We start from the raw sequence: 125,161 nt of genomic DNA on the forward strand, positions 1-125,161 counted from the left end.
AGACGGATACTTACGCTTCATCAGAAAGTTTCATGAAGTCGGTTGATTTTCGGTGGTTTCGCCGATGGTAGCAAGGCATTCCAATTTCTTCTTGCTCCGCCAAAATCGGTAACAAAACGGAATCCATTGAACGAGAAAATTTTCTCACAAATTTCTCTTAGGATCAAAAATTAACTGAAATTCAACTCGCACTCGCCGCTATTTAATACGGTGTTTCTTTTTGTTTATCGGTTTTTGACAGATCGATGCATATTCGAAATTTTCTAACACTTTCGTTCGAAACGAGCAAAACGATTGGAATAGGGAATGGTAAATTCGAAAACGATCGAAATATCACTTTCGAACGAAATAGAAATCCGTCGGAATACAGAATAGGCACCATAATTTGATGCTGACTTTAATGTGGATAAGCATGACCGTGTGAATTGAATCGCTAGTTTCGCACAGCGGGTTAAACTAAAGAAAAAAGGGTAATAACAAGTCGGTTGAATCGAAGTATATAGTGTATGATATAATAACTATCTTCATTTATAAGACTGGCCATTTGAACATTATGGTTGTGTCCAGACGCGAAACACTCGAAAATGTAAAATTCCAGTGTTTCATAACTATAGAACAAGATGGAAAAACTCTCACTCCTTTACAAAATTAGAGCCAATTTTACATGAATTACTATAAGTTTCCAATTCGTGAGTCAATCTTTAGCTCTCAACCAGTTCAAAGAACCAATTCGGGGTGGCTTTGACCAAGCAACGCCATATTTTTCTTTCAATTCAATTATTTGTAAGGCTCAATCGCATAAGCTTTGCTGAGCCGCTAATTCAAGATTTGTTTATACAAAATTTCAACTTAATTCTATGTTTAGTAGGATTCGACCGATTACTCGCGGTTTACTGGTCAGCTTAGGGATATGGATATAAAGTATCGTTGTCTCAACCGAGGGTTGCCGCACGCACTGTAGCATCGTGCATAATGACCAGAGATAGCGTCCGGTGTTCGGCTGACTGTTGACTGTTGATAAGACCAGGTGATGATCTTGCTGCTTTGTGTCATTGTGAACAAACAATGCTTAAATTTATATTCTAGTGTGTAGGTATTGGTGACTACCATACACTGTATGTTCTTCATATGTGTGTGTACAAGCGCTGAGCGTAAACGAATGTTTTCAACTGTCAAGTTTCTATAAGACCAGTTATATTTTCCGTTGTTTTAGTTGTTTCGATCAATTAAATCTGGAAAATGCCGAAGGGAAAAGTCCTCACGGAGAGAGAAGAGAGACAAATCGATGCATTTCACCAAGAAAATGTTGATATCATAAAAATTTCTCGTCGGATTGGACGATTCCATCAAGTAGTGCTCAATTATTTGGCGAATCCTCCAGGATACGGTAAGAAGGAGAGATCTACACGTAAATCGGAGCTCTCTGACCGGGATAAGCAGGAAGTAGCTAGAATAGGTTCCAATACCTTAAAATCGCATGTGCAAATAAAGCAATGTTTCAACTACTCAACTGCTTGGGTGAAAATTCATCAAATTTTGGTAAAAAATCCTCACGTAAAGAGGGCTTAAAAGGTTGAAACTCCTCATCTTATACCATCTAACATCGGAAGACGTCTGAGTTTTGCCAAAGCTTACATGAACCGACAGTGGGACATGGTATGTTGTGACAAAAAATGTTTCCAAAAGAATACATTTTGCTATATACCATAACGAAAAGTTCTTCAATGTATGGGTTATCTTCACTGACGAAACAAGTTCAATTTGGATGGTCCTGATGATTTCAACGGGTACTGGTGTGATTTACGGAAGAAGGAACAGTATTTTTCAACCAGGAATTTTGATGGAGGCTCGTGCATAGTTTTGGCGGAATTCTGTGCAACCGGAAAGCTCAAGATAGCTTTCACATCATTCAAGGATACTTTACACACATGTTCTGGAACCCTCTCTCCTACCATTTTAGCGTAGATATCGTCACATAAAAATCACATTCCAGCAAAACAATGCCACTATTCATACCAGCAAGTAAACTAAGCAATGGATTAAGGACCAAAAACTATTTTTTTTTTTTGACTGGTCGTCTTGCTCTTGTACGCAGAATCTACACTGAGGGGAAACGGTACACCACGATTGAAGAACTCAAGGTCACAATTTCGGAAAAATGGGAAAATATTGAGAAATCCGTTCAGCAGAATTTGGTAAATAGTTTTCCAACACGAATTTTCAAGATTATTAGTTGAAATGGGAAGGTTACCAATTATTGACATGCAAATCAGCCTATCGTTTTGAATTTTTTATTGATAATACTTATGAATTTTGAAGTGGTCGTATAGAGACTGGACAGCTGAAATTATCATATTTAAGCACAATAAATAAACAAGCAACTCTTTTGAACGGAATTGACGTTAAACATCTACAATGTGTGAATGTGTGAATGTATCTTGTTGAAATTCTAACTGTTTGTGTTGCAGCGGAATAGAATCAGGGTGATCTTATAGAAGTTGGACAGAGTGTATATCTTCCGCAGCGCACAACCACCATATCTTCAGTTTTTCTCTTAGGACATTCTCGTTGTGTAGTCGCAGAGTCGCTTTGAAACTCCTGTTGCATCCGAAATTTTTACTATAGCTCACATATCCCATTTTTCTTTTCAAGATCTCAGATAGTTTGTTTTCTTCTTGGATGAAAATAATAATAGGTTGACTAAAACGGATGCTGTGTCTGCATTTTTAACAGGCAGTGATCATGATTCGGATGAAGATGAGAATTATCCCACCAGTCTCTCGTCATCTTTGCCATGATATTCCTGCCCATCACTGATGGACCATTCATATCAAGGCAATAGTATCACTGAAGATCCAATTGAATTGACCAATAGTGAAGGTCAGCCAATTAGTCTTGTCCACAAAACTAAAAGGGTCAAGATTTTTTCTCCCCTTTATGTGTGATATAATTTGTATACCATTTCCCATAGACAACATATCTTCCAATCAGTCTATATAAATGTTGCGCTCAATTTTTGACAATTTTTGAGCTATTGAAACAAGTTTTTGGATCAATAAGTAACACACATATAACGCGTAGATATTCTATCTTTCGAATGAAGCGGTTATCATACCATTTCTTCCAATCGGCGAAGCGGTTTTATTGCTCAAAATCCTGTTTCTCCAATGTAACACTCTTGTTCTCGAAGTTTTGAACTTATACCCCAGTATAGAAATGAAAGATGTAGTCCGACGTCAAAATTGTTTTTACATAAAATGTCTTGCCAAAAAATGTCATGTTGAAATTTTCTACATATTTCAATACTTCCCCTTGGTTCACCGTGACTGGTTCGCGTTTACATAAGGGTGATCACAACAAACGTGAGCTGGCTCCTCTCTCTCTCAGGTGCTTACTAACAAAACCATAACTGAGAATGCGGTCGTCTACCACAGTCGGCCCTAAACGAACTATAATTTTCTTGCAGAAGGATTTTGGATAGAATTTTTGTTTTGTGTTTTGCCTACTTTGATCTATTTTAGTGATAAGTTTCCGTTCAGAAGGCGTCTTACACAAATTACGTAACGCGAGAAGAGATGGGGGAGGGGGTTCGAGGTTGCGTTACATACTGTGTATTAGAGATAGGAAATCGCGTTACGTAGGGGGGGAGGGGGTCCAAAATTAGGATTTTTAGCGTTACGTAATTTGTGCACGACGCCGAAGAACGTTGGAAAACGTTGTACACAACAGATTCAGCTAATTCTGTAATTTCTGTATTTGACGAAGCGGATTTGAGACGTGGGTGTCTAATTTTTGAATTGTCTATTCGTTGTCCTGAGTCAAATGGCGAAATGGGGGCAGTTATTATCGATGCAGTCTGAACATACAAAGAAAGGTTTGATCGAAACTCTGGTCGAACATGCCTCCACCTATACGAAAAATAAACAGTTCGAGATGGAACAAACCATCTGACATTCGAAAAATCAGTAAACTCATAGTTATTGTGCCAGTAAACTCTAGCCACCCGTATCTGTGCACTTTCTAGATACGGTGATAGTCGGCCACGTCTCGCGAGGACTCTTTCTTTGTCCTGTGAAGCTTGTATGACTCACAACACACGATAAACGTAAACCTGAATAAGCGAAATTGATGCTTTCGTGTGTAGTAAACACAAAGGAAGCGCTAGTCGTCGTGGGTGGCGGTTGTTCGAAAGTAAGTGGCAAAAAAAAAGAATAAACATTACAACATTCACAACAGCAAAATTGGTGCACGCATACCGGTTTACCGGGAGGAAAAAATCTTCACTCGCTACGTTAATGTCGTATTTTGAGGGACCGGAAGCAGCGGGGACCGCCGTGGGAAATCAGGTGTAAAAGGGGGTTTGAAATGCGAGGTTTGATTATGGATTCAATACGACAAATCAGCCATGACCGTCAAGCACTTCGTATCGCACTTGCTGGCAAAACAAACAACGATAAATAGAGTCCTCTACGAGAGAGGGGGGGAGGTGGTGGTTCGGTGATACGGCATGTGCTGCTCAGCAAATTAAAGTCAGGTGGCAATTTTTCAGCGGTAACCGCTTAACTTTTGACAGGATCGCTCTGTTGTCCAATGCCTAGTGTGTATTCTGTATTGATTTCATCTGCATGGGGAGCGCCACCAGATTACCATTGCTAATGCGAGTCGGTTGTATAAACAAAGATGCAAAAGAGGCAAACGAGAAGCAAGATGAGTTGGTTTGTGCTGAGTCTTTGTGATTGCTGAGTTCCCTAGACGATTTTTTTCCTCGCCTCTCTTTGTGGAGATGATAATTCGCAAAAAAAACGATCTCAGCTTATCTAGCGCGATAGTCAAAACATAAATACAAATATCGCATATCTGTTCATGGATCATGGTTGTACGAATGAACTTTGTCTGAATTATAGAATTTTTGTGAGAGAGATCTGCACCTCATCAGGACTTCTCATAAGTATGATCGAAATGCAATTTTGTAACCGCTGGCTATGTGGAAAGGTAGGAACTGGTTAAAATTTATTAACTTTAATTTGATAAATGAGTCAATAGCATGCTCGTTAACGCAGGCATTCCAGGAGGATTGACTTGTTGAAAGTGTGTTGCAGTCGATTGGGACGATGATGATGGTGCTCGGAGTCATTTTTGCAGGACCAGAAGTAGCGCCGCATATATTAAACCAACCATTGTCATCAACGTCGTCGGCTCGCCTTTACGTATTTTATTACACTTTTTCAGGCGAATTGCAACACTTCTTTCATGCATCTTTTTTTGACGCCGCCCGTTGCAGAAAGTGTTGCCATTGATACGGTTCGGAAACATTAATACCCTCAAGTTTGATTGACTCCAGCAGCGATCTCGATCAACGATCTGTATTGCTTATCATTTGAACAAAAAAAAAATCTGGTTGATTGAGAACTTATTAACCGCAAACACTGGACACCTTTTGCGATACCAAGTCAATCGAGCAGCGGAGGAAACAGAGGGAGCAACCCACAGACCAAAAATGAAAAATTTGCATCAATTCGTTCGCTCGAGTCAGCGCAAAGATTTCGAGCTTGTGTTGTGGAAAAATATCACATTTCTTTTGCACTTTTTCATCGGCGGCAACTTCTCGACTCGTTCACTTTGATGCCGCTTGTTGCACTGTTTTGTCTACCTGTGCAAATTTCCTTATTTACATCACGCGCATTCATTTTTTTTTTTTCATTCGTTGCTCCGTTCTACCAGGCTTCTTATGCGCTCGCAGCATCATTTGCCCGTAGGATTGGCGCCATTTCAACCCGAAAAAAAAGAAAAAGATGTTCGACTTTCGCTAACTTCAATCTTTTATAATAGTATTTATACAAATCCTAATATTCAACATGGATGCCAATTTGAATATCCCTAGAACCAAAAACGAATTCCACTTTTCTGGTTAACTTACCTCAACCTTCGAACCGTTCATGTTCGGAAGCCCCTTGGAGACACATGGGAACAAGCCACTTAACCTACTAACAAAAGGGCAATAAATAATAAACAATCGCAAGAAAAAAAAATTATATCAGGAACGCAACCTCGTGTCGGTAATATAATGGACCGCACCGCACCGTCATCAGCTTCAGCATCATTATCATCATCAGCAGCCGCAGCAGCAGCAGCAGCAGTATTTGCAAACGATGCAGAAATAATATCGTGTCAAGTAGGTAGATCATGTGGAGCAGCAGGTACACCTCCTAAAAGTCTCGAATAAAACGGCGGGGTCACTGGCAGTAAGATTTATAGCGCTGCCTCTATTCCAATTTTTCACCCGAAAGAGTTGCAACAACCATCGAAGCAGCACCTTCTAATCAACGGGCGCCATCTGGAGGGATGCGATTAGACCAGTTCTCCCCCCCCCCCCTCCCATCATGAACCCTCTGTTGCGCTCCCCTTTTCGGTGGCGCTTTTCCAGCGTTTGACGAGTTGTGTGTGTGTGTGTTGTTGTTGTTGTTGTCTGCCTGCTGCACACACACACACACACGATGCGTTTGCTCTGAAGTCCTTGACCCCTGGTAGATTAGCACCTAGAGGGTCGTTCACGCCACATCAGCAACCAGCGAAAATCCCACGGTATGATTAACCGCGGTACACACGGGGGGGATGCGTCGGTGCATTCATCCGCTGAATGCGACTCCACGGCGGGCTGAAGAAGATTGGTTTGCTAAAATATCGCTTATAATGGCTTTGTTTTCGGGAGTTTTGCCCCGGTCTTTGCCATTTGTGAGATGCATCAGTTATATTAAGTAGGGCAGGAGAACAGCGTGTCGTTAGGCATAAATTGGGCTCCCAAGAATACTTTTTCCTAATTTTTGTTTGCTCGGTATGGCAAGAAGAATATCCTGAAAAACAATTCGTATTCATAAGAATGGAAAACGAATATCTATTTAATTCAAATTCATGATCCTTATATTGCTGTCCATATCCCGTAGGATGAATTATTACCGTTTTGTGTCAAATTCCGAACACTTAATTTTTAATTGTAAATTTACTGGACTTTTATGTTGTAAATAATTGAATAATGAAAACCCTGAATTTATTTGTGATATAGGTTTCATTTGAACTTCATTTACAGGTATCGATACTGCTTATAACTTATAATATTAAGCATTTGCAGAAATAGCGACTGTCAAAACCAGCGATAAAATGTTTGCGTTGGAAAATTCGGAATTTAAATCAAGTTTCGAAGCACAGAATCCACATTTTTGGGAGTAGGGAAGAAGTACCTATCATCGCAATAGTACCTATTATGGTAATACGAGTGTGTTTTTTTATTAATTTCGAAAACATACCTTGTTTTTAAAGGCTCTAATATGATTTCTAAACATCAGAAATCTCTTCTTTGTCGATTTTGGTACTTGATTTCATGCGAAACATTGTTCTTTTGTTGAAAAATTTAGTTTGAAAATAGTGTGTCCCAGTGTGGCTTGCTTCTTAGCATTCTGCTAAGGAATATGCGGTCAAAATAATGAGAATGTTATGCTGTGAAGTGGCTGTTTTGATGCAAACACAGTGTAGACGCATACATTACAACCTTCTTGATGTTGTGACTCGACCAATTTTTACGATTTTATCGAAATAAACATGTAATTAACATGTATTACCATAATTGGTACAATTTTGAATCTACGTGCCAATTATCGCAATATCAATAGCTGCCTTGTTCCTATTATGTTTTACGTTGTTATGCTATGGTTGTTATGCTATTATGCTTGTACCCAATGAGATACATATAGAGGTGGAGCAGTAGGCGAAGTATATCAGTATTGGCAAGCAAAATATCGTGTCGTTATTATTTGCATTCAATATGGACTTTATATGAAAGAAACAAAACAATGTTGAAGGTGCTCACGGTTGCATGATAATTTGAGCCAAAATTCTCATAAAATTATTCATCTGTTTGTTTTTCAACAAATGACAATTGTATCGTGGCTTATTTCGATTATTTATATGGTAAAAAGGTTCAGAGAGCAGTCGTATGATTAGTTCTCGATAGCAGTAACATTTTCTGTGAAATTTTGATTAATTGGCGATCATTCTCTCACATCATACACACCGACACTGAAAGCCTTCAAAACATCAACTCCGTAACGTTAAAATAAAGAAGCTTCGTTCGTTTCTATGATCGTCGGGAAGTGAAAATGGCACATTGAAATATCACTTTTATCCGTCTTTTTCGACGTGATGTCACAAATATTCACTGCACGCTATCGCATTATTTATTCGGAGAGAACTCTAAAAAAATGTTCGTTTTTAATTGATAAATTACTTCCTGAAAATAGCATTTTCATATGGATGCGGTGGGCAATCAAAGATAAACACAACGACTGACGTCACTATTTGAGAAATAGTTATGGCAGCGTATGCTATGTCGCTCGAAACTCTACCATCTTCATTACCTTGTTCCAGTACATTGGGTTGTACCTCACGTTTTCACGCTGTGCAACTGCATATCGTAGGCTGCTTTTAAACGCTCAGTAGTGTTGTGGAATAGCACTATGCGTGTACGACCGAAGCATATTTGTTTGATCCACTCTGTTGAAAATAAAATCTTAGGTTAATGGGTTAATATCCTTTGTTCAGTTTCTGAAGGAAAGCGAAAACTGCATCACAACCCTCACGACCTTGTGATTCTCCTGTCAGCTAGCAGAGAGGAGTAACAACGAGGAGCAGGCAGTTATTTTACAACCGGGAAGAAAAGAAACGGATATTCAGTATCCTGCCTATCCGGTCAATATTTAGTATCCGGCCAGATATTAGAAATTAGAAAAAACCAGTAATTTCTCATTAACAATAGATAAATCATAACCGGAACTTGTAATGCTTGTGGTTTTTTTTTTGGATTTGGCCAAAACCATAGCACTTTTTGCATGTTCAATGGATGTGACTGATACTTACTATTGTATAAATTTAGTGTAGTGTCAAGCATTATACCTAACTGTTGACAAAAAATGGCAAAAATCAAAACAAATATTTGTGTTTCACAAACCCATGGTCCGGAATAAAAAGCACATTCAGAGAATGATTTTGAATCCGGACAGCGAATTAAAGTAACGATGGAATTTCTTATTGAAGAAGCTGCATAAGAGTGTTCGGAATTAAAAGCAAAAATGTCAGGAGTTCAAATCATGAATGAAAAAGTGTCCGGATTTTAAATCACGACACAAAGAAGAAACTTACAAATTTTGAACAAATGCAACATGATTTTGTGGGATTCTGTGATTCATAAATAACATGAAAGCCTTCTTATGCATCACCATATCACTACAAATTGAATGCAGTGTAAAGCATAAAAGAATTGGCAATTTCTAAACACCGGTCTTGCTCCTGCCAGCGAGCGAACAATATAACTTTGGAAGCACGACAGTGTGTCATGTTGTAAATGAAATCGTGGTGCGATTTTGTTCGGAACTTCAAATCCAACTCTTCAACTTCAACAACTTCAAGCTCGATGAAATGATATATAGCGTCAATTTTCATGCCGTCTGGTAGTGAGCGCTTGTGTATTCTTGAATCACGCGCACACATTGTTAGTTTTTATACCTTGTCAAATGCAGATTGAAATGGTTACCATTAGACGGTTTTAATGTTTTGTTTATTAGAAATGTGCACTTAGGTTCTCGAAATAACGTTTTAACGAACAAACGATGTGCTTCGACTGCTTCTTTCTTCAAACGACAAAACAAAAGTGGTGAATGCCGCAAATGCTCTTTATTCGGATCGAATCTCGATATTTTTAATGCGCTGAACAACCAAGTTACTTGGGTTTTTCAAGATCTATACAAAAATTTCAATGCATCCTAAAATAATATTCGAAGTGATAAACAAGTGGATTGCATAATATAATTGCGTAGTTCTACGTCGAAAATATGCGGTCGTGTCCTAGACACAACCGCTTACAATTTTTTTTCCTTGTTGGGTGTGAACCACTGCGTCCATTATTTTGAAATATTAACATATTTTTGAAGTTTAATGTCAAATGAAAAAAGGCATATGTGTACAACCCTGTTAACTACAAAGCGGTCGATATCGATCCCTTGGGGTTGGTACAGGTTTCATGGGGGTCGACATAAACGAAAACTGATTTTGGAAGTCGACGAGGTCTAGAAATCGAGCCCCTTTTTGACGTAGAACTACGTCTTTCAGGGGGTATTTTTTTCCCTCTGAGCTGTGTTTCCCTAACACGGACTTCAAAATTAATGTGCCTGGGGGAATCCGCTTTACAAATTCATGCAAGTCGGGAGTATTTTTTGGTGTTGAGTACTTTTTAAGTCGCTTGTCGTTGTGCAGACCGGAATATGTTTCCCTAAAACGTGCTGGGAAGCCTGAGAAAATCGTCATTTCAGATACTAGAGGTGAATGAACTTACGCGGTTCGAGAACTACGTAAACATGAGATGTGCAATAAATTCAAAGGGAAATGTAAAATACAATGATCGTTTGACAATTTTTCCGTTCATATATTTTGGTAGTCCTAGGCATCATATCAAATGTAAAAGGACGTTCATCAAATTTATTCGTAACGATGAACATAATCTATACAAAAATTTCGATGCATCCTAAAATAATATTGATAAACAAGTGGATTGCATAATATAATTGCGTAGTTCTACGTCGAAAATATGCGGTCGTGTCCTAGACACAACCCCTTACAATTTTTTTTCCTTGTTGGGTGTGAACCACTGCGTCCATTATTTTGAAATATTGAGGTACGCCCCATTTTTTCTACCATGCTGCTACGACCCCTATAATTAACACAAGGTCTTATTTGGAACATTCAAGATCCTGTATAAGTTGTGTTACGTGAACCAACTTGCTATAAGAATCACTATTATATTAATAGAGAGTATTATTGTTGTAATTTTTGATTGTGTCACGTTTACCCGAACGACAGCTATCCGAAAGACATTCACTCGAATTACAAACACCCGAATGCAACAAATATCCAAATGCGACAAGTACCCGAATGGAATATCTACCCAAATGAACATTAACCCGAGAGTAATTTACTCATATGTAGTATTCTCAGTTACATTTGATTAGAAGATATATTCATATACTTTTCATCTTTATATTTAAGCGTTATTGAATTAATCACATTACTGGTATCAAAACAAACTCGTATTCTGTGTGAGTAGAGCAGAAACGAGAGAGAGCGGCGTTGCGTACTATATTTTTCAAAATCATCAAAAAGATATATAGTTTCACTTTTATATAAACAAATTTTTATATATTTTTATATATTTATTCACTTTTATATAAATAATTTTTTTATGAATGATGGAATTTTAAATTCGATTATAAATACTATCCAGTCACTTGGATCACGTAGCCCATACACGAGTAGGCCATATTACGAGAGGCCGCCGCTTCCGACGGTGGGTCTGCGGTCGACTCGGATTGCGTTACCTCGGCGGCTTGGGGCCGCTTCGCTTCCTTATCCTCGTTAGATGGGGACTTCGTTCATTAAATATTATGTCTATCAATTGACGAGAAAGTTATGTCAAGTTTACTCACTTAACCCATTAACGACCAAGCCGTGAAAATTATTTTTTTGACGAAATCCATTGGTGTAATTTTGATTATTGACGCTAAAGAAACCCCAATGTTCATGATTATTTTTTTTCCCACGTTCCATTTTCCGGGAAATGAATGTTCGAAAAATCGAACGTTGGCCAAAATCAGCACTTTTTTTAAAAGTACAAACATACTGCGAACTAAATGTCAATTCAATCAGCAAATATAGGGCATTCATAAATGCATTAATTTTACATTCCGGAACGAACTAGCACAGGTGGATGAAAGTCTCTAAGTATAAACTTGGATTAATTAACCTATGGTGAGATGTGACCTTTTCTTATTTCATATAGTTTTAACTTATTACCGGCAGGCTTTTTCTTTCAACCTAATGCTGTTATTTTTATTGTTGGCGGTGGAGAAATGTCAATGCTTGAGAAATATTTCTTTATGATTATCCCGAAAAATCGAAAAATTTCCAAAACCTTCAAAGCACGAATACGCTGATGATTTCCTCCAGCTCCTCCACACAACAAATTCTACGGACCGCCATCACCTAAGGATATTACGGACTAAAATGTAATATTACAAACATGCTCAATTGAGAATGCAAAAATAAATGAACAAACTTTCCGCATTTCAAACTTTCCGCAATGTGCTGCAGAGATTAGATGTGTTGGTATTGATTCAAGAGGAAAAAAAGTTCGTTATGATCAACGTTCGATTTTTCGATTTCTGTTGTTTTCCTACAGGAGGTTCAATCGTATGATTTTCGCCCTACATTAAAATGTGTATTATTCTATCAAAGTAATACTGTAGAAAAATTTACACATTTTTGTATTTTACTAGCTGACCCGGCAAACGTTGTTCTGCCATATAATGTATTTCTAGAGAATATTTTAGTTGGTAAAAATAACGAATATACTTCAAGAGAGTTTGTATGTTATCGTTCAGATCTGTCAAATTGATATGATGATTTTCACAGCGAAACATACATATGCGTGCCTCTTCTTTTCGAATTTTCCCTTTTTATTCTGAATATCCTTCCTATATATAAAGATATGCATAGTCAATTATTTCGAATTTTTCAAATCATCTCAAATATTTTCCAAAGTACTCTATCATTCTAATTTGGGTGAAGACAAACTCACAAAATATATGGACGACGAAGATCTGATCAGTCGTTCTCCCGTGATGATGAGTTATAAAGGGTGTGTCACATCAAATTGCATCACGGAAAAAACGCTGTAGAAATTCGCCCAGTAGACCGATCCTTTTGAAAATTTTAGACAGTAAAATAAAAACTATTAAACAACTTTTGGCATTTTCCATTTTTCATACTTCGAGCCCAAGCCCGTATGCCCGTACCTTCCTCTTTACCCCGTCCATAAGGTTCTGTACAACGTCAGGTTGTAGTTTTTTTTTTAACAGAAATCCATTTTCTCTTGAAGTCCGTCTCCGATTTGACGACTTTTGGGTTCTTCCGGAAGGCCTGCTTCATAATCGCCCAATATTTCTCTATTGGGCAAAGCTCCGGCGCGTTGGGCGGGTTCATTTCCTTTGGCACGAAGGTGACCCCGTTGGCTTCGTACCACTCCAACACGTCCTTTGAATAGTGGCACGAAGCGAGATCCCGCCAGAAGATGGTCGGGCCCTCGTGCTGATTCAATAGTGGTAGTAAGCGCTTCTGTAGGTACTCCTTAAGGTAAACCTGCCCGTTTACCGTGCCGGTCATCATGAAGGGGGCGCTCCGCTTTCCGCAAGAGCAGATCGCTTGCCACACCATGTACTTTTTGGCAAACTTGGATAGTTTCTGTATGCAAATCTCCTCCGGAACGCTGAATTTGTCCTCTGCGGAGAAGAACAACAGGCCCGGCAGCTGACGAAAGTCCGCTTTGACGTAGGTTTCGTCGTCCATTACCAGGCAATGCGGCTTCGTCAGCATTTCGGTGTACAGCTTCCGGGCTCGCGTCTTCCCCACCATGTTTTGCCTTTCGTCACGGTTAGGAGCCTTCTGAACCTTGTATGTACGCAGGCCCTCCCGCTGCTTGGTCCGCTGGACGAATGAACTTGACAAATTCAGCTTATTGGCGACATCCCGGACCGAACTTCTCGGATCACGTCTAAATTACTTAACTACGCGCTTGTGATCTTTTTCACTGACGGAGCATCCATTTTTGCCGTTCTTCACCTTCCGGTCGATGGTTAGGTTCTCGAAGTATCGTTTTAGTACTCTGCTGACCGTGGATTGGACGATTCCTAGCATCTTACCGATGTCCCGATGTGACAACTCCGGATTCTCGAAATGAGTGCACAGGATTAATTCACGACTCTCTTTTTCGTTCGACGACATTTTTCCAAATTTACGAAAAATCGACAGTGAAGCATGGCCAACGTGATCTCTACACTCTTATCTGATTTTAAAGCGAAAGCTGAAGATATAATTCCTAAAAATTAAATTTCTACATCGTTTTTTCCGTGATGCAATTTGATGTGACACACCCTTTACGTACGTGGGAAAAACTTTCTTTTATATATAAAGATTGGGTTTTTAATTGGAATTGAAAACACCTTCCAGACATACTAGTTTTGAATCAAATTTATTGCTCATAAAGTTATACAAAATTGAATAAAATTGATGGTATGTGGTAGCTAACAAATTGGTGCAAAAACATTACCATATAATAGCTTTTCAAAAATATGAAAAATTCTCAAAGTAGATGTTCGATTTTTAGAACGCTTGGCACAAAATAGGGTAACCAACCGAAAAGTTTTTGAATTTGTAAGTATTTTGTATGAATACGATAAAACTAAATTTTTTAAAGAAATTTGACTATAGGGGTCGATCGGATCACTCCATTCTGGAAAAGGGGTCTCTCACTCAAAGTATTTTGAGAATCCCTGATCTAAACCATCAAGCGGGCAATTTCAACTCGCACACCTGGTATACTGCATTTTACATTTACCTTGTCTTAACCCCGCCAAGAATTCCGGCATTCTTGATCAACTTTCTGCCACTATCTGAACAGCATATTAAAATATCCCAAAACTGCATCAATCTCTCCTCGCCTAATCCCAATTTTCATCCTAATCTTCTAATCCACCGCTCAGCCACATCGGACTTCTTCAAGTTATTGTGAACTCAAAGGTATCGAAAGACCGTAATAATTATATATAATTAAGTTTGATCAGCGCACACAATTTGGCCCCCATCGGGATGGTTGCAGGCGAGATTTGTTTCTGCATTTTTTTTTTCTTTCCAACTCCAAACTGCATGCGGGCAAAGAAGGAAACTTACGCGGGAACCTTGAAGTATTTTTCGCTCGGTGCGATAGGCCAATAATGACGCGTGAAACAAACAGAAAAAAAACAGAGTATCACGATACAACAAAAGCGAGAACATAAACTTGAAAATATAAACGATCAACATTAAATCTGAGAAGGAGTTTGATGCAAACGAATGGAATAAAGTCCACCAAAAAGAGGAACCAGGGACAGCAAAAAAAAAATCTTCGCGAACGATACCAATCGGCTGCATACTAAAATATTCACTCTCCTGGCGCAACAGAGGAGCAGGGATGCAAAAATAAGGTGAATAGTTTCATTTCAGAACGATCGGTTTCCCTCCTGCTCCCCTCTTCCTCTGACCAACATTGGGTATTGGAAAATACCGCAAATAAGTCATTATGAATTCTAAAATGCAGTTTCGAGCTCGCGTTTTTTTTTGTTTTAGCTCGATTTCGTTCATTTTTGTTTGTGCACCTCGTTTTTGCCGCCTTTTATTTCTAACACTAAATTGGACTCAACTTATACATGAATTCTCTGCTCGTTCCGAGTGAGAATATTTTAAAAACCATGGAAACCGTGGAATCTCCAGAGGGCATTAAAACGATTAATTTAGCTTTCGCGCGGACCCCGAAGCCGTCGTCCCGTTTGATGGCAATGACTTATTGCTGATATTTCGTCACCTGATGGAAGTCGAACCATTACCATCGCCACCCGATCCGGCAGCTTGCGTCGGTTGACATTGACATGTTGCAAAACATGCGAAATAAGATGCCGACGAGGTCCGAGATGCCGCACAGGAATGTATACGCGCACACGCAGCGCACACTGTGAGTGAGTGCGCGAAAGGACGTCGAACTGGAATTTTCTTTCTGCTTTCGTCCTTCGTCGACTACCGCTGCCGCAAAGAGGGAGGCGTATTCGTGTCATCGAAGCATGCCTTGCGGATTGCAATCTCACGTATCAAACCACAAGAAACAGCGTCACGCGGCTTGCCGCAGCGATATGTTTAAGAGACGTGTGGCGTAAGGCTTAGATCTGTCAGATCCGATGACGCGCGAGTTGTATCTTTTCTTTTCTTTTTTTTTCGGTTGCGACTATCGGGAGATGCACTTTTGCCGGTTCTCTTTCCACACGAATCGCGCCTCGAGTGCGAGTGATCAAGTTCAAGGTTGAATTTAATTAGCCACATCTCAACAAACGTCGGCGCATAACGAAATGAATTCGGAATTTGGGGTCCGATCCGTGTTTTTTTTTTTCTAGGACCAAAGCGTCAACAGAACTTAAGTTTTCCATTGTTCGCAGTTCGCCTGTTAAACATCGAAAACATTGCAAGTGGAAACCATCAAGATTTTGACACCCAATGAAGAAGCGGCGTGTAGCTATCCTCTCATCATGATCATCACAAGCCGGTGTGCGTTAATGAAGACGAGCGGGTCGTAATGCAGACGAGCACGTTAAGGATATCCACTTTAAGGAACGGTCCCGAGTTCGCGAGATTGCATTTATTACCGTCATTATTGCTGCGGCTGCTACCACCACCTTGGGTACACTGTAATGTTATTTTAATGAAGTGATAAATTTGAGAAGATGACCAGGTAATTGGGACGCGCATGAACTGTGGCATTCTCGCGACATTGCAGCACATTCCGTGCACTGCTTTGATTGGATTCGCTAAAGCAAAATAAACTAACAAACGCTTCAGTTTTTGAAAAAGTGACTCATCAAATCGCGATGACGGCGGAACGGTGTCGACATCTGGATACGACATTAGTTTGTATGAGGCAAACTGTTCTCTATCAGATTAGTCGGCCCGAAAGCAGTTTTAAATTGCTAAAATTTGTATGAATTTTTTTCTTGGCGTTATTCAAATACTTGAAAAATGTTGTCCTGACCCTAATTTAAACTATTTTTTTTTAATTTTCAGATATTCTCACCAAAATTTACCATTATAGTCAGGGTTGCCAACTATAATTTCCGAAAATCAGGAAGAAATCAGGATAGCTTGTATTGGGTTGTCCGAAAAGTTCATGCCGATGTTTGGAAAACAGAAGCATCCTGTTCATATGAAGACTTAAAAACATTCAATTTTATTCTATATTCTTATCATTTTTTTATTATTATCCTTCCAAAATATGTTTTCACGTAATGCTCGTGCTGGCCAGAGTTGAAGTTATTGCCATTGAAAAATTTTTGCAGGGATTTTTCTATCTTTAATATTGTTTTCCAAAAATCTGCACTACAGTGAATTGCAAAAACATCAGTACATATTCAGAATTTCTTTGAATTCATCGTTCATACTTTTGAATGAATTTTCATTCACCAACAGGGCTGCCGTAATAAATTCTGTGTTTTTTATCTCAAAATATCTTTTTATCTGAGTTTTTTTTCCAGAAAATCTGTACCGAAATCTGTATTCACCGTTTGCGAACGTTTGTCATCTGTGACGAAAACCAGTGGGCATCCAGCTTAAGCCACAAGTGGAGGCGATCTGGCGTAGTGGTAACATCCATGCCTCTCACGCTAAAGGTCACGAGTTCAATTCTCACTCCCGACATTCTTCCAAAAATGGAAGTAGAAGTGACGAACCAGCCAAATGAGTTGAAAGTCACTATAATACAGATAAAAAAAAAAAAAAAAAAAAAGCTTAAGCCACGGACGGGCTAACACTACGCAGACAGTCAATCGATCAACCTGACAGATCAACTGATCAGATGAAGAAAAAGAAAAAGATAAAAACAAAGCTATAGTAAAGTGGTACAATTGAATATTGAATTCTATGAGAAATTATTTGCAAATTAGTTCAGATTAGATACAAAAAAAACAAATTGAAAAATCTAAAACGTGATCTCCATAATCCAGAACGAATCGTGGAAGTAAGACTATTGGAAACAAGTATGATTAGATTCTTATAACAAATTTATTTTCATTAGTTTGAAATTATCCTGCGAAAATTGGAATCAGCCTGCCAAACCATAGTAGCACGAGGACCTGGAAAGAAGCTATTAAATGTAAGATAGACTTGGAATCACATTAATTTAGAATTTAAAATTGACGAATAAAATAATTTATAGTTTGAGCTGCTACTAAAAACTGCTCCAAATTGTGGTGCATTTTCCAAGGTAAATCCGAACAGTCATCTGTGCTCGAGGAAAGGATTAATGGAAAACAACATGTATTGCGGAACTGTGTAGATGTAAAGAGCATTGATTTTTACCGTTCTGAATCATATTTCGGACAACATCATATTTCGGACACTTTGTTGTAATATCTTGAAATTCTTAATCCACTGATGATATAACTATAACATTAATATCACAATTGCTTCTTCAGAATAATCCCTTGGTTTCACTTTCATTTTATATGAGAACTACATTTGAATTATAACATAATCGGCAAAAATTTGACAACACTACTCATTATCGTTTGTGTTTAACGTTTGCTTCGCGTGAGCACGTAGAATTTACCCGTTTATAAACATTTAAATTTCTCGCGTGTTTCATCAGTTCTCATCATTGTTAACAGTTTACTGTGATTGCTTGGTAAGTGTTTCGCAGTTGATTATAAAATATGATCAAGTGTAATGTAAAGTGTAATGAAATTTGAATTCAATCTGTCCGAAATTTGATTTAGTGTCCGAAGTTTGATTCTTATTCGCTTCATTTGAAAAGTATTTTATTCGATGTTTTTTTATGTGTTCAATCAAAAAGGTACCAAAGTACAAAGCTTAAAAGCATATTGAACTAATTGATCGAAAATATCAACCAAATAATACCTGTGCATAAAGCTTAGATTTGTTTTCTGCATCATATGCCTTAAGCGTCCGAAATATGATTCAGAACGGTATATTCAAACAGAAAGATAAAAGGCGAAAGAAGTCTTTTTTGTGATACATGAAAAGATATCACATGCAGAAGAATTATAGCAAATATTTTTCAAACAAAAACATAAAAACAAAAAATAAAGGATTCTTGTTCATCTATCATAATCTCACAAAATTATACATCACAGCTTTTTCAAGTAAAAAAAAATTATACATATGTCGAAATTTAATACGACCTCAAAGGGTTAAATTTATAAGTTCAACTCGCTGACCCAGTGAACTATGTCCCTCTCAAATTTGATTTTTTGATATGAATACTTTCAAACTTTCACGTTCTTCCAAAAACCGATCGTTCGTGGCTTCAATTCCAGAACAGTTAATTGATCAATATTTTAATTGGCATTTGTCACTGCTAGAGTCGAATGAATTTTGAAGTCTAAACATTCTATAATAGAAAATAAAAATCGATCTATAATTTCGGCCAATCTATGTCCAACCGATATAGTGGTTCCCAAATTTTCGTACCTTAGCTAGTTTTTTTTTAAATACCACACTAGCGAAAATTGGATTGGATTCTAGTTGCATAGATCCAGTATAGTCGCATAGAAATATTGAACGAAGACTAAAAACATGTTAACTATAAAAAATGAAAAGCAAAACATCTATGATTTTTGGATATGTTGCGTAAAAAAACCTCAGCTTTCAAGAAAAAAATATTAAAAAATATAGCGCCCTTACAATCAACAATAACGTAAACAAAAAAGACTAGGTGATTGGCTTTAATTTGATATATCGATCAATAAATTGGTTCAGTAGTTCAAAAGTTATGAATTTTAGGAAAAAATTGAAAATAAATAGATTTTTCGGACCACCCTAAAACGGAAATGGTCACCCTAACGAAAAAATAGAAAAATACGGGTCTAATTGCTCGCGATAAAAGACAAATCTACCACTTTTCACGAAAATCTGAGAACCTCTATATCGGTTTGGCATGGAATGGCTGAGCTACAAGAAATTGTTTTGTTTTGTTTTTTTTTTTTTAATTTTCTGCTTGAAAATTGTTTTGTTTTAAGTTATATATCAAAACTGATTGACACATGGTACACTCTGTCTGCACATAATATATATTAATATCTGGTCGGCTTGAAGACAGCAATTAATAATCGTAAATACACTCCCGGTGTGTTGCATTGCAGGAAACTTACCAGAATTCGATGATGACCAAATGGAGTTCCTGGAAAATAAGTTTCTTATATTAACTTATATCCTTTTAACGGGTAGGATGAGGTAGAATCCGAAACCGCACTCTAACATAGACGCAAGGAACTCGACACTATTTGTTTTTTTTATATCGATATTAAAAAAATGTTAACAAAATACATTGAAGCCGTTATCACAATTTTCTTCTATTTATTCAATTATGCAGATGAGAAAAAGGAGTCATCATTAATCTTAATCTTCATAGATATAACCATAAGTTTATAGAATAAAAAAAATAGATAACTCATTTAAGGCCAAGCGTTCCAAAAATCGAACAGCAACTTTGATAATTTTTCATGGCTTTGGAAAGCAACCATATGGTATGGTTTAGGCATCAAATGGTAGCTTAGTTTATTAACTACCACTAACTATCATTTTTATTCCATTTTGTATAACTTCATTGAGCAATGAATTCAGTTTAAATCAACTATGTGCGAAATGTGCGAACTGTAGGCAAAATGATTGCTCGTTGCGCTGTGGAGGAAAACGAGTGGCTAGTAAAATCAAATTAACATACCCATTTTTTTATCTTCCAATAGTTTACTTTTTTTACTACATTCACCGTTCATGTTTAAGCGAAAAATTGCTGGATAAATTTCCTGTATAATGGTATACTACATAACATATATCGCGATAACAAATCCGGGTAATATGCGTTTGAAATCCCTTAAATCCTTTAAATTTCGTAGAGTGATCTCCCTATAAGGAAATGAAAGACGTAGTCCTACGTCAGAAGTAACTCATCAATTCGCGATGACGGCGAAACGGTGTCGACATCTGGTTACGACATTACTTTGTATGAGGCAAACTATTCTCTATCAGATTAGTCGGCTCGAAGCACGTAGGTGACGTCCAAATTGAACCCCTACTGACAGAAGCCAATATGTCGAGTTCCCCACTGACATTTTCCCTTTGTTTTCATCCTGAATTAGGTTCTCCACTGACAGTTCTGCTTGAGCCCTTTTGTCATGCTCACTAATACGAAGCTCAATTCCGTCAACGCTAATTCGGAAGAGTTTTGATTTCACCAAAGCGAATAAACAACAAACCCACGATGATAAACATGTTACTCTTTTTATAGCAACTACAATTGACCAGTACAAATAATTTGCGATGGTTAATCTATCCTAGATCGACAATATCACCTCGCGGTGATTAATCTATGTCGATGCACATAACGTTAAAAATACGGTTTTGGACCTTCTTCTCCTATCGAGTAATGCAAGACAAACCCCCAACAAGTACGTTATTTGTGCACGGAACCCCATTAATGCTGCATCTATTGACCTCATTTAAACAAGGGCTATTAATAATATCAGCATGATAACTTAATAAAGTTTGCATAATAACTGCCCTGTTGCATTTTTGTACTTTTCCTTGCATATTAAAGACTGCGAATGACCGGTTATTCGAGAGCACCACGCTACCAACATACGGTGTATCGATAAACTTAACTTATATTAGGAATAAATTTACCTCTGCTGTTTTCCTATGGATGGATTTAGCGACGAGTGGCTGTTCGCATCCCACGTGAATAAAAAAGCACTATTTTCGGTCTTAAAAAACTCAAATTTTGTAGTTTGCGACACTGTAATCGTAGTCCGATTGGGCTGATATTTTGCATAGAGTAGTTTTTCATGAATCAGCATTTTTGAAAAAGATCCATTTGACAATTCGAGATGACCATCTTCATTGGCACCCTACCGGTCATACTAGGTATTTTTTGGCGAACTTTAATATTTTCATGATCTTGAAGAAATCTGTGATCAGATTTTAATCGTTCCACCGTTTATATGAAATCATGTTTGCTTTATCCGGTAGGGTAACACGGGGTGAGTTGGACATATGGGGTGATATGGACCACCCCTTTATCTCAAAATGTACGGCTCAACTTGGATTTTTTATAATGTCATTCTATTGTTGAACCGCATGTACCTAACGTAAAAAAACATTGGTAAAATTCGACAGCTACAATTAGCGAAACGGTAGCATGAACACAACAAACACTTTGATTGTTAAAAAATGTTAGTTTTCCGATCGTGGTTTTGAGGTTTTTCCGCTGATTAAACAAACTTTTCGAGTATTGTGCAGTGAAATGTTTTTTTTCACCTACAGAAGCAGCGAAACTGTAAGTTTGATAACAATAAATGAAATTAATTGCATTTGAATTTTTGCATGTTGTGTGGGGTGATATGGACACGTTTCTGTGGGGTGAATTGGTCCTACAGGTGTGAGGCTTTTCTTTGGTCTAATCGATTCCAGATGCCGCTGAATTACAAAAAAGGATGGGCAGACAACGTTCGAAGAAGGAGAAGCTTAAAAAAGTAACGCGGGCCATCAAGAACGGATTTTCTTTGACCAAGCATCTAAAGTGTTTGAAAATGCTCGAGCAACAATGAAAAGATCTATGTAGATTTCCAGATGGTCTCAATCCAATTTTTCTGGTCTGGAATCTGGCCAAGACACCTGGTATCGATTCCAAAATACTGGTACTGATTGTAACATTATCCCAAAATACTTTACATAACCATAAGTATGTTTTTTTCCGATGAAACACACACTGGACCAAATCACCCCGCATCAAATTTTAATGTCCAAAAATCATCTCTTTTATTTTATGATATATTTGGTAGATCGAAGCTTTATATCATGATTAAACACTATTGATTAAAAGAAAACAAGTGTAGCTCAATGTTCAGTGTTACATGTTTTATTTAGAGCGTATTGGTTTGGAAATATTAGGCAATTCGCTTAGAGGGTCCAAATTCCCCCCTTTTACCCTACTCGCCATTGTTTTCAGTCAAAGTTCAGTACACGGTTTCATTTTCTACTTGATCCTGCTTGTGCTAAACAAACCAAATGTTAACAATAAATTCGCTAACGATTCGACGATTGTTAAAATATATATTTTTCAAAAAGTAGCAAAAGCGTGCTTATGGTTCTATATATTGATTTGTCATACAGTTCCCCACAAACATTTACTGTAACTCTATTTGATAACCGTCAAATATGTTATAAGAATAAATCTCCATTAGCTAAATAAGAATTGTTTAATCATCATCCTTCAGAGAGAGCATTACTTTGAGCAACGCCGACAATCCAGATCCTTGTTGATCCAGACCTTCTGGCTGGGCGGAAGAAATCAACAAATCTTCATCGATGGACTCGGCATATGTGATCTTGTCTGATAATTGTCCATCGATATTTCCTACGTTAATTCCACCCATCACTCGAAGAATGAAATCCCAAGCAATCTAAAATAAAAAAAAGGTGTTTTCCGAATTAAAAATGGAATGTGTCCAATGGAAATATATGCGTTGTTAGAACCTTGAAGGCGAACATAAAATCGAATGTGGCTCCCGTCACAGGTAAATTACATAGAACCCAAACACTCATGGTGTACAATAACGATCGTAACGCTAACATGCTCACTGCATCCCGTGGTCGTCTACTGCGAGAGCCCAGCAATGCAAGGGCTTCTTATATAACCACAAATTTTCGATCGTAAAGTCTACTTGCCAATCAATCGTTAGAAATAGTATGCGAGAGAATTAACTCGGAGGCTAATTCCGTTGGAGATGTTGAGCAGCGTTGCTGCAATGTTTTTAACGTCACATTTATGCGCATCAGCAAATAGTGATCGCAACGCACCAGTTCGGAAAATGAAATAGTTCGTGGTTTTCCATTTGCCGGTATGAATAGAAAAGAAAAGAATTTTTGTTTTATACTTCTATTTTTATGACAGCTCCCGTGTCACAGTCCGACCCTGATCGTCGTGATGCCAATATGCGAATAATAAAATAATAGACAGTCTCAACTCGAGAACGTATGGCTTTTCATCGATATGGCGCGTTCACATTGATATTGCATTATACTGCAGAATAATACAAAGTTTCACATACAATATTATACAGTGGAACCTCGATCCGCGAGCAGATGATCCGCAGTTCAGTTTATTCGGAAAGCGAGTTCCATACTAATGCTATGGATTTTTCCGGAATTTATCAGTGAGTGGTAAAATTTTGCTTTTTTGTTTTGGTCATGCCCAGCAAACATTAAATCGTATAACTTTGCACATGATAAGTTACATATAAATTCGTATCAAATCACAATCGCATAAAATATCAATCAAAATATCGATCATGTATATCTAAACTCGCATAAAATGCAAAAACACGATTTTCCATGTCATCGATGGATTGAGTGGTAATATTGTCGGATCAAATCGCATATCAGTCCAGAAAACATCGCATATCGTTATATACGGCTTTATATGCGTACAAAATATGGCATATACGTATATCGCCTCCACTTTTGCGTGTATATGCTAGTTATATGCATTATATATCATACAAATGTGTCTTGGTTGTATGTATATCGCCTCCAATTATAGCTATTCATACGACTTAATGTTTGCTGGTTGGCTTTCACATTATTTGACTTCTGGTGTACACGACCTTATAGATGGATAGTTTAATGATTCCTGTATTGATAAAACATAGTTATCATGCTGAAATATCTTTTTTTTGTGCTTGCATCTCTTTTTTAGTCATCTATTGTGTTATCCGCGATTTTCGTGATCCGCGGTGTCCTAGCCAGACTAGTACGCGGATAATCGGGGTTCTACTGTATTTACATGTGATTCTTACGCTAGTTTGAGCAGTTCAGGCTATCAAGATGTACAATTAGCATAACTGTTCTAGAAGTATGCAGAGCAATACAGCAGAATCCCGATTATCCGCGGAATAATCTGACGACGTCACCTCGGATAACGAAAATTCGCGGATAACGCAATAAAGAAATCATTCATCTATCCATCTTCTAGGTCGTGTATACCAGAGGACAGATAACGAGAAAGACATTACCATAACAAAAGATCAAGAGCACTCTGAAAAAGCTCACTGAAAAATTTCGGAAAGTTCTATAACGGCTGTTAAATAAAAAATGAGAATTTTTTCAATCACAAAAAAATAAAAATAATTTTTTTTCATCGATTTCAGTATTTTTTACATTATGTTACGATCTTTCGGCACGAACGGTATCTTTTTCTCCTCAAGATACGCCAGCGTCTTCTTGGCGTAATGGGAAGACGCCTTGTCCGGCCAGAAGACGTACTTCCCATCCGCGTGATGCTCGTTCAGGAACGGCAGCAGGATTTTATCGAGGCACTCTTCTCGATAGATTTGTTGGTTGATTGCCAGACCGCTCGGTTTAAACCAAGGCTTTGAAATGCCACGGTCGGAAATGGCGATGTACAACATAACCTTTTTTTCAAACTTGTGCTTGAACTTGTATTTCACTTCAGGCGGTGTGGATGACTTGTCGCTGGAGAAGTAATTATCATTTCCCGGAATATGCGTTTTGGACAGCGGAAAATAGCTTTCGTCGTCCAGAACGAAAGACGTCCCGCGGTATTTTTTGGTCATCCACCGACACTGTAATTTAACCGTCTCAATCTGCTCCTCCGTGTACTCCGGCGACCTCGTCTTCTTCCTGCAGACGATTCCTTTCATCTTGAGGGTCCGATGGATCAATACGTGGGAGCAGCCATATTTTCGACCGGCGTCACGCAGGCTGGTTGCGTCCTTGTTGTCAAACAGCTTCTTTAACGATGTCTTCCTTTGCTTCGTCATTATCGTCACCGGACGACCACTTCCGACCTTCCGCTCTACGTTCAGGGAACCCAGGATACGATATACCGTACTGACAGGTACATTTTCTTCCATAAAATGTGCCACAGTGAACTTTTTTCCTTGCTGGAAATGCGTTTCGTAGAACCGTACAATGCGTTCGCGGAGCACGTGCTGTTTCGACGCCATCTTTGCTTTGACTAAATTCAAACTAGCAAAACCAAACACGCCTACTGTTTCTAGGGAGCCCAAAGAGCAATTTTCTTGGAGAAAGAAAATTTTACGCTCTTTATTTGAGTTACTGAAAGGTATTGAAAATTTTTTATTTAACACCCGTTAGAGGCATTAAGCTTTCTCAGTTCATTTGCTTCTAGCCTTGAGAAAGACCAATTTGAGAAATCAAACTAAACAACTCGACTTTGAGAAATACCATTTGGAAAACCGTATTACCGACGCGATTTAATTTCGATAAAAGTGCGTGCGTGCCGGAGACAATCCATGGAAGTGTTCATGATGTATGAAACGCCAGAGTTCTAGCAAAACGGGGGATCTAAGGCACAATTCATTGCACAGTCCCGTATCCGCATTGAATGAGCAGCTGAGAGAGCACAGATTACATGTGCCAATTGACCAATCAGAACGCGGGATTTTCGTGTAGATTATGCTTGACATTTTAGTTTCATAAAATATATCATTTTCTATTAAAGTATTAAATTATTGAGGAATGCCTAAATCGATTGATACAAATATCACGAAAATCCATCAGCAAATGACTGAGCAATACACGCTTGAAATTAGAAAATTTTCACGATGCGGCAGATTTTTCGTTTTTCAATTTGTACCCCGATGTGTTTTCGATATACGTAATCCTACGTCAAAAAGTTCTTTGGGCTTGACAATGTCGACACAAAAAGATGAAAATGATTTTTTACTTCTTCCTTTCTCCTCAGCCAGAAACATTTTCGATTGTTTTTGCTCTAATCCATTATCATTTGAATGAGCTATATGTCAGTTTCAGTTTCACATGTGAAAGGACAAAATGCTTTCAATTGAAAGTTTTATTCGATTTCATTTTGCCAAACTAGACTTTCCCGGAACAACATTCAAGAAAAGTGGAATTGTTTCATTACTTCCATTGAATATGGCTCGAACTCAAACGAAATTTTCAATCGGATCTAAGATACTTTCATTTTAATTTGACGATTTGATAACTTCGCTTCAGTGTTAACAATGAAAGAAATGAACTTGAAACGAAACGAGACTGTTCAGAGATGAAGTGATATTCTTTATATTGAGCGTGAAGAGAGAGTAGCATTATTTTTAGCCTGCATGAGATGTGTCAATTGAAGCGAAATTGTAAGACCCTGATTATGATTCGTCAACAAATTCAATCTATTTCTATATATAAAAATGGATTTCTGTCTGTCTTTCTGTCTTTCTGTCTGTATGATTCTTCGGGGATAGTTCTCTTGATGGTTCAAGATCCCTCCTCTCTCTCTAAGGAGGGGCCTGTCATACAAATGAAACACAAATTTCTGCATAACTCGATAGCTAATCAAGCAAATGGAACCAAATTTGGTTTTAGGGGGCAGTAAATGATTCTATGGTGGTTCGACACTTTTAAAGGGGTGGGGAAGTGATTAGGTTTTCCATACAAATGAAACGCAAATTTCTGCATAGCTTGAGAACTAATCAAGCAAATGGAGCCAAATTTGGCATGTGAGGGTTTCAGGGGGGGGAAATGTTTTATGGTGATTCGGCACTCCTCCCATTTGTGGTGAGGGTACGTTTTCATAATATCCCGGATTGTTTGATGAGTCGGTACATCTTTTTTCGGAATTCGGATAGTTGCTCATAGAAGCGGAACAACTGAAACATTCGTCTTCCTCGCTTATCTCTATCATGATTTGTTGGAATATCCACTTATTTATTTATTTATTTTTTGCATCAATGGTCTGGAGAGAGATTTCTCATTTCAGATGTTACAAATTTCCCGAAAACATCAAACCGACCCTCACCTTCATTCAACGTTTGTGTAGCTTTTTGTAAAATGAAATTGTCGGCATCCGGTTGGGATATTTGCTGGCATGGTAAGACCGAAATTCTTCTCGTCTACAGATTCGCCGAACTGTACTTTACACTGCAGTAAACATTTTCGCCAAATCGCGTCCGAAATTCTCAGGATTATGTCGGACTGACCTGATGATCTTCGCTCATAGTTTCTAGTCATATTTTCCACTTCTACGATTGGTTTACTTTGCGCCATCCAACGTCAATGTTTCTCGGCAACGTTTCAGCACGGTATTGGAGAAGTGCGCATTGGCCTTTTTTATGAAAACGAGCATAAAAATTCGACAACAGTGTATTCGTTTGACACATTATTACACCAGCAGCTCACACATATAAACTAGATACATTTCATGAAAGTGGCAACAAGTTCTGCGTTGTTTTGATCTTTTTTTTTCGATTTTGGGGATGATGATTTAGTTACCTAAAATAACTGGAAAGTTCGAAACTACATCGCCAAGGAAACCTTCATTCTAAAGTAGATAATAATGCGTATTCGTTCTTGTGAAAAAATTCAAGAGCTTTTTTTAAAAATTCGATTAGTTGAAAATTTGCTTGTGGGGCAAAAGTGCGCACCAGCGTTTTGCTCTCAACAAAATTTATAAAATGTTTTCAACTCAATTTTTAACGGGACTCACAAGAAGAAAACTAATTTAATAAAAAAAAAGAAATGCACTCCAGAAATGCTAGAAAAGGACCGACAGAGGCTTCAGGAAAGAGTCTTGAAGCGTCGGATTGCGACAGACCGGTATTTCTGAATCAGCTTTGAGGAAGAGACTCATATCAATAAGAGATTTATGATTTGGATCTTCTTCTATTGACATTTCTACTTCTGCTGGGATGTGCCAGCGAGCACCTAGTTGGCAAGTTGGGCTTCTAGCTTCATCAGTAAACATCGCCTATATCTTCGAACTACACAATAGCGCAACGAAGCAACAGCGCTCCAAGGCAAAGCGTCGGAATCCTCAGAACCGAATTCCAAAATGAGGAAGAAAAGTAAACAATTGCTTAAAAATAATTCAAAATGAATTTAAATGAAAAATGTTTCTATTGTCACCATGCATTCAATTCAATAACGGTTATGTTTCGTTTATATTTATGTTTTCGCAATGAACTTTAAATAAATATTGTTTTTACTCAACAATCAGTTTCAAATAAATCAAGTGAAGGTAACTATGTGTTAAAAAACTTGATTTGTTAATAAAAAGATTTTTTTTTCAAATGTTGGACATTTTCAGATATCTTATATTGTCAATATCCTCCCTGCCACCCATCTCCACCCATAAAACATCATACAATACCCCCTCCTCCACAATTGATGATGCCTACACACTCCAGTAATGATGCCTCTCCCGCTGATAATGATAAAGCATTTATTTTTGTTACAAGTTACCTCAGAAATACAATTCAATAAGTGCGCACTTTTGCCCCCACTATGGGGAAAAAGTTTGCATTTGTCATTTTGTACATTAAAATAAGTTTTTGTCCAACAACAAACAAAACTCGAGAAATTCTTGTTTCGTTTCGTATGTTATATATATATATATATATATATATATATATATATATATATATATATATACTAGCTAACCCGGCAAACTTCGTCCCGCCCATTTACTTTGGCAGCCACCCCTAAGAGAGGGGGGAGGGGTATCTAACCACCATAGAAACATTCATTGCACCCTAAAGTTTCCATATGCCTAATTTGGTTTAATTTGCTTGATTAATTCTCGGGTAATGCAATAATTTGTGTTTCATTTGTACGGTTGCCCCGTCTAAGAGAGGGGGAAGGAGTATCTTAACACCATAGAAACATTTATTGCATCCTAAAACCTCCACATGCCAAATTTGGTTTCATTTGCTTGATTAATTCTCGAGTAATGCAGAAATTTGTGTTTCATTTGTATGGCAGCCCCCCCTTTGAGTGGGGGAAGGACTGTCTAACCATCATAGAAACATTTATTGCACCCTAAAACTTTCACATGCCAACTTTGGTTTCGTTTGATTGATTAATTTCCGAGTAATGCAAAAAAATTTCATTTGTATGGCAGCCCCCTCTAAGAGAGGGGGAAGGAGTATCTTATCACCATAGAAACATTTATTGCATCCTAAAACCTTCACATGCCAAATTTGGTTTCATTTGCTTGATTAATTCTCGAGTAATGCAGAAATTTGTGTTTCATTTGTATGGCAGCCCCCCCTTTGAGTGGGGGAAGGACTGTCTAACCATCATAGAAACATTTATTACACCCTAAAACTTTCACATGCCAACTTTGGTTTCGTTTGCTTGGTTAATTTCCGAGTAATGCAGAAATTTGTGTTTCATTTGTATGGCAGCCCCCCCTTAGAGAGGGGGGAGGGGTCTCAAAATATCACGAAAACCTTCCCCGGCCCCAAAAACCCCTACATACCAATTTTTATGTCGATCGGTTCAGTAGTTTCCGAGTCTATAAGAATCAGACAGACAGACAGACATCACTCCATTTTTATATATATAGATATATAGATATATATATATATATATATATATATATATATATATATATATATATATATATATATACAGGGTGGGCTATTTAAAGTGGAAGCATCTGGCAACCACATAACTTTTGACAGAGATGTCAGATTAACAAATGTCATACCGCGTTGGAAGCGTCATTTCAGTACAATTTTAACCATGGAACAATACACACCTGAACTACGCGCTGAAATTGTTCAGCTGTACATTCAAAATAACTTCTCAATTGTGTTAACTAAACGTGCGTGGAAAAATAAAAATAAAGTTAAAACATCGCCTGGAGACAACACTATACGTCGATTATATGCCAAATTTATATCGTCTGGTAGTGTTGGTAATGCCAGTCATCTGTCCAGACAACGACCAAGACGTTTCGACGAGAATATTGATGCCGTTCGAGCCAGTGTTGCAGAGACTCCATCGACATCAGGTCGCCATCGTTCGCAAGAGTTAGGCATCTTATTATTGCCATTTGTTCGTGAAAATGAATTGGACAATTACTGGTTCCAACAGGACGGCGCTACATGCCATACAGCGGCTGCCACGACCAAATTATTGCGCGAAATGTTCCCCGGAAGATTAATATCGAAAAACGGCGATTATGACTGGCCACCGAGATCACCTAATTTGACGCCTCCTGACTCTTTTTTATGGGGATATTTAAAATCCAAGGTATACACTGGTAAACCAAGGACCCTGGCTGCGCTGAAAGACAATATCCGACAAGAAATTGCTGCCATATCGGCCGAAACATTGGGCAAAGTGATGGAAAATGCCGAAAAAAGGGCACATTTTGCGGTCAAGGCCAGAGGCGGTCATTTACGAGATATCATAATCAAAAAGTAGTTAGAACAAATCTCCTTGGACCAAAATAAATGAATTTCAAAAAAAAAATTAAAATTCCACTTCTTTACTTTGCTATTGCAAAAACAAATCCTTCCACTTTAAATGGCCCACCCTGTATATATATATATATATTATATATATAGTCAACAGTTAGGTGCGCACCTTTGCCCCGCACTACTCTACAGTCGATTTTGGAAATTTGGGAGTTTTGGCGATCATTCCTCCTGACCTCTTTGGGTTTTCAGCGTGGGTGTGAAGAATTTTTTCACGTCTCTAGCGTTCCATCTTCGATAACTTTCAACGCGTGTATCCTGCTGAAATTTTAACCACTAAGCAAACAATTCTTCCGGATCAAAACGCTGTCATTAGTTCCTTGGCACGACAGCTGTAGGCCCTGCAGTAACGAGATAGAAGCGGCCAAATACTAACTGGGACAGACTCTAATGAGTAAGCCTTACTCCGGGCTTCAGAAAGTGTGAAATTATACCGTGCTGGATACCACATGAAGTCGTGAGGCATCTGAGAGCGTAAACATAGATTAGGTTGAAGTATCGTTGAGGGAATTCCATTACGATGTCATTGGCTGTACAATTAGCCATCAAAATATGATAAAATTTCAAAGTTCCGCCTGGGGGAAGTGCCTTGCCTAATGAAATTTCTGATTGATTCGAAACCATCCAAAACACCCACCAAACGAGGAAGAAAGCTCACCGCGTTAATGAGTTAATTAGTTTCAGTTGCTTCCTCAGCTTTAGAATTATGTTTATTGATAAACAAAGAAAGTGTAAATAATCCAAGATTGTTCGGAATTGAATATCTGTTAAGTTCAATTGATACGTAAAAGTAGTCTCTAGCTAGTACAAAAAATCTGCCTTTTAATCGCTGTTAAAACAAACAAAAAAAATACCTGATTAGGCGATACAAAGTCATGTTATCCAAAAATGTCTCACACAAATCTACGATTATCATATGCATAAATAGGTAAAATTTATCCACTGCCATGCCAGTCATATGGAAAATTCTAAAAACAACGTAAAAAATAGCCATGCACGGTGGTAGCCCTGGAATTCGGATTTATAACAATACTTCTTATACGATGAGTCGGTTGAGTTAACCGCGATAAAGCACTCCTGGTCTACGCGGAATTTCGAATATTCTGGTTCCGCTCGGTTGTTTGTTTTCCATCGGCGCAATGATAGTATCATCTTGTCCCTCATCTTCTCCACCTTTTGTAGTAACCTCTACTTTTGGGACCTTTTCAGCTTCATCACCTCCCATTTCCGGTTTATCCAATCCGTCACCTTCCTTCTTATTTCCATTTTTATTGCTGTTTCCTCCATCCTCCTTTCCTCCATTACTATTTCCCTCGTTCCCATTTCCTTTATTCCCATTTTCTTTTTTCCCATTTCCCTTTATTCTGTTCCCGTTTCCGTTCCCTTTGTTTCCATTCCCTCCATTTCCATTCTCAGCGTTCCCATTACTCCCTTCATTGCCATTTCCGCCATTCGTCGGCATCATCATCATGTTCGTGTTTATCTTCATGCAGTTGATACACATCACGTCCAGAGTACAGCCCATCTTACAGATCACCATTACGGTCGTGTTTGGTTTCGCACTGATCACCATTTCTCCACTAGACTCATCACTGGATTGGTCGCTGGATTCATCGCTGTCGAACAACTCATTAAACAGATCTCCGAGGAGTCCCTTGAAAAAAAAAACAAATAAACGATTACAAACGGGATGAGCTAATTCCTCTCCAAACAAACAAAACTTACAAATCCAAACGCTCTCGCCGGCTGCGCGCTGTTCAGCACCGCGACCACAACCACACTCCAACCGAAAACGACCTTCGTCAACATTGCTCAAAGAACTTCAACGCCAGGGAGCGAACCCAATTTCCCACTGTAGCTTATGTTAGATTTTCCGGCCGCTTTTATACAACAATGACCGTTTCCCGTAGCATCGTCTCCAACGTCGGACACAGAGGACAAATTTTACGGCTCATTAATGCGTCGAACCATTTCCCAAATAATCCTTGGAAATACCATGCTCGCTGGCGAGGTGCAGTCACCACTGTGGCGGGTAAACGGTGAACCGTGGTGCGCTCAGTGCTCAGCGCTTGGCGCCCACGATGATGTCAACTGCGTGGTTCGCGCATATGGTGTAAATAGATAAAACAAAAATGCACTACAAATAGCTATGATATAAGCGCTGATCGGTTCGAGTTCGCTGCTTAAAGTGCGATACATATTCAACGTAACCGTCACCGTTCCGTCAACTATTCTATTGGACTCATTTTGCCGACGTCGAAATTGCCGTTGATGGTGGATGTGAATGCGACCATAGGATTTCCACGGGAAAATATTCGACGTTTCATTCCTTTACGTTGACTTTACGGTGACGAGACGTTCTATGTGTAGCGCACTTAAGGTATCATTGATAGCAGTGCACATATGAGAGTTGATACATCCAGTAGGGAAGTATTTTGTTCTTATGGATCAAAATGAGTACCTGAATAAAAAAAAGCGCATTGAGTTTCTATACATGCTCTGAGTTGGAAGAATATACTGTTTAATTATTTGTAGGTTTTTAAGGGGCATAAGTTGCGGATAAATTATTAAAAGAAGTTCGAAATTTGTTTGTTGACAACTTTTACATGATATATTAGGTGTACCGGTAGGTTTATTCGGTTTTACGACAGATGGCGTAACTTGAATATTATTTCAGTGAATCAAGTTTCCAGACATTCGTTGGAAAGCTACTGTCAATGCGCGTCTTTTTCAGTATTTGTCAAAAAGTTGAAGCGTAAACAACATAGTTTTCTGCCACTTCGAATATGGTATATGGGATATGGAATACGAATATGGAATATGGAACGTGGTTTGCACGGTTGAAAAGTGATAATTTCAACTTGGAAGACGAAGAACGGACCGTCAAAAAAGTTTGAAGATGAAGAATTGGAGGCTTTACTCGATCAGATCCGTCACAAACGCAACAAGAACTTGCAGATACACTTGGAGTAGCTCAGCAAACCATATCCGATCGTTTAAAAGCAATGGGAATGATCCGAAAGATAGGACATTGGGTGCCGTATGAATTGAAGCCACGAGACGTCGAACGCCGTTTTTTCACGTGCGGACAACTGCTTCAACGGCTTTAAAGAGAGGTTTTATTGCATCGATTCGTTACTGACGATGAAAAGTGGATCCATTACGACAATCCTAAACGCCGGGCACCGTATAAATACTCCGGCCATGCATCAACATCGACGGCCGCGCGGAATATTCATGGCCAGAAGGGTATGCTGTCTATTTGGTGGGACCAGCTGGGTGTGGTGTACCATGAGCTGCTAAAACCGAATGAAACCATTACGGGGGACCTCTACCGACGACAATTGATGCGTTTGAGCCGTGCACTGAAGGAAAAACGGCCAAAGTACGAGCAAAGACACGATAAGTTATTTTGCAGCACAACAATGCTCGGCCGCATGCCGCGAAACCGGTGAAAACATTCTTGTAAACGCTGAAATGGGAGGTTCTATCTCACCAGCCGTATTCTCTAGACATTGCTCTGTCCGATTACTACCTTTTTCGATCGATGCAACATGACCTGATTGACCAGCAGTTCGCCAATTTTGATGAAGTCAAAAATTGGATCGATTCGGGGTTAGCCGACAAACCGGCCGATTATTTCTGCAAAGAGATCCGTGAATTGCCAAAAAGATGGGAAAAAGTTGTGACTAGCTACGGGCAATACTTTGAATATTAAATTTGTAACCAATTTTGCAGAACAAAGCATTATTTTTTGAAAAAAAACGAAGATACTTTCCGGTACTCCTATTAGCATTTTTTTTCAATTTGAAGTCGAATTTACAACAATAACACATGCCAATGCTGTATGGGTTTCGCAAGTAACTGTAGTACAAACTATCCAAAATATGAAAAAGTATAATATGAACAGGTTTGGCTTTGTCCTGACAGAGAGACAACGTCTATCAACGACTAATTCACGAAGTTTGTCCTGGATCGCTACCTTAAATTTGTCCAATTGTGAACAGTACTTGTGGGAATTAATCGACTGATTACTTGGCAGAAGCTTAGTACACAGAATTTTCTCCAACACAGACTATGACTTTCTTGGGTGAAGACCGACTTTGTGGTTAGCTAAAGGTTGTTTATTTCTAATCTTCGTTGTATTATTTTCATTATTTTGTTTTATACTTGAGCAAACTTCCGCTTGCAACTGGAGCTTGTCCTTTTCAAGGCACTTCCGCAACTATACATTGTCAGCATTGTGATACTATTACTACGACAATAAATGTCATAATCCAATGAAAATTACTGCGTTGGCGACTGTATCGCAATTGATGAAATTTTTAACGCAGCGTCTCTACATGAAGGTGAATAATGAATTAGTTCAGCTACGAGAACAGTTACGAAAGATTATGCAGAAACGCCAGCCTTTTTTCAAATATCTGCGCTTAGAATTTTTAATATATGTGTTTGAGTACGTATGAGAATATTACATTACGGGTTTTGAATAATTTATACTTATAGTATACAAATAAAATTTACTAAATATCTATAACTTTGTAATTCTTGTCGTAAGATTATGCAGTGAGCGAAAAAAAATATCTCGCAAAATCATCTCCAATGTTCGTTCATTCAATTGGCGTTGACATAATTGAGCTTCATTTTCTGTCATTGTGAAGCAATAATCACAATCGATTTTCAGGTGGAATGAACGCACTATGTATTTGAAGCTTTAAAAATACAACTATTAATTATTTTCGCTAAAAATATAAGAATTTGAAACTGCTTGCGAGCCAATCTGATAGAGAATCTTTCTTTCACGTCAACCACAAACTTTAATAAATGTCGTTAATAAATGACGACACTGTTCCTTCAATAACGATTTATTACGGATAATTTTTATTGGAATATGGTAAAAAGTTCAAAAATCAGGATTGTTTCAGAAATAATCTGGAAAAATTGAGTGTTTGTCAGGATATCAAGATACGAGCCAAAAAGTCTGAAAAATCCTGAAAAATCAGGAAGGTTCACACCTCTGCTCAAAAGTAATTCGGTCGTTTAGTTGCTATCTCACTCTACGATTCGACTGTCGCACTACATTCTTCCCCGTCAAATGGACTTCAATACATATTGAAGTGGCTGCCCCAAAATGAATTCGTTTCTCTCTCTCATGTAGCCAGAGATACTTCCTGATTTTTCAGGATTTCTTAGACTTTTTGGCACGTTCTCAGACATCCTGACAAACACTCAATTTTGCCTGATTTTTCAGAAAAGATCCTGATTTCTTCTGATTTATCTTACTTCTTACTTTATCAGAATGAAAATCATCGATAAAAAATATACTGGGATCCATGCCAAAGTTTTCTTGATTCGAAGTGGGAACTGTCATAATAGCTCTCCGGTCCGTTCGTGTAGAATGCTTATATCAATAATTAAATTAAATTCTTCTGGTACAAAGTTGTACTAAACCTATTTATCAATATGTATGATCGTAATTATTTTCACTGTTCACAAATATTTCGAGGCTTTTCAAAACAGTACGAGGTAGTTTCATGAAACCAGAATTTTTGACAAATTTAAGAAGTAATAACGATGTGTATATATGAGCGGCCGCAAAATTATTAATGAAGCATTACGTTTCAGAGTGTAATAATACTTAAGAGAAACATTTTTAAACTCAAAGTCAAAATAATTTAATTTTGTTTCGACATTCGATCGTCAGATTCAAAGTAAAATCAATTTTGATGGTTTTTTTTTTTAATTCGTTTATTTTTACAGGCTCAGTTACTTAAGTTTAAAGGAGCCGAATTCTTAAATATAATTTTAAAACTATATATATAAACAATTTTCTTACATCTATGGTTAGTAAGGTGGAAAACCGATTACTCGCGGTGTACTCGAGTTTAGGAGGGTGACATATTTTTAGGAGAAGGATGGGATATAAGGAAATTGTAACAATGTTGATGAACACTCAATTTATAAATCTATTCGTATATCTATAGTGTATTTACATTTCAACTTATTCTACTATTTATAGCAAGGGGACGAATTACCCGCAAAGGAAAATTTTGATGGTGAAACTATTGTAATACCCACTGCCGATAGGATTTTCTTAATTGATGAATAAGGATTCATTCCAAAGCATGCACGATGGATTCAAAAACTATCTAAATATTGATTTCATAGCAAATCAATAAAGCGATACTGCAGATTTTTGGGAAAAAATATATAAACGATCAGAAAATCCCTGCAATATTCTCTCAATGACAAGAGCTTCAACTCTATGGCCAGCATGAAGATGGTGAAAGATTGTAGAACGAATTAATAAGAAAGAATAAAATTGAACAAATGTAAGGACCTTTATAGCATACCTGATAACTGTCTAAGTTCGTTGGTTTGAGTTAACGGTGTGTAGACAATAACCGTCCTTTAATGACGTAACTACTTATTTGCATCAGAGATCAAGTTTTCGTTACACTTTATATGGACTTAAAAATAAGATTGTGTACGCGGGACACGAGATTCATGTCAGGGGGAGTAGAAGTGTGGATTGGAATCAGGTAGAATGAAGAGGCAGAAATGTATTCATTAGTCACGTCAGTTACGAATTGAAGAGTGTTGAGAGCGAGGATGACTGATGAACTATTCTAGTCAATGGTTATTATCGCTCAACACTTCGTTTTCTAGTCAATTTAAATTATATTGACAGCGAATGCCGAAGTAATCCTAGTCGAAGCGAAGCTACTGAGAGGAGAGTCGATTTTCATTTTTCATCTTCAAAGATTTCGCGCCCTGGTTACACAGCCATTCCAGCCAAACCGATATAGTGGTTCTCAGATTTTCGCAAAAAGTGATAGTTTTGTTTCTTATCGCAAAATATTAGACCCTTATTTTTAATTTTTTTATTAGGGTGCTCATTTCCATTTAGGGTGGTCCGAAAAATCTTTACCTATTACCCCTTTTTTCCCAAAATATTTTTTTTCAAAATTTCATAACTTTTGAACTACTGAACCGATTCAGATGATCGATATATCAGATTAAATTAGCTATCTTTCTCTTCTAGAAAAAATATTACAATTATATTTTGTGTAAAAAATCTTAGATATCGAGAAAAAAAAAATAAAACAATATAGCACCCTCTCTTTAACCGAGTAAACTATAAAAAAAACAAATACAATTAATAGTTATAAAAACAAAATTCATTTTTTTTTCTCGCAAGTTTAATATTCTTTAAAAAAGACTATCGCATAGGCTTCAGTTTGATATGTTAATCATCTAAATCGGTTCAGTAATTCAAAAGCTATGATTTTTTTGTGGTGGAAATAAGGAGAAAAAATTGATTTTTCGGACCAGTAGGACTGAGAAACTCGGTGACCATCTAAAGCTCGAATCACCGAAAATTGCACAACGAGAATGATTTGCTAGTCCCAAGCGTCATTCTGTGTGTTCTTTGTGCAATTTGGTTGGTTCAGGTCAATCACGGAGAGCAACTACGAGTTGTACAGTCTACCCAAGCTCAAGCTCAAGCTCAGTAGGACTGAGAAACTCGGTGGAAGTGAAGAAGGGACGTCACACTACACGACTGCAGTGTTGCCACTTTGTTTCGCTTCAAACTTATCTGCTGGTAGCAGTTGTGGTTTCATTGATAGAACTTACGGATATACTAGGTACATGTTTCGTGTAGAACAATTGAATAGAGTTTTGTGATTTTGTGATTTCATCGGTAGACATCAGGTTAGATGAGGTGCCTCTCACGGTATGGGTCACGAATTCAATTCTCACTCCCGACATTCTTCCAAAAATGGAAGTATAAGTGACCAACCAGCCAAAATGTGTTGGAAGTCACTCTAATAGAAAAAAAAACACATGTTAGATTGCTTGAGTATGGTAAAATTCGATTCTTTTCTCTCGGACCTATGGACCTTGTAGAGAGAGGATTCCTAGTATGTTGACGGATTGCGCTCCTATTTCGCAACATCAAAAATGTTCTATTGTTCTATGCGATTTATTTGAAAATCCATGCGTCAATCTACGTTGCCTTTTACTAGTGATCAATTAACCTTTCAATCATTTATTGTTCTCGCTGAAAGATACAATGTATTTGCTCCTGAAGTTGATGGTAAATTTGATGATTTTATTAGGATTCTTCTTCATAAAAGCGAAGAAGTATTTTGAACTAGTAAGGTGTAAAGTGTTATTAAAAGTATACTTTATGCAGGTCAAATTTAAGAGGCTGAATTTCTGTGGAAATGTGGAAAAAATTTACGATAATGTGTTATGATACTTAAACTTCCTGTTCAGATAGCTTGAAACATTTTGTTTGATTAATGGAATTATAATCAATGAGATAAAAAGTTGGAAAAAACCGGTCCCAGTTGTAAATAGTTGGGTGCAAATATGTTCAGAAATATAAACAAGATTTCTAGAGTGTTTGGAATTCATGAAGTTCGTGATCCTATTTTGTATCTGCTCGGTGGTATTGCAGCAATTTAAATGTTTTTTTTTTCTTCGATGCACAAATATGAGGACAAGAGAAAAGTCGAAAGAAAATTGTGAAACAGAACTTTGATCTGGAATATCACAAATCTAAAATTTATAAAAATTATAATCTCGAAGTTTTTAGATCATCTAAATATTCCTTCGGTGAAGAAAACACACCAGGTACATATAAAATTTTTTTATTGTTAGATTTTGTTCTAGATTTATTTCACTCAATAAAATTCTTTAAAAAAATTGTTTTCTTTTTTTGGCTTGCCCGTCCCGTTTTAAATCCCGAACTATTTGGTCAACCTATTTATTGATGATCAAATAATTTTTCATTCAAACAAAAAAGTCTCTGTATTCGAAGGTCCTACAGCAAAGCAAATCAAATGGAAGCTAGTTGATAAGGTTTATTGGATTTGCTATTGACATAGTTTGCAAAAAAATGTGTTAATCCACAGAATCTTTCGAAAAACAGAAAGAAATCGATTTTTTATTTCTTCCCGATATTTTTATTTGTTACAGAATTTCAAAAATTACTCCAATTTTTTGAAGAGGAGGGAGAAAAATTCAACACAAATCCGATTGGAAAACGCATGCAAGTTTTCACGGTCATAATCAACCACTGAATGAAATTTATCGCATTGTATCGTTTGTTTGTTTGTTCTTTTTTAAATGTCTCGAACACTTTGTTTACTTTTTAAAAACCCGATTGGGTCATTGAAGTTGATGTTTACATTTTGCGTTCAAAGACCGCACGAGACTAGCTGTCCGAGCCAGTCTCGCCTCCATCGGTACAGCGTGAAGGAGTTATAAGAACCACGCGCATGAGCGTGTTTATTATAACGATAATTACATTAATACGTAATGATAATATTTTGATTGCAAAAGTGACCGCTGCCGGTTCTCGCATATTTGTATCAGGCGACAGCCTCCGGCGGTCATTAGTCAGTTTGCTGTCCGCGAACAACGACAGCCGGTTCTTGAACCTAGCCCATCGCCAACTAGAGCCCCCAATAAACCCTAGGAGTAAGCGCCCTCGCTGCCGGAGCTAGCCACGGCAAATCGACTTTTAATTTAATTACTATGCAGCAAATTATAGTGTTTATATTCGCATCACATTAAATGCACGGAATGGCCGTAGATTGTAGCCAGTTTCCGCCGCTCCCAGATGTGGCTTCCAGAAGATTATTCAAAGTCAATCTCTCTATTTACCCAGATACATTTTTCAACGTTTTGTCATCATTTTCCTGTCGCATGTCGATCGCAGACCTTCGCAGATTTGTTTGCGCTCAAAACAAATTCATTAAACTACTTGTTTGAGTACAGCTTTTTACGAGTGCACGGGCATGAAATTACCCGCCTGAACCGATCTCGCCTGGCTTGATTATTATTGCCGCCTTTATGACTTTTATGATTCCCCTCCTTCCTGAATGGAAGATGGGTGGCACACTCTCGATCGGCTATCGTGAATTTAAAAAAAAATAACAGAAACCACACACCGGTAGCAACAAAACGTTTCCAATGCCTTCTGGAACACACGCATGGTGTTCATCCACTGGCATGTTCAAACGGAAGTTCGAGTTTATTGGATCGAGACTTTTGATCGGAACCGCAGACTCGAAAGAATCGCTAGCCTGCTGCGGAACGGAAGCAAGGACATCAATCTTGCAGAATTTCAATTTTCTCATCTTCCTATCCGGTAGCAACCACTCTGCATTCCTCACCAATCATGCACCCGATTTTAATGCGAAAGTTCATTAACCAAGTCAGCAGCCAAAGAATGCTGGGAATTTCCCGTAACAAATCCTCGCGCAGTCAGCCAACAGAGAACAAAACTGGAAAGTGACCGCCTCCGAGATGGTGAACGACAAGTGCAATAACTCCCCTGTGTCTGTGGCCGTATTTGTGTGTGCATTTCGGTCTTGCGAACGATAATGATGAGCATTGTGGCATGCATAGCAAATGAAGGTCAGTTTCGGGCGGGAGAATTTCGTTTGTGACCAATTTTGGCTTAACTACCTGAGTGGATTTGATGAGAAAATTTGTGTCGAACAAGAAGGAGTGCAACTTTGTTGTCCGGAGTAGATTTCATTTTCAAAGAGACATATACACTCACCTTGTTTGGCGATTTCGACTGTTTTCTGTGCTTTATGTTCAAAACTATCGCAATAATTGTGGATAATAATGAATTACATTTCACTGAAATTTCGGACAAATAAAACGCTCTATCTTCGAACATTTGTTAACCAGCTGCCGAGGCATCCTGGTGTGATGCTTTTGTTTTGTGTTTACGTTATGGTGAACAAATTGAGGCTACCGGTGCGACATTTCGAGCCAAAGTCCATGACTTGCCAAAAATGCAAGTCAGTTGGTCGCACAGCAGCTTATTGCGCCAACAAGTAGCGCTGTGACACTTGCGGAGAGCAGCATGTGGGCGAATCCTGCAGTGTGACTGAGCATAAGTGTCCATATTACAGGGGAACCCCAACCCTGCTCTCAGCTTGTGAAACTTACAAGAGTTGCTGGGAAGAACAGAAGAGCTCTTTAAAGGAACGCTCGAAGCGCACTTTTGTGGAAATCTTCGTTGGTGGCGTTGCATACGACGGGGGTTTTTCACTTCCGTTGGGACGGAACAAATTCGTATAGTCCAATTTCCCTCCTCAACGTGGATTATAAAAATCTAAGTCAAGTTTTTAAGGAAAGGCTAAATAAAGTAGTCCCATTGGTTCTTTCCTCTGAACAAAAATGCAGCAACGGGAAAATGAACATTTTTTAAGCAACCAGCTTGATTCGGGATGAGATTGGTCACACCCATCAGGCAAGACGAAATCAGCTCGTCATGGCTTGTGACCTCAACAGTGACTTTGTGAATCTAATGTCTACTTTTGTGAGACATTCCAAATCTAAAATGGTCGTCAATGAAAAGCTGACAGAATTCTTCGACATGAATTTCTTAGTTCGCCAAGGGGATCCATTGAGCATGATTCTGTTCGTGGTGTATTTATATCAACAATCCCTAATATGCTATGATTTAGGTGAATCCATCACAGCGTAGGCAGATGTTATAACTATCATTATCAAACAATCTGACAAAATACAGCTAGTAATAGATTGCTTCCGCCATTTTGGGGAAGTATTCGGAGCGCGTTTAAATCTTCAGAAAACTTGGAGCAGAGCTTCCATCACCAGAAGAATTGATTATTCGAAAAGAAGGTAGGGTAAATGATCTTGGTTTGTCTGATTTGGGGTGTTTTTACGCAACTAGTAAATGCAAATCGATTTGTTGAGGTTGGAGTTGATCGTCTCCACGGTAGTCTTACGTTGTGTTTCGTGCAATGAAGAGCACTACATTACAAAATGTAATGCATTTGAAAAAATGCCGCATAAGGAAAAGATGAAAATTATTCAAATGAGGAGATTACGCAGTAATTGTTTATTCTCTGGACACTTCGTCAAAAATTGCCAATCTCCAATAAACTGTAGAACTTGCGGAAAACGCCACCATACGTGGTTGCATCCGGGCCACGAGTATTATAGTGTATTATATTAGTGTAGTATTATAGTATAGGTATTATATTATAGTATAGGTCGTATTATGTGCGATTCACATAGCACGTTACGGAGAAGAACATCTACGTTCCGTCAACGTCTCCACCAATTCACACATGCAGTCAACGCTTCCACCAGCACCGTCACGTCAAATGCCAAACGAATGATTTATTTAATTTTATTCATGGTGTCGCCACCTACAACAATTTTAAATTGCAATGCCCTCTTTCAAATCAGCATGCCTAGAATCAGTTCTAAATTTTAAAAAATTCAATGAGAATCATTGAATTCAATTATTTAAATGCTTAAACCCCGTAGTCCGACCCTTATGCCACAATAATAATAAATAGAATAATTCTTTCAACTAGTCGCGAATGATTTCCACTCCGAAATTTGGAGCTAAGAGATATGTTGGCATAAAAGGTACAGTAAGTTACTTATAAAGCGATATACTGAGGCACCACTCAGTGTCGCATTGGAGTCGGTTTTGGCCGGTAATTGGACATTTGCGACTGGTGGCGACTTTCAATGTGGGGCCATAATTTGGGCCCCGAACTCAATGTTTACAAAAATGTCCAACTAGAGGTAAAAATGTCTAATTAAACGTGTTGCATCACAGATCTGTTCAATTAGCTTAATGTCGATGTAGATGTAAATTACTGTACAACCAAATCAAAACAAAAGCCGAGACACAAAGCCTAGACAAAAACCAAACGAGCCGTCCGTCTCCGTCAATTATTCTTTTCTACAAACCCTGCCGGTCGTTTTCGTTGAACGTATGCTGACGGGTCGTTACGTTGCTGGTGTATGTGAATGTTTTCATGAGAATTGCATTGTAGAATCATTGACGTATCGTGACGTGACGGGACGTGAACGTGACGTGTATGTTGTATGTGAATCGCACTTTATAGTGTAGGTCGTACAGCATCGAGATGAAAAATAGGAGGTGGGAAGATTCACGGGTTTTGCTTGTGTTAAACTTTGATTGTATTAGTAGCCAGGAAGATAAGAAGTTCACATACCAGGCATAACAGTCAGTTACTCAAATGGTACAAAATTGAATGTGTCAACGAATAACGTTGAAAGAGGATATACAGAAAATAATTACATATTTCCAAAAAATATTTTTCGCGTTACATTCATCATTTGAAAAATAAACAGAACATGTCACGAACCAAAATGTTTCATTTTTGTTATTTCTTCTTATATCAGAATTAGTATTCTAATTTTTACTATGTTTGGATTTTAGAGCATCTTCATGGTAGTTTATCTCTTGTTAGCAATTGTAATTCCTTTTTCCACAATTAGGGTGCTGAACACTTCATTCGTCTAAAACTAGGACGGAAGCAGAAAACTTTTCGTCTCAATTTAGGTCATATGGAGTCTATTCAATTTATTTTTCAAGTGCATTTTACGCGGAAAAAAAACTACTACTGCTACTTTTTTCTCATGCGCTGTAAAATATTTTCCGCCAAAGGAAAAAACGATTTTGTAACTCTGACTTTGTTCATTTACGTTTTTGGTCGATGTAACGAGAAGTAAAATAAGATTGAAATAAAGTTTAGAACACCTCAACAATACTGAAATTTCAGTTTCTGCTAAAATTTCAGTTGGGCCCCTATGATTTTGAACGCTAGCATTGATTTAAGAAAAAATACTAATTTGTTCATTTCATCTGCTTATTTTTACTTTCAATAACAACACTTTTCTTATGTAGTGGACTATTATAAGAAAAGTAACATACATAAACAAAATCTGTGACGTCACAGATTTAAAAATCTTCCCACCTTTCATTTTCCATCTCGGTACAGCATGCATCGTGTTTGGTTCGTTGTCATGGGCAACGAAAAGTCAAAAAGCCCGGTTGAGGAGATAGTAATATCCCAACAGCAACAATCCCAACAAAATCTGGTGCCACCGCCGGCACCAGAAAGAATCTCATCTGCCCAGATGAAACCAGACTAATCATAATTGGCATGGCCCTTCAGTTTATCTGGAGGATTATAAGGCGAGAAATCGCACTAATCACGAGCATCAACGAGAGAACCCTTGCTACTGGCGTGTAGCAGAGAGAACCCAATCACACAACGTAGGACTACCGTGGAGACGATCAACTCCAACCTCAACACGATTTTTCTTCATAAAAATCACATATAATCAATACGAGTTTGGGTTTTCTGAAAAGCCCCAAGTCTCTAGTTGTTAATACTACCATAAGGCGCTGAAATTATTCAAATTTTAATATTTTTTAACGATTTTCCTCAAAGAGAAATTATGATCATGGTTTGACCACCTCTGATCATGGTTTGTCCGGCTTTAGAAATCACCATTTTTGTATGAAAACATTCGAATTCTCAAGTAGATGTTGCATTTATTATTGCTTGAGTTCACTGTTATCATATTGATCCATTCATAATTTAAGCTTTCTTCAGAATATTGCATTTCAAAAGTGTTCACCTCAACACACTCAACACAGAGAAACTTTATTTCTGCTATGCGCGAAGGACAGAATAAACAAACTGCAGCGCGCCAAGCGGTTGCCATAGAAATCATGTGGACACAACAACATTATTGAATTTGACAACTCATGATCAGAATTGAGTTCATCAAAATGCGTTAATTTAATGGTTTAGCTATGTAAATCTGATACAAAGGGTGTGCAAGCATGATGTTTACAATATTTGTAAGTGTTATAATCCAGAAAGGGTCTGAATACGTGCCAAATAATCATGTGGTGATCGATTAAAAGTTAGCTCGAATGAGGGGTGCATGGACACCAATAGATGGTGTATTTTTTTCATTATAATGGTTAAACCGTACCAGAATTCATAATTGTGATACATTGCTTACATTCTGCTGCTCCTGGAAGCTTCTGAAACAGCAAATTACCAAATTCACTTGGTATGGAGTGTCACATAGGGTTCGTTATGAACAAAAAATTAAAGCTAAATCCAAGGATGGCCTCGGTCTGCACTGCCCGATTAGGAAATCTGAATCTCTTATCACTGAATGGTTTCAATGGACTAGGGATCCGTATCACCAGGATTACGCTGACAGGGTGAGAAGCCGCAGACATGAGAGCAATTCAGTATATTCAAATTACTGAGGAATCTACAGCACACATAATGTATATTCACATTTTGAAATTACTGCCAGGATAAAGGATTCAAAATGTTGTTCAACGAGATTGAAACCGCGTATGGATAAACAAAAGATCTTAAATCTCTAACTTCTGAAGAAAAGTCCTTTTACTATTCGCTTTGTAACGAGAAATTGGATCACAATTCTCTCCGATTCCGAGAAAATTGCATTATAACACCGTGTTGCAATAGTTGCCAATCCGAAGAAACAATAAAACACAAGTACTCAACTTGTCCAACTGTAGAACCGTGGAGGCGAATATCCGTTCCAATTTCATTCTGAAGAATACGTGGAAACCAGTTATTCACATCATTACAAATTCCGGAGTTACGAGGAATGATTCAACGTGACATAAATAGAGGTCTCAAAATGTTCATTAGATACATAATTTTTGCTCTTGAAACACGAATAGAAAACCTTAATTGTTACATGACTATGTATAATTAATTTTAATAAATGCAAAGTATGCAACAGAAAAAAAATAGTTTGAAATTTCGGACAAACAAATCGCTCTACCGTCGCACATTTTATTCAATAGACTTTTTTTTATTGTTTTGGTCTTTCTCACTAAACGCACTTTCCTCTCCCAGCAGCAGCAATAGCAGCGAAGATGAGTGACGACAGTTGCTGTTGCAGCTAAAGTTGTGTGTTGTGTGTGTATGTGTGGCATTCAGCTATTTACAATAGCCCTCTACTTATCATCTCTCGTTCGTGTTCATCTCATCTGCACATTGCCACTAACTCTTCATCATCAACAAATTGTTTGTTTTTTTTTTGTTTCAACATTTACACTTTTTCATTGTATTTCGTATTTTGTTTAAAGCGATCATTCGGTCGCTACCCTAGATATGCTCCTAGCAGTCATTTCCCCTGGGTGCAAAGTGTGGTAAGCCGGCAGGCAGCAGCAAATCTTTCGAAACCCTGGACTCGGAACCAAAGTGAACCGGTTAAATAATGTAAAATTGGACAAGTAAAGTTAAAACATCATTTGCAATAAATTAACTATCATTAGCGGAAATAAATAACATGAAATACTGCTAGGAACGTATCCATATCATAACACAGTCTTTTTGGGTCAATTTGTTCTCCTTGTTTTGTCTCTGTATACCCCAAGAACAGCAAAGATCCATTACAATTTATTACATATTTTGTTCTGGATTATTTCCCAGACAAGTGCGACAAACTACACAAAACTATACAATTTACTGTTCCTTCGTTTTTTTTTCGGAGTTACATACTGCCGTTATACGCATAGTTATCCGTTGTTCCAGAAAAACGTTGAGAAAAACGCAATCACAGTACACCGGGTTTTTTTATAAGCAATAAACTATTGTCTAATGAAGTGTGAAAAGCTCCTCTCACATGAATCAAACTTGATTACGGGTTTAAAAATTCATGGTGGGGCAGTCAAGCCTTTGAGAATTAGTTCGTTTTTCCTAGCCAGAAATGAGTGCACTAGCCCTTTTAGAGGCGTGACATAAAATTCTTGTACTCGAACCGATTCATTCATTATGGATCTACAGAAAATACATGGTGGGACAGTTATGCCTAGAATATCAACATGGGACAATTGAGCTTGATGTTGTTTTTTTAAAAGCTAGGAACAAAACATAACTTTTTTTTGTGTTCTTCCAGAAAATTAGATATGAAAACATCACTTCATGAAAAAAAGTGAAAATTGGCAAAAAGTAATTTGGGACAACTATACGTAGAACGGCAGCATGTTGACGTATTGGGCTAATTTATTCTACGTAACTCCCACCTACACAATAATCGATTCAACAGTTTAACAAACCAAAATAGGAAAACTATTACGTCCGCTCGCACAGGTGGGGGGCACATGGCGTCAAGGAATTCCGGCCGAAATCGCGACTGATAGTGTGTTAATCGCGACAAAAGGCAAATTTCGAAGGGGGAGGGGGGGACAGTTGTGAAACAAATTACCAACATATAAAACAACTTGGTTCATAGCCGATGGTGACTTGGTCCGGGAATAGGGCTGCCTTCGTTCGAGTGGTCATTCCTTCCCAAACTGGTTGGCGTTGGCAGATTAGATCCCAGCTCGTGATTACTCGAGTTGCTACCACCAGACTGTACCACCAGCGCTAAGTTCCTGATTTCCGACAGACCTTCACTAGAAGCAAGCGATATCGACAATGGTGATGTGTGGTCCAGCGAGCCACCGGCATCTAACGGAAGGTGGGTGTTAGTTACATTCGTTTAAAATCAACACAAGCGAATATTGTTCTTACCAGGTCTGTCGAAGTCAGGCGTTCGAGCAGCGTTATTGACTCGCAATTCAAGAATGGATTCCTCCATTCTTATCACGATCGCCTTTTGTGCGTGATATTTGCGCTCCAGGGCCTTTTGAAATTAAGCAAATTCATTGTGATTCATTGTATGGCACGGATTCATCACACTTACATTGAATTGCTCCTTATGCTCCTCCTTGACTGTCTTCAACATCCGCTTCTGTAGCGTTATGGTTTCATCCCGCTTGAGTAGTTGCTGCTCGAGCTCTAACAACCTTTCCCTGGTCGAGTCCAACTGAGCCGATTTCATCTCCAAACTGAACTTTAGATCTACAAATATTTGTGTGTAAGATTGACGAAAAAGAATAAATCGACTAATGACAAAACATGAGTATTTTTGATTCGAATGAAAGTTTGTATTCCGTTTGGGTTGGAGGAAATATGAGTTTTCCACAGCAATTGCGAATTCTTTGACTCAAGTGTAAATTTTGAAAAGGGCGTATCGATTTCAGTAATAGAAATTTTTAGAATTTAGAATTTTTTAGAATTTTTAAATCTTATATATAAAATTCTCGTCACGATGTTCGTGGTCAAACTCCACCGGAACGGCACGACCGATTTTAATGATATTATACTCAAAAAACTTGGTAGGCATGAGAATAGGTCATAAACTATATATGATACCGCTAGGATACCTATTACTTTATATTTGATACCGATTAGGGTGATCCCATGCAAATAAAATCTGAATAACTTTGTTTTAGTATGTTTTTGCATAAATTTGGCTTGAAAAAAAACTTATAACCATATACAACCAATTTTCACCCTCATCTCCTTTTTTATCGCGATATATGTATTTTTATATAAACGATACCAAATAATTGATTCGTCGTTCGTTTTTTAAACAGGACGAATTTATTTACGTTGTTTAATGCCAGATGGCACTTCGTCCTCTTCATCGAATTTCCCCTTTCCATATGCTAGTCTAGATAAATTTTCGGAGAGCTAAGTATGCCAAGTTGCTTAATTAGGTAAGGTCTTCACGTCCAGAAAGTTTCATTAAGTTCTGAGTGGGTCATGCCAATCCCATAGACGAGTTGGCGCGAAATCCGTCATTAAATATGTGTTCTGTGTAATGGAAACATCTTTTTTCCAAGTGTTTGACAAAATCGTGAGCTGACATTGTGTTTCGAAATGATTTAAAATTTATCGATTTCCCTCCCTATCAAATTTTTTTTTCTCGGTGTATATTTTTTTCACATTTGAACATCAATACACTATTTCGGTACGAATCAAAGTTTTTGAGATATAAATGATCAAAAATTTCTCTTATTGAATCAATACGCTTTTTTCAAAAGTTACACTTGAGTCAAAAAAATCTCAATTGCTGTGGAAAACTCATATTTCCTCCAACCCAAACGAACAAACTTTCACTCGAATCAAAAATACATCCTTTTGAAATTTGCATTTTTAGGACAATTTCATTTGGAATCGCTCATTTAGCATCCCATCACTCACCTCTGACTTCCTCCATGTACGTTTCCTGAATCATTGCAATCTCGGCTTCTCTCGCCTTCAAATGATCCAACTCGGACAATCGTTCTTTGCACTTGAGCTGAATCTCTCCCATCAAAATGAGCTCGCACTGTAGCCTCGTCAATTCATCGCGATATTGCTGTCCCAAATCCGCTTTGTGCAAAGCTTGCTCCATTTCGCTTTTGATATCGAACAACTCTCCACGCGCCTGCTCAAGTGCAGTCGTTTGCTCTTTCCTAACCCGTGTCTGGTCTGCTAAGGCCACCTCCAGTTCTTTAATTCTCCCCTGTAGATCCATATTTTTTTGGACCTCCGCAACGTGTCGCTCCTTAAGATCAATCACATCCGTCGCGTTCCTCACGTAGTCGGCATTCGCCTTTCTCCTGAGCTCGGCCAACTCATTATTCAGAAAACTGATTCCATTCGTCAGACGAGAAACCTGATCTTTCAACATATCATTGTCATGCTCCAAAGCTCGTATCACTCTGCTTTTGCCTAACAACCGTCGATTGCGCTCGGCATGTATCTCCCGTCGGTGCTTCTCGTACTGCAGCTGCAAATTCAGCAACGTGATGTGATCCTTATACAATTCTTCCACCCGTTTTGGATCGCCATTTTCTCTCCGCGTTTTCACACACAGTTCAATGTACTTATCGAGCATCACGTTGGGATCCATCTTACCGCCGCTGTCACTGCTTCGCTTCATCGCCATGTTTGCCTTGTACTTTAACTCCTCCTGCAGAATCCCGTACACGATTTGTTCGTACGGTTTCGGATAATTTTCGATCGTCTGGGTGCCACTGCTTACCATCTGTGAACCAGCCGTACCGTTTTGTCCGCTAACTCGATGGCCGCCCACTTTGGTTAAATTTTTGCGAATCTCCTGGAACAGTGCCAAATTTCTGCGAATGTGCTCTTCAGTCTTTTCCTCTTGCTTTTTATGAAAGTGTGTTGCCGCCGAAATGGCTTCCTCCTCCGACGGACTCGTTCCGCTACTGCTATCCCTATTGATGTCGATCGACATCAGATCCTGCCGTTCCGCAAGCAACGTCTTCGGATCAACCCTCAAACCGTACTTCTTTAGATCTGGCAGAGAATGTCTGCGCTGACGTTTCCTCACTGTATCACCACCACCACCACCCGAGCCAACCCTCACTGCAGCACTTATCCCAGCTCCATTGCTCATCATATAGCTATTGGTTTCCGCTGGAGACGTTCCAGTGCTATAGCTCGGATCCGAATCCACCAGACACTGGCTATGCATCCGATAGCGATGCCGGGTGAAGTTGATCATCGATTGTGAACTTTTGAAGTGCAGCCCGCCGGCCGAACAAGGCGAACCTTCATCCTGTTCGAAATCCTCCGCATCGAAGGCTTCCTTCATCGGATGCACTGGCAGCGATTGGGAGTGCACATGCAGCTGCTGTTGCGTCGTCTGGGGTTGATGGAGGTACTGTTCCTGCAGCAGGTGCCTGTTTATGTCCGTCACTTCCTGATCCTCCTGGGTGCAGTCCGCCAGGTTAATCAGCGCCGGATCGTGCAATCGGGGGGCGGCACCGGCAGTTCCACCCGGTGTGAGTTTAAGATTCGACACCAGCTGAGAAACCCGGTTGATTTCTGTGGAGAGAAAATTTGGTAACCTTATTATATTCACTTAGTTATCTCCTAACTTAAAATCTATCCCATCCATCCGCTTCGCAGATTGGTTCGCAAAGCAAAATAGCAAAGGAACCGTTTCGTTGGGCCCTGTTAAGGAATTAGATCCATATTGAACCTTTTTGCGATCGTATCGCGAGAACAGAATTCTCTCGTAGAATAGTTTACCTCGGTTATCAGAGTAGACACACCAGATGAACCAAAAAGGCCTATCGATTCGTTATATGTTCGTGTAATCTACACGCTCTCTGTCTCGTTGGTAGACGCATATATACAGTAGTGGCCCTATAATTAGCATAATCTATGTTTCACACTGAACCTACCGATGTTTCAAGTATACGCACGCACCGCGGATCATCCGCTCGCGGATAATCGGGGTTCCGATGTATTAATCCTCTAGGATGAGTATTTAGTGGGACACTCTTCCAGAGCAAGAACTGCTTCCAATCGCTACGGTAGGCTTTCAACGAGTCGTTGGCATCTTTGATTAGGTATACTATACCATCCTTCTTGAACAGCCTCCCAACATTCGAACATTTTTTTTGGTTTTTTAAGATTTATATGTTCCTCAACGAGAATACGTTTGTAGAGATTTTGATCCATTCTACCATCGATCTTCGGAATAGAGCATACGCCATGCCAAGAGAACACTGCCCACACCATTATGCTGTCTCCTCCATTCTTTACAGTTCTAACGGTGTATTTTGGATTAAGTTGTTGCTTAGGTGGACGCCACACGTAAATTACAATTCGTAGATGCTCTCCGCGATTGGGTTGAATCAGCAAAATTGCACGAAGAACACACCGAATGACGCTTGTTATATACTTAAGTATTAATCGCGCGTATTTTTATGGAACTTCGACGACAGAGAGTTATTTTTGAAAAACCTAGGAAGTCAACCGAAGAAACTCTGTTTATTAGACTCCAGAGTTATCTTTGGGAAACCTGAGAAGATAACCATGAGTGTGAAAATGCAGTCAAAGCGTATGCAATCGCGAGAAGCAGACAGCTACACAGAACTGTACCGGTGCGGCCGCCACTCTACCCTCGCCCCACACGCATCCAGTGTACAAAATAGGCTGACTTCCCTAGCCAGTTACCGTACAGTCAAATCCAATATAATAGCACTCAATGCTACGGTCACAGTGGATCCGAGTTCTAACGAAAACGTGACTGCACAAACTGCGAAAAGAAACAAACCACTCTGCTAGCCCGAAGCAGCGTTGCCAATGTTCCAGGATTCTTCCAGCTTTTATTTGTTCGATCCAGTCAAACAGTTAAACCTTTAAATCTTCCAGTTTTTTAGAATATTATCCAGTTCTATCCAGTTTTTTTTATATGTGTGCTTCAGTTTTACCAATTTCATGTAGAATAAGTTCACAATGCATTAATATTATCCCTCCTTCACTTTTCCTTTTGCATGACCAATTTTGTTTTTTGACATTTTTCGTTCGATCGATCCATGGTGTATTTACTTTGAATCGATCTTTATTTTCTTACACACTCTCAGAGTTATTTTTCTCCTGGTTACACTTTCGAATTCAATACGGTTAGCGCGTAGGGCGCGTGGTGACTACCCAAGCAGCAACGTGCTACTTTGTCTTTGAGTGAATATAACCACTGTATGTACTTGGTTCTCCAAAACATTTTGAAGTCAAGACCAATCGATCTACCATTTCAACGAATGGTGCAATGCTCATAACAACTAAAATATCTTACCCAAAATGGTTAATAGAGCCTGCGAAGATGGTCAAAAGAAACACTACAAAAATATCAAAATTCGAGGAAAAGAACAGAGGATTGAGATTAGATTTGATGCAGTGATCAAGAATCAGAAACCGTGTCCCCAAGAACCTCAATTAATCACATAGTCGAGCAATACATACGAGATTTTTAAAGTTTTTTTCCAAATAAAACCGTGTTTTCTAAAGGTTCAAGAAGAAAAGATTCTCAAATATTGTTTTACAGCAATGTTCGAGTGTCAGGGAACGTTATTTTGATCTGCTCGAATGGATAATCAATGATTTATTTGGCTATTTTATGAACTACAGTAGAATCCGTTTATTATGACTCCGCTTATACTGACCTACCGCCTATTCTTTCGTAATTATACAACGAAGTTTGGTTTTCATATAAAATTCTTTTAAAAAAGTCGAATATAGTTACTTCTTAATAAAATTTCATATGTACGAAAAAAAAGGTTTTTTTCACAGAACGCTTTGTATGACGTCTCTATATTATGACCTCCTTTCAATGTCATCAAAAACGGATTTGACTATATATATAAATGCTACACGAAGCATCGAAATAATTCTATTTCTCAAGCACTGGAGTAGGTAAAAAAATGATTGTAGATAAATCAAAGCCGAATCTCTTGAAATAAAACGATTTTTCAGGATCCAGTTTTCTTCCAGTCTTTTCATGAGAAATCTTCCAGTTTTTTGAAAAATATTATTGACAACCCTGGCCCGAAGCATACGAGTCCGAACCAAGCGAGGGGAAGCAATGCATCCACACTAATACAATTCCGTGCTGCTAAAATCCCACGACCGTACGCGACTCGTGCGGTCACAATCTCACACAGCCGCAGCCGACACTTTCACTCCCTCTCGCAACACTGAGTAACTCTGTAAGCGAAGTGCATTTCAGAAAGTTTTCGGATCGATCATCGAAATTTCGAATCATTAATATTACAACTACAGCAACACATAAAAATAACTTTACTGGGATGTTGACGTTTCTCGACATGGTAGGATCATCGTCCTGCTAGCAGTGAATCCTCCTTCGATGTCTGCGGTAAAGATCATGCGGTAAAATTATGTCTCTCACACACGCACACAGTACACGAGAAAGTGGAAAAACGACGCACAGTGGGGCCGTTTTGAAAAAAGACGGTCAAAAATCTTTTCTCGTCTTACCTTACATTTTAGAGCTTGGGTGTCTTCAGAAAAGTTGTTCAGAATGTTGATTCAAATAATTTAACGGTTTCATTTAAACTCTTACTAAGTTACAGTAGAAATTTAAAAAACTAACTTTTTATACTTACGAGATAGTTGAGTTATGTCTTCAGTAACATTGTAGAACTATAATTTTTTTTGAAACTTTGCTGAAGATACATAATATCTATCTAACAGTCCTTCAGAGATATAACTGCTTTTCTGGGGAGACTATCTCAAAACTAATTTTTTGACTTAAGTTATGCCTGAATCACATTATATCAACTTAATTTGTTCCACAAAGTTTTAGATAACATGAAAATACATAACTTTGCTGAAGACACTATTCGTATTAAATGACATCATTGCGATGTACAGTGGTTACAAAGTAAAAATATGTGACTTTTAATCATTATTTTTTTCAAAAATGTGCACGTTCGTGCATCAATACTCAACGTCATTTTGTTCGTCAGGGTTTGAAGTATTCGGCAAACTGCTTTTCGAACTCGGGAACTCTCGGGAACATTACTTTTTATACCAATTTTTACAGCACAATTTACTCAATTTTAGTCTGTTTTCTTCATACTTTATCTACTATTGATGTTTATTTGCATTATATAAATTTATAAATCAATTTCTGATTCTATCTCACTATCAGACCTCAAATTTGAGTTATTTTGCGGTAGTTTTATTGCAGTTGATGATAGCAATTGTTCCTTTTTCGATTTTCGTTTTCGCAAGCTGCATATCAAAGAGTCGGATGACATAAGCAATCTTACAAAAAAATCCTGATTACTGATCTCTCTGCATGTTGAATTTTGAAAGTTTAGAATGTTTTTATACGCCTTTTCTTGATATTTGTGATTTTTTTTCAGAGTTTTGGCAGTGTTCACGGTACAAAAGTATATATATTTATAAAACTTTGATATATTTCTAGAGTTTTGGGACTTAGCACTGTTTTAAGTTAAATTTAAATATGTTCGTATGTACTTTTTAATATTTGTGAATTGAACTAGTATTAAGTCTCAAAATTCTAAAAAAATATCAAAATTTTCTAAATACATATATTTTTGTACCGCGGAACACTGCTTAAATTCTGAAAAAATCACACATCAAGAAAAGGCGTATAAACACATTCTAAGCCTTCAAAATTTATCTTGCAGAGAGATCAGTAATCAGGATGTTTTTGTAAGATTGCTTATGACATCCGACTCTTTGATAAGCAGCTTGTGAAAACGAAAATCGAAAAAGGAACAATTGCTATCACCAACTGCAATAAAACTACCGCAAAATAACTCAAATTTGAGGTCTGATAGTGAGATGGAATCAGAAATTGATTTATAAATTAATATAATGCAAATAAACATCAATAGTAGATAAAGTATGAAGAAAACAGACTAAAATTGAGTAAATTGCGCTGTAAAAATTGGTATAAAAAGTAATGTTCCCGAGAGTTCCCGAGTTCGAAAAGCAGTTTGCCGAATACTTCAAACCCTGACGAACAAAATGACGTTGAGTATTGATGCACAAACGTGCACATTTTTGAAAAAAATTATGATTTAAAGTCACATATTTTTGCTTTGTAACCACTGTACATCGCAATGATGTCATTTAATACTAATAGTGTCTTCAGCAAAGTTATGTATCTTCATGTTATCTAAAACTTTGTGGAACAAATTGAGTTGGTATAATGTATATATCAAAGAAATTTCCTCCGACTTGCACTGTGATCACGCGTATTCTAGAGCTTGCCACTCAGAATGCATTCAAGGCGTGTTATTTGGCATAGAAATCTCAACTAAGTACAAATAAAAATGACGCAAGCAATACTACGTTGAGACGGCGAAGTTCCTCTAGGAACGTTAGTGCCATTGAAGAAGAAGAAGATAATGTATATAACACGACCGCATAGTTAACGTAGGATTCCGTTAGGCTATCTGTTGATTTCGGATATGTTTGAAGAATTACATTGTAAAATTGTTAATGATTTGGTGGCCCTGAAAAGGACCGTTTTGTTTGGTTGTTGGGTATAGTTTGTTCACCCCACCAGTGTTTACCGAGTGATGATGAAGAATGGATGGTAAACAGTCGTTGGATGGTGCGTATCAGATAGAAGGTGCCGAAGTGGAAGGAGATATGATGGAAACCGCCCCGTGTCCCTAGCCGAGATGCCTCCTATATTATGTATGGATTAAATAAAGAAAAAAAACTCACCAATCAAATATAAGATAGTTATCAATCCCGAACACAATTATCAATTGTGAAAATATTTTCTCATCGGTAAAAACATGTTACTTTAATATAGAGAAAACATATTTGAAATGAAAAAGGTAATTTTCTTTTACAATATTTACTTTCTGAGTGCTTGCGTTTGCAATGCGAATTTGATTTGGATTAACAACACCTAATACTATATCTAGAGCAAATGGGAAATCACTTTTTCGAATATTTCTTAACTTTTCCAATTTTTCTCGCTATATAAACTTTCCTTGGGTGAAAATGAACACAACAAAACAGACAGCTTAAACCGAACGACCCGTTCTCAAGCGGAAACACACCTTTATTATTTTTATTTGTAAAAATTAAAATAAATCGTTCCATATATCAAGTCATTTTTAACACAACTGCTACCATATACAATTTTACACTTACACTTGTGCTTAATTTTTCACAATACACGATCAGCCATTGATATGAAATTTCACGAAGCAACCAACATTAAAGTTCCAAATTTAAATTTTATTTGCTTAAAGTAATCGTATCACTCACCTTACTTCCAACACAAAAATGCCCTCGATTTGCATATATTTGCAATGTCCCCCCTATCTTCATGTATATGCAATGCCGATTTCCCCAAGGCAGCTTTGTTTTGATGTCTCTGTTAGGGAAAACTTTTCGGTAGGAACAAAAGTTCCCCCTACTTTCATGTATTTGCAATGCCGATTTCCCCCAGGCAGCTTGGTTTTGATATCTCTGTTAGGGAACACATTTTGGTAGGAACAAACGCTCCCCCTACTTTCATGTATTTGCAATGCCGATTTCCCCCAGGCAGCTTGATTTTGATGTCTCTGTTAGGGAACCGCCGCATCGTCAATTTCGACCAATCAGAAGTGGGTATTTCCGGTAGAATAGGGGTTGTAATTTTTCAATTGTTCGATAGTTAGTTCCATGACATATATTATTCTATTCAATATAAAAAATTGTTATGGAGTGCCGAAATCGATTGACGCAAAAATTTCATCGATCCATCATGAAATGACTGAGCAATAAGCGCTTGAAATTAGACAATTTTCACGATGTTCTCGATTTTCGATTTTCAATTTGTACCCCAATATGTTCCCAAAAGACGTAATCCTACGTCAAAACTGTTTGTGCTAGTCACTACTAGAGACGTCGGTTAATCGTTCGATTAATTCAAATAATCGAATATCTGTAATTATAATCGAGTAATTTGGTATCGAATAATGAAAAATCGAAATATGAATACATCGAATAGTTATCACAGTAATCGAGGTAATGAAAAAACGAACAAATTTCAAGGGTAATACATTTTTAGGTCAAGAATTGGGCTATGGTTTTTTTCCCCAACAGTGACCATCTAACATCGGCAGCCCGACAGACAACTTGGTACAAAAAATCATGAAATGGTAAATTTATCAATATACTGAAATATCATTTCATTCAAAAAACCATTATTCTACTCCATGTTTATTTTACAATTATATTTAATATAACTTTTAAAATTATAATATTATAATCTTTTTTATTATGCAATGTCTGTTCATTATTATTACAAGAAAAAAATATTCGCTCGATTAATCGAATACTGAAAGACAATTATTCGAATGAATCGAATATTTAAAAATGATCCGACGATTAATCGATAATCGAATAAGCGAAATATTTAGACATCTCTAGTCACTACTTGAAGCTCTAAACGGCAGTGGAACTTCATACAAATCGCTCGTCGAAAAGTGTCTCCTTTTTCACCGCTTGTTTACATCGACGAATATATTTTTTTCCACTATGTTTCGTAGGAGAGTGTACGCATACTGACAGATTTCTACTACGAGGTGTTTAATGAAGGATGAAGTTTAATGAAGGTGGGAATCTTTATGTTTATATATGATTTATCGTACGATTTAATTGAATGCATAAAAGATGTCAACAAAACTGGAGTAAAGCACCTATTTAAATTGGAACAAATATTGGTACGAGATTCCCAGCAATTCTTGATATTTATTGCGTGATTTGGTTACTGTATAACTTGTTTGAAACGAAGGTTTAGTGTAATGATTTTATTTTGAGGATTACATTCACAAACAAACAAGTATGATTAATACAAATTGCATGTATATGATGCGCCTAGCCGCCCGTAAATGCAAACGTGGAGGCGATATACATACATCCTAGAAAAAAAATCATATAATTATCGTTTTTATTACATCATATACCCCATATACATGTATACGGTCTCCAATTTCATATGCATATGCCAGTTATACACATCATACAAGTAATGTGTCTTGGATGTATGTATATCGCCTCCAATTTTAAATTTTTGACGTAGGACTACGTCTTACATTATCAGATCAGAAAACAGGTCACGTTTTTATGAAATAAAGTTAACGTTAATAACTATTTTTGCTACGAACGGATTCAAACGATTTGCATACAAATCGAATTGGAATTTTTCTAAGATTTTTTTTGTTTGATATGCTATACATTACAATCCCATAGCCATATGGTTTAAATTGATGAAAATTGGAAGCATTCCCATTTTTCCATACATTTGTTCTGTCCATTTGTGTGCTTTCCCGAACAGAGCTGTCAATAACGGGTAACTTATGCAGCCGCTAGAACAGAAACAGCGAAGGGGGATAGCGAAAAGAGAAAATTTGCGAAGTAAACCCCACCCTTGCATAGTAAGTGAGCTATCGCTAGCGTATAAGTATTGCATCTCCTCTGAGGAAACTACTAAGAATCTTTCTGTGCCCGAAACAACAAAGGTCGCTTATTCTGCTCGTTTTGTGTTCAATGTTCTCCTTGAGCTGTGAACGCTAGCGAATATTTCACTTGAAGTGCATCTGGCATTGCAATTAACACAACCATCCGAGTCATGGCAAAGCAGGCGAAAAAAGAGAAGAGTTCAAATGATTATAGGTCGCTTCTAAACATCGATATTTGTTTTTTTGTGTGTTGCTTGTTTCCGTTGCGCGAAACTTAGTACTTAGAAACTTTGTTGACGGTTTTGACCGAGAGTCGAGAAACGATTTTTCATAAACGGTCTTTCTCGCGATGTTCCATTTTTAGCACTGCAACTGTGTGCATCTTGTTCGCGGCCGACTCGACCGCTCCGGCATGACGTCATCGATGCACATTGAGCGCATGTGCGGCGTAGTTTTTATACATCACCGACAGCACCTTGCACCAACGAGCCATCGCTAGTGTTACACGTTCCCATGCACATAAAAAAGGATGCCATTCGCGGATTGAAGTTATTCTGTTTTCACACGCTATATGTGCAACATCTTTCGAATAAAACCTAGTAGTAAAAAGTAACAAGTGTTTGACTTTCCAAGTGCACTCTTGCCTTCCAGGAGAAACCTTCGCACCATCGATATCTGGCTAGTAGACTGCTGTGGGAACCAATACCTGCCTTTCTCAAGGCGGAAGAAGGAGTTTATTTCCACACAGTTGAAACGTTCTTTCCGCTTTACAGTCCACTGCCTTGGCGCCTAGGAACGCGCCAACACATCTGTTAGACGCGTTTTTGATGCTTGTTGAATGACGATCCACTTCTTCTTCTTCTTTTGAATTATAGACACTTGAAACTCAGAGAGTTCATTCGTCTTTGATGGCGATGCATGGAAGATGCCTCTCGTTAATATTCAGTGCAATGCGTGCATTGATATAAAGAAACAAATTGCGACATATGACCAATTAGTGTATTGTTCTCGCAAAGGCAAAAATGACCGTTGCATCTCGAAATGATTCTACAAAACTACGTAAGCCATTAAACTTTTTCAGGGTCCCCGGAACTTTTTACTAAAGAGTTATTTACTAAATTTCAACGTATTCGCAAATAATATTCGAAATGATAAAACATCAAATTAAAAAAAAAAGATTGCGTAGTCCTACGTTCTAAGCGGTTGTGTCTCGGATACAACCCCTCGATCTTTTTTACGATTTAATGTTTGCTGAGCAGGCCCGATGGCAGTTTTAAATGGTTAAAATATTAATGAAATTTTTTACTTCATGTTATTTGATTACTTGAAACATGTGGTACTAAACTTTATTGAACCATTTCTATATAAATTTTGCGATATTTCCACTAAAGCACAATAAACAATCAGGAATGACGTATCCGATTACAACTCTTTCGTATCATATGTAAAAGCTTTAATTGCCCTAAAATCATATTTCAGATAGCCGTACGAGATAGCTGCGGCTTGATAATCCAAACAACCGGAGTTCAAATCCCATCAGAGCAATTTTATAACCGTCGCCACCACTCATATCAAACATTTATATCCCTAAAAGTCAATTGATTAATTCCTATTTGTACAAACATAAATGTTTGTAAAGGTTCTATATACATACAAAAATGGTGATTCCCCGGGCCGAACATTTTACTTTAATATTTTCCGCCATTTGTTTTATGGCAGTGATGAATCGTATATTCGTATGACAACAGACTTATTTATTATTAGATATTGCCTAATAACCTTGCATGTACAGTAAGTTACCTCTAATTCGACATTTAGGTTATTGGACAGACCTGTAATGGGACACAAATAATTGGACATTTTCATCTCTAATTGGACATTTTATAAACATCGAGTTTGGTACCAAAAATAAGGCCACCAGACTTCGACATTGTACCACTATCATCGTGTCCAATTACAGGCCAATCACCTATAATGCGACACTGAGTAGTGCCTCGGTATGTCGAGGATTAGAGGTAACTTACTGTATACGCATCATATACCACAAAAATTTCAGATATTCGATGCTCTATATACGATAGTTAAACGATTTAATGTTTGCAGGGTTGGCAGCTTGGTTTGTCAAGTTCATAATCTCATGTTTACAGTTTTGAGTGCAATTGAATGACTAAGTTGAACTAATTTATTTTTATCACTATGTTTATCAGAACGTAAAAGACTGGCAAACAGATAATCTTTCGTTCTCAAAAGTTAAAAATAAAAAAAATCAACTTTAACTTTCACTTTTCTTGAAATCGGAAATATTCGGACTTAAAAATATTTTTTAACGTAATATTCCAAATATACATGTATTTACAAAAATCTATAATAATTATTATAATTATCAAGAACGTTTTCCGCCATTCGTTTTTTGGTTGTCTGTAGTAAATCGTATATACGCATGACAATAGACGTACCAGATGCATGTATAAGTCGTATATTCATCCCGAAATCCCGAGAAGGTGGGAAGATTCACGGGTTTTGGTTGTGTTGAACTTCGATTGTGTTAGTAGCCAGGAAGATAGGAGGTTCACATACCAGGCATACCAGTCAGTTACTCAAATGGTACAAAATTGAATGTGTCAACGAATAACGTTGAAAGAGGATATACAGAAGCTAATTACAGATTTCCAAATCTTATTTTTCACATTATGAAAAAAACAGAACATATCACGAACTAAAATGTTAATTTTTTTCTTTGATTTCAGAAATAGTATTCTAATGTCTACTATGTTTGGATTCGCGAGCAACTTCATGGAAGTTTGACTTTTGTCAGCAATTGTAATTATTTTTTTCACAATTAGGGTGCTGAAAACTTCAGTCGTCTAAAACTAAGACGAAAGCGAAAAACTTTTCGTCTCAATCTAAGTCATACGGAGTCAATTGAATTTATTTTTCAAGTTCATTTTACATGAAAAAAACTTGCAAAATTTTTTCCCATGCACTGCCAAATGTTTATCCGTCAAGGGAATAAAAGATTGTGTGACTCTGACTTTGTTCGTTTACGTTTTTGGTCGACGTAACGAGAAGTAAAATTGAATTGAAATTAAATTTAGAACACTTCAAAAATTCGTTCATTTCATTTGCTTATTTTTACTTTTAGTAACAACACTTTTTCTATGTAGTGAACTATTATAAGAAAAGTAACATACATAAACAAAATCTGTGACGTCACAGATTTAAAAAATCTTCCCACCTTTCATTTTCCATCTCGTATTCATCCATCCAATCATCGTGAATACTGTTGCAAGTGGAAAATAAATGTGTGTTCGTTGCCTATGATGCGAACATAAATAACAATATAATACAGTAATTTAAATTTAATACGACATGCCGAGGCACCACTCAGTGTCGCTTTGGAGGCGATTTTGGCCTGTAATTGAACATTGGCGATGTGAGTGGTACAGTGTCTACGTCTGGTGGCAACTTTAATGTGGCGCCATAATTTGGGCCCCGAACTCGATGTTTACAAAAATGTCCAATTAAATGTGTCACATTACAGGTCTGTCCAATAATTCAAACGTCGCATTAGATGTAACTTACTGTATATGAACAATATTTATTCCCAGCTGTTTTGAGGCATCTCGCACAAATTGACAATACCATTCAGTTGTCAGTGCAAGTCGCTCCGACTTTTTAGAGTGTAAAAAAAGTTCACTGTTTACATAAAAGCAATCTCGAGTCGGTCCCACTTTTTTGCTTGAAGTTACCAAGACGGGTCTATGGTACTAGGTGAGGCCGTTTCGTCCCTAAGTTGGTTAGGGTAGCGGTATATGAAAACAGCACGGAAGAAAGTAGAAGGGGAATTATTTGCTTGTAGCGTGAAAGAGACAGACTGATCACGAGCGAGCTTCGGCAATAGCGTATTGTGTTTTATTTACAAACAAAACACAGTAGACTTCCAAGATGGCTGAAGAGTGGTTTTAGCAAGTTGGCCCACCTTAGTATATACTTCTAGGCGCCTTGGAAGTTACTATCCCCTGGTGGCATTCAACATGCAGCGAATCTGTCAATGTCAATAACTTGCTCGCCAAGCAAACCCCTACATATTATGCTCCACAAATACAATGAAAGAGATGAATTATAAACGACAACATGTATGTAAATCAAAAGAGATGGTTGGGCAGATTCATTGTGCTAATTATGAGGCCACCACTGTATACCACATTCAGAACAAGATCGAGTCAGTCGAAAAATATATCAAAGATGATCACACCAACCATTTATTGAATTTCATTCAAATCCCATTCTCCACTACTTGAAGCAATAGTATCCTTTCGAACAAATTTACCCGGTGCGTTCTTCATTTTTATCAATGACACCCTCAAGACGACGTCGAAATTTGGCATGTGGAGGTTTTATGGGACAATAAATGTTTCTATGATGTTGATCGCCACTCGCATAACTCGAGAACTCGAGAGGAACTCCCAAATGTTCTACAATCACATCTTGATAAGCGTTTTAGTACATTGGATGTTTGCGCTAAAGAAATTGATCTTTGTTCGAAAGTGGAAATTGATTTTCAGATGAAAAAATGCACTCCTATATCTTCTAACTATGTAAATAAAAATGAATCGGCAAATGAGAAAGGAATAGTCCAATTTGAGCCGACTTCATTTTATTATATTTTCTGTATCAAAAATGTATTTTATGTAACGGAGAAACATGTTATTTGCAAGTGGTTGAAGAATCTTGAACGAGAATTGTGTCTGAAATAAAGTTTATATTATAATGAATTTTGGTAAGTGTACTAGGAAATTTATAGTACAAGGAGATTGTAAAGGGTCAATAAGAAGATTAATCAATGAATAGTTCTGCAATTGGATCCATGAACGTTCGCTTGGTAAGAAAACGTGAATGTTTGAAGTATTGATTACAAAAAATCCATTTTGGGTTTGCCGGGTCAGCTAGTAATACAATAAAATATACCTTGTTTTCATCCTAGAAAAACGAAAAAACATCACGAGCATCAAACATCGAACAGAATTCTTCTTTTAACTCACCAAATGCCGGCTGATCGATCGGCAATGGACTCGAAGGCACACTGTTGCTCGTGGATGTCGCCGTGGTGTTGGTCGAAGCGTTCGACAGCTGCATCACCGAGTGGTTCCGGTCGTTCACCATCCGCAGCAGCTTCTGGGATGTGATCACATTTTTCTCGTACGTGAAGTGGCTCGCCTCCTTCTTGATCGGTGACGAGGGCTGACTGCTGGTCCACATCGCCCGTACTGTGCTCGAGTGTACCGGATAGGGCCGAATTGGCTTCACGATGTCCCGGTTCATCGGTGTAGTTTCGGGGGTAGCCTCAACGGCTGCTTCCGGTGGAGAAGCACCGTCAGGTGCCGGCAACTGGGGACCCGATATCGAGGGGATCGTGTAGCACGGTGTCGGGTTGGGCGTTTGGGAGATTGTTACCGTTCCTGGTGGTGGCGTAGGTTGCATCATGTTGCTCGGCGACCAGTAGGTATTCTGAGCCGCTATGATGTTGAGTTTTTGGTCCGTGGACATTGTGTTGAAATAATTTACGTTAGCCTTAAACTGAGAATCGAATCTGGAAGCAACCGCACTGGATTCTACCGGTTTCAATGGCTGAACATAGCAGGGGCAATCAGTACTCGTGCTAGAATGTACCTCCGGAGATTTGTCCAGGAAATCTAACGACATTCGGGCGCATTCGTTCACCACATCGTGGGGTTCCATGTTTTTCCAGCGTAGCTGACTTATTTCAACGTCTTTGTCCGATGAAACCAACCGAGGATGAATTTTGACGGTGTCGAGCAGTGGTCTAATTGTGTGCTGAAAAACAGCCTGTTTCTCGCCTCGATACTCGCTTTTCAAGTATGTCACGAAATTACATGGGTACATACCGTACAACCGGTTGAATAATTCGTACAACACGAACTGCATGTGGATGAGTTGATCTTCCGGTAAGTTAACCGATGTGTTTCTATCGAACGTAGCAAGATAGTTGAAAATATCGAACAGGTCATTCACGAAACCACCCATAACCAGAGGAATCACTGGCAACAAATCGATAATGCACAGCACCGCGTTGATCAACGGAATAATTTCCTTCTCCATCTTTGACATTTTAAGTAGTTCCTTCACGAGCTGATGATTACCGACCTTGTAAAGCCAGGTTGGACTTTTCTGAATAATCGGACCAAACAGTGTCAGAGCAAGCATCCTGGTAGAGCCATGCCGGATCCATTCGGACAATTTATCCAGAATAAATTTATCGTGTGGAGGCTGAACTTTCACGAGAACATCTACTATCCGGGCCGATGATGTCTGACCAAAGTAGTCCATCAAATTGTGTGAGAACCATGATTCGCGAGCTGGAAAACAAAAAAATATAGGTAAATATTGGGTTGGGGAAAAAGAAATGTCGTATATTGTCAATATACGGCCACACTTAAACATATCTTGTGTTGTACTTATCGCATCGGGTCATGTTATACGGCTATTTAAAGACGACAATCTGTGCTACAAGTGTCGTTTTGACAGTGTTGTGATTGACCTTTTCAGTCTCAAGTTATAGCGTGTCAAATATGGAGTCCACCAAGCAAGAAATTCGCCATATTTTACGTTTTTACTACCAGCGAGGTAAAACTGCAACGAAGGCGGCTGAAAAAAATTCGTGTAGTTTATGAACCCGATACTGTAACGATTCGCACAGCACAGCGTTGGTTTGATCGATTTCGTTCTGATGTAGTGGCTGTCGAAGATACACCCCGTACTGGTAGGCCAATCGTCGTGGAAACCGATAAAATCATTGAAATCATCCAAGTAAACCGGCATGTGAGCACTCACTCGATTGGCCAGGAACTGGGTATAGACCATAAAACCGTTTGGAACCCTTTGCAGAAGATTGGAATCCAAAAAAAAAGCTGGATGTATGGGCGTTGCGAGTTGACGCAAAAAATCTTTTAGACCGAATCAACGCCTGCGATGCACTGCTGAAACGGAACGAACTCGACCCATTTTTGAAGAAGATGGTGACTGGTGATGAAAAATGGATCACGTACGACAGCCTAAAGCGAAAAAAGTCGTGGTCGAAGCGCGGTGAGCCGACCCAAACCATCGATAAGGCCAAATTGACGGCCAGGAAAGTTTTGCTGTGTGTTCGGTGGAATTGGAAGGGAATCATCCACTATGAGCTGCTCAACCAACTATGGCCAGACCCTCAACCCGGTTCTCTACTGTGAGCAGCTTGACCGTTTGAAGCAGGCGATTGACCAGAAGCGGCCAGAAATGATCAGTAGGAATGGTGTTTTTTCCACCACGACAACGCTCGGCCTCACACATATTTGATGACCCGCCAGAAGCTACGGGAGCTCTGATGAGATGTCCTATTGCACCCACCGTATAGTCCGGACCTGACTCCAAGTGATTATCATCTCTTCCGGTCCATGCAAAACGCTCTTGGTGATACTAAGTTGGCCTCGAAAGAGGCTTGCGAAAACTGGCTGTCTGAGTTTTTTGCAAATAAAGAGGGGGGGGATTTATAAGGGGGGTGGGGGGTTATAATGAAGTTGCCTTCTAAATGGCAACAAATTTGCGAACAAAACGGCGCATATTTGACTTAAATTGGATAATTTTAAATATGTTAAATAAAGCGTCAAATTTCAATCAGAAATACGACATTTCTTTTTCCCCAACCCCATATAAGAAAGTTAGATTTGTTCGTTCCGAATCACAAGAAAAAAAATAAACATAGTGAGGCTTTGGTTTGCGTCCACTGCAAGCGATAATTACCGATAATCCCTCTTTTACTGAAATCCTCTTAGTCTAAGTCCTGGCGTTATATTCCATTCATTTTCATCAGCCTCTATCATTCAACTGATCGTCACAAACTAACTCCCCTCTCTAAACAGCATTCCCTTCCAATCAGCCGTTGCCAAAAAAAAACGTGAGCCGGCTAGCAATCACACTGAAAGATTACGGGTATTCATATTTTATATCTGAAGGAAAAAAAATCACCACCAAGCAATCGAAGGAAGAGAAGGATGGGCTCAATAGAAGTCAGCGAGGGGGTTGTTGTTGTTTTCGGTAGATAGTTTTATTTTTAGATTCTTTTGCTCGTTGTTTCGCTATCACTCCTTTCGTCTAAAAGTGATATCCCTTCCCGTCAACTTCATGCTGCGAATCGAACAAGTCAGAACGAGATCGATCGTTTAACGACTTGGAATGCAAACATCCAGTAAACAGATTTGTTTATCAAAATCGGTTTAATTCCCTCTCGCTACTTGGTGATGCATATAGCAGCGCTCCAACTTCATCACACCAAGAGGAAAGAGTGCGTTTACATGCGCTACCACTCGATCACTTTTGTTTGCGAAAATTCCCTCCATCCTTCCTCGGTCGCTTTCCACATACCTAACCATACGTAGAGATGTCGGTTAATCGTTCGATTAATTCAAATAATCGAGTGTGTACAATTTTAATCGACTCATTTTGTATCGAATAATGAAAAATCAAAATATGAATACATCGAATAATTATCAAAGTAAAGGGAGCCATTTTTCCAAAAAATACAGTGCTAGGGTATCGAGTTAAAATCCGAAAAAAATCCTGATATTCCCTGATTTTCCAAGAATTTTTCAGAAAAATTCCAGCTGTAGACTAATAATCGAATTCTCTACTAGTTCTTTAGCTGTTGTCCCTGAAACATTTAGTTAGCTTAAACAAATTAAATTTAAGAACGTCTGTCGATATCTGCCTATAAATGAACTCTCGCGTAACTTTTGAAAAGGTCCTATGTAACAAATGTAAACAAATCGAGTTAATGGATGCACGCTAATAGTCTTCAATCATTGAATGTATTACAAAAACAATCGTTCACGTATCTACTTTATTCATCTTTTTATCGCCGATACAAAAAATATCCAATGTACAGATTCGGATTTTAAGCACCCGGCTGTTACTTCGGACGCCACTTTCCTCCGATGCCCGAAACGTCCGAAGTAACAAAGCAGTCAAAACAACACGAAGTCGTACTTCGGTCGTTTTGAGTTTTTGTTTCTTACAGTAGTTGTTATCGATTTCAGTTCAATTCAACGGGTGATAACAATAATAATCTGTCTTTAGAACGAAATGCTGATTTTTTGGATTGTTGTTTAGTAGTTAGTTTCAAATTCTTATCGTGCAACGTAATATGTCCAATGTGCAAACGCGGGCAGTCAAAACGTTTCGCTCCTTGGCTTCAACTTTAAACTCAAATCACGGAACAACAGCTACGATTGGTTTTGGAGAGCTATTCTTGATCGCTAGTGGTGAGGGGAGCGATAAAGATCGATAATTTTTTATTCAATTCGCGGAATAATGTTCGGGTCTTCAACTACGTTTTTCTCGAGTTGACGAAAATGTTACATTGGACCTTTTCAAAAGTTACGCGAGAATTGTTTGTGATTTTTAATTAAGTTAAACGAAGAATGATTCACTAATACAGTTTAAAATTGTTTTGAAGCTCCCTTAAACACTTTTTTTTTTATTCCATTTATTTATTTATTAGGCTCATTAGCATTTAGCTGTAACAGAGCCGGGTTTAATCGTGTACATGTACATATGTTTATGTTTCCATAAATTGTGAATTACACAGTAGTTAGTAGTAGCCATTTAGGCGTTAAGTTTTCTGTTCCATTACATTATGGTAAATTACACAGTAGTAGCCATTCTAGGCGTAAGGGTATTCTTTCTGTTCATCCATTGTTCAGCAGACCGGACAGCGGAGACAGTTGATATTGATCATTGTTGGGTTATTTATAGAACAGCAGCCCGATGTTTCTTGCAGAGCAGAGCAGTTGTATGGATGAATCGATCTTTGTTCCACCGTGGATCGATTTCCATCGCTGATGATGATTGCGTGGACGTAGTTATTCTATAACAACACAAAGATGGTCAATTGAGGGCCCTAAGTTTGAACTCACGATCGATCGCTTGGTAAGCGAACGCGTAACCAAGTGGCTACGAAGACCCCCCCCCCCCCTTAAACACTTGTACAGAATGATTAATTTTGATTCGGATCGATGTCACGAAATTGTTACGATTTTAACGAAATGCTTTTCCTTGCAATCTTTCGGCTTCCTTCTGTGCGTTTTCTAATTTTTTTCATTTCCCCTCCAGAGATTTCGTTTCCCATATCCGTAGCATCGCTTCCCGTAGCCGTTTTATTAACTTACTCAATAATTAACTCATCAAACGCAAAAGCTTATTCCTTCCAATTTTCCTTGTCTTCTAAATAGGGAGAATAAAAATTTCGTACACGTTGAATTAACTAGCTCAACATTTTCATTGATGTTATCCTTCCAAAGTAAAGCCTACCATCATAAACTTATTGCATAGCACAACCTTTTTCTCACAAATGTTTCCTAAAAACATTCGGTATTAATGGAAAGGTCTTCTCAACGTTGGGGTTTCCACACGAGAATCGTTTTCCAGCAATTTCTTTTTCGGAATCAATGACTTATGCCAATGCTTTCAATTTGATATGCCGATCATCTAAATCGGTCCAGTGGTTCAGTGGTTGTTTTTCCCAAAAATTGAAACAATGATTTTTGGGACCACCCAAAAATGGAAATGGTCACCCTAACGAAAAAATACGTTTTCTCGAGGTCTGCAAAGGAGGCCTTCATGGCGGAGATACCTCCTCATTCGAAAAATTTCTGCCCGGCGAGTGACTTTTTCAAGTTTGGAAACAAAAAAAAAGACGTGTGGGTAATGTCGGGACATAACCGAAGTGACGTAGGACTATAAAACAATATATTTAAAAATATATAAATATACTAGCTAACCCGGCAAACTTCGTCCCGCCCATTTACTTGATTAATTCTCGAGTAATGCAGAAATTTGTGTTTTATTTGTATGGCAGCCACCCCTAAGAGAGGGGGGAGGGGTATCTGAACACCATAGAAACATTCATTGCACCCTAAAGTTTCCATATGCCTAATTTGGTTTAATTTGCTTGATTAATTCTCGGGTAATGCAAAAATTTGTGTTTCATTTGTACGGCAGCCCCCTCTAAGAGAGGGGGAAGGAGTATCTTAACACCATAGAAACATAGAAACAAAACCTCCACATGCCAAATTTGGTTTCATTTGCTTGATTAATTCTCGAGTAATGCAGAAATTTGTGTTTCATTTGTATGGCAGCCCCCCTTTGAGTGGGGGAAGGACTGTCTAACCATCATAGAAACATTTATTGCACCCTAAAACTTTCACATGCCAACTTTGGTTTCGTTTGCTTGGTTAATTTCCTAGTAATGCAGAAATTTGTGTATCATTTGTATGGCAGTTCCTCCTTAGAGAGGGGGGAGGGGTCTCAAAATATCACGAAAACCTTCCCCGGCCCCAAAAACCCCTACATACCAATTTTCATGTCGATCGGTTCAGTAGTTTCCGAGTCTATAAGAATCAGACAGACAGACAGACATCACTCCATTTTTATATATATAGATTTTAAAATATATTGTTTTATTTTATTCTCCTCTTGATGCGGGCTGAATAGAAAGCGCAGCTAGAAAAATTCGGGGCTCAACGTTTTAAATAGTCATTCCTCTCCCTCTCTAAGAGGGGTCTGCCATACAAAAGAAGCATAAATTTCTGCATAACTCAAGAACTAATCATGCAAATAGAGTCAAATTTGACATGTGGAGGTTTTAGGGCGCAATCAATAACTTTGCATATAGATATTTTAGGGATAGATAAACGTTTCGGGGAGGCTACCATACAAATGAAACGCAAATTTCTGAATAACTCTAGAACCAATCAAACAAATCGAACCAAATTTGGCATGTGGAGATTTTAGGGGGCACAAAACGTATCTATGATGAATTGACATTCCTCCCCCTTCCTAGAGGGGGGCTGCCATACGGATGAAACCCAAATTTCTGTATAACTCGAAAGCTAATCAAGCAAATCCAAACAAAATTTGGCATGTGGAGGTTTTAGAGGGCAACAAATGTGTTTATGGTGGTTACATACCCCTTCTCTCCTCTCTAAGTAGGAGGCTATCATACAAATGAAAAAAAATCTGAATGACTCATGAACTAATTAAACAAATGGAAACAAATTTGACATATGGAGAATCTAGGGGGTAATTGTTTATATGGTGGTTTCACAACCCTTCCCTCTCTCTAAAGGCAAGAGGACTGCCATACAAATGAAACGCAAACTTCTACATCAATCGAGAACTGATCAAGCAAATGGAGCCAAATTTGGGATGTGAGGGTTTTTGGATACAAGAAATGTTTATATGATGGTATGGCACCCCTTCCTCCTCTGAAATGAAGAGGTGGTCCCGTAAAAATTATACACATATTTCAACCAAACAAGACAATTAAAATTTTTTGGAAAACTCTGAAGGAAAATCCGGAAATTACATACGCATATGTCCTACAATTACATAGTGACAAGCGCTGTTAGTTCATTTGATGTTTGCGCTAACGAAATTGATTTTTGTTCGAAAGTGGAAATGGATTTTAATGTGATAAAACGCACTACTATATCTTCTTCTATATAAAAATAAATAAATAAAAATGGATCACCGAATCTGTTGATAAGAGCAAAACTCGAGAAAACCCGATTTAGGACTGTCTTTGTTCTATCATATTTTCTGTATCAAACATTTATTCCATGTAACGGAGAAACATGTTATTTGCAAGTGATTGAAAAATCTTGAACGAGAATTTTGTCTGAAAATAAACTGATATTACAATGACGAGTTTTGGTAGAAGTACTATAAATTTTATAATATAGCAAAAGGTAATTTTAAAGGGTAGATTAGAAGATCAATCGATGAACAGTTCTTCGACTGGACCCATGAACGTGCGCTTAGTAAGAAAACCTGAATGTGATAACGAAAAATAAATTTTGGATAGGACGAAGTTTGCCGGGTCAGCTAGTACTTAATAAAAACTAAAATATTGTGAATTTTTTTCCAAACGACTTTGACTTTGTAAACAGATTATGTTGGCTTTACGTAACTCAAGGGGAGGGCGGTTCGTCTTCCATTATTTATTGTTACGTAGAGGTGGAGGGAGTCCAAGATCCGCATTTTTAACGTTACGTAGTTTGTGTACCACGCAAATATTTGAAAATATTTGATTAGTGGATGAACGATTACTTTCGAAAATCGGGGATCACTAACCATACGAAATCATACACAACTGTCCTCAAGAGGCCATACATCCCTTCATTGGCTATTCGCGTTGACGGCGGAATGGTGTCGACATCTGGATACGACATCAGTTTGTATGAGGCCAACTTTTCTCTATCAGATTAGTCGGCCCTAAGACAGTTTTAAATTACTAAAATGTGTATGAAATTTTTTTCTTAGCGTTATTTACCTACTAGCAGTACGTTGTTCTGACCCTAATTTAAACTATTTTCTATGAAATTTTAGATATTCTCACCAAAATTTACCATTATAATATGAAATCATCTTTAGACACAATTTTTGTATGATATTTTTTCCCTACTTGCAAGTTAAAGTGATTTTCATTTACATAGAGTACTATTTTGATTTGGAAAAAATAATTTTCATTCATAATTTTTATTTTGAAAGTGTGTTCATTTCTTCTGCAACCCCATATTGTCAATTTCGTAATACGAAGCTCAAAGCCGTCAACGCGGATAGTGAACAAACATCTGTGCGTTTCGTTCCCTCCAATATCCCCATCTCAAACCTTGGCTCATTCAAGTTTGGCACCAAAAAAACAGATCCCCACCGTCCAGCTGTTTTGCTGTCAACTGTGAGAGGTAGGCTGATGTTTGAATTGTTCATGAAATAATTTTGAAAAGCGTAAACAATACAAACCAGTCAGATCGGTCAGTTAATTAAAATTATATCTTAGGCCTAAAACTTTTACCTAGATTATGCAATACGAAGTTGAATACTCCTAAAATAATGATATGAGAACCGAACAGAAACAGACTAGCTTCCAAAAACTCAACGTCGTAACATAATTATGCAAGCCCAAACATTGTCCTGAATAAGCGCTATCCGAAGACTAAAAACCAATTATCAAATATCGTTTTTGTGCAACCCCAAAATCTAATGGGACTAAAATCCAGAACCGTCACAGACAGCCATGTTTTTGAAGTCAACATCTTGAGCAGGAAACAGCCAAGATCTAGACAGTTTAATTGGTTTTGAATCCTACTGATAGCTGCGTCACTTTTTGGTTTTTGAACCTTTTGATGTTGGCATCATCCGGGCACATAGTAGAGGTCCTGGTAAAATCACGGACAGCAATTGTGTACCTTTTCAAGAACTCTTTCTCTTTTATCTTCGAAGATCTCATCTAAAACTTGGGGCACCGATTGTAAGGTTAATTCGGAGTGTGAAATTTTGGGAACATAGAAGAAAAACAGATCCAAACACTAATTGCATACTCACTGGCCGTAAACAGCTCGGAGAATCGCTTCTTGGCTTCGTCTACCAGCGCGGAATTGTTGGACTCTAGGTCGGAAAACAACTTCATCACATCCATTATGCTTCGTTCGTATCCACTGCCGCTCGTCTAGCAAATATCCAATCCTCTTTCTATTCTGTTCCTCCACTAATAATAGATTCCAGCCGCTCCCGACCAGTTGTATAGTATTGTCTTCGTCGACGTCGTTTCGCTCTTCTCCGCTCAGTTCGTATTATCATACTTTTTCCTATTATTCCGCTGATTCTTTTGCTGGGTTCCTACCGTCCAATGGCCTTCCGCTGGCTGGCACACTGCCTCTCAGGAGCAAACAAAAGCCCACCGATCATCACTTCCCGAGTAGCTCATTTTCCGGACTTTATTTGGAACTCGTCCGAAATATGGAACGAAGTGTGCAGCGCAGGGATCACACACAAAAAAAACAAGAAAATCGTTGCAATGCAAAGAAAACAATTTCTGCTTCTTGAACACCTCTCTCGTCACCGCACCCACTATCCGTTTTTTCTCCTGCTATTTTGCAGCTTCGTTCCGCTACCGTTCGGGGCGAAATGGTTATATTTTTCACCGAAAGTTCGACCTCTGGGAAGCAACCGAACTCCTGAGGACTGAAGTGTGAGACACACAGCACCACCACAGCTTACACTTCACAAATTTGATTGCGGTGAAGGAAAAAAAAATAAAATTCTCTTCCCTACAGGCCACTACTTCTTTGCCATTCGTAGCAAAGCCGACCGACCAGTGCTCACCCTTGTGTGTGCGATCGAAGACTGACAACTAGTACTTCATGTGCTGCTGCAACTTGTCTTCTAGTAACGGCAAACTGTCAAAAGTGGAGTTGTATGCAGAGATGCCAGATTTGAAGATATGTCTCATTTAAAAGACATTTGGCTTGTTGTGACACACTACTATAAAATGTAGTCATGATAATATTCTCAAAATACAGTAATTATAGTTATGAGAAGACACGTAGAGACATTTCAAAAGATTAACAGATATTGGCGAATCTACGCAAAACTGCATCAGCTGAAAAAAATCAGCGAAAGCTGATTTTATTTATCACGACAGACTGGGTAATAGAAACATCGGTTTTTAAGATATGCACTATCGTAAAATTAAACTAATCGACATTATATACCACCTTGATCAAAAAGTTACCGGATTTTTTTCAGGAAATGAAAAATACAAGATTAAACATCAATATCGATATTGTCCTCTTCAAAGTACTCCTCATCGACTGCAACGCACTTATGCCAGCACTCGGGTTCACCAATACAACTATACTGAACTGTCAAGTTCCGAGTATTGTTTTGGAAAATCTAAAAATAAATACTATGAAAATGGAAAACCTGTTGCTTTTACTTTTATATTATTGGAATCGTAATCCAATTCGAATTCTGATTTTGAAGAGTACATTCACGTAGACGGCGTTAACTTTTGTGTGCTTTCATTGGGAGGCGAAAATAATGACGGATATTCAGGTGGAATAAAAAATGCTTTCAAAATCGAAATTATAAATAAAAATAAACTGACCAGACGTCCGCGTTACGCGTTACAGTCCCGCATTTCAACAAAATGTTCCATGAAACGTCCCGCATTTGGCAAAAGATACGAAAATGTCCCGCGATATCAATATATTTAAATATCACAATTTGATCATGTTGATTTTCTTAAATGAATGAACCTCAAAAAAACATTTATTTGGCAGACTGTTCAAGAGCGCTTCTAATGGATGCATTAGAAGCGCTCTTGAACAGTCTGCCAAATAAAAGATTAATACGTTGAGCTGGTTTCATCGCACCGACATTGGGCTTTTTGTTTAGAGAGTGCCAACTGGAAGCGACAGCAACAAAATTGGAAAATGATTTTTTATAAAAGTCCCCTACTGATCCGCAGGGACTAACGTGAGGCAGACGAAAAGTTCATCTTTGGTTGCCTAGCTCGGTCAGGGCTTAACGTTTTAAATAAGCCAGAAGAACTAGTGTATACTCGACAGGAAGAGGCAGAGTTGTTTGATGAAGTATCGTAAATGAAGCGCTGGGCGGTCTTACGGAAGTTGGTCGGAACCTGAACCATGGCCGATGAAAAGATGTATATCGGCGTGTTATTTTACCTTTTCGTGACTTTGGTGGTCGTCTGTCTCTCTATTTTGGCCATTCGCCCAAAAGTTTTCTATCGGGCGCAGCTGGAAAATGTTGGGTAGGTTGGTGGTCTTCGCGACAATGTTTATCTCCAGCCGATCCATCCTTCAGTGATCTTTTGGCATAATGGGCTGATCCCAGGTTCGGCATAAAGACTACATCACCTTCCCGACTCCGGCAAGCACTTCGTACTATATATCTCCCCGTTCACCGTATGACTCGAAAGAAGAGCCGCTTGGACATTCCCTTCACGTCTGTCAGAGAAGGACCTTCTTCGAAGACTTGATGTGAATGATATATTCGTCACCATCGCTTTCCTGGGGAACGTAAAGTAGCCGGTCCTCTGCCATTCGTTGATTTATAGCATCAAGTACGTCCCGTCTTTCATTAAGAGTACAAAAAGATGTTTTTCACTTCTTTCGCCGGAGAGAATTTTCTCCAGCACCTCAAGCTACTACTATGGTTATGGGTGATTGCCTACTGCTCAGATACGGCCGGTCTCGTCTCCCGGCTTAAGGAGCGGCAAAAAGATGATATTGTAAATACCAGATCGGCTATATCTGGCTTACACAAAGTGCCTCAGGATGTCCAACTCTTTCGCTGTGGGGTGGAGCTCGCAGTATAGAAAACTCATCATATAGTCTGTCTCATATAGTTTGATATGTTTTTATATTTACGATGACAAATGTACAGTGTAGACGTCTGGTGGCGATGTTAGCGCTTGGGAGGTAAATTATTCTGTATCAGATCAGAAGGGCCAAGTGCAGTGTATAAATATAAAAGTTTGAATGAAAATTTCTACTTCATATTCTTTGATTACCTAACACTTCTAGTCCTGACCCTCACTTAACCATTTGTCGATGCATTTCCTGTTTGTTCCACAAATAATTACTATTATAATATAAATTCATCATCAGACACAGTTTTCGTTCAATATATTTTTGCAATTTCGGAAAAAAAATCTTATTTCATCATATAAAATGAATATTCGATACGTTAAAGTAAATTTTCATTCTTAATGTTGATTTTCATTTTGATTTGATTTGATTTTTTGATCATCATTATTTTCGCCTCCCAATGAAAGCACACGAAGCTTAATGTCGTCTACGCGAATATACTCTTCAAAATCAGAATCCGAATTGGACTACGTTTCCAATAATACAAAAGCAACAGGTTTTCCATTTTCATAGTCTTCATTTTTAGATTTTCCAAAAAAAAAAATACTGTATTGGTGAACCCGAGTGCGAACCCGTGAAACATCTCAGTGCGAAACCAACAGCTTTCGGGGTGAACCTAGTGCAAAACTAGGTTGAAACTGAGTGAATAAAAAACGTTTTGACAACAGTTAGTGTGGCACTGAGGTTGAAACTGAACAAAAACAAATTCGCTATAAGATGTTTCTAACCGATAAGTCAGATTGCTTTCCTAGTGCCTTGAGTGAATCCGATAGATGAGCCCTGGCAGAATGAAAATTTATTCGGCATTCGTGAACGAAAGAGCTTTCCCGCAAACGAGCCCGCGCCCGCATGGCATCGCGTTCACTATGTCCTCGGCCTTACAATTTTTTGTGGGATATTTGCTTGTATGTTTTACCCACTTTTTGAACAGTTTTCAATACAAATTTATTTTGCTTTCCATTTAATACATTTCCGTGTTTTGTAAACAAACTGATCCATTGCAATGAAGATGAAACGGGCATCGTCTCATCGAAAATCTCCACGAGACTCAACCACATCTTCGAGCAGTGAATGCGAAGCTAGCAGAAGCAGAAGCAGCAGCAGTAGCTGTTCTTCGACCAGCTCAAGTAGCAACAGCAGTCCGGAGCGAAAAAAGCGTAAGAAAAAAGAGCAACGGAAGCTGAAGAAAATTAAAAAGAAGGAAGCAAAAAAGGAGCGCAAAATCGTAAAAGCCCAGAAAAAAGCTTTGAAAAAACTACAAAAAGAAGAAAGAAAGGCGGAGAAACTGTTGTTGAAGCAGCAAAAGAAAGAAGCACGAGAGGCGAAACGAAAGGACAAATCTGGACCATCAGCGGTTGCTCCGTCAGATCCGTCATTGGGGGCTGACGATTGTGGGATTCCACTTATTTTGATGAACACGAAGGCACGTGCACCGGAAACGCGAGAGCAATACGAAGCAAGACAGGCGGTGCTGCGGCGTGTCGTCGATCCTGAAACGGGACGCACCCGATTAGTGAAGGGAGACGGGGAAATCGTCGAAGAATGCGTATCTCGTACTCGCCACAACGAAATCAATAAGCAAGCGACGGCCGGAGATGGGGCGGAGTTCCAGCGCAGGACGATTGGATGGAATGTAGACTGAAACGAAGGCATTGAAATAAAAAGAATGTGTGGATAGTGTTTCTGGTTTCTTATTTTCTTCCATTCGTCGCACTCTAAAATTTTAATTAAAATATAAGGTTTTGTTTCAATTTGTAACTTTTCAAGTTTCGTCAAATAAACTACGTGAATCACATAAGCGCGGAGTGGACTCCGTTGTCTGTATTAAATACATATGCTTTCAACAGGTGACCTATTGCACAATTTCTTTCTGCTCGTTCTCAACTGTTTGTCCACAAAACTCACACCGGCTAGCATCGCCTAAATTCCGCTCGTGAAACATTGTCTTGTGCTGTTTGAGGTGGGACTTTGTGCGGAACCATTCCCCACAATGGTTGCACGCGTACGGAATCTGTCCCAAATGTGCCACCAGAATATGATACTGCAATAAACGTCGCTTGTCGAATAGTTTTGAACAAACCGAACAACAGAAGCTATCTTGGGGCGGATCGTTCCAGTGGTGCTCTTGAATGTGGACAAGCAGTGCCTGATAAGGTGAAAATGTAACTGCACATTTCTCGCACACGTGTATCCCATCTACCTGGGGCGACTGTTTAGTGCTACTTGGTGCACCCGTGTGCATCTGTAACTGATGTTTGGATTTATGCTTAACATCTACAAATTCGCTGGAACAATGATCGCATTTAAATCGATTCGCCGAAAAATTTGGAGAAGCTTTATCGTGATAGCGATCCTTATGCCGAGCGAGACCAACGCGATGACTGAAACCGGAGTCACATTCGTTGCATTTGTACGCCGGACTCAGCGAACCACTTATCACCACGGAAGAATACGTTCGCGAACAATTCGGACATTTGTACATTCTGGATTCATCGGGGTGACGCATCCGAAAATGTTCCAGAAGCACAGACAAACTCTGGAATGCCTCTGAGCAAAACTTGCATCTGTGCCAGCTGTCATCGGTTAACACGTACGGTAAACTGTCGTCGTCTCCGAGCAATGCTTCCGGGTCAGCTTTGATGGCAATTTCCTCTGACGCAACCAACTCTGTCGTATCGCCGCCAAGTTGCGGAACAGAAACCGTCTCCTGTAGTAATGTCAGTTCACGTCTCCTAGCTCGAACAAAGCTATCCCACTTTTGGCATTGATCTCGAAACCGTTCGAAATCCTCCAGTTTGGCGCGACAATTATGGCACACAGCACAAGGAAAGTCTTCTCCGATTATCAGGACAACTTGGACATTCTTGGCAATTAGATCAATCAGGCTCTGCTTCGTATCTCCCGGATACAGTGGTTCCACCAGGGAGCTGGACAAACAGAGCCGACAGTAGGAAGTTGGGTTGTTGCTTGGACTGGAAGGGAAACAAATAATTCTCAGTTCGCATTCACTGTTTTGAACTGATGCTGTCTTATTACATCTCCAGCAGAGTAGTCACGCTGGCAGCTTCCATTAATTTTTTTTGCAGAATCTATCCGGGTACAAAAGCGAGCAACCGCAGTCGTAGAGAATGTTTTGTTTACAATCTTTGCGCAAAAATCGATATATGTTTACCAACTTTTACTGTCATTAAACGCAAGGCTGGCTGCTTTGTGGTTGTGAGTTTTTTTCATGTGTGGGTGGTGCACGGGTGATGTGTGTTGGTGGTAAATTTTACGCCATAATTTTTCTAATTCAAATTCACGGAGTTGCATAAGTATTCCGCCAGGTTGAGCGAGATTGGGCTTTTTTAAGGGGGACCCCTGTCTGGAGGTCGAAAAATAATTAATTTTCGAAATTTTTTATTCGGATCCCACTCTACATTGTTGTGCCAGATTGGTCCCAACAAATGGTGTCGACAACGGTACCGATATCGTGCCATTTCGCAACGATTTTGTCGACCTACCCTTCGTATTCGACAACCAATTTCGAGCCAAACCTATGCCAATCTGGCACCGCGTCGACCGATTGAAAAACTGCTCAACCCTCATTATGGTGGTATTTGTTTTCATGAAAGTTGAAACAAACATTTAAAAAACCGGCGATGGAAATTATTTAATTTATTTACAATGCTGGTTTATTTACATCAATACTAATACATGGCTGTACTACAGTTATAATAGATAAAAGCACTATATAATGAGCGAACCAAATTTTCTTTTGAACAAATTATATGCTACACCGTTCAGAGAGAACATTTTGGTTCACCGGTGTGGATGAATCAAATTTTCACTAAAAAGTAAATGTAGACATAAATGTATTGATTATTATAAATTGTGCAAGTGAGTTTTACCTGAACATTCCTATTTATTCCTGTTCATATCCTGGATGTTGATAGCATTAGCGAAGAGTGTGTTTAATACAATCGTTGAATACAGATACGGGTTTTACTCCGGCAAATTTGAGGTTCGGTAATTGGAGCCATAGCAACAGAAGCTTTTCCACAACTGGGGCGTACTCTGAAATGAAATGCATTTCATTTAATAATTTATTGCACATATTCAATAGATATACATACCAAGTTGCTATTGACACACACTTAATCGCGGGTTCTATACACAAGGAAACACAACTGGAACTTATTCCGGACTATTGCGTAGGAATAGTACATGGTACTATTATCCTTAAAATCAACCCATTATTTTATTCCTCGAATTTCTGTTAGCTGCAATTCAAAGAAAAAGACATCCAAATTAAACATTAATTAAAGAAAAACATACTTACTCAAGCAAATTGTTTAATCCATTCACTTCTCTCGTTTTTGTTTATCTGAATGACAGTTCAATGCGAGAGAGGGAAGGCAATCGCTGCAGTGATGCCATTTCGCTCAGCACCAGTTATCGCGTACTTTTATAGTTCAAACTATAGACAGTCCTTCATGCGGGGGTGAGAGAGGAGCTTTAATCCAGTACTTTTATAGTACTTTGTGACATTCGGTCCACATCGGGTCCATAACCGCTCGAAAATATATGAAACTGGGATGTTAGGAATAAAGTGAAATGTGTAATGTTTCACAGCCAATTCTCAAACACTTTCTCATCCTCATCGTAGCTCACGGAAGTCCATCCTTTTCTCCCTCTTTATCTGTCAAGTTTCCAAGTCCGTTCAACCAAGAGTCAACACTCGCAGGTGTGAATATGCGAATCTATCAAGATTGATAGCAATTGTGTAGAACATATATTATAATGAACCCTACAAAATGCTCGGATATTTTGATTATTGTTTAATCCTTTAACGGGCCGTGAGAAGAAAAAAAGATAATAAAAATAGAATCATTGGTGGCAATATAACAGTTCGGCTGAAAAGTTTATAAGATAACACAGTAAAACTATTTTTTTTACAAAATTTAATTTTCTTATTCAAGTTAATTGCCTTCGAGGACGATACAGCGATTATAGCGATTTTGCATACCATTTCTATAGTACTCTTTCGGTTTTTCATCAAAATAGGCCTCAGTTTTGGTAATCACTTCACCATCGGTCTTGAATATCTTGCCAGCGAGCATTCTCTTCAGGTCTGCGAACAGAAAAAAGTCGCTGGGGGCCATATCTGAAGAATACGGTGGATACGAAAGCAATTCAAAGCCCAATTGATTTGTGATTTTTTTCATTTTTTTCACAATAACAAAAGTTGCTTCACTCTCAATGCTGTAACTCACGAGCCAATCGACCGGTTGCTGTCAAATTTTGACACGTATCCATTGAAAGATGGTGCTTTGTGATAGTCAAGTAGATTTTTGCAAGAGGCGTCATTTAGACGTCAACCTTATGAACTTTTCAGCGGAATTGTTAGTTGCCACTACCCGTTAAAGGGTTAAGGTATATTTGAAGATTTATTTTCCATTTATTGAGTACACGAATAATGTTTTTTACACTGTTGACTGTTGGGTGCGTAAATGCTGTCTGAAAATCAGTACCTTACTGGTGGTATCGGTTCTGAATCCAAGAGCCTGTTTGTGCACCTTAGGCCAGAAGGGAATCCATCAGGAGGAGAGTGATGCCACTGAAAAGGCGACCAAGAAAGTACCAGCATCGAAAATTGGTTCCGCTTGAGGCATCGGAGCAGCCGCCACATACATACACGCACGCAACTCCTTTCGTTTGCTGGTTATCGATAAGAATCCGGAAAGAAGTGATCGTTGCTGAAAAATAATCTGCCAGTTCCCCTTTTGGAATTGAAAAATACATTTAAGCGAAAGAGTTTATTTTAATGTTTTCTATCCATATAATACTGCGACCAAATACATTTGGTTTTGTGATTTTTCAATCAAGTGCAATAGCGGGAAAGCTTCTAAAGATTATTCTCCCCCGTCAGTAGGATAAAATGTTTCGCATCGCGAAAATCATATAATTTTCAATCGATTATTACTCAGTCGCTGAAAGTTTCAAACTCAGAGAGTTCATTCGACTCTAGTTTGCCTTCCAAATTACCATCGTAAACCACACCTTTTCTCGATTCAATCACGGACAAAAAGCATACTTAAGCGATATTATGGTGGTGAAACGCATTCATATTTCGTGAGGACACCGACTGGACAACATCGTTGCTGGACGACGAGGGATCGAGTGATTCATTACCTGACCTGACCTGAAACGCATTCAGTATGTTTCGAACTATGAGGGAGCGCAGAAGAGCCGATCCATCAAGAGGAGAAGAGAAGGCGGCCAAGTACCAGAGAGTACCAGTATCGAAAATTGGTTCCGTTTGATGCATCGGAGCAGCCGCCACACACACACATTTTACATAGATCTTGTTATGACTAAGTTTAAACCAATTGTTTCTTTTTAGATCCGCACATGGGCTCACCAATCAAACCATCCGGTAATCACTCATTTCAGGTCCACATAACCAAACCGGTTCTTTTCAGGACCCCTTCACAACTTTGAAAGAGTTCAATTGAAGTTTTCTAAATATGTATGATAATTTCATACATATACTCATCCGCTCACAGATTTACAAGAAGAACTTTCACCAATCTTGCAATTTATTCATTCATCCATTCATTGAGAATTGATTCATGTGCAACTTCAAACAAATGATCACTAAATCAACGATAGTCTTGCGGTTATACCACAGATATAACCCACTTCCTGTTTTTTTTTTTTTTGACAACCATTTTGATTCTATCCGCATGACCCAGGTGTAAACAACTTGTAATATTAGACTTCTGGATTTGTACTTCTAGATTCATTATGCAACAGGAATCTACAAGTTACAAGACTAGTATTAGCGAAATTTAGATTATGCAACAGGGCCCTGATATGCAGTCTCTATCTTTAGTGTCTCTATACTGCAGCCTCTGTACATTCTACGATAACGACACGCACACACGCGAGGCGCAAATTAGGAGCTGCGCTCTGCGCATACTTGTAAATATTTTGAAACGTTCTAGCAGCCCCGCACTGAGAGGACGACTCCGCCTGTATTGGTTCTAACGGCGGCATATAAACAGCCTCTTCTGACAGTCACTGGCAAAAATCGCCGATGACAGAAGAATAATTTTCCATCGGTCAAAGGAAGAAAAAGATGGATCTTTCTTTATCCTCCAGGGAAGATCCATTCGCCCCGGAGAGTATTTTTTCCAAACAGGATCTCCCGGTCGTGTAAGTATCGAGATGTGCAATGTGTATGGGGCTCTTCAAATTTCCATTTTCCATTTTGTGATTGATTGATGTGCGTGTTATTCTCTGCATCATTTTTCTACTGCAGGCCAAATGATAATCCAGAGTCGTACTGTCGGCTATGTTTGACGACGCCTGATGTGGAACCACTGTTCCCAATGGGGAGCGATCCGAATGTGTACATGCTGGAACTTATCGGGAAGTACATAGGCATCGGGTTGAGTCTGCATGAAGATTATCCGTGTGCTTTGTGTCGTCCGTGTCAGCTCATTTTGGATCAGTTTGATTTGTTTCGGCAGAATTGCTTGAAGGTAGACATCGCCATTAGAAGAAAAAGACTTGGATTGGACCAAGTGATAAAAAATGAACCTCTTGATGAAATTGATGAAGATGAAGCGGATCTACCGTATATACGCATTGAAAATAGAAGTTATAAGTGTCGAATCTGCTCGCAAATATTCCGCTCGCTATCGCTATTCATGGTCCACTGCAAGGAAGAGCACCCCGGTGAATCGCGGATGTTCAAGTGTAAAATTTGCGACAAATCATTTATGACTAAGACGGCCCGTCTGGCACATATACGATCTCACAAGAGCAGTAACTCTCAGGAAGCCGACTTGACGAGTGATCGCATACAGGTGTGCGAAAAATGCATGGTTACTTTCGACTCCTATAAACTGTTGAAAATTCACATCAAAGATCACCACTCGAACGATCCCAAACAAGATACCCTGGTGTGCAGCACCTGCAGTAAACAGTTCAGCAGAATCACCATACTTCGCAACCACATCTTGCGTGTGCATCTCGGTAAATTGCCTCACGCTTGCAAGCATTGTGGAATCAGTTTTGGCTACAGCCAACAGCTACTGATCCATCTTAAACATGAACATGGCATTGTCATGTCCCGACAGGAGCAACTGAATCAGTCAGGCCAATCATTCACAGAGGAGGAGTTCGATAATGAGGAGGAGAATCAGATTATGCCCCCTGTGCCTGAGGTGGTAGAGGAACAACCACCTCAGGCAGTAACACCGGAACCGGCTCCCAGCAGAAGAAACAAGTACACATGTATCGACTGTAGCATGCAGTGCAGCAGTCATGACGAGTTGAGGAATCATCGCAAGATTCACCAGGATCCAACTTGGTGGAAGTGTATGCACTGTCGCAACTTTGTGAAACACCAGAAGATGCACCTGATGAAGAAACATCCAACTATAGCCGATAGTGACGATGTGGATTCTTCCTTCGAGCTGCGGTATCGTTGCTGGTTGTGTCGGGTTTACTTCAAATCTATCCAACAGATGGAAGTACATGCCAATGTGCGCCATCAGATTCCTCTGCCCAGAAATCATCAGCCACCGGAAGCGGATCAATCGATGAGTGATGAGGGGGGCGACGTTGGGGAACACTCAATGGTCCCACTGAAGCAGCCTACCCCGATGACGGTGCAGCCGCCGCTTGCGATCGGGCCAGAGCATTTGCCGCTGCTGTTGTCGCAGCTCGAGAACGGCGCATGGGATTATGTGAAGGACATTAGAAGGTGAGTGTTTGTTTCCTTGATTGCAACTTTTGTTAGAATAGTAACCATCGAATTATAGAATGCCTTGATATATTAGCAAATAAAACTTTGTTCAATGTTACACTATCAAAACATGTAGACGAACAACAGGTTATGGGCTCAGAAAACGTTACCATAGGATACGGCTCTCTTAGTGAAGAGAGGATTTTTTTTTCTCAAAGGCGTGTGAAAATGGTGAACCCTGAAGGATCAAATTCGAATCAACTCGGGCTGCCAAGACACCCGGGATGATCAATTTCCGTCCCAGTTCGGGAGATTCTTCGAGGATCGGAAAACTATAGTTAGTGATATTTTGCCACCAAGGGATGGTCCTTATTAAGGAACGGACCTGATGTGCTGTGACGGAGAGAGCTGATGGGAAACCAACAGTAAGCGAAGAAGTATCCGAACAAGCGTTGGCTACCATATGTCTCGATGTATCAATTCGAGCATTTATGGACTCGTGAGGGATGCCAAGAATGCGAAAGAAGCGTGGGACAATCTCCAGAATACGTACGAGCACGGGGAATCAACAAGGAAGATTGGTTTGCTGAGGAGGTTGTTCTTGATTAGTCATCAGTTGGCGGAAGTTGGCTTCAAGGTGGATGACGCTTGGCTTGCTAGTTTGCTAATGAAAGGATTGCCAAAGCAGTCCTTGGCCTGGACTCATCTGGAATCAAGCTAACGGCAGACGTAGTCAAAGCAAAACTATTGCAATATGTGAAGATATCAAATGAGGCGAAGTCAGGTGGTTAAGCGTTCTTCAGCAAGTCCAAATCGGTTTGGAAAACCAGCGGCGAGAAATCAGGTGTGTGATGCTACCGGTGTAAGGAAAATCGGTCATTATGCGTCCCAGTGTTCCAGTCAAGTAACTGTGGGGAGGAAAGAAAATAATTCCGAGAATAGTGGTCATGCTTCATTTTTTGCGGAGTTTAATACATGCCAGGCATTGACTACAACTGAAGAGGATTGGATCTTGGATTCTACTACTCATTTGTGCCGGAACAGGAATCTCCTTGTGGATGCGAAGAAAGTATCGTCAAGCATTATTGTGGCCAACGCTACCTTCGGTGCCGGTCATTGTCAAAGGATTGGTAAATTTTGTTCTCAGATATTGGAGCAGCAACATGTGAAATAGCAATGAACGGAGTTTTATGCGTACCAGATTTGGCGGTCAATGTGTTATCCGTGAGTAGAATGTGCGTCAGTTCCGTCAGTGATGATCTGCAAGGTTGTTCCATAAGTCTGTTGGCTGCATGAAAAGGTTAGGAAGCATGGCTAGCGGTTTTGAATTCAGTGTGAATGATTCTACGTAGTACCGTGTACCGTGCATCTAGGGCAAGCACCATCGACAACCGTTTCATTAAAAAGCACGTCGTGAAGACCGTGTGTTGAAGTTAATCTATCCCGACTTCTGTAGATCAATGGAGACGACATCAATAGGTAACAGTCGCTACTTTTTAACTTTGACTGACGATGCGAGCAGAAAGGCATTTGTGTATTTGTTGAATTCGAAAACTGAAGTACTGGACGCATTCCAAGATTTCAAAAGCTTTGTCGAGAACCAAACAGGTGAGAAAATCAAACGTTTTAGATCTGGTAATGGGAAGGAGTATATCAATCATCAAATGAAAACAACTTCTTCGTCGGTCTGGCATTCATCACGAGACATCTGACCCGAAGAACAGAAGTGGGATTCGAAGTCCGAACCAGGAATCTTCATGGGCTAAAGTAACAGTTCAAATGCATACCGAGTTCACAGTCCGAAGGTGGAGGATATCGTTATTAGCCGAGATGTCATTTTTCAATGAAAAAAATCAATCAAGTTCCTTAGACTGAGGAACAGAGTGCAGCAGTTGATCCTGTTGAACTAATCGTACCATCCGTAGATCCAAATCGAGATACAGAGAGCATGAATACATCCAAGCAGCAGGATGGAGAGGAAACAGAAGATCAACAGTCTATTCAGCAGCCTGTCGCGCTCCCTCCACAATCAGAGGACCACGTAAGTTGGTAAGGTATAGTGAGGAGGAGTGCGTTCCTTCTGGCAAGTATCATGATTATATCCTTGCAGTTGCAGTGCCGCAGTTAAAGATCCTTTACAGTTTACAGAGCAATACCGAGAGTGCGATGACGCTAATATTGTCGATGAGGTGGTGTTTGATGAACCAAAAACGTTCCAAGAGGCAATTCGCAGTGATGACAGTGATCGTTGGAAGAAAGCCATGCAATCGGAGCACGATGCTTTGCGGAAAAATTGCACGTGGGAACTGACGAACTTATCTGCTGGGCGAAAAGCCTTACGGTCGAAGTGGTGAAAGGTGAAAACCAACTCGGAGGGTTCGGTAGAGAGGTTCAAGGCCAGATTGGTCATCAAGGGTTTCTCTCAAGTAAAAGGCGTAGACTAGACTATAACGAGACCTACGCACCTGTAGTTCGTTATGCTACTGTTCGCTATTTATTGGCTCTGGCAGCCAGGATTGGACTGAAAGTTCTGCAGATGGATGTAGTGACGGGTTTTCTGCAAAGAGAACTAAAGGAAGAGAAAGTATGTATCGGTCGAAGTACGATTCCTGTGTCTACTACAAAATCGAAACCACATCTATTCTTATAGTCGCAATCTGCGTAGATGACATACTTATTTTTTCGAACAACGTGTACAAGAAATTTGAAATGAAGGATTTGGGGCTCGCTAGCAAAGTTCGTGGAATTCGAATTCGATTTCCTGAAACGATTCGGTGCGGCCGAATGCAATATTGTGGCAATACCAGCGGATCCAGGACTGAAGCTGACCAAGCAGATAAGTCCAAAGTCGGAAGAAGAGCGGAAACAGATGAAAAAGGTTCCATTCCGGGAGCTAGTTGGCGGCATGCAATACTTGGCTCAATGAACTCGTCCTGATATCAGTTTTGCTGTGAATGTGGAGAGTCATTTCTGTAACGACCCCAGCTCATTGTAAAGCTCATTGGATTGCGGCGAAGCGTATTCTTCGCTACCTGAAGGGGATGAAGCAAATGGAACTGGTATACAATAGACAAAGTGATGGAAAGCTCGTAGGCTATTGAGATGCGGAATGGGCTAATGATACTGACACCTGTCGTTCTATAACTGGATACGTGCTTACACAATCGGGCGGAGCAATTGCTTGGAAACGTCGTAAGCAGTCGATGGTTGTTCTCTCTCTACAACGGAAGCCGAGTGTATAGCAGTTTCAGCTGTCACTCATGTTACCGCGATCACCTTTCGGACTTTGGGAATCAGTGCTTTTGATTTGGAAATTGAAACGAAACAACTTTATTCTCCGAATATAATATAACGATATTCGGAGTGATGGACAATGTGGTATATTTGACTTTCCAATGGAGACTAAGACCGATTTGTCTATTCCTATCGGTTTTATATAGTAAAGCGGGAAGATGAGTGGGTAACAAAGTAGAAAACTGTTCGTGGGACTTTGATAAAGATTGGCAGATCACAAGCGGATGCTGCGATGGGCTGATGAGAACGATACGTTAGAAAGAATCCATAAACTACGCGTTGCGTGAGCAACTCAAGAAACTATTTGGTGGAGAGGTTTTAGACAGGAGTTGTCAGGATGCTCGGAACCAACGACCATCTTCTGCGACAACCGGAGTGCTGTTCATTTGGCGGAGAAGGAAATTGGTTACTCTTCGAGAAGCAAACACATCGACATTCGACATCACTTCGTCAGGCAGCATATTGAGGATAAAGCAACCCAACTGGAGCATGTCATTACTGACAATCAATCAGTGGACTTGCGCATGAAGACACTACCCATCAGAAAGTTTGAAAGTGAACGGAAGACCCTTGGAATCCAAGAAATTCTTGGTTAAGGGGGGGGAGGGGGGGGGGGTGTTAGAATAGTAACCATGGTATTATAGCATGCCCTCATACACTCTGTCCAATTTCTATAAGACCAGGGTATGATCTTGCTGCTTCGGGTCATTACAAACAAACTATGCTTCAATTGATATTGTAGTGTGTAGGTGTTGGTTACTACCAACACCTACACACTAGAATGATTTTCACATATGTGTGTATAAGCGCTGAGCGTAAACGAATGTTTTTGTATATTTCAATTGTCAAGTTTCTATAAGACCAGTTATATTTTCCGTTGTTTTAGTTGTTTTGATCAATAAATCTGGAAAATGGCGAAGGTAAAAGTGCTCACGGAGAGAGAAGAAAGACAAATCGATGCATTTTACCAAAAAATGTTGGTATCAGAGAAATTGCTTGTCGGATTGGACGATTTTTTTTTTTTTTTTTATTCTTTATTTGAGAGGTTTTCAGCCTCCTGGGCTGGTTCGCCTCTTTATCGACGGCATTGCCGCAAGGTTTCGTTAGGAACAGATTGCACATAAAATTATCACATAAAAATTGGACGTAAAAATTTAACACATATAAATCCTTTTGCGAGACATGACTTAACAAAGAACTTGCTGTTTGCTTGTTGGACCAGATGGCATGGATGTCCTCGGACCATGGCTCCAGGCCAGTGGAGAGGAAGCCGTGCCGTTGAAGATGCCGTCGTGTTCTTATTCCCCTTCATCGTGGAGGGGAAGGAACAAGGATCTTCTTGACTGATCCATTGTTCAGACGCTAGATCTTAAAAAATAGTTCGGCATCTTTTAGGTAGCTGACAAGCGCTGCTACTCTTGCTGGATCGTCCTTCAAGATGTCCCTTACACTCCCGCTGTTAGAATAGTAACCATGGAATTATAGCATGCCCTCATACACTCTGTCCAATTTCTATAAGACCAGGGTATGATCTTGCTGCTTCGGGTCATTACAAACAAACTATGCTTCAATTTATATTCTAGTGTGTAGGTGTTGGTTACTACGAACACCTACACACTAGAATGATTTTCACATATGTGTGTATAAGCGCTGAGCGGAAACGAAAGTTTTTGTATATTTCAATTGTCAAGTTTCTATAAGACCAGTTACATTTTCCGTTGTTTTAGTTGTTTTGATCAATAAATCTGGAAAATGGCGAAGGTAAAAGTGCTCACGGAGAGAGAAGAAAGACAAATCGATGCATTTTACCAAAAAATGTTGGTATCAGAGAAATTGCTTGTCGGATTGGACGATTTTTTTTTTTTTGTATTCTTTATTTGAGAGGTTTTCAGCCTCCTGGGCTGGTTCGCCTCTTTATCGACGGCATTGCCGCAAGGTTTCGTTAGGAACAGATTGCACATAAAATTATCACATAAAAATTGGACGTAAAAATTTGACACATATAAATCCTTTTGCGAGACATGACTTAACAAAGAACTTGCTGTTTGCTTGTTGGACCAGATGGCATGGATGTCCTCGGACCATGGCTCCAGGCCAGTGGAGAGGAAGCCGTGCCGTTGAAGATGCCGGCGTGTTCTTATTCCCCTTCATCGTGGAGGGGAAGGAACAAGGATCTTCTTGACTGATCCATTGTTCAGACGCTAGATCTTAAAAAATAGTTCGGCATCTTTTAGGTAGCAGACAAGCGCTGCTACTCTTGCTGGATCGTCCTTCAAGATGTCCCTTACACTCCCGCTGATTCCATGCAGGTTTCGTAGATCATCGAATTTCGGGCAACCACACAAGAAGTGCTCAACGGAGTTGTGGATTTGGCAGAGGTCGCAGAGTAGATGGAAGGGTCCTCTATTGAATCAGTGTGAGACCGAGCAGTGACCGGTCCTCAATCTGGACAGGATTCGTTGTTCTCTCATTCCTTTAACATCGTCAAACCTGACAATCGTGCCCTTGACTTTTCTGAGGAACTGCCCCCTCTCTGCAAACCACCTTTCGGTCCAAAAGGTGCGGAAAGAGTTGGTGATCCACAACTTCACATCGTCAAGCGGCACATCCCGAGTGAAGAACGGTCTGGTGTGACCGATTCCGGCAAACTGGTCGGCCGCTTCATTCCCTGCGATGCCGTTATGTCCGGGGACCCACATGAGCACAGTGTCGGGCAATATGTTCTTCCTGATGGCCTGTACCCATGGATGTTTGGACCTGGTCGCACCGATGGCATCAATGGCGCTTGCCGAGTCGGAGACGACCAACAACGGCTTGGAAGATGAAGTTGTAGTTGCCTCGAAGATGCCGGCCACTTCGGCCGAGACGACCTGGCAGATGTCCGCGAGTTTCTTGCTGGAAATCAGACTATTATTATTATCGCTTACCCCAAATCCAACTCCCGATGGTCCTTTTGAGCCGTCCGAGTATCTGATCTCGTGGAGACGGTATTTTTCTGCTATGATGGCCTTGAAATATTCTAGCAGACCGATCGAGCTCACCCTGGCTCGAAAGTTGTCCCTAATACCGTTCTCGACGAGAACAGTTGGGAACCTCCAGTCGTTCGCACCAAACCAGGATTGTTTTGCCACTGGGGGGAGGTTGGCGTGCGCCACCCGCTGCAGGATCGTGTTGCTAAGGGCGGTCAGGTGGGTCTCCCCTCTACCGCTGGTTTTCGACAAGAAACTGGCAGTCCTGGCTACGATCGCCGAGTCTATGATCAGATCGAAAGGAGGTTCTCCAATTTCGGCGCAGACAGGAGACCGGAGTTGATGGCAGGAGACCGGAGACAGTCCGTAGTGCTTTGTTGTAGATCGGTGCCAGAGATTTTGGGAGCTTGTCTCCAGCCAAACACGTCAGTTCAAGGCCATAGGTGAGGCGGCTGCTGATGATGGCTTTAGCCACCCGTAGCCGAATATTTCTGTTGTTGCTCCGGTGCGGTTTGGAAATGGTTTTTAGAAGGTTCAACCGGGTGGCACAGCTCTTCTTAACTTCCTCGAAATGGCGGAGGAAGTTAAGTTTGTGGTCAACAAACACTCCAAGGATCTTTAGCGTTTTTCGGCGGGGAATGTTGTTTTTGTATAGCTGGACCCTGGAGTTGGGACCCTGATGTCTATCGCTGCAAATCACCATATGGCCGCTCTTCTGCGCTGAAAGTCTAAATCCTCTCTCGGCCGCCCACCGGCCGATGGCATTGGTAGCTGCCTGTATCCTGATGCGTGGAATCCTATGGGTGTCACCCACTGCCATCAGAAGAATGTCGTCCGCGTAGACAAACACGAAGACTCCCCCAGACAGGACCTGGAACAGGCTATTCATGGCGACGAGAAAGAGGGTGACGGCAAGAACAGAACCTTGAGGTACTCCTGTTTCCTCGTGGAAAGCTTGGGAACTGATGTTACCAATTTTGACCTCAAAGGTTCGGCGTGTGGCGAAGTTCTTGATGAAGTGCAGTAATTTCCCGTCAACGCCCCAATCTGCCAGAGTTTTCAGCACTAACGGAATCCATGTTCTGTTGCATGCCTTTTCTAGGTCCAGTGCTACCATCTCCATGTGCTGACGGTTCCTGTTGGCTTCGGCTATCACGTCTCCGAGGGTCGCGAAGTAATTGTTGGTGCCCATACCCGGTCGGAAGGCGAACTGTCGATAGTCCAATTTCCTATCTTCGGTTAGAAAGGTGACCAGGCGTCTATTCGCCATTCTTTCCAGGATCTTGGATGAACAGGAGGTTAAGGAAATTGGACGGTAGCCTTTCACGTTGTTGCTGCTTTGACCGACCTTAGGTATGGGTATTACTAGGCTGTGTCTCCAACCCTCGGGAAATTCGTGTGTATTCCACAGGTCGTTAAAGATGCTGAGAAGGGTGGACTGTCCGAGCTGAGACAACTGTTTCAGCATCTTATAGCCGATACCGTCAGGGCCAGTTGACTCACCTTTTGCGGAACGTAGGGCAACAGAAAGTTCCTCGATGGTGAAGTTCCGGTTGAGAGGATTATTAGGACGACTCATAGGACGACTAGGACGACTCGGATTGGACGAGCCCATTAAGTAGTGCTCAATTATTTTGCGAATCCTCAAGGATACGGTAAGAAGGAGAGAGCTCCACGTAAATCAAAGCTCTCTGACCGGAATATACGAGGAATATCCAGAACAGCTTCAAATACCCCAAAATCGCTTATGCAAATAAAGCAATATTTCAATTTAAATGATACTCGAGTAACAATTCGTCAAGTTTTGGTGAAAATCCTCACATAAAGACGGCTTCAAAAGTTAAAGCTCTCCATCTTACACCATCCCACATAGAAAGAAGTCTGAATTTTGCCAAAGCTCACATGAACCGACAGTGGGATATGGTATGTTGTGCTAAAGAATGTTTCCAAAAGAATACATTTTGCTATATACCATAACGAAAAGTTCACTGACGAAAAAAAGTTAAATTTGGATGGTCCTGATGGTTTCAACAAGTACTAGCGTGATTTACGGAAGAAGGGACAGTATTTTTCAACCAGGAATTTTGGCAGAGGCTCGTGCATAGTTTGGGCGGGATTCTATGTAACCGGAAAGCTCAAGATGGCTTTCACATCATTCAAGAATTACATACATGTTCTGGAATCCTCTCTCCTATCGTTTTTGCGTGGATATCGTGGATATCGCCAGCAACAAAACTAAGCAAAAGATTGAGGACCAAAAACTTATTTTTTCCGGCTGGCCGGCTCGCTATTCCAGACTTGAATCCTATTGAAAATCTTAGAAGAATTCTTGTACGCAGAATTTTAACACTGGGGGAAATCAATACACCACGATTGAAGAGCTCAAGGTCGCTCTTCTACTCTTTCGAATACTTTATACTTATACTTTATTTTAAGCATTCTACAATGTGTGAATGTATCTTGTTGAAATTCTAACTGTTTGTGTCACAACGAAATATAATCAGGGTGGTCTTATAGAAGTTGGACAGAATGTATATTAGCAAATAAAACTTTATTCAATGTTACACTATCAAACCAAGTAAACGTACAACTTTTCGGTGGATAATAGAATTTCCTTTTCTCCTCATAGATTCATGGACCCTGCTAACCTGTCCGCTTATTCGGTCAAGATCAAGGAAGATCCCGATCAGTCGGACACGTCAGCCAATGCGATGGATTTATCTGGCATGAGTGAGCAAGCCGCCAGTTCGAGGGATGTCTCGTTCAACGCTCAGTCCAGAGACGACATCGAGCAGGACGATTTGAACGAGAACGATTCGGACGACGATTACTTCGTTCGATTGGAGAACCGTACCTACCAGTGCAAGTTCTGTACGGAAACATTCCGCCATCTGTTGCTGATAAGGAAGCACGTCAAGCTGCAGCACCCAACCGAGTGGAAGAGCTTCCGCTGCGGCGAGTGCAAGCGCCGATTCCCGTCGGCGGCGATTCGTGATCGTCACGCGCATTTCCACTCGCTAGATCATCCTTTCAAGTGTACCAAGTGTGACCAGGTGTATGCTACTAAGAAAAGACTGGAGCAGCATGTCAGCTTTTTCCATGAAAGCACTTCACCTACATTCACATTGGAACGCATAAGATGCGGGCCTTGTCGTTTGTTGTTCACCGAAAAGAAATACTACGATCTCCACTCGAGAGTATATCACGATCGTAAACCGACGCGGTTGAAGAATCTGACCACGAAAATCCAAGTTTGCGAGAGATGTGTCATCACGTTCAATTCCCGAGAGCTACTGTCGGAACACATGAAACAATTCCACCAATCCGATCCTCCCATGGTGAAGTGTGAGTGTCCAAAATGTGCGAAGGATCTAAAAACATTAACTTTGCTTAGGATCCACATTCTTGTGGTTCACTTGGGACATCTTCCGTTCGTTTGTCAGTATTGCGAGGCCGCATTCTCAAGTCGTCACTGGCTTCTGAAGCACGTCGAGAAGGACCACTCCGAACAGGTTACATATAAATGCCCTGCCTGTGACGAATCGTTTAACAGTGAGCAAAAGCTTACCCTCCATCAGGATCAGCTTCATTCTCAGCCCCAGTTTGAGTTCGATCCGAACACTGGACTGGCTCTGTTCCCTTGCACCAAGTGCGACAAGAAGCTCGAATCGAAAGATCTTCACGAGAAGCACATGCTGAAAGCCCATCCAACCTTCATGCTACTCTACAAATGCCCGCTGTGTACGAAACCCATACGCTACCGCAGACAGCACATGCGGATCCACCACGATGTCGATTACGACCCGAAGGAACACATCTACCAGACCCGCTACAAGTGTCACTGCTGCTCGAAGCTGTTCAAGCAGAAGCGTCTTCTCAGTGCCCATCAGAATGCATTATCCTTCCAGTGCGATCGGTGCCAGATGCGTTTCAAAACGAAAAAGAGCCTCCAGGCGCACGGCGCTGTCCACAAAATTACCAACGCGCTCAAGTGTGAGGATTGTGGACTGGAAGTGGCGTATCGTGCCCGGCTGGAGGAACATCGGCGACGATTCCACAGCAGCACTTCGACGGAAACGCTCAAACTAATCAGCTGTCCGTACTGCCCGAAGCTGTTCATGAGCATGAGCAATCGCGAACGGCACATCAGCGTTCATCATCCGCAGGATGGTTTCCAGATTGAGTGCCATCATTGTCCGTTGAAGGTGACGGATACCACCGTGCTGCGGAAGCACTATCGAACCGATCATCCGGAGGAAAGATGCACATTCAAGTGTCCAGTTTGTGCTAAGGTGTACTTGCATGCGTCCAGCTATAAGACACATTTCAAACAGCACAAGACTGGTGTGAAGGAGAGAAGAGAAAGAGAGAAGCTACAAAATTCCATGCTGAGTGGGGAGGGTGGCTCCGAGGCAGAGAAAAGTCAGCAACCATTGAATGCGAAGGATTTTATTAAACAGGAGTTAAACGACGAAGAAGCTGAGGTCCACGAACCGGAGATAGAAGTGAAACTAGAGCCCGGATTGGCGGTTGAGGAAACGACACCGATCGAATCGTCTGTGGCAGCTAATGAGCAAACGGACGATATAAAGACAGAGAACGGAATACCACAAGCGGAGGATGGAAATGGTTACGAGCAGGAAGTAGCAGCTGTAAGTTCCACCAATGCCAGGGAAATGTCTAAGTTTACTACAGAGGACGCGGAAGGTAGGAAAAATTCAGTTGAAGCAGACACTTCAGAGGAGCTAAATGATGCAGAGACAGATTCCGCGACCGAGAGTGAAATGTACAAAGCTCTCACTGAGGAAGCGAACTTGAGGACAAGTTCAGTTGTGGATGAAGCGAAACCCGAATCTGTAAATAAATCACAGGAGGAAAATGATGCAAAGGAGAATTCCGTGGGTGAGGGTGAAATTTCACAACAGAAGCACACAGAAGTATCACTTCCAGAGACAGGTCCTGTTAAAGCGGTCGATGCGGAATGCACCGGCGAACCAAAAAATGTAAATGAACAGAATAATGAAGAGAAGAACCCCGGGAGCGATGGAGAATCCTCTCAGAAAGATAATTTAAAAACAGACCCCTCTGAAATTGAACAAAAAGTAAATACCGATGAAGTTATCAACGGTGCCGGAGAGCCACCTTTGTCAATACCAACAGAACAAATGAAAACAAAAAAGGAAGCATCAGCAACTTCAGCACCACATGCGGAGATAGGCGAAGGCGCGAACAAACAGAATGATATCCAGAGTTGTGGGTCAGGAATTTCAAAAGACGAAGCAGTGGAAGGGGTCAAAAGCAACTCTAGTATTTTAGACACAGTAGTACAAAAAACAGAATGCGATTCAGAAAATACAGAAATTAAAAACCAAGTTGGAACTAAAAGTTCAGATACTCCTGTAGAAACGTTAAAAAATGCAATTGATAAGGTAGTGCCAGCCACCGAGTGCAAGGGAGAGTCTAAAAAGCAGACGATCGAACAGATTACCACTCCGGAACTTAACAATGACGATGCGGGTGAGAAGGACCAGACAAAGGACGGAGAGGAAGAAATGATTGCAGAAAATGTGGCGGTTGAACCTAAGCCGGAACACGCCGGAGCGCCTGCAAAACCCGCTGAAACAAAAGCTACTGAGCCAGCTGCTGACGATGGTGGAATGCCGCCGAACAAGAAGATTAAACAAGATCAGAGTGTAGATGATAATGTAACAGATTCGTAAGTATTCAGAAATTATGTGTTAGTAGTCTATGTCGGATTTCGTCGTAAAGTTTACTACATGTATGCGTAAAATATATCAATAAATCGTTTAGTGTGAAATTAGAAAAAGTGTTTTACTGTGAATTTATTGTGAATGCCTCGTGTAAAGGTTTACAACACTTCTGTGTGTTGACAGCATTTTTGTGTGTTGACAACATCAATAAAAAACAACAGGATATTTTTGTCCATCCATACATCGAACGTATTTCGAGAACAATTTGTTTGAAAACCACATAAACGCCACTTTTATCAAAGCTCATTTTTTGGCAGAGTCCTTGAGTTCTCTCTGCACTGTCTCGCATCTTTTTCGGGTTGGAAATTGGGAATTAGACAGCCCTGGAACGATAAGCATATTGGTGTGCTTGCCTTCCCCGTCTTACAGATTTATTTGCAGTCCTTAATATGTTAAGAACTGTTGAAGTGCACAAAGAACACTAAGCTCCAACTTTGGCCGCTTTGCATCACTTTCTCTTGAGTCCGCCTGAGCTGATATTTCGCATAGGGTGTGTTTGGGCACTTGCCACGATTTGCAGGACGCAAAGCGGAGGAGATAGTTCTATTTCCATTTCGCTACGAATAAAATTTACGTGTTACCGTTCGCGCTTTTTTATTACGGTAAACTTCTACCAGATTCCGCCGTGAAAAGATCACCAATCCGGAGAACCAGCGCCCCTATAGGGTGTTTTTTTTGGGGAGGTGAACTTTTTTATGGGGTAACTTTTTGAAATTCGAGATGACCATTTTCGCTGACACCCTAACATACATCCAAGCCACATTTGGTTGATATATCATGCGTATAACTGGCATATACATGCAAAAGTGGAGGCGATATACGAATATATCATATTATATTTGTATATAAAGCCGTACATAACGATATACGATGCTTGTCGCGCTGATATGCGATTTGACCTGACAATATTTTATAAAATAAATAGAATGTACGCATATAACCCCGCAAATCGCGATATTAGGATTAGTTTTTTACCGATATACGACTTAATTCATCAATGATATTGAAAATCGGGTTTTTGCATTTTATACAATTTCAGATACACATTATGCATCCTTTGATTGGTGTTGTATACGATTGTAATTTGACATTAATTTATATGCGATCTAGCCTGTGTAAAGGTTATAAGATTTAATACCCAGCAAACATTAAATGGTATAATTTTGCACGTGCCAAGTTTTACAAGAAATCCGAATAAATCATAATCGCATATAATATCAATCAAAGTATGTATAGTGTATATTTGAAATCGCATGAAATGTAAAAACTCGATTTTAAATACCATTATCAAATTAAGTCGCAATTCGGTATTTGCATTAAGCATTTGCCATGTATGTATATGACCTCCACTTTTGCATGCATATGCCAGTTAGGCGCATTATATGCCAACCAAATTTTAGGGCATATGATGTTATATATACGCTTGTTATGCGATTTAATGTTTGATGGGTATTTGCTGGAATGTTCCTGCGAAATGCAAGTTTGCATTTGCTGATAAATTCATACTAAAATGTATAGTCCGGTAGGGCATCCACAGTTGCGGCTAGGAAACTGACGTTTTCATTACAGATATGACAACACACGGCAGTGTAGGAAGGAAGAAGGTCTCCGGGAGTGAATTTTGTCGTTTATCAAATCAAAACTCTCTCCCTGAAAATATATAGAAAACTCTACAGTTGAGCTACTTCCGCTATCAATACAGCAATGAAAATCTGAAATACACGCAAATGTTATCCATGTATTCATGTCTCATTGCCTCATCATGGATGATAAGAATTACGTCCAGACGGCCTTCCGGCAACTTCCAGGACTACTGTTCTTCACTGCCCAGCACAAGTTTGATGTAACGGAGGAAATAAGGAAGCAGAAACGTTCAAAGTTTGCCAAGAAATACACGATTTGGCAAACAATCTGCTCATGTACCAAACGAAGTGCGTGGTTCATGAATACTGGGACTGTAAAGGGGTAGATCTACCTCAAAGAGTGTCTACGGAAGCGGGTGCTTCCTCTGTTGAAACAACAAGAGAGCCCTGCGATCTTTTGGTCGGATCTAGCTTCGTGCGTCTGTTCAAAGTTTCCTTAAAGAAGCTACAGCCAGATGTTGTACTGAACCTTATGAGTGGAGTCAAGCCTAAGGTGCGAGCATACAGTAGGGTGGAAATGGATGTATGGGAAAAATTTCACCATCGAATGTCAAAAACCGACCAAGTACATTTTGTTTATTGGCCCATAAAATGATCTGTGCAAAGTTCCAGCTCGATCGGACTTGATTTAGGGGTGCCTCAAAGCGCTCAAAGTTTTGATTATTTGATCCTCGAAAATCCCCCAAGGGGGGAGTAAAGGAAATTTGTAAAATCGATTTTTTTATGTCAAATGACATAAAAATGCATGAAATGTCGAGATCTGGTGTCATCTCGAAAAAAAAATTTTGGCCGAAAATAGAGTTTTGGGACTCGGCCCGCGAGGCAAAGAAGGTATGAAAAAAAAATTATCGAATTTAAAGAACCGACCATGTGCATTTTGTTGTGCATGTGCATTATTGGTCAAAAAAAATGACCTGTGCAAAGTTTCAGCTCAATCGGACATGATTTAGGGGTGCCTCAAAGCACTCAAAGTTTTGATTTTTTGGCCACTCAGGCTAAGTCCCAAAAGGTCGATTTTCGGCCAAAAATTGTTTTTTCGAGATGACACCAGATCTTCATGTTTCATGCATTTTTAAGTAATTTGGCATAAAAATAAAATCGATTTTCCAAATTTCCTTTACTCCCCCCTTGGAAGATTTCCGAGGATCAAAAAATCAAAACTTTGAGCGCTTTGAGGCACACCTAAATCATGTCCGATCGAGCTGAAACATTGCACAGATCTTTTTTTTTTGGGGCCAAGAAACAAAATGTACATGGTCGGTTTTTGAAATTTGATATGATCATTTTCGCTGCCACCCTAGCATACAGTTATGGTATTGAAGTTGAACGAAATAAATATGCCAAAGCTTACTAATGAGTTATATTTTATTGTCTGAAATTTCAAAAATATCGGTCAAACAAGGTAATTTTCCACAGCGTTTTTCCGTGATGCAATTTGATGTGAAACACCCTTTATATCACATCATGACGAAGTGGGACCGATATAAGCCTATGGAAACTATGGAAAGTATTCTGCGAGAAATGTCCCAAACGTTCGTAATTCTTTACGAACCCCAAGGTGGCTTCAACAACCAAATCTACGCGCCAAAAGATGCCGGAATGCAATATGAAACATTTTCCTTTCCATCAATCAAAATCATCAGATTCCAGTGCCTTCACCAATCCCACTGAACGAATCATCTGGCCGATACTGCTGCATCCGTCTCATCACCAGCTGGTGTTCTCAACCCCTCGTAAAACTAAAGCAGACCTGATCCCAGGTGTTTGCCCATCCTACCAACTGACTGACCCCAGGTGTTCCCCCATCCTACCAACCAAGGTTCAAGTCAAAGCAGAACCAGGACTACACTCTGGCCTTTTTGGTTATTCAGTATGGTCTATGAGTTGTTGAAAATTGCTAATTGGAACACTTGCTCGGTCAAAAGCAAACTTTTGAGCTCATTTAGTTCCTGAACGAGTAAAACATCGACGCTGCCGTTATAACTGAGACGCATCTTAAGCCAGATATCATCGTCTACCTCCCCGATTTTCGACTTGTGAGACTTGATCGTATCAGTTCCGAGGGTGAAGAAGATGCCATCGCTTCGCGAAGTAACATCAAATTTCACCTTCCAAGTTTCGCACTGAAAAATATCGAAGCCGTGAGGGTGGAATTTACACCTCGGTCGGTCCTATTCTCATCATCGCGGTCTACTGTTCCAAGTAAACCATGATCCGGACGAGAGTAAATCATTAGTCAGTCCAGACGAGATAACCATCAAGCCAACTGGGTTTCTACCGGCGATTACCATCGCCCGTAACGAGCAGGGTCCTGTTATCGCTTATCTCTCCCTATGTGCTTGGATGGTGCCAATATTTCAGAATTTGAATCTTTAAAAATGTCTACATTTCAGCTGAAAGGGCTGTCAGTAGGGTTCAAAACCGCATACACCTCAGCTTTTTTTCTCTCGAGATGTTGGCACCAAAAATATGGCCGCCTAGGACGGGGCTGTATCAAACAATTTGGCTTCAGTCAACAGTGCATGAGCACCCTAAATATTCATCAACAAAAAAATAGTCATAGAAGTACAATACAACATATCGACCCTTTTGACGTGTCGCACTGTGTTGACGGACGGAATGGTTGCTGGCTGTGTGCGTGTGTTGCAGAGACTGCAAAAGTGCAGCGTTTGTGTCACTGTAAATGCTGTGAAGAAAACAGACGACGGCAAAAATGTCCAGCATTTTTCTGTGTAATTAGGGTGCGCTTTTCTTTAGACAAATCTGTTCGTTTTGCTATTCGTCCACCGCTGCAGCCATGGACAATGAAGCCATTCCGGATGTGTGAGTTTATATGTTCGATTATGAGATGAAAAAAAATACACTGACGGAATATCAACAACATAATCACCACTGTTTACAGCCCGAATGATGATCCGGAAACATACTGCCGGTTGTGTTTTTCTGGATTCTACGTGGAACCCGTGTTTCCGCACGATGCCGAACCCAAACAGGATCTGCTCGATTTGATAGCGAAGCATGTCGAGATACATATCACGCCCGAAGCCGACTATCCGTGTTCGGTGTGTCGGATGTGTCAAATGACACTGGAGGGATTCCACAAGTATCGGGAGCGCTGCCGCAGACTCGATGAAGTGCTGCAGCAGAAACGGCTTGAGATGATCCACATGCGGGTGAAGGTCGAACATCAGGAGCAGCTCGCTCAAAATGCGGTGGGTTTCGAGGACAATACGATTTACTGTCTCAGCGATACCGATGATGAAGATCTGGGGGAGGAGGTGATGGACGGGGTACATGGAGATTTGGGCGAAGACCATCAGGATGAACTTCTAGATGAGGAGGTTGAAGAGGAACTGATTAAGGGGGATATATTGCTTAAACCAGAACCGTACGATATGGATGAGTATGGACAGACTTCTCACGGCGTGGCCAGTACGCACCCGGTGGAATCATACGGCAAGGACGACGTTGTAGTGCTTGATTCCGAGGAGGATGAAGAACAGTCGATGGAAGCATCCACTAGGGCTAGTAGTGAGGCACATGGTGAAGATTATGCTAAAGATGAACCCACGAAATCTTTACCATTTGAAGTCACCTCCGACGGAGCATATCGTTGTACGATTTGTAAGGAAACATTTAGACTAATGAAGGAAATTAAGGTAATGCAATCGGATTAGCCTGAAAGGAAACAAGTATGATACTGTTTTTATTTCAGACACACATCCGTAAGGACCATCCACAGGAATCACAAATTTATTCTTGCCGATTTTGTGCAAAAAAGTTTTCGGACACGGGATCGCTACGTGTGCACACCAGGTTTCATACGATGGATTTTCCATACTCCTGTGATGAGTGTGGTGCTAAATTCACTATGAAAAACCGCCTCGAGAAACACACGGCTCGTTATCATGACAAGGATTCGCCAAGTTACACAGACAAACGGTTCACTTGTTCACTCTGTCCGCGAATTTTTCTTCAGGAACAAGCCCGCAATATGCATATTACTCATTTCCACGACGTCAAGCTCACCGATGTTCCGGTAGAAGCCAATCTTTCATTACAGCAGGTGTTGTTCTGTGAACAGTGTAATGAATCGTTCGATTCGAATGGCACTTTCAACGAGCACAACCAGAAGCATCATCAGACGGAAAGCGAGGAAACCAACGAAAAATCAAAAACAAAGGTAGCGAAAAGGTACAAATGTCCAGATTGCAGTAAGCTGTTCCGTCATCGCACAGCCTTTCGGTCACACATTATGATAAATCACGGTACGATGCCTCACAAGTGTGACGTTTGCGGAAGCTGCTTCGAGCGGAAAACTAAGCTCACGAAGCACAAGGAGCGATGGCACGGAGAGAACGCCAAGAACAAAGTTTTAGAGCGGTATAAATGCGATCATTGTGAACGGTACTTTGTGCGTAATCAAGATCGTGTTCGGCACGAACAAATTGTTCACAGCATTGAGTCCCCTGCGAAATTGCCAGCGGTTTGGGAGGGCAGGAAGAGTAACTTCCCATGTTCCAAGTGCGACAGGAAGTTCCCCTCCATGAAAACCATGAGAATACACTTCTCGTTGAAGCATCCGGAGGTTCCGGTGCGATTTAAATGTACGGTCTGTTCCAAGCTGTTCAAGCACAAAACTTCCCTGCGTGATCACATGGCGAACCACACCGGACAGCAGCCATACGGATGTGTGCACTGTGAAGAAAGGTTTGTTCGTAAAAAGGATATGGAGCGGCATCTGGAGGCCGCCCATGGTGCGGATGGAGCGACTATCGAACATAAGGAAACATTCGCTTGTGGGTATTGCCCGAGAAAGCTACTTTCGAAGACAGCTAGAGCACTCCACATACGGCACCACCACTCAGACAAGGAGGATTTCACGAAACAAGTTTTGCTTTCCCTTCCGGATTCGCTAGTTTGTTCACATTGCGACAAGGTATTCACCAACAGAAATACCCTCAAGTTGCATGTTCTCAATCATTTGGGTAAGCTCCCACATCAATGCGATCAATGCGATGCCGGTTTCTATAAACCGGCCGATCTCCTAAAGCACAAACAGCGCTATCACACCGGAGGATCCTCGCTAAGTTTGGCGAGTCGCTTCAAATGTGCTTACTGTCCACGTATCTTCATCCGGAAGTCAGCCCGCCGCTACCACCACACCGTGTTCCACGGTATGCTGTCAAAGAAAAATGTTCCTGCAAAACCGGGAGCGAAAAAACGCATCAAGCCCGACCCAGATATGGAGTATCCTTGTGCACTTTGTTCGCTCGTTTTCGTTACCGTTCCGATGCTCGAGACCCACCATCAACAGCACCACTCCGACCAGGAATTCTTCTACAAGTGCCCCCACTGTCCAAAACGAACGACTCATCGAAACACTTACCTGTCCCATATAAAGGTCCACGTCGGAGGCTACCGACATCCGTGCGACGAATGTAATGCCCAATTCGATCGGAGGATCCTTCTGGTGAGTCACAAAAGACTGTACCACAGCACGTCGGGCAAGGAAACCCCTCGTTTCCAGTGTTCCCTGTGCCCGCGGGAGTTTATCCGCAATCAGGATCGCGTACGACATCAGGTCAATGCGCATAACTACCGAGTGCAAGGGAGTAATGCACAAAGCCCGGGACCTTCAAAGCCTACGGTCAAAGGCAAGGGGAAGATAAAGCTTAAGATTAAGAAGGAAAGAATGGTCCACGAGAGTACGACGCAAGACGGGGAGAGTCAACAGCAGCAACAAGTTGATGCGAAAACGGAAGCAGTTGTCGAAAGGTCACGGGATGGTTTTTATGTCTCGAGTGATGTGGAGGAATATGAAATACCGGATGACGACGAGGAGGATGCGACGCAGGATGGAGCACAGCAAAATCCAAAAGAAGGGGATGCCGAGACAGAAAGTCAGGCATCGGTGCCCACCATTTCCAATGTGGTGTCAATCAAGCAGGAAGCGATTTCGGCGCGTAGAGGATACAGTGAGTATCCTTCAGAGTTTTAGGCAGTATGCAGAGAGGTAGATCGGTAAGAGTTATATTCTATGCAAAAAATTTACATATATTATAATGAATTTCAAAAATTCGAACCGTGGACGTTTGAACGGGACCGCTGTGATATCTCACATTCATTATCTTGGTGGAATAATAACCGGAATGATCACCTGTCTAGCGTGATTCTCCTGCGATTATCATGAACGGGTGTTTAATGAAAAATGAGAATGATTTCAATATCTTTCTGTAGAAAAAAGTAAAGAGCGTATTTTTTTTCTCACCGAGAGAATTGCTCTCTGGGCTTTCTAGAAACGGGTTGCTTCTTTCTTTTCGCTCGGGTGCTGTCAGTTTGAACACAAATAGCGTCGAAATAAACGAGCACTCCGCGAGCGCGTTGTACGGTTCTTCGAAACGCGTAAAGGTCAAGGAAAATAGTTTACAGTAGAAGGAAGGAGGAATCTCTGAAAAAGCAGTTCGAAAAAAAGGACGATACGAGTTTGTGTGACGCCGGCCAAAAATTTCGCTGCTCCTATTCCTACATCCACAAAACCCTCAAGCAGGAGGGCATCGTCTGTAAGAAGAAGACTATGTCCCCAGAGTACACGGGCGAGCTAATAGCGACCGTGAAATCTCCGGCCGGCACACCGGCACGAATGACGAAGAATGATCACGGGACATCGTTCGTGCTGGACGACGAGAGTTATTTTCCGCTGTCAAAGTTCCACATTCCCGGCAATGACCGGTACTATACCAGCGACAAGGTGTTCACACTCCCCGGGGTGAAGTACAAATACAAGCATAAGTTAGAGAAGAAAGTTATGCTGTATATTGCAATCTCCGACAAATGGATTCCAAAGCCATGGTCTTCTGGCCGGACAAGCCGTCTTCCAATTACGCCAAGAAGACGTTGGCGTACCTCGAGGGAAAACAGATACCGTACGTTCCCCGAGGAACGGAACCCGACCAGCTTGGCTCAGTGCCGTCCGATCGAGGATTTTCTCGGCTTCCTCAGTGCTGTCATTCACTGACTTTTTTTTTGAAGAACAATCGTTATGTTTTTAATAAAAATACTGAATTACTTGAAATGTTTTTTTTTTTTTTACTACACCACTGAAGAAATTCTCATTTTTTATTGAACACCTGTTAGCTACGATGGGCTTACAATCTTCCATGCCAAACCTACGGAGAAGGCTCTCCAGATACGCACGCTGAGTAATCCGCAAAACTCGATTCTGAACGTCCCTCTCGATACGCATTCCGAGAAAGCATCCGACCAGGGGTGGCATTGCGCATTACTCGTTTCGAGAGAATTCGAACTCAAATCGAAATGGTTTTAGTATTATGTATATTTTTCAAGTTCATATTTTCGGTGTACTAGATTTAGATCAAAATTTGTCTCGTAGAAAAATGTAAATTTTTTGGGTTCGTAAACAAAGCTGGTCAAAGGCATGTCAAAATGGTCGAAATGAACAAAAATCACTCGTTTCGAAATGCGCAATGTCACCCCAGCCCTATGTCAGACATCTCGAATGTAGCTGCAAGACGCTTCTTCTGCTGCACATTTTCGATCAAACTCCGGCCAACAATGAGAATATTGTCAACGCTTAGTAATAGAAACAACTTCAAGTCACCTTCTCATCGCATGTATAGACAACGATCGTTTTCGCTACGCAGAAATCACCAGCTTGTGAAATCTCTCGTTCCAGGCTCTAGATGCTTGCTTCAAGCCATACAACGCTCGATTCAGCCGACAGTCAACGTCCGGTTCTCCAATCAAACTCTCTGGCAAAGTCATGTAAATTTCTCCACGAAGACTCCTATTAAGAAACGCTATTTTAACGTCCATCGGGTGGATCTCCAAACGTTACTGGTTCACAACTGCAAGAACTGTACGAACTGTATCCAGTCACGCCACCGGAGCATACGTATCTGTACAATCGTATTCAAATCGCTGGGTGAACCCACGAGTCATCAACCTGTCGATACCACTTCACCGTTTTTCATATGTTCTGAAGCACCAGAATCTGTTCAGTTCCAGCAGCAAAACACAATCCACCACTTTCCGTTACGTTCGCACTTGGTTACTTCTTGTCGATCTTCTCGCGATCAGGACACTGCCGCTTCGTGACCAATCCTCTGGCACACGAAACACTTCCATTTATTTTTCGTGCCTGACGAATTTCCGACAAAAGCAGCTGGCTCACGCTTGGGGACACTCAAACCGAGATCTTTTCCCTTATACTTGATCTCCTCATCAAACAGCCTACATCTGGCATCGTTTCCAACCAAGTAACAACCGTCGCAAACCTGGGTCCCAGCGTCAACAGTGTGTAATCGACTCCCAATAGTTTTTCGTTCGAACACTTTGTGCAGAGCCAACCACATAGCCTTTGGTGTATGCTGATCCTGTACGTACTCTAAATGGCTATCACAAATCCGGGAAATAAGTAACGACTTGCACCGGCGGTCTTTCTTTCTCCGCTTTTCCGCCTCCTTTTCATTTGCTTCCTTGACGGCTGCGCTGTCTTCCTCCTTGATAGTCAACGCCTCCACTTCCTCCACCTTCTGTTCCACACATTCCTTCAAATCATGCTCCTCTAGCACGATCAAAATGCGGAACTTCCCTGATGGGAGGTTTGTGCCATCATAATAACAGAATTGAAGCTGTTCAATACCGATTCATCAAATTAGCACTGTTGCGACAGTAATCGAAAGGCAACTCACTGTTTTTGATAGCGATACTTTATTTTATGTACGTATGTATGTTCCAAACTAAAATTAGAGTATAATTTAAATCAACAGAAATCATAATGTCATAGCTGAGCTTACATTTCAGTGACCTCGATTTTACAGGCCTTTTCAATTGTACTGTCCAACTTCGGTTTAGATTCTGCGCTAAATATTCGTATGCTATCGTATGGCATAGTCCTTTTCAAATTTTAATTAACATATCCTTTTTCTTACCTTCAGTAAGTAAATATTCAAAGTAGAAGGTTTACATTTATAGCAATGAATATCTTGAACTTGAACTATTCAATCACGCGCAAACAATAACGGAAACACAACAATTTTATGGAATTTCATAACATTTCATTTTCTCCTGTAGATGGAAATAAAATCGCAGCTAGAAGGTTTTCAAATTCAGTAGATGATCCCAAAATCTTCAAAATGTTGGATAAAAAGAAAAATAGGAAAGATATGATGATTGTACAGGGTTTTCCATTTCGGGCTTCCGAAAGTATACAGCCCTGCGCTGACAACCGTTTGACATAGCTGTCAACCAAAGCGTCATATCGTTAGTTGAATGTCTGCCATTTTACAATATGGATCGTTTTAGCATCGCACAACGTGTTAATTTTGTTAAATTATACTATAAAAATGATGAAAAAATCGTAACGGCAAGGGGTTAACAATTACATAACAAGTTTGCGAATATTACGCGTTTTGCTACTTTTTTTTTGTTGAAAATATCTCAATAATACGTGAGATAGAGGAGTTAGTGAACTATTAAAGTTAAAATAACGGATAACCCACGATGTGTTGTTTCTGTTCTGCCTTTTGAAACTGGTCTTTATACGGCGGCTCGACTGCGACGAAAAACATTTATAAAATATTTCCATTTTCAGACAACTCTACGGCTCGATGTGTGGCACCCGGATGCGTGAACATTCGGTCTTCGATGCCCGGGCTCGAGTCGAATTATGAAAACATATCCCACAAATTATCATTTCATCGATTTCCCATTTGCTCGCTTCACTTCAGTCCAGATTGTTTCATGCATACCGATGGTTTGGAAGTACAATATCCACGAAAACGGATACCAACAGGTGAATTCATACTAATCCAGATTATACAATTAGTACACAAAACAGTTTATATTTAGCTGTTCCTACTGTCAGAAACGCCAACGGTTCTCATACCTCGGGATATCAAAACAGGACGGCTCGCCGAAAGGTCTTGATTGACATCAAGCAAGAGTTGAATCCAGTAAAAACATCCGTAACATGCACGCAATCGGTCCTGTTTTATAGAGGGATGGAACTAGACTATTCCGGGAGGAATATTCCGTCAAAGGAAATCGGGAGCAGCACCGTCAACATATCTAATCCAAAACCTAGTGATTCGGCCGGTTCTGATAGCTTAATTCAGGCACTGCAGTGGGAGGTTTTGGAGAGCTACAGAGCGCTTCAGGAAGCTGAAATCCGAATTGCCGAACCTCAATTATTCAGACAAATTTATTATACCGCTCCATGATACTTGCAAAACTAAGGGTGGGTTTAGACTAGGGATATATTCATGTGAAGAAATATGATGAGATTTAAGTGCGATTCACATACAACATACACGTCACGTTCACGTCCCGTCACGTCACGATACGTCAATGATTCTACCATGCAATTCTCATGAAAACATTCACATACACCAGCAACGTAACGACCCGTCAGCATACGTTCAACGAAAACGACCGGCAGGGTTTGTAGAAAAGAATAATTGACGGAGACGGACGGCTCGTTTGGTTTTTGTCTGGACTTTGTGTCTCGGCTTTTGTTTTGATTTGGTTGTACTGTAATTTACATCTATATCGACATTAAGCTAATTGAACAGATCTGTGATGCAACACGTTTAATTAGACATTTTTACCTCTAGTTGGACATTTTTGTAAACATTGAGTTCGGGGCCCAAATTATGGCCCCACATTGAAAGTCGCCACCAGTCGCAAATGTCCAATTACTGGTCAAAACCGACTCCAATGCGACACTGAGTGGTGCCTCAGCATATCGCTTTATAAGTAACTTACTGTACTTTTTATGCCAACATATCTCTTAGCTCCAAATTTCGGAGTGAAAATCATTCGCGACTAGTTGAAAGAATTATTCTTTTTATTATTATTGTTGCATAAGGGTCGGACTACGGGATTTAAGCATTTAAATAATTGAATTCAATGATTCTAATTGAATTTTTAAAATTTAGAACTGATTCTAGGCATGCTGATTTGAAAGAGGGCATTGCAATTTAATATTGTTGTAGGTGGCGACACCATGAATAAAATTAAATAAATCATTCGTTTGGCATTTGACATGACGGTGCTGGTGGAAGCATTGACTGCATGTGTGAATTGGTGGAGACGTTGATGGAACGTAGACGTTCTTCTCCGTAACGTGCTATGTGAATCGCACATTATAGAAATCGCATCAATCGTTTACACTAGCGTGAACTTCTATAATGAATATATTCATATTTTCGGTGAATTTATTCACCTGAAGTAGAACTGCATCCAACTTTAGTGATTTCTCACCAGTGAAAAATTCACAAGCGTTTACATATGTTGAATTTATTCAAGTTATATATACCTCGAATAAGTGTATCATATTTATTCTCACCCGTTTACACCTATTTTCAGGTGAATAAAACCATCTATAGCTATAGATCTCCCTAGTGTAAACCCGCCATAACACGTCGCAGCCTCACTATTACTGATGCATTTGTCAGTCCAGACTACCTTGTCATATACGTACCCTGGTATCCAAAATCAAAATCAATATGGCATCATTTGTTTACCAACATATCATTTGTGAGGCTTGAAATCGTTGAAATCACGGAGAAAGATAGAAGCAAAGAAAAATGCGCTGCTTTATTTCTAATTGCATGAGCGATTTTCATATTTCGGTTTCACATGGAGGTGTTTCGGCACATAGGTATTAGAATAAAATTATGGAACATGGTTCTTCACACAATAAAGTATTCTTTTTACAGATTCCCACAAGACGAGACAAAATTTCAAAAATGGTGTGATGCAATCGCTGCTTTTGCGTCGAGTTTTGATGAAATAAAACGAGAAAATGCACGAATTTGTTCGTTACATTTCCTACCGTCCGATTATAAGCTTGTGAAAGGCGTTCGAATTTTACTTCCTGATGCGGTACCGAGAATTTCCCAGGCAAATGATAACTTTCGTCAGCTTCAAAACATTAAGTCCGTGCGAGAAATACATTCGCAAATGAAAACCTCTACGGCTGTATCAAGCTCTACATATCACTCGCAGCCCAGTAACAATCTCAACCATGTCGTTTCAACGAAGCAGAAAAATGGCATATCTGCCTTAGTCACTGAGGCAACAAAATCTTCAATCAGGAATTCCGATGCACCTGTTGTCAAACACAAGCGGTAAGAGATAAGTTTTTGATTTGAATCAAAAGCAATGATTCAATAAGGCCAATCAGCAATTTGCAAGCAAAGCGGGCGATAGATTGTTTTCCTATGCTACTCCAGGAACGAATATCCCTCGTTCTGTATATTTACATTTTCCTGATTGGTTCTCTTATTTTATCGCTCTAGAAATGTTTTTCTATTGAGTATAATGTATATCAAAGTACGTAGAATATGAAGGAAGTCTACTCCCTGCTTTGTTCAAGTAGTGGTAGGCACAGATAAAAGCAAAAATAATAAACCATCGATCGAATCTATATAAATTCAAACACATTTTAAATTATAACACAACTGTCTCAAAATATGTTTCGAAATGATGCAGTTCACTTAATTATTTTAAAATTTCAAACAGTGAAATTATCGTATCTGTACTATAAAAATAATGCAAAATCGATAAACAAATGTGTTGAGAGGTTATAGTGCGCTACACATACAGCATCACCGTCACCGTCCCGTCAACTATTCTCTTGGACTTATTTTGCCGACGTCAAAGTGGCCGGCGATGGTGAATGTGAATGCTACCATACGATTGCCATGGGAGAATATTTGACATTTGATTCCTTTACGTTGACCTCACGGTGACGGGACGTTGTATGTGTAGCGCACTTATATCGGAGCAGTGTCGTTCCCGTTCCCGATCCAAGGAGCGAATGAATGGGATAGCCTAAAACATCTTAGTTTATCTCATTCGAAATTATTCTGTTCCGGCATCGCGGGACGTGGTACTTCAACATTTTGCTAAAGTTAACATAAACTGTTCAGTATGAAATCTATAAAAAATCACATAAAACGTTACTTGCAGTGAAAACGCAGTACACTATCGTGTTTACCGTCGGCTCGACCTGCGATTTTGTCACTTTTTATGATGTTTAGAATTTTTGAAATCGAGAAATAATGGAAAAACTTCAGAACTTCGAACAAATTGAGGATTTTTTATTACTAACTTGTGTGTTATATCCCTTACCTTTTATAGGGCTCTTGCTATCATTTGTTTACATTCATAGTTTCTATGCAGCAGAAGCGGATTCATTATCAATCGACGATCTTGTAGACGATTTAAATATAGTTGCGATCTTTCTATTAGCGCGAAATATTTCATAGAACTAACATGAACTTTGTGAAACAGTTAGGCGAACTATTTACCGACCAAGAGCTTTTGTGTGACGCATATTGCTTAACTTACTAGCACCTATTTCGCGATGTTCATTGAGCGACTTTCCCACTATATTTGAATCGGACAAATAACAGGAAATGATTATCAGCATGTTCGGACCTAGATTAAAGACACTGTGGCTCGAGCTCACGTTTGAATACTTCCTTGTATTTTTCATGAATTAGAGAATTCTCGCATAACTTTTGACAAGGTCCAATGTAACATTTTCGTCAACTCGAGAAAAACGAAGTTGAAGACCCAAACATTATTCCGCGAATTGTCTTAAAAGCTTCCGATCTTTATCGCTACTTTCACCACTAGCAGTCAAGAATAACTCTGAAAAACCAATCGTAACTGTTGTTCCGTGATTTGAGATTAAAGTTGAAGACTAGGAGCGAAAAATGTTACATTGGACGTTTTGTCTGCCCGCATTTGCACATTGGACATATTACGTTGCACGACAAAAAATTTAAACTAACTTCTAAGCAACAATCCAAATAACAGCATTTCATTCTAAAGGCGAATTATTATTGTTATCACTCGTCGAATTGCATTGAAATCGGTAACAACAGCTGTAAGAAACAAAAACTCAAAACGACCGAAGTACGACTTCGTATTGTTTTGACTGCTTTGTTACTTCGGACGTTTCGGGCGTCGGAGGAAAGAGGCGTCCGAAGTAACAGCCGGGCGCTTCAAATCCGATTCTGTACATTGGATATTTTTTGTATCAGCGATAAAAAGATGAAGATAGATACGTGAACAATTGTTTTTGTAATGCATTCAATGATTGAAAACTAATAGCGTGCATCCATTAACTCGATTTGTTTACATTTGTTACATAGGACCTTTTCAAAAGTTTCGCGAGAATTGATGAATTTTCTTCCGCTTCCGATCAATTTTCTTATAACCATATTTCGCTTCTCCGCAAAGCATTCAGGTACCCGGAAATCATATCTGAGGGTTGGTTGATCTTTCTGGCTGAATATTCTGAATGAATTCTTAATTTCAACATAATCACCTGCTTTTTTGGCGAAACTAACCATCGATTAAGGATATCTGCAAACGAATATTAATTATAGTTTACTTCATCACGAGACCAGCAGGGCAAAAAGCACAAAGCTTAAATGGGAGCACACTTCATCTATTCCGGCTATACAATCGCAATGTGCAATTTGCATTGTTTCTGTGAAACTTTTTGAATAACAATCTGCTTCCATTGATATGGATCATAGCCATAATAGAAATTTTTAATTTTTACTGTTTATATGGCTTTAATGCTAACAGTAAATATTTTTATGTAAAGAGAAATATATTCGCATGTTAATTATATAGTGTAGCGCGTAATATCTATAACTTTTTCGCTAAAATAATTATTTAAACAAAGCTCAATCTTGTCGATCCATATAAATCCTTTGCAGCGAACTCTTTTGCCTGCCCAACAGATCACTAATACATATGCACGCTGCAAGCACCCTATTCTACGTACTTTAGCCCAATACATGCAAATCAAATTTCAAATTTCGTGGTATGGGTGCGTTCGTAATTCTTCGGATCGTTTGACGTTTACTAGCAACTGAGTAACCGACAACGTCTAAGCGTGGAAACACACTAAACGGCTCTCCCGCGCGATTCTCGCAATGACAAGTCGCAGCATGAGCTCGATGAAAAACACATTCAGCGGCTTTCGACGGCTTCACTAGCGGCCATTATCATATTTTTATAGACGGATGCAAGACGAGTCTATGGTACAAGGTACAACTGTTTGGACAGTAAGCGGATTAGAGGGGAGGTATATAAAGACAGAATGGTGGAAAACGGAAGAGGAATGTTTACCTGAGCGAGAGGGAGAAAGAAGTTGATCGCACACGTCTGAAATATTGCATTTCTCGATAATTTGGGTAGTATTCGAGAATCCGCAGCTACATGACCGCAGAGTGATTTTCCCGTATTGGCTCACCGATAGTACATTAACTATTACCTTACTTCATGTGCACCGCATAAACACTAATACTATCACAAAACCGTTGCGGCGCATCATCTCCATCGAGCCACCGCAGAGAATGAGGAACCTTACAACAGTGACTTTAGAACCGGCCGTACCCGCTCCGCCTTGTGTGTTTTATCTCATTCACATTCCATTATCGAGGCCCCGCGGCGGTCTGTCATTGCAAAATCCGCGCGGGGAAGCCGTCCAGTGTGTTCTTACGCTAAATCCGGCTTTACTACCACTAACGAAAGGACGCTTCTAGCATACCTGGTCATTGTCTAAATACGTTGGGAACTGAATGTATAAAAAACGTTATGACAGTTGTTAGGTTCGAACTAAACAAAAACAAAGTCGCTATTAGATTATTTCTTCAGTTTGCACTCAATTTGTCCGATTTCACTACGATAGTTCCCTATCCGAGTGAATTATCATCGTATTGATAAAATGAAGTGCTTCGTGCGATCCTGCAGTAGTGATTTCAATTGCAAACCAAACATAGCTCCTGGATGGGTATCCAAACATCGCTTCCCGAAGCATGCTGCCCTACGGAATCGTTGGCTAGAGGCCATATCGAATGCTGAAAATGTTTCCATCAATATCGACTCCATAAACTTTAAATCAGTGAGAGTTTGCTCAAAACATTTCACTCGCAGCTCCTACTATTATCGCGGAAACAAACTATATTTGACCGATGACGCTGTTCCCACCGTTTTTAATGATTGCCAAAAACCTGACAGGTATTGATTCGATCATGTAAACGTGCTGAAAGCATCAGCAGCTAAATACGATTGTTCATTTGTTCCTAACATGAAGTGAGTTTCTCGAATCCGACTCGCTGAACCACAATGTGCATGTGTTTTGTTTTTGTTTATCCCACCCAAATCACCAGAGGTCTGACATCTCTATTCCAACCAACCAACCAAATTGCGAAACAAACTTGCGCCCTGTACATGCTGTTTTGATAATTGTGACGGTACATTTCTTACATTTTTTAGTGATCTCAGCAAACCTGCCGACTGCCTACAACAGATTGGTGTGCCGGAAGCGGTTCAAAAATCAATGCCAACGGTTGGACATGACAATTGTGAGGAGCATTCTGAGGTGAGTAGTGCGAAAAATGATGTTTCGGGAACTAAATATTGAATGTTGATAGAAAACACCCGAGATCTCGGTCGCCGTGGGCCAGAAAATGATACGCTGCGTTGTGGATGGATGCGAGGAAAGAACTCGTAGTTTCAGGGGCATCACGACTCATCGATTTCCGTTGGAAACAGTACAGTAAGTTTTACTACAAATCGATGTGAACGTCAAGTTGAATAACTACGATTTTTCGAACCGCTCCAGATGCGAAGCATGGGTCAAGTTTTCTGCAAATCATTACTTGGCGAAACAGTACGCTCTGAAAGGACCATTAGGGGTTCGCAATTGGGGGATATGTAGTCAGCACTTCGAACCGGAATGCTACCGACAAATGGAGAATAAGAAGCGAGGTTTGAAACCTGGTTCGCTTCCTACTTTGCCTCAAGCGGTCGATGGACACGTTGAGGTAATATATATGAGGGATTCCGCGCCAATTCATCTATCGGATTGGCATGACCCTCTCAGAACTTAATAGAATTTTCTGGGCATGAAGACCTTACCTAATTAAGCAACTTGATATACTTGGTGTTCCGAAAATTTATCTAGACTAGCATATGGAAAGGGCTAAATATTTTAGATCATTTTTTTACTCGAAAATGGTAACTCCTAAAAAAAAGTGATCCATGGAAGATTTTAGGAAAATAATTGAATTTTCTGAAAAAAAAATACTAAAAAAATATTTTTTGAAATCATACGCTGAATAAAATCGATTTCAAAAACTAAAAGTCGGTTTTCTCAGAATGATCATCTCAAATTTTGATGAAATGGTAGATAAATATGTACCCTACAACTCTTCCATACAACGCAACTTGTGCATATCTGAGGAAAAAAAGTTTTTCTAACAAAAACTTTTTCAAGTTTTTTTCTCAAAAATTTTAATTTTTTTGTGTACAGCTATAGAAAAAATTATAACAGGTAGAAATGGATTTATGGTGACCCTTGGATGCTAAAGTTTTCAGCTTGTTTTTGTAGTCAAATACAATATGTTTCAATTCAGAGAGCAACGACAGCTCTCAAACAATAGCCGTCTGCCAAAAATCTCTTGATCGGTCGGTCTAGTTGTAGATTTAGGTATCTAATAAGAGTCACTGTTGATATGATAATAATAAATGGATTGTATAGAATGGATTCTAAAGAATGAATAGAATGACTCTGCAGTTATTTGAAAATTACCAGTCGTGACCGGCAGCAAATGTAAAGTAGCGGGAAAAAAAGCATTATTTTGTTTCTGCGTAATCATTAGAAATGAACAAAGAAAAGTGTGACATTATTTAGCAACATGAGTCAAGTCGTGTTTTCCAGGATGCAAGGGTTACAAATGAAGCGCAGAATTGATTGCAATGAGTACGCAGTAACACAATAATGCTATTTCTTCTCCATCACTTTACTTTTGCTGCCGGTCACGACTGGTAATTTTCAAACAACTGCAGAGTTATTTTATTCATCCTTTAGGTATCTATACAATCAATTTATTATTATCATATCTACAGTGACTCTTAACAGATAACTAAATTTACAACAACTATTCGATACCTGACCGACCAATCAAGAGATTTTTGGCAGATGGCTATTGTTTGAGAGCTATCGATGCTCTTTGAATTGAAACATATTGTATTTGGCTACAAAAACAAGCTGAAAACTGAAAACTTCAGCATCCAAGAGCCACCATAAATCCATTTCTACCTGTCATAAATTTGTCATAAAAATAGAAAATTTTCGAGAGAAAAACTTGAAGAAGTTTTTGTTACATTTGAACATTTTGAGATAATCGACTTTAAGTTTTAGAAACTAATTGTTTTCAGTGTAGGATTTAACAAAAAATATTCTTCCGGTATTTTTTTCTGAAAATTCAATTATTTTCCTATAACTCTTCCCTAGACCACTTTTTTGTAGGACTTACCATTTTCGTGTAAAAAAAATTATAAAAAAATGATCAAAAATATTTAGCCCTTTCCATGATAGTCTAGATAAATTTTCGGAAATTCAAGTATACCAAATTGCTTAATTAGGTAAGATATTCACGCCCAGAAAGTTCCATTAAGTTCTGAGAGGGTCATGCCAACATCCGGTCGAGTTGGCGCGAAAATCGTCATATCTATTTTCATGTTTTATACACATCTTGTTCGATATACTTCATTCCAACGTGTAATTTTAGAAGTTTCTCAAGGCTGGGAGAGGAATCGCAATTCGAAGGAAGACAGTGAACCTCGGCCGGAATTATCTTTACAAAAGCTCTCAACATACGCAAACGGAAGACGTTGGCCCCCAGCCGGCATCAGTGTCGATCCCCGTGGAACAGTCAGATTGTTGTCGGTTGTGTTTTACCACTGAGAACCTTGAACCACTCTGCTCGGGGACGATGGTTGTTCGGGACGAACTGTTGGACAAAATATATATCTGCACCGGGATTTTGATTATACCGAAGCCGAAAAAGTTTATTTATATTTGTAAAAATTGCGCCAAGACTATTAGAAATTTTCACCTCTATCGGCAGCAGATTTGCAGCAATAATCGCATGCTTGTTGCTAGTCAAGAAAAAAACACAAGCACTGCTGAGGAGTTGTCTAGTCATAATCATTCACCTTCGTGGGAACCCGAGACTTACATACCCAATTCAACGTTACTTGTTCGGAGGATACTGCCCACTAAAATGGGAGACGACTCAACCCAAGAGGTGAAGGACGAAATCACTATCGACATTCCAGATGGTGATGAACTAGAAGCGGTAGATCCATTGGAGAACCTCGATCGACCACATCCAAACAGGGAAAGGGAAGCTTCGGTCGAACTTGAACTTGATTTCCTAGAGGAGGACGACGCGAATATCCCCACGTGCATTGAACCATCGAACGATTCGATAGAATCGGACGATTCACTGGAGGCCGACAGCTGCTGGAAGTGTTGGCACTGCGACACGACGTTCGTTTTCAAATTTGAATGCGCCAAGCATTTGTTGCAGGTGCACCAGGAAGATGTTTCTATCATAGGAAAACGCTTGGAATTGGACGAACTGAACCGTAACATGTTGGAGATGATGAACCAAGGGAGGAAAAGAAAGATGATTGACTGAAGTTGCGAGCTGAGGAATAAACTGAGTTTTTTTTTCGTAGGACTACGTCTTTCATTAAGGATGCCAAATCCGATATACATACAATCAATTACTGTCACTATCACACCGAGCAAAATTTCGTATTTCATGTTTTGCAAATTATATATACAGGGTGGGCCATTTAAAGTGGAAGCATCTGGCAACCCCATAACTTTTGACAGAGATGTCAGATTAACAAATGTCATACCGCGTTGGAAGCGTCATTTCAGTACAATTTTAACCATGGAACAATACACACCTCAACAACGCGCTGAAATTGTTCAGCTGTACATTCAAAATAACTTCTCAATTGTGTTAACTAAACGTGCGTGAAAAAATAAAAATAAAGTTGAAACATCGCCTGGAGACAACACTATACGTCGATTATATGCCAAATTTATATCGTCTGGTAGTGTTGGTAATGCCAGTCATCTGTCCAGACAACGACCAAGACGTTTCGACGAGAATATTGATGCCGTTCGAGCCAGTGTTGCAGAGACTCCATCGACATCAGGTCGCCATCGTTCGCAAGAGTTAGGCATCTTTTTATTGCCATTTGTTCGTGAAAATGAATTGGACAATTACTGGTTCCAACAGGACGGCGCTACATGCCATACAGCGGCTGCCACGACCAAATTATTGCGCGAAATGTTCCCCGGAAGATTAATATCGAAAAACGCCGATTATGACTGGCCACCAAGATCACCTGATTTGACGCCTCCTGACTTTTTTTTTATGGGGATATTTAAAATCCAAGGTATACACTGGTAAACCAAGGACCCTGGCTGCGCTGAAAGACAATATCCGACAAGAAATTGCTGTCATATCGGCCGAAACATTGGGCAAAGTGATGGAAAATGCCGAAAAAAGGGCACATTTTGCGGTCAAGCCAGAGGCGCTCATTTACGAGATATCATAATCAAAAAGTAGTTAGAACAAATCTCCTTGGACCAAAATAAATGAATTTCAAACAAAAATTTTTAAAATTCCACTTTGCTTTACTTTTTTTTATTTTACTTTGCTATTGCAAAAACAAATCCTTCCACTTTAAATGGCCCACCCTGTATATATATATATATATATATATATATATATATGTATATACTAGCTGTGCCCTGCCACGCTTTGATGTGGCCATTGTGGTTGCATGGTTGAGTTGAATTTTTTTTATGTTATAAAAACAATCCCATTTGTGTTAGGTTGTTTTGTATATTGTATCATAGTTTGAGCTCAATCGGTTCCGTACTTTTCGAGTTTTTAACGCGCACACAAACGAACAGAAAATTTATATATATACATATATAGAGATAGATGAGGGAAATCGATAAATTTTTAATCAATTCGAAACACAATTTCAGTTCATGATTCTATCAAACACCTGGAAAAAAGATGTTTCCTTCACATAGAACACATATTCATCACTGAATAGTCGATTTTCATTCGGCGTTCGGCGGTCAACGATTCGATAACACTGAAGAAATTCGTGCCGCAGTTACATCGTACTTCAAAAAGTTAGACGCTATGCACTTCGCGCTCGGAATAGAAAAGCTCGTGCCACCCTATGAAAAATACCTCGAACGTTACGGTGATTACGTAGAAAAATTAAAAATAAAACGTAGATTACGATAATCACCTTGTTTTTTGTCCTCACTTTTTTTTGCCGCGATTTCTGAGGCACTGAAACTTATTCTTTGAACGATCCTCGTAGCTGACTGCGTTTGCCCAACTCCATTGTAAACCAGAAACAACTTGAAAATCGTGACTCTTTCGCAAGACATGACCGTAGTACCGAATGCTTCGCATACAGCCGTTACACGAGAACATCTTGTTGGATTGATGGAATTGCTATCAAAGCGGCAAGAAGAATGTTCAGCCCAGAAATTGATAGACAGTGAAGCAGCATCGACATCATATCAAATTTCAGCTTCATCTAATTTTAGTGATAATGTGGATGACATGAATATTGAATTCGACTATGAGTACACCGTCGATGAAGCGAGAACTTTCCTCGACAGAACAGAACGAATTTCGTAGCTCTTTACATCATCAAAAGAAGTCAGCGGGAAAGAACATGTCAGCAGTGTAATAATTGGAAGTCAGCAAAACACAACTTGGATGGTATCAACCATCTCTTTTTTCATATTTACGAGCTAGAGCTAACAACTCTGCCATCTGCATAGTGAATGATGAGACTTTCCACGTCTTCTTAGCAATGGAAATTATATTCCGAAAGATGAAATCGTATTAGGGACCTAACGGAGCTAAATTGACAAATGAGTGTTTTGCCGTTCATTTTACTCCGTTGTGAAAAACACGTACATAAACTTGCATATAATTCCTTCACATTTCCTTCAAACTAAATATCGTAATATTCATTAAATTCATTATTTCTAAATTCAATACAAATCCAACGCTATTTATTTTTATTGACAACACTGAAAAAATCGGCTTTGTTTACAAAATTTATCGAAATCAGCCAATCAGAAATCAGAACGACTGACAGAAGTTTGGTCCGTATAGGCTGATTTAGACGATGCCAGTCAGCGCTCTAGTTGAAGTATCCAGTGAACAGAGAACAGACACTCTGTTCAAGTTACTTTTACCAGTATCGAACAAGTAATTGGCCTCTAACTTGAACAGAGTGTCTGTTCTCTATTCACTGGATACTTCAACTAGAGCGCTGACTGGCATCGTCTAAATCAGCCTTATCTTACAGAATTGGAATCCTATTGTCTGATCTTATCTTAGGTACAAAGTACAAAGCACATGTTTCATATGAGTTTGATTTTGAAATACTTGTGAGTATACAATATTTTTCGTCATCATCAGCGAAGATATAAAGGTTATCTGGTTTGCCAACACGGAAACATGCAATGTACAGTTGAGCAGGTGGAGAACAATCCGCATCTAAATATAAACTTCACAACTTCAAAGATTAATCTTGAGTTTACTAATTATGATTGCAAACGCCAATCGAATAAAAATAAATGAATTTAAAATCATCTTTAAATACAATTTTAGTACCCGTGTTTTAAACATTTGCAAAAAAAATGTGTTGATATCACATAAAATACAAATTGCACTTTATTTCGTTTTCACCGTGAAGTGACGTTCGTAATCAGGCCCTACATATTTGATACAAGAAAGTTAATTTACGTTCACAGCTTTATTTCAGAAGAGAGCTTATTCCATCTGGAAATCCATGAACATCTTCGCCAGTAATAATGCAAATAATCTGATTAATTCGAACATTTTACTACAGAGATATTCTTGATCGAATGAAAAATTATCCTTTCCCTTTGGATTATGAATATTTCATGATATAACGATCGCAGAGCACATCGATGGGCAGTTGTGAAAGTATGAATATGTTCTATACAATATCCAGTCATTGCTTTGATTAATGTATTGGTTCATGACAGAGTTACAGCGTTCCAAAAATCACCCAAAATTTACGGTGTCGCATTCCGCTCCTCCATTTTTTTTTGTTGAGTGCAGTTCTTTGCCCCCCTCCGGAATATGATCGATCACTTCAAATGCCGATTCATATTCACTCCGTATTTCCGATTTACCTTTAGTCGGTAGCGCAATACGAAACCGTTTTCCGCCATTGCTCGGAGAATTTTCTAAGGGTCTTTATCGAACATTCTGCTTTGAGTGTCTAGATGATTTTCAAAGTGCTCGCGGGGAAAAGTGACATCAGACAACTTACGATTCATTCATTCCCAACTATGAAATTAAGCTCAAATCTCAACTATGAAAGAATTATTGAACATTTCTTGCGACTTTTTTTTTTGACTTAAATTAACCCAAATTAAAAAGTACGCCCATCCAGGAGACCTCATTCAGTTGTACAAAACAACGATATTATCAGTGTTAGAATATGGCAGTTTTTGCTTCCGATCAGCTACCAGGATTCATATTCTCAAGCTGGAGAGAATACAATATCGTTGCTTGCGTATAGCCATGGGGTGTTTGCATTCGACACATACGAAGAGTCTTTTGGCAGGAGTACCCCCGCTTACTCTTCGGTTCACAGAATTATCCTACAGATTTCTCATCCGTTGCAAGATCATGAATCCATTGGTGATTGATAACTTCGAAAATCTACTCCAACTGACTCCTCAGTCAAGTTTTATGTCTTTATACCATGAGTACCTTACCCACAACGTGCACCCTTCACCAGGCATCTCCAACCAAGTTTGCTTCCCTTACTTCTGCAATTCCTCTGTCATTTTTTATCTGTCCATGCGACAAAAAACCCATGGAATCCCAGATCACCTACGCTCCGATTCTATTCCGCCGATATTTTCGGCAGAATATGGGAAAGTTGGATCTGATAAAATGTTCTTTACTGACGGTTCATTCATAAACGGGACCAATGGCTTCGGCATCTTCAATGAAAATTCCAGTGCCTCTTTCAAATTCAAAGATCCTTATATTACGCATTAAGGATCATTGAAACATTGCCCATCGACCACTATTTTATTTTTTCAGACAGTCACAACTCAATAGAGGCAATCCGCTCAATGAAGGTTGATAAACGCTCATCTTATTTCCTAACAAGAATAAGACAACTATTGAGTGTTTTGGTCGAAAAATTATTCAAGATTACCTTAGCATGGGTTCCCTCTCATTGCTCGATTCCGGGGAATGAGAAAGCGGACTCGCTAGCTAAGGTGGGCGCTTCAGAAGGCACACTTTTTGAAAGGCAAATTGCTTATAATGAATTTTTCCACATTCCTCGTCAGTATACGCTCGTAAGTTGGCAGCGCATGTGGAGTGGTGATGAGTTCGGTCGTTGGTTACACACGATTATCCCTAAGGTCTCGACGAGTGCATGGTTCAAGGGATTGAATGTAGGTCGTGATTTCATTCGCGTGATATCTCGGCTTATGTCCAATCACTACAACCTAAACGCGCATCTCTATCGCATTGGGCTCGCAGCAAACAATCTTTGTGATTGTGGCGATGGCTACCACGACATCGAGCATGTTGTCTGGTCGTGTATCCGGTTCCATGCTGCTCGCTCTCAGCTCTCTAGAGCACTGAGAGCACAAGGCAGACAATCGGATATCCCCGTCCGGGATATCTTAGGTAGCCGGGATCCTGATCTTCTGCTTCATCTATACCTGTTCCTCAGAAACGCCGATGTCAACGTTTAATGATGTTTCCTTCGTTGTGTCCCCGTTTCATATCCCTCCTATCCGATCGATAAACTTTTACTTAGTCGCGGCAATACATACACACACTCTTTACAGATGCACGGGCCGAAGGTTGTGAAGTCCACTGATTATTCAACAAGAGCCAAAGATTGTACCGCTCATGACAACTCTACACGAGCTGATGATTGCGCCGCCATTCTATCCTGGATTCCTCGAGTCGAGAAAGACGCACCACGCTAGATATGGGGTACAGACTAGGGGGGCGTTGCTGATTAATGGTCAGCTGCATCCCAATAGGAAGTATCCCGTGTCGGGCACACGTACAGAGCATCGAAGACTGCAACATATCAATTTTGAGAACACTTGTAATACTAACCTCGAGCCAACCGCGAGTAATCGGTTACATATTACTAACATAGTTGTAAGACAAAAATTGTCAGAATATTGGACTCCCGGCCCCGTCAGGCTAACGCCACATGTGCCCTAATAAAATATATATTTTGGGAAAAAACAAAAAAAAAGTACGCTACTTAGAACGATTTAATTGCATTCATTTGAAAGATGAGAAAATTTTGCGGGAAAGAGATTCATTTTGTTGATAGAAATAAACAAGCTTATCACATAATTTTGGCAGAAGATTACCTCGAAAAATTGCAACTTTTCGAAAAAAGAAATACAAAAAATTGATTTTACACGAAAAACTATACAAACATTATTATCCTAAGACCAACTGTTCTCGAGATAGAACAAAATCTATATAAAATCATATTTGATGAAAAAGGCAATAGGCGTAATAGCAAGAAAACTCAACCATAATGGAATCGTTTAATTTTTATAGTTTTGGGCTATGAACGTTTGAGCATAACCCCCATCTATCAAAGTCATAGGATCGTAGGAAATAGTTCGGTCATTCACAGTTTACGTGAGTTATTTTCAGAATATGTATTTCAATGAAGAAGAATGGTATTAGTAAAACTATATGGTGCACTCTCAGGCAGCTCAATCCGCTCAGCAGCTCAATTGATAAATACGGAATACTCAGGTTTGGCGGAATGTTTTAAAAGTCTTGAACGTGGAACAGTTTTTATTTAATTTAGAATGTATCGGTGATTATATTTGTAAAAGTATTTATTATTCGTGTCCACGTGGACAAAGTCTATACCCCCTGCCCCCTCTACGTGGGCAAGCGTGGACATTTTCATAAACCACATACCCCATATTTTTTCGGAGATTGTC

At 39.6% G+C, this 125,161-nt stretch overlaps 8 protein-coding genes and 1 long non-coding RNA gene across 11 annotated transcripts in view; 4 read left to right on the plus strand and 5 right to left on the minus strand.

Moving 5' to 3' along the window:
• The window catches only part of LOC129779684 (putative nuclease HARBI1), a 1,744-nt gene extending 1,366 nt beyond the window's left edge, over nucleotides 1-378 (minus strand). Inside the window, exon 1 of the mRNA XM_055787318.1 lies at nucleotides 15-378. Coding sequence (XP_055643293.1) covers nucleotides 15-127 — 113 coding nt within the window. The 5' untranslated portion in view covers nucleotides 128-378. The remainder of the gene's footprint in view (nucleotides 1-14) is intronic.
• A 31,382-nt stretch (nucleotides 379-31,760) lies between these two features.
• Nucleotides 31,761-33,120, minus strand: LOC129762689 (uncharacterized). The gene is made up of 2 exons (XM_055761172.1): nucleotides 32,733-33,120; nucleotides 31,761-32,661 (listed from the first exon to the last, which is right to left on the minus strand). The coding sequence occupies exons 1-2, from the start codon at nucleotides 32,814-32,816 to the stop codon at nucleotides 32,065-32,067; spliced, it is 681 nt and encodes a 226-aa protein (XP_055617147.1). The 5' UTR covers nucleotides 32,817-33,120; the 3' UTR covers nucleotides 31,761-32,064.
• Nucleotides 33,121-46,688: 13,568 nt separating this feature from the next.
• On the minus strand, nucleotides 46,689-74,724 carry LOC129771707 (hamartin). The gene is made up of 6 exons (XM_055775646.1): nucleotides 73,930-74,724; nucleotides 64,536-65,870; nucleotides 49,934-51,568; nucleotides 48,588-48,745; nucleotides 48,416-48,527; nucleotides 46,689-48,352 (listed from the first exon to the last, which is right to left on the minus strand). The coding sequence occupies exons 1-6, from the start codon at nucleotides 74,021-74,023 to the stop codon at nucleotides 48,129-48,131; spliced, it is 3,558 nt and encodes a 1,185-aa protein (XP_055631621.1). The 5' UTR covers nucleotides 74,024-74,724; the 3' UTR covers nucleotides 46,689-48,128.
• A 2,997-nt stretch (nucleotides 74,725-77,721) lies between these two features.
• Nucleotides 77,722-78,458, plus strand: LOC129776629 (ADP-ribosylation factor-like protein 6-interacting protein 4). Its single transcript, XM_055782378.1, has one exon. The coding sequence runs from the start codon at nucleotides 77,782-77,784 to the stop codon at nucleotides 78,418-78,420; it is 639 nt and encodes a 212-aa protein (XP_055638353.1). The 5' UTR covers nucleotides 77,722-77,781; the 3' UTR covers nucleotides 78,421-78,458.
• Nucleotides 78,459-78,462: 4 nt separating this feature from the next.
• Nucleotides 78,463-79,958, minus strand: LOC129776624 (zinc finger protein 250-like). The gene is made up of 2 exons (XM_055782366.1): nucleotides 79,815-79,958; nucleotides 78,463-79,750 (listed from the first exon to the last, which is right to left on the minus strand). The coding sequence occupies exons 1-2, from the start codon at nucleotides 79,847-79,849 to the stop codon at nucleotides 78,631-78,633; spliced, it is 1,155 nt and encodes a 384-aa protein (XP_055638341.1). The 5' UTR covers nucleotides 79,850-79,958; the 3' UTR covers nucleotides 78,463-78,630.
• A 469-nt stretch (nucleotides 79,959-80,427) lies between these two features.
• On the minus strand, nucleotides 80,428-81,315 carry LOC129763233 (uncharacterized). The gene is made up of 4 exons (XR_008740844.1): nucleotides 81,100-81,315; nucleotides 80,894-81,040; nucleotides 80,669-80,834; nucleotides 80,428-80,607 (listed from the first exon to the last, which is right to left on the minus strand). It is a non-coding gene; the product is annotated as an uncharacterized LOC129763233 (long non-coding RNA).
• A 2,456-nt stretch (nucleotides 81,316-83,771) lies between these two features.
• Nucleotides 83,772-97,602, plus strand: LOC129763635 (zinc finger protein 423-like). Its single transcript, XM_055762912.1, has 3 exons — nucleotides 83,772-83,978; nucleotides 84,085-85,536; nucleotides 94,411-97,602. The coding sequence occupies exons 1-3, from the start codon at nucleotides 83,902-83,904 to the stop codon at nucleotides 97,499-97,501; spliced, it is 4,620 nt and encodes a 1,539-aa protein (XP_055618887.1). The 5' UTR covers nucleotides 83,772-83,901; the 3' UTR covers nucleotides 97,502-97,602.
• A 4,201-nt stretch (nucleotides 97,603-101,803) lies between these two features.
• On the plus strand, nucleotides 101,804-105,482 carry LOC129763924 (zinc finger protein 84-like). Its single transcript, XM_055762927.1, has 3 exons — nucleotides 101,804-102,018; nucleotides 102,098-102,854; nucleotides 102,911-105,482. Exons 1-3 carry the CDS (start codon nucleotides 101,993-101,995, stop codon nucleotides 105,194-105,196), a joined length of 3,069 nt encoding a protein of 1,022 aa, XP_055618902.1. The 5' UTR covers nucleotides 101,804-101,992; the 3' UTR covers nucleotides 105,197-105,482.
• Nucleotides 105,483-110,615: 5,133 nt separating this feature from the next.
• LOC129764080 (uncharacterized) lies at nucleotides 110,616-118,781 on the plus strand. 3 transcript variants are annotated; one of them, XM_055762941.1, is made up of 6 exons: nucleotides 110,616-110,881; nucleotides 110,940-111,350; nucleotides 115,528-115,633; nucleotides 115,686-115,810; nucleotides 115,877-116,078; nucleotides 117,828-118,781. In XM_055762941.1, exons 1-6 carry the CDS (start codon nucleotides 110,808-110,810, stop codon nucleotides 118,740-118,742), a joined length of 1,833 nt encoding a protein of 610 aa, XP_055618916.1. In that variant the 5' UTR covers nucleotides 110,616-110,807; the 3' UTR covers nucleotides 118,743-118,781. The 3 variants fall into 3 exon arrangements, with proteins under 3 accessions (XP_055618916.1, XP_055619065.1, XP_055618997.1); XM_055763090.1 differs by having other exon boundaries at nucleotides 110,619-110,881; nucleotides 110,926-111,350; XM_055763022.1 differs by lacking the exons at nucleotides 110,616-110,881; nucleotides 110,940-111,350 and adding an exon at nucleotides 114,859-115,269.
• Nucleotides 118,782-125,161: the final 6,380 nt, after the last annotated feature.

This window comes from Toxorhynchites rutilus, chromosome 1, assembly GCF_029784135.1.
Source record: "Toxorhynchites rutilus septentrionalis strain SRP chromosome 1, ASM2978413v1, whole genome shotgun sequence".
Lineage (NCBI taxonomy): Eukaryota > Metazoa > Arthropoda > Insecta > Diptera > Culicidae > Toxorhynchites > Toxorhynchites rutilus.

What these genes read in the sequence shown, in the direction of transcription:
- LOC129764080 (XM_055762941.1), top strand. Translation starts at nt 110,808, where the DNA reads ATGCGCTGCTTTATTTCTAATTGCATGAGCGATTTTCATATTTCGGTT. An exon ending in TTTCCGTTGGAAACAGTACA is followed by an intron (nt 115,811 to 115,876) that starts GTAAGTTTTACT and finishes GAACCGCTCCAG; the next exon opens with ATGCGAAGCATGGGTCAAGT. An exon ending in CGGTCGATGGACACGTTGAG is followed by an intron (nt 116,079 to 117,827) that starts GTAATATATATG and finishes GTGTAATTTTAG; the next exon opens with AAGTTTCTCAAGGCTGGGAG.
- LOC129771707 (XM_055775646.1), bottom strand. Translation starts at nt 74,023, where the DNA reads ATGGATGTGATGAAGTTGTTTTCCGACCTAGAGTCCAACAATTCCGCG. An exon ending in CTCCGAGCTGTTTACGGCCA is followed by an intron (nt 65,871 to 73,929) that starts GTGAGTATGCAA and finishes TTTGTTTTCCAG; the next exon opens with CTCGCGAATCATGGTTCTCA. An exon ending in GCCTGACTTCGACAGACCTG is followed by an intron (nt 48,353 to 48,415) that starts GTAAGAACAATA and finishes ACCTTCCGTTAG; the next exon opens with ATGCCGGTGGCTCGCTGGAC.
- LOC129776629 (XM_055782378.1), top strand. Translation starts at nt 77,782, where the DNA reads ATGAAGATGAAACGGGCATCGTCTCATCGAAAATCTCCACGAGACTCA.
- LOC129763635 (XM_055762912.1), top strand. Translation starts at nt 83,902, where the DNA reads ATGGATCTTTCTTTATCCTCCAGGGAAGATCCATTCGCCCCGGAGAGT. An exon ending in AAACAGGATCTCCCGGTCGT is followed by an intron (nt 83,979 to 84,084) that starts GTAAGTATCGAG and finishes TTTCTACTGCAG; the next exon opens with GCCAAATGATAATCCAGAGT. An exon ending in TATGTGAAGGACATTAGAAG is followed by an intron (nt 85,537 to 94,410) that starts GTGAGTGTTTGT and finishes TTCTCCTCATAG; the next exon opens with ATTCATGGACCCTGCTAACC.
- LOC129776624 (XM_055782366.1), bottom strand. Translation starts at nt 79,849, where the DNA reads ATGGAAGCTGCCAGCGTGACTACTCTGCTGGAGAT. An exon ending in GTGACTACTCTGCTGGAGAT is followed by an intron (nt 79,751 to 79,814) that starts GTAATAAGACAG and finishes TTTCCCTTCCAG; the next exon opens with TCCAAGCAACAACCCAACTT.
- LOC129763924 (XM_055762927.1), top strand. Translation starts at nt 101,993, where the DNA reads ATGGACAATGAAGCCATTCCGGATGT. An exon ending in AATGAAGCCATTCCGGATGT is followed by an intron (nt 102,019 to 102,097) that starts GTGAGTTTATAT and finishes CACTGTTTACAG; the next exon opens with CCCGAATGATGATCCGGAAA. An exon ending in GACTAATGAAGGAAATTAAG is followed by an intron (nt 102,855 to 102,910) that starts GTAATGCAATCG and finishes TTTTTATTTCAG; the next exon opens with ACACACATCCGTAAGGACCA.
- LOC129762689 (XM_055761172.1), bottom strand. Translation starts at nt 32,816, where the DNA reads ATGTTGACGAAGGTCGTTTTCGGTTGGAGTGTGGTTGTGGTCGCGGTG. An exon ending in CGGCGAGAGCGTTTGGATTT is followed by an intron (nt 32,662 to 32,732) that starts GTAAGTTTTGTT and finishes TTTTTTTTCAAG; the next exon opens with GGACTCCTCGGAGATCTGTT.